This window comes from Cupressus sempervirens, chromosome 8, assembly GCF_028749045.1.
Source record: "Cupressus sempervirens isolate cs-2001-9-10 chromosome 8, ASM2874904v1, whole genome shotgun sequence".
In the NCBI taxonomy this organism is placed as follows: domain Eukaryota; kingdom Viridiplantae; phylum Streptophyta; class Pinopsida; order Cupressales; family Cupressaceae; genus Cupressus; species Cupressus sempervirens.
In genome coordinates this window covers 800,375,316-800,519,494 of record NC_143125.1, presented here as the reverse complement: position 1 = coordinate 800,519,494, position 144,179 = coordinate 800,375,316, and the positions used below count along the sequence as shown (strand labels likewise).

At 34.6% G+C, this 144,179-nt stretch overlaps 1 protein-coding gene across 1 annotated transcript; it reads right to left on the bottom strand.

The window, feature by feature from the left end:
* Nucleotides 1-71,862: 71,862 nt before the first annotated feature.
* On the bottom strand, nt 71,863-123,734 carry LOC149544815 (uncharacterized). Its single transcript, XM_089795398.1, has 10 exons — nt 123,286-123,734; nt 104,870-104,943; nt 104,670-104,754; nt 104,003-104,575; nt 103,549-103,788; nt 79,821-79,864; nt 72,987-73,169; nt 72,789-72,879; nt 72,351-72,394; nt 71,863-72,227 (listed from the first exon to the last, which is right to left on the bottom strand). Exons 1-10 carry the CDS (start codon nt 123,506-123,508, stop codon nt 72,108-72,110), a joined length of 1,677 nt encoding a protein of 558 aa, XP_089651524.1. The 5' UTR covers nt 123,509-123,734; the 3' UTR covers nt 71,863-72,107.
* Between the last annotated feature and the right edge of the window lie 20,445 nt (nt 123,735-144,179).

Genomic DNA, 144,179 nt, shown 5'->3' with positions numbered 1-144,179 from the left:
CAAAGACTATTAAGTCTCACCTTGTTAGAGGATTTCAACACCCTATTAGAAGTGTGCCTAGTTAGAGCACTTCAACTTACAATTAAGTAAGCACCTTGTTAAAGAATTTCATACAGCCTATTAGGACTACTCTATTAAGAGATTTAACTTAAATCACCTGTCAAAATGTCTCATCCTACGGTTGGCACTTACTTTCTTGACAACAGATCACCTCTAACCAATCTCTAATTGATCCTTCATGATCTGATGTATCAATGTTGTATCCTTCTCTATCCTCTATTCTTGACTTAATTGATTATGTAATTCATTCTTACTACTAAGTCACCTTGAATTCTCTGCAAACTATCTTGTTCACTTTTCTAATTTGATCATTCACCACTTGTGCACTATTCTCATCATTGTTAAAAATTTAGGGTATCATCCTCCTTAAAAAGACTCTAGTGGCTTAGGGTTAGGTATGAATCTACAACTAAGATTCATCCATTCTTCCACTTAAACCTTCCCATTTTTTGATTGGTTGCATGCAATTACATAGGGAATCCCCATATAGATTGGTCCTTATCTCCTAAAGATTGAAATCTATCTTTAAGTTGGCTTAAAAGTGGTTTACATAGTTGTTTGTGCGTTTACAAAAAAAAGTCCAAACTATGTCACTGGACATATGAAGTCTCTAATGCTCGGCATACATTATATTTCTACTTCTAGCTTGGCACCTAAACTACTCGACATCCACTATTTACTGAATTCACTCAGCATGGTCTATCTACTCGGCACTTGATTGACTCGGCACTTGAGTGACTTGAAACTCATTGCAACTCAACATGGTCTAATATTTACGTGTTGTGCTTGGCATGTATTACTAGTTCGGCATGAACTAAGTAACTAGTTTAAGTGTATTGACACCCACTTGCCAAAACCAATACGAGATCAACAAATATGTCTAATATCTCAAGTTAAACCTAAGAGTGCATGTGAAGCATGTAAAGATGATAATTAGATTTTAGAAATGAATGAAGAATTAGATTAGATTGTGAAGAATGATACATGGGAGTTAGTTCCTAGACCTAAATACAAGAATGTGATAGGAACCAAATTGGTATTTAGAAACAAGATGAATGAGAAAGGCGAAGTTGTGAGGAACAAGGCTAGACTTGCATGGAAGGGATATTCACAATAAGAAGGCATAGACTATGAGGAGACATATGCACCTAGAGCTAGAATGAAAGCTGTAAGGATATTTTTCGCTTATGTAGTAAATAAGAAGTTCAAGGTTTATTAGATGGATATTAAGTAAGCCCTCCTAAATGTAGAACTTGAAGAAGAGGTATATATTGAGAAGCTTGAAATTTTTCCTTCATCAAAATAAAAAGACATGGTATGCAGATTAAAGAAAGCTTTATATGGTCTAATGCAAGAACCTAGTACCTAGTATGCAAGGTTGGACATTTATTTGGCAAAGCTTGGATTTGCTAAAGGTACGATAGATAGTAACTTGTACTTGAAATAAATTAAGAATGGTTTGATGATAATAGTCATATTTGTTAATGAAATTATATTTAGAGGTAATGATGAAGTAAGTGATAATTTTTTTGAAGAAATGAACAATGATTTTGAAATGAGCATGATAGGAGAAATGTAGTTTTTCCTAGGATTGTAGATTGTGCATATTAGTGATGGTATTTTCATTTCACAAGCTAAGTACTTCAAAGACTTATTAAAGAAGTTTGGTTTAGAAAGTTGTAAGCCTATTGGTACATGTATTATAATTGGTCACAAGTTATCTAGCAAAAATGAGACACGTACAGTAGATAAGATGAAGTACAAATCCATGATTGGAGGTTTGTAGTATCTAACTCACACTAGACTAGATATAGAAAATGCAGTTGGGATTATAGCTAGATTGCAAGCTGATCCTAAGGAACATCATTTTTTAGTAGTATAGAGGATATTTAGATCTTTGAAAGGAACATTTGACTATGGAATTTGGTATGATAAATCAAGTGATTTCACTCTATGTGCATATACTAATGCAGATTTGGTAAGCAGTATGGATGACAAAAAGAGAACTAGTAGTGGAGCATTTTGTCTTGGAGGAAGATTGATTTCTCTGCTAAAAAAGAAGAAAGGTTATATTTCTTAAAGTACAGCAGAGGCAGAGTATGTTGCAGTAGAAAATAACTATATTCAAGTTATGTGGATGAAGCAGATGCTGAAGAATATCAGAATTGAGTTTGAAGAACTTGTTATCATTTTCTGTGATAACACTAGTACAATGAATATGTCTAAGAATCTTATATTTCATTCTAAGACTAAGCATATATCTATTGAGTATCATGTGTTGAGAGAGAAAGCATTAGAAAAGGAAATTAGATTGGAGTGTGTGAGTACTACAGATTAGATTGCATATATCTTTAAAAAGCCTTTTCCTAAAGATACATTTGAGTACTTGAGAGGTATGATTGGGGTTATGCCCCTACCTACTTCTAAGTAGATGATGTAGTGAGTGCATCATTCTAGGGGTACATAGCACTATTGTTAGATTGGACTAAATGTTGATGCTTCTCGTATGGGGGAGTATCTGTGATGAGAAAATTTATTGAGGACTCCTGATATTTGGTTTTGAATAGTGTCTTTGGGCACTCAATACGGTTGAAGACTTGGTGCAGCATATTAGCAATTAGTATGTAACAATTGGTATGTTGTAACATTGAGATTGAGGCCTTTGACATTGATGTCAACAGGGGACAGAATATGCATGAAAAACATCTCCTAAGCAATGGGGGAGAAAAACTGTATAAATAAGGGAGAGATATCTCTTTAGGGATATTTAGAAATATTCATGTAAGAAAGAATTGTGAATTGTTCAGTGTGAAGTTAAAAAAAATTGTCGAAGAAGTAGGAGTATGCACCTCTTTTGTTGAGACTTTTTAGTGTGTTAACAAATGATGTTGATCCTAGAGTCTAAGGACAACAACAATAGATAGGATTTCAGACTTAGTTGATGAAGAGGACTTGAGAAGATAAGAACAACAACAATAGAGTACTATTTGGTATTATTGGAACTAAGATGTTTTTCATCTATGTTACCATCAATGCCAAAGGGGGAGATTATAGCATGAATGTTGATGATACTACTTTGGGGGGTATCCTAAGCATTGGAGACTATTGACATGTTGCATTCATAATTGTGTTTTTCATTGATGTCAACATAGTGTGGTTTTTGTAAAGACTAAGTGGTAGATAGAGATCTTAATGGTACAGACAATGGTTGGATTGTCTGGTGATGCATAGTTATGGACATGTTCTACACTGTGTCCTAATGACATGGTTGCATGCATAGAGTCTAAGTAAAAGACATACAGAAGTTACACCTGATTTACTGAGAGCAGTTTAGAGATAGAGTATTGGGAAAGTAGATCGTGATGTTTGTTCACTATCTTACATCTGAGATGTAGTAAGAAGATGTGTAGTTAGGTAGTAATAGAGGAAAATTAGTTGGTGACATCAACAAGTGCACAAGCCCTAGTATCACACGTGTGAAGTATTGTATAGATTGTGAGCCGACAGTGCTATTGTAATTGTAGTTAATTAATTATCTTATTATAATTAATTGGGAAAGCCTCAAGGCTAAATCAAGGAATTATTTTGAAGATATGGTATAAAATAAAGATTTTTTCCTTGTTTTTAATATGGCACGAGAGTGTGTGATTAGTGTATGAAGTGAAAAGTGAGAAAAGGAGTAGAGTGTTGAAGGAATGCAAGTAAGTGATCCAAGGGATTATTGGATATAAAGTTGATGTTCTGGTTACAAGATTAGAAGAAAAAGAGGTCTAGTTGATAGGATAGAAGAAGAGGAAGGAAGTACACTTCATTTCTATTATTTGGCAAGGAATAATATAGAGATCATTTGGATAGTGGGTTCATTGGTCTTTCCCTTGAATTTATTTAGGCAATGGGTCCAATTTTCTTCCACAATTCCTAATAGGGTTCGCACATACAACTCCTAATAGGGTTAGAATCTCCTAATAGGGATTCAAAGTCTCCTAATAGGGACTCATATGAACTAAATGTATTCATATACTCCTAACACCTAGTCCATCCTCTAACAAGGAATATTTATATTAGTACATCATCTTGTAGGTACCATCCCCACTAGGGTTTTCCCTCTAATCAAAGGTTTTCCTAGTTAACATATATGGTGTTATTGTGTATGAGTATCTTGTTGTGGTTTTTGAATATATTGCTCATATGGTTAAATTTTAATAAGGTTGATAATTGTGATATTAGTTGGATAACTAATTCACCCACCCCCCTCTCAATTATATTGGTGGACTATATATTCTAACAAAACTAACAATTATATAGTAATTATTTACTATAATTAATATTTAATACTAATTATATAATAATTATTTAATATAATTAATATTTAATAATAATTATATAATATATTTATTATATATAATAATAATTATATATTAATATTTAATATTTACTATTTAGTTGATGTTTAATTATTATATACTTGAAATATTTTCTTGGGAAGATTATTATTAGCCATAAATAATATGGAGCCTACAACATTCCTTCTATTTTGAGCACAAGATATGTAGCAGAGGACATATTTTCATCAAATGGGTCAAAAGGGGTTATAGTGTAACTTATGACCCCTTTCGACCCTTTCAAACAAATGAGATATGTCCCTAGGGAACCTAGGACCCCTTAGGAACATATGTTTCCCTAAGAACATATGTTGTCATCAAGTGGGTTGAATGGGGCCATAGGTTATCCTATTACCCCTTTTGATTGATTAGAATATATGTTTTCCTATAACCCCTTTCAACCCATTAGAACATATTTTATTCTATGACCCCTTTCGAACCATTATAACATATGTTGTGATCAAATAGGTCAAAAGTGGTCATAGGTTAGTTATCCTATGATCCCTTTTGACCCATTCAAACAAATGAGATATGTGCCTAGGGACTTAGGATTCCTAAGAACATATGTGGTCATCAAATGGGTTGAAAGGGATCAAAGGATGCCCTATGACCCCTTTCAAATCATTCAAACCAATGAGATATGTCACTGGGGGTCCTAGGACACCTAGAAACACATGTTGTCTTTGAATGGGTCGAAAGGGGTCATAGGGTACCCTATGACCCATTTTGACCCATTCAAACAAATGAGATATGTCCCTAGGGGTTCTAGGACCCCTAGGAATATATGTTGTCTTCAATAGGTCAAAAGAGGGCATAAGGTACCTTATGACTCCTTTTGACCCATTCAAACATATGAGATATGTCCTTAGGGGTCCTAGGACCCCTAGTAACATATGTTGTCATTGAATGAGTTAAAAAGGGTCATAGGGAACCCTATAACCCCATTCTACACATTCAATCACATTATATATGTCGCTAGGGGTCCTAGAACACTTAGGATTATATGTTGTCATTGAATGGGTTGAAAGGGTCATAGGCATTTTGACCTATTTGAACATATGAGATATGTCCCTAGGGGTCCTAGGACCTATAGGAACATTTTTTGTTATCAAATAGGTCAAAAGGGGTTATAAGGTACCCTATGACCCCTTTTGACTCATTCAATCACATTATATATGTCCTAAGGGGTCCTATGATCACTAAGAGCATATGTTATCATCGCATAGGTCAAAATGGTTCATAGGATAATTCAACATATAATATATATCCCCAGGGCTCCTAGACCCCTAAGAACATATGTTGTCATCAAATGGGTTGAAAGGGGTCACATGGTACTCTATGATCACTTTCAATCCATTTAAACAAATGAGATATGTCCAAAACATATGTTTTCTTTAAATAGGTTGAAAGAAGTAATATGGTACCCTATGATCCCTTTCAACTCATTTAGTTGCATTATATATGTCTCTAGGGGTATTAGGACCCCTAGGAACATATGTTGTCATCGAATGGGTCAAGGTCATAGGGTAACCTATAACCTCTTTTGACCCATTCAAAAAAATGAGATATGTCCCCAGTGGTCCTAGGATCCATAAGAATATATGTTGTCATCAAATGGGTTGAAAAGGGTCATCGGGTACCCTTGTAATCACTCAAAAATGGTCATCTAGACTATGAGCCCCCTTTTTGTCATTTTTTCTATCTATTTCTTAGGAGCATATATTCGATCTTTTTATTTTCTCTTGATCTATTTATTTTTCTTGGTGCTAACATTCTTCTCGAGTTCTGACATTATCTCTTTCCTAGTGTTCAGTGCTATTGCTATTAGGATGTACATTCAGAATCTTCTACCTCTTTGTGCATTTCATTCTTCAAGTTCAAATATCTCTATCTATTTCTTCCTACTTGGCTTCTTCATCATTTGATGTAATTTTTTCCCATACCAATCACACATTACTCAAAGAGGGGAAAATATAATCAACCAAAAATGGTCATCTAGACTATGAACCCCCTTTCTATAATTTTTGCATAATTTATCTAATGCTTATCCTTCATCAAATATTCAAAAATCCATTTATTTTATTTTATCCTATAGTTTGACCACTTTATCCTAAGTTGATATTTAATTAAAAGAACATTTCCTCCTTTTAATTAAATAAGATTCCCCGCTCATCTCTTACCCTAAGTGTGCACACATAAAGCATTATTCTTATTTTAAATATAAAAGAAAAGACATTTTTGTATACACATGAATGCACAATTTTCTATGTGAGAGAAATCTTCTATTTTTTTCAAGTAGCATTAATTCTCCTCCACACATTTCAAACCCTCTCAAAAGTCAACGATTAATTGTGATTGGTTGAGATGCTTATGCACATGGATCACTCAAGATGCATTCTCCTCCCTTGATTATGCATCTTTTTCCTCTTAATCTCTACCATCCATTTTTTTTTAAAAGGGAGGGCTCTCTCCTCATTCAAGAATATTAGTCTCTCATGTTAATGTTATGCTACAAGTTTTCTTGGTGATTTTGGAGACCTAGAGTATTCTTGCATTTTTTCATTTTAGATCTTAGCTCTCATTCTTCTTACATGATGATATGCTTTTTAGCTTAGTTCCCTTTATGATTTATCTTGGTTCTCTTTGTTGGTTTGAATTTTATTTAGAATAGCTTATATTTGTATTACACTCATTCTAGAATTTTGGATGCTAGCATTGTTGCTCTCATCTTTGAATCTATTGTTCTATGGTGCACCTTACAAGGGTTGCATAGTTTGGTTTATTTGAGAGCCACCATCTCATAGCCTTTGCACATCATAGATAAAGATATATAAGCCACCTCTTGAGATGCCCTCTTTCATGGATATTCTCAAGAATAATGGTTTATAGAAGTGTGAAACCTTTTGTACACACATTTTTGACACCCACCGTGGGGCTAGAACTAAGTTTCTAGCTCTATTTTCTTGCTTTCATTTTGGTTATATTATCATTTCTAGATTTTTACAAAAATTTCTTGGATCTAATAAAGTGGTTTTGCAGGTTTCTTACTTTTTTTTTAAGGCTAACCCTTGTGCAAATTGTAGTGCCTCTCATGTTTGCAATCTGTACCTTATTTATTTTGATTCAAGAGATACTTGATACTCTTGTTATGTTACCTTTGAGATGACTTGAGGGTTGGATTTTATACTTTTATTTTAGTATCTTAGATTTTTTACTACTATGTTGTTTAGTTTATCATATTTACATGTGGAAGCCATTTTGAGATGATAGTATATTCCTTGGTGATATCTAGTTATCTAGTATTCTGGACATATCATTGATTTTGTTATGTGATGGATTTTATGCTATGGTGATTTACTTCATTCTTGTTTCATTATGCTCTATGCAAATGTGAGTAATGTAAATGGATTATTTAGGTTTAAATTGAATAAATGGTTAAATTAGGCATTTAATGCATTATTTCTTTGGTTATGATATTATATGCAATTTCACTTTGTCATGTATTTTAGTGTGCAAGAATTATATTTGTGGCAGTGGCACATGGAGTTAGTGATTCAACTATTCATTGTACCAATGTCATCCCTGTATGGTCGATATATCTTTATTTTACTTGTTTAATTAAATCTTTTGGTGATTATAAAATCTAAACTCATTTGTATTATGTGAGTAGATCAATGAGTGTGCCCCTAGATTTAGAGGTTTGCATTGTCACGAAAGTCGTTAAGGAAATTTATGTGATTTTAGGTTTTTTGACTTTAAATTTTATTGAATATAATTACTGGCAGCTTTGTCATAGATGAATTCCTATTTCTTGGAATAACATGTTTTTATTTGGGATGATTTGGAGTCTAGCTATTCTAACTGGCTATTTTGCCTAATCGATTATTCACTCAAAAAGTGAATAAGTATTGAAAGAGGAATTTAATTCCTCACTTCTCACTTTTGCAAAATACAAAATTAAGAGCTTTTTTTAGAATCCTCTTCTAGAGAATCACATTTCTATTCATTGTGAGAGTTGTAGGCATGTGATTTTTGGGAGGTTAGTCTTGTTGGATTTGGCTTGGTGAGACCTTGTTGTGTCATGATTTCTAGAAATTTAGGCGGGTGATTTATTTTATTGTGTCATTTCCTATTTTAGCCCATTTTTTTGTCAGGTAGTGCTCTCCCATTTTCTTGTTTCACTTTTGCAAAATACAAAATTAAGAGCTTTTTTGAGAATCCTCTTCTAGAGAATCACATTTCTATTCATTGTGACAGTTGCACACATGTGATCTTTGGGAGGTTAGTCTCATTGGATTTGGCTTGGTGAGACCTTGTTGTGTCATGATTTCTAGAAATTTAGGCGGGTGATTTATTTTATTGTGTCATTTCCTATTTCAGCCCTTTTTACTATCAGGTAGTGCTCTCCCATTTTCTTGTTTCACTTTTGCAAAATACAAAATTAAGAGCTTTTTTGAGAATCCTCTTCTAGAGAATCACATTTCTATTCATTGTGACAGTTGCAGGCATGTGATCTTTGGGAGGTTAGTCTCGTTGGATTTGGCTTGGTGAGACCTTGTTGTGTCATGATTTTTAGCAATTTAGGCGGGTGATTTATTTTATTGTCATTTTCTATTTCAGCCCTTTTTGCTGTCAGGTAGTGCTCTCCCATTTTTTTGTTTCAGCTTAGTTTCTATATATGTTTCTGGTAGTTGGTTTGTAGGCTGAGAACTATTGTTTCCCTCCATTTATGTTTGTTGGTTCTGATCGGTTGGTCGGGTATGAACATTTTCTCTATTTTTGGGAAGAAGGTTTGGAGTTTCACATTTTTATGTTGGTCATTTTTGCATCTAGTGTCCAAACCAAAATTTTATTGGATTTTTGAGGCTTTTGTGCCCAAAGACCAAATGGGTTTTAATTTTGAAGTTTTTCAATTTTTGGCTTTTTTACCTCATTTTGTGTCCTGCCCTATTTTCTTGAGTTTTCTTGGCATGATGTTGGTCATGGACCTAGATCATCCAGTTGGATGTCAATCATACCATTGTTGCACTTTGATGTTGCATTGGGATGTTTGCCACATTCATTCTCCTAAGCTATTTCAGTTGAGTGATATTTTTCATATGTCCTCATCCAATCCTTGTGTTATGATCTTCTTGATGGTGGTGCATCACAAACAAGTATGTGCACATATATTTGTCGAGTGACTTGTGAGGCCTGATCTTCCATAGTACTTTTGGGAGTTATGATCATTGGGTTTGGGTTGGGAATATGCATGCCTATGAAAACACATCATTGGATGACAATGGTTAGGGTAGGGTAGCATATGGAGGGGGATTCTATCTCACAACCTAGTGATCATTGTGCCCAGAGGGTTGGTAGAGAAAGTTTTTAATTAAGTGATAACTAAATAAAACACTAGGTGGTAATAAAATTTAAGATAATAAAAATGTTCTATGCTAGAGCCTTCCATCGAGGAGTTGAATTTGCATGATCCAAGCTTGGGCTTGTCAATGCCAAGCAACTCTCCATGATGCTAGCCCCTACATAGTAGCCCATTGAGTGTCTCACTAGGACCTTTCATTTATGCATTATCTATGTTCTTGGTTCCAGTCATCATACTATCTAGCATGAGTATCAGCCATGCATATTTTTTTTATGTGTGTTTGTGTTTGGATCATTATCTCCATTAGCATGATGGGAGTGGACCTATGGGTTTCACATGGTTGGGAGGTATACCTACCTATGCCACTACTAGGGATTGGTGTACAAAGATAGTCTATTATCCCAGTGTGACCATTATTGGATGTTTTCACTTGGTACTTTAGATTCTGAAGTATGCTTTCTAGTGATTTATGCTTTCATTGGATTTCTTATATATCATGTTTGGATGATGTTAGTTTATTGACACATTCCTTATTATGATGTTTAGCATATGATAGATGATGTTATCTGCTTAGTTGGAGTATCTATTGCTTTTGGTTTAGCATGTTAGATTTCCTATTCTTATGATGTTATTACACTTTAGTAGTGATGTCCTTATAAGACATCTCTAACTATCTAGTTGGTAGTGTGGAATATTACATGTGGGGGATGGCTAGGACCTTCAAGGTCTCATGATGTTATTATGGTTGAGAGGAATTGCACACTTAGTTAGTTATTTCAGTTCATTGTGATGTTGCTTTTGTAAACTATGATGTTGCTTTTAGTGATTCCCTTTATTGCTATGTTTACATGTTTAGTTTTAGATTTTGGCTTCTCATATTTTAGTGATTTGATTATCTTTCCTTGATATATTGATCTAGTACTCCCTAGTGTAGAGGAGTTCAATTTTTTAACTTTTTTCCTTATTGGTTTCTAGTATGCACTTTTGGATTCTCACACGGAAGTTTACTTTCTTGCATGAGAATGCAAAAGCTCACGTGGTGTGTTGGGTTTTCTCATGTGGATTCTGGCACTTTCTCGCATAAAAACCCATGCTAGTGCTAAAGTACTTTAGCTATTCGGCCAAGTACTTCCTTGCGCCTTTTGATGCATTTCCTTGCATGGAAGGAAAATCCTCACTAGTAGTGTTGCACTTCCTCACAGAAGATTCTAGTAGTCTATTGTTCTTGTGCAAAAAATAGGGTATTTCCATGGGTTTTAAGGAAATACACATTGGTTTTTTAAGTACCCTTTGGGTTTGCTAGTGTTTCCTTGCTTCTATAGTTCAAAGATTATAGGTTCTATTGTTGTAGTGGTTATTTGTCCTTCAGTTGATCATGTCAATTCAATTAGTGGCATTTAGAGATTTGTTGGTTTTTAGGATTGTGGTTAAGTATTTCATTACAATCTTTGTGATCCCTGTATGATGATTTTGTATGCACTCATACTTGTAAAATAAATGATCTTGGCTTGTATTGAATTCTTGTTCCAAGGATTTCCAAGCAGGTTATTACATAGATTTGTTTGAATGCCAGAACCCTATTTTTTGAAATATTTGAGCATATCTTCCAAACTACTTTGAGTTCAAATCAAAAATCTTTTTTACAAGTTTGGGATGCATTCAAAATGTCTTAATCCAATTTTTAGATTGTTTTGAGTTGGTTTGTGTTCGTAATGAATTTTTATTTGTTTTTCATAAAAAAATAATTTGTGGTCACAAATCAGTATTTTTTTGTAAAAATCTACATTTTTGAAAAGTTCTTTAAATTATATAGGGGGTTAGTTCTTTGTACTTTTAATTTAAAGGTCATATTAGGGCTCAATAACACGATTTGATAAATCTGGTCTATTTTGACAAAATGGGTTCCTAAGGCACAAATGAAGAGATATTATATTTCTTGCATTTTTGGAAAGCTCTCTAATTTTTAGTAGGGGTATCTTCTTTGAATTTCTATTTTTGGAGCCAAAATAATAGCAAAAAAGTTCAATCTTGTTGACTAGGTCAAAAGCAAAGAATAAAATTGAGAGCATTTGTGATTGCTTGCACTTTCTTTGCATACACTTGGTTGGAAGGTAACTTGAAGTTTTTAGGAAACTAACTAGCTTGTGTTGTAGGTCTTTCTTAGTTATTATTCCCTAACCTTGGTTTTTTTGTAGGGAGTTTCTCATTTCATTGCTAAAAAGAACGTATGTCAAAGATTCAAATGCTAACAGGCTACTAATTCTTTTTTGCAAGGTTGTCTAAAAGTAAATAAACAAATAAACAAGTGTTATTTATTTCTCTTGTTTTTTTGTGTGGCAATATTACTACTTTTTCATATTTCATAGGAACATAAAACTTGCAATTAAGATCACTTGGTGGTAGGAAAGTGTGCTCTTCACCCTTATGGTGAATTAGATATCTTGACCCACCTTTAGATTTTGAAAGTAAGTGGGTTAATTGAGCTTCTTGGTGTGTTTGGGGGAAAGGATTGGAATAGGAGAGTATGATCTTCACCCTTGTGATGAATAAAAAATCTTGAACTCTAAAAGTGGATCCATTTAGTGTAGTTTAGAATCCTTTAGAGGGCCTTCTCTTGAGAGATCAAGAGGAATGACCCAAGTGGGGACAAGAAAACCCAACTCTTCCAACCCACTATAAAATCAATGCTATCAAGGACACAAAACCTTGGTAGACATAGTACTTTTCTTCATTTAGTAGAAGCACTTGTGGGATTGTGACCATGAGGAAATTAGTAGGTAAGAATGCTTAAGGTACTCTTGTGGCTGTGAGGTTCATTACTTATCATATGATAAGGTGTCTCGTATTGAGAGCAAGAGGAGTTCTATAAATGGAAGCCCTTACTAACAACCTAGGATAGAAACTACAATATTTTTCTACTCAACATCTTGGTGCAAGGACTGATCCTAGTGGATTACCCAGATCACCCCATGATTTTGCACTCACCATTTGTTTCCCCTTGGTTATGCCAATGACATCTCCATGACAATTTCACAAAGTCAATATCTCTCATGGGTAACCACTTCGTTTGAGGTGAAGGGGCATCAAGCATGGGCCAAGTTGTTGAGTAATGAACTATGTCCTTTAGGTAGATATTTCTTGATGTTCTCGAATGTGCTAGACCCGTGGAAATCTTGTGAACATACACATGAAAATAGTTCTAGGGATTTCTTTTGAGACCTCACATATGCTTATATCATGAAAGGTTGATTTGTCCTTTGCTTGATTATTTTAAGACTACTCCATGTGTCACATATTTCTTTTTAAAATTTAACTTACTATACTATCAACAATTGTCAACCAAGTCAAAACATCAAGTCCAAACATTTTCTTGTGTTTCTTGCTAAGGGGACTCTCATCATTTCTCTTTGATTTGTTATGTCTCTAGTGCTTAAAAATTCTAAAAGGTTCTCTTTGGTCTTAATTCTATTGGTCTTTCCGATCTTCATGGTTTATGCTAGCATACTAAGGATTTATTTTTCTAAAATGGTTACCTTGATCTCTTGACTACACTCTTTGATTGGGAAAGTTGTTCACTTGTCACCCTACTTGCTCTATCTATTTGGGTATTTGGCTTCTTGCCTAGATCTTGACTTGAGTCCTTAGTGTCATAAGTTTCTTGGACACTTTCTTGATAAGTCACTTTACTCTATCTTTACCATGTTGGAAAGTGAACACTCTACCTCTCTAGTTTGGACATCAATTTATCTTGTGTCACCTTATTAGATTCCTCTAGTCTCCTTCATGCTTGTTTATCTATCTACCACTATGGCATTCAAGCCTTGTGCTACCAAACCTCAACCAATTCTAGATGATCATGATATCATCCATGCCATTAAATATTTTCAAGATCTATATTCTCATTACAAAGAACTAGAATAGATGGATGATCTTTCTTGCCTTCATCTCTCTAATAACATGATAGAAATGAAGTCTAAACTTGAGAAAAGGTTAGAGGATAAGATTACATTCTTAAATGAATCTCCCTTAAGACCTTCACATACACATGGGCCATCTTCTTCAAGGTCTACATATTCTACTCCAATACATCAAATGTCTTCATCTTCTAGATCCAAAGACCTCTTTAGAGAACAAGCAAGTGATGCCTCCTTTGATCCTATGTAAAGCTTTCATGATGGGCCTATCTTTGACCAATACAATGATGAAGACATGGATGCAGGCTATGCACTTTAGAAACAAAAAGAAGATCCTAAGTATACTTTTGAGAGGAATTATACTCCCTTGGAATATTCTTATGATGACATTTTGCAAACACTTCTTAGCACTGAGCTCGTCACATTGCCTAAGTCTATCTCATATGGAGACCCATTCTTGAATATATATCATGCTCATCATCGACATAATAAGAATAGTGCTTCAAATTTTATTGAGCTGAAACATAAAGTTTGAGATTTTATTGATGATGAGATTATTGATACCTCTAATGACTCATGTGATGAGGATACTTCTCTTGAGAAAGATCATGTTGATGAACCTATGTCTAGTGATGGTCTTTGTGACACCCCTACTTCTCTCAACACTCATGAACCTCTCAAAACTTCAAAACTTTCCAACATGCCTCCATCACATAGATAACCTAATGCTTTTTTCATACACTATGCATATCCTCAAGGGCTGCCTCTAAAAGAAACTCAAGATAATCTTCACTTGGCTGCAAATATTTTCCATGCTACTAAGCCTAAAGATCCTCAAATTTTATGTGATGCTATGCTTACTAAACCCACTTCAACTAATCCCCCATTACCTCTTCAAGAGAATATCATGCAAACCTCATATTTTCCTATGTCCTTAGAAGTGGCTCCATGTCAAGAGGACTTTCAAAAAGATAAAACTATAAATGTCAAGATAGATCAAGATCAAGAATCCTTTCATCTCCTTCAAGATGTCACTCTTCCATATCCTTTATCTTAACTGACCTCATAAGTATGATGAAGAAACTACTTCCACTATTTCCCTTGAGCTCACTAAAAATTATGAGAAAAATTCTATGCTTATGTTGTCTAAAGAAACTTGTTAAGATTAAAGTATCCCTTATTGTTCTACTTATCCACATCCACTTCAAAACTATTCTCAAGCTTCAAATGCTCCTACTAAAAATGTCTCTCCTATAAAATATACTCATTAGTCTATTGACGGCCTTGGTCATGTTTCTTACTCTAAAGGTTTTGATATCCTTATACACTATCCCTTTGCATCTTCTAAATCTATCCTTGGTCCTTATCCATCCATACTGGGACCTTATGTTCCTTCATCTCCTACACTTTCCACTTCTAGCTCTCCTATTGTACCTCAAGATCAACAAAGAAATTCATCCTTGAAAATATCCATCCACTCAACCCTCTAAACTAGTCATATCAACCTCATCCATCCATAAGTCCCAAGTCTTTTGGAATGAATTTGGATGATCGACATAATAAATACAAGAATCCATTGACAAATAAAGATCACTATGTCTCATCTAATCGACATGTGAATACAAAGGAAGAACAATTATGTTAGTGAAAAAGGATTTGAACTTGTAATAGCACTTGTGGAGTTTTATGTATTTTCCAAGTTACTATTCCAATGAATATATATATGATATAAAGAGGCATGCCTCTTGAAGAGACATGTCTCTTTAATATATTAACTTACATTAGTTATAGTTATAACACAATAATATACTCTCAAAATATTATAATTATAATTATAATTATAATTATATATATATCACTCTTAATATAAGTTAATTATTCCATATATAACATTGACATATATTTTATATCTCATATATATACATAATATAATTTATTTGACAGAATTATACCATTAACACTCCCTCTTAATGAATAAGGATAAAACACATAGATATTACACCATAGGTAATATTTCAAAAATAATACATATAGGAAATATTTGATCAAAAGATTTCTATAATATGATATTATGTAAGTATTGGTCTATCAGAATATCAACATATGATATTCACCAATTACAATTTGATATCATATTTGGTAACATGAGCATTGGCCTATCATAATATCAAGGCAAGATATACACCATGTACAAAAAAATATATCTATACAAGCAACTTGTAGATAATCAAATTAATGATATCAACTGCCTAGTTGTTGATTTGTAAGATAAAACCTTTACATGAAACAATTTCACAAAAATGAATCATGCTACAAATTATTGTAAGGATGTCACTTTACAAAAACTTCTCCTAATACAAGTGATAATCATTTGGAAGTCGTCACTTCTTCATGATGTACACAGGGGACGGGCTCATACATGTATGATATCAAAAGTTCACATGAAGTCTCCATGAATACTATCATGTGGTGTTGTCACAACATTCACCATAAACATATTAGAGAATAAGGTTTCTCCCTCTTAGTTTGATATCAACTTTTCTGACCTCTTAGCACAAGGTTCTCTCTGATGAAGTATCAAACTTCCTCTAAATCTGTTACCATCCGTCTAATATCTTGGTAGCAAGTCATGTCATGCTTCCCTAGTTCAATGGGTATCCTAATAGCATAAAGCCTTCTAGCCTACATACATAAGACTTTATCCCATGAATCATAGTCTTTTAGCTATTATAGTTTCTGACTAGTGTTGAATCCATCAATAAGGTCTACTCCTTTTGAACCAATATCATCAAAAGTTTGATTTAAGCATTTTTATTTTCTGCTCCCTCTCTTTTTCCAAGGTTGCCTCTAATGAACTATTAGACTCCCTCTCATAATTTCACTCATCAAGGATATTTGCTTCAAGAAACTCACATTATCCAACCTAATCATTAGATGATTTGTGAATCCTAAATCACAACTTCTTTGGAGCTACTATCATAAAATTGAGTCTGCACAATATTTGGTAGCATACCTAATGTACCAATCTTCTTTTCCTACAAGAACATCCTTAGAGACAAAGGAAAAGATCAAGGCAAATAGCTCTTTATAGTAATTATAGAAATGCAAAATAAGAGAGAGATTAAAATGAGTAGATACATGCAATACCTAAGGATAATAAATACTTATCTGCAATAATATAAGTTGCTCCAATGAAGGTCCATATGCATCAAATCAAGAAATGCCTCCATGTAAGAATTAAACAATTTGACTACGTCTTTTCTACTCCCATATAAGAATGGCTCAAATGGGAATAGAACATTGGTTATCATACCCCCTTACAATGTTGGATACCCACTCTTATATTATTGAACATATAAGTACACCAACAACATTGCATATTATATGGTTGGATTCACCAAAGTTTAATTGAATCATATCTACTCCCTCTTTTTCTTGCATGAACATTCTTGAAGGATCAAGGCACATAGCTCTTATAATACATAAAATAATAAGAGAGAGACTAATAGAATACTCAAATAATAAAAGACCGTTCGAATAAAATATAGATAGAAATCCAAAATATATACTTTGAACATATATGCATATAAGCATTCAATCTTCTAAGTATATATTTTTATTCTATATTTTAACACATTATTTTCTAAGGTGATCAATTTCCAAATCTAGAATCACCTAAATTCTTAAGAGATTGTTTCACATCAATTTATCCTCTTATGTTAATAACATTTTTTATTATCCACTCTTGAATATATAAAACAAATAATTTCATCACTATCACCAACCAATATAATTAACTTATTCTTATTATATGAAATAACATCTATATTCAATATTGTCCATAATGAATTATTTCATATACCTAATAATATTATTAGAATTTTGTTCCAATTAATATTATCATTAACATTAAGTAAAATTATAAATAGATTATTTGAATTGATACTCTTTCAATTAAAGAATCATACTTACCTTCACTTTCCATTTCATGTAATACCTTCACTAAAAATATCTTCCCTTGTGAAATAAAGAGTTTTCGCAGGTCTTTGCACTTACCTCCCATAAGCTCTCTAGATTCTTTGATATTAGGTTTAGTTTTTAAGAATATCCATGTATAGATATGGTATTTCTTGTATTTGTTGTGGCTTTAATGTGCTCGGTACCCAAAACCCTTAATTAATACTTGGTGTATGTTAGTGCTTAAATTGGTATGTTCTTTTCAAAGTCTTTCCCACACTCTGTCAAGTCTTATCTACATCAGTGCTCTATGATTACTATTCTATCCATGCAAGCCCTTCGCATTGCTAATAGTATTACCCACCACCCTGGTTGGGTGGGAACTCTAGTGTGAATAGTATGTTCTTTTCCTTCTTGACTCTGATCAATATTCTTTGGCCAATGTGTTCCACAGTGATCCATCAGCCACAACAGTTGATATCGAGTAGTGATTCAACAAAGGTGACATGAGCATCAATGCGAGAGTTGTAGCATTTTTAGAAATCAATTTGATTTGATCTGAAACCATGTGGGTTAGTTAAGTGTGATCTAGCAACGATGCAACGGTTTCAAGTTTGGAAGCTTGGCATCTCCAAAATCAACATTATTCAAATCTATTCATGATTGATAGAGCATTACCCAAGGCTGATAACTGCGGGCACCCAATACTTGACATTTGATAGATTGTCCAAGACGAGTGTTTTGCCTTGAGATTTGCATTCAAAGTACCTTACAGATTGGACACCCTCCCCCACACAACTAACTAGATTGGTCTTCCACTTGGAAGTCTGACCTCCTCCTTCCATGCAGCACCAAGCTCAAGCTTAGGGGCCTGTGAGCAGATCTCATCCCGAGAAATAGAGATCTGACTCTGACTTGATTTGATTCCACATGCAGCACAAAGGTTTCCATAGTTCGGTTATAGCACATGAATGTTGATAACCCTATCAACACTGATCTACTTGTGAGAATAACTTTTCCAGGATTGTAACTTTGCTCTGATACCATGTTAGTGAAAAAGGATTTGAACTTGTAATAGCACTTGTGGAGTTTTATGTATTTTCCAAGTTACTATTCCAATGAATATATATATGATATAAAGAGGCGTGCCTCTTGAAGAGACATGTCTCTTTAATAAATTAACTTACATTAGTTATAGTTATAACACAATAATATACTCTCAATATATTATAATGATATATATATATATATATATATATATATATATATATATATATATATATATATATATATATATATATATATATAGATAGATAGATATATATCACTCTTAATATAGGTTAATTATTCCAGATATAACATTGTCATATATTTTATATCTCATATATATAAAATATAATTTATCCGACAGAATTATAACATTAACAAATTATTCAAGAGACCACAAAGGTCCACTATCCAAAGAGCTAAATCAAAGCAAATATGGGTTCATAAATCCATCATTAAAAAAATGTGCTTTAAAGAATCCAAAGAAAAAGAAAAATCTAAAGCTATATAAATTCCCAAGTCTCTCTTGAATGACTCAAATATTGAAAAAAAATCAAATTTGACATTCAAGCTTCCAAAGGACTCCACTCCATCTTCTTACAAACATCTTCATAAAAATATTCCAAAGCCTTCCACTCCATCTTATTCCAAAATTGCTCTGCTACCTCATACATCTAAACCTCAAGCTATTTCATCCATGATTCCTCCATCATTCCAACACCCTTCAAGGTGTGTTTCAATTTTGATCTTGCCCAATATTTCAGCTACACTCATGAAATCCTCTAAACCTTATAATTACTTTCTATCCATGTTTAGTCAGTTCTTTCAAGACATGAACTCTTATCCTCCATATACTCTTCCTACTATTATCTCCCTTCCATTACCTTATCAAGATCTTTGAGCATACCTTTCTATGGTCTTGGCTTATCATGACTTATCTTTTCTATAGAAGCACTATCCAAATTGCAAAAAGCTTGACCTATTTCTAAAAATCCAAAAAGGAAAAAAAAGATAAAAAGAAAAAAAATGTGTCTTGGTGAAAACCACTTCTTGTGGTGCCTTCGATAAGTACCATGATGAAAAACTAGCAAACAAGCACCATGCATAATTATTCCATCATCCATATATCCCCCTTTCTCCCTCTTTGATCATGAAAATGTTGATCTATCCATGTTTACTATATAGGGTAAATGGTTTATTAATGCATTCAAACAATAGACAAGAACATGTAACACAGAAGTATTCCTTATATTATTCACATGTATGCAAAAGATACTACAATATTTGATATGATTGGTTACAATGATGATTATAATTCTGATTATGATGATCTAAAGTCCATTACAGATGTTGTACATATACCTTTTCGAAGGGGTGACTCAACCATCACACACTCGTTTGGATACTATTCTACCTGTCAGCTACAATATAGATTTTACCGACAACATCATGCCCCCCAAAAAAATAGTCATCTCCAAATGAAAATTAACAAAATATGTGAGATAGATTAACAAAATAGAATACACTAACTCTGACTAACTATAATAGGATAGATCTTTTTCCATCACATCACATTCACATTTCTCCCATGCTTGCACCAAACTGGTCTCCAAAAACATATTGCATTTGTAGCCTCTATTAACACAATATTGTCACCTTACCCAATTTGACCTTGATAACCACCCATGCCACACTCTCTACTTCCCACTCCTGGGTACACTGAGCTAAATATTGCTCTACTACCTCCAACTAGATGATCAACTCCTCCTAAGCTCTCTATGCATCCACTAAGACAACCTTATGTCCAACACTACTCTGAGTGCCTCAAAGTGTAGCATCCTTCTTGAAAGTCTTGCTCCAGTGTTCTCTCCAACTCTAGCATGTAGACACTCCATGCCTGTAGTAGCTCCAGGCCTCATCAATTGATCACACTTCCCTCAACTAATAACTAAACTGACTGGGGGTTTAGGGGGCATCATCTCCAAAAGGTTCGAGGGGTAGCACCCCTATGAAACACACCAAATTAGCACTATCAAACACACACAAAAGTCCATGGAACACACCTTTTTTGTGATTTTCTTTCGATCTAATACTCTTTTTGCCAATGGCTTATTTTTTAATACCTTTTTATGTCTTTCCCTTCCTTTCAGTATCATACGTTACTCATTCTAAATTTTTTTGATTTGTCATCAATTTTTTTTGAACCTCTTGTTTCTTAAAGAGTATGGTTCCTTCCTCTTGAATGCTCTGGTATGACCTCTGAAGGGTAACTTTATTACTATACCTTTTTCCTTCTCTAATCCCTTTTATTATACCACTACTTAACCCTATATGGTAGATATGTCATTGTCCTTGTGCCATATGGTCCACTTCTTTTGTGCTCCTTAAGCCCATACATTCATATGGTCCATACACATGTCTTCTATTTGTCTGTACGGAGCCATTCTTCCTCTTATATCCATATGGTGTCTATTTGTCCCCTCTATGCAATTTCCTATTGCCATATGGCCATATGGTAACTACAAGGCCATACGATGTGCTCTAAAGCTATCATACGGTGTGCTTAGTGGTTGTTGTATAGACCACTATATGGTGCATGTTCTCTTTCAACTATACTTTCCCTAGGTCATATGGTCAGTGATTTGTTCTCCTCAAGGCCATATAGAAGTGAGCCCATACAGTTCACTTTTCTCCCTATTGTATGGTGATTTCCCTTGCACCCAGATTGTACATTTCTTACCTTCTTCTTTCTAAGCGGTATGGACTACCGCATGCTACTGACTTCTTCTTTCTAAGCCATACAGAAGATGTTTCTCTACTTTTTTTCACCATATGATGTTCTAATTTTCCACAAGCTTTTAGTCATACAAAAATGGGTTGTACAATGTTCCTTCTCTTCTCCATGCAGTCAAAGCTTTCTTTGGATTTTGCTACAATCTTTCCTAAACATGAAAATTATCATACAGTCTTTGTGATTTCCTTAAGGCTATATAGTGCATTAACTTGTGTACTCCTTGAGTTCGCACGGTCTTATTCACTAGCTGGTTATTACCTATACGATGATACTTATTCCCCTGTCAAGCCATATGGTGTGTCATGTACAATATCTTCTCCTATTTAGTCATACGGTGGATCACTTGTGATTTCCTACCATCTTTTTCCTAGGTGTACAACATCCTTCCTAGGTTGTACAATGTTTTGTTTTTCTTTACTACCTTCCTTTCTTGCTTATGCTCTTGATAAGACGTATGAGCCTATTTTATATTGACCATACTCTCATTTACTCTCCTCCACACATGCCCATATGGACAAAATTCTTTTTGATGCTTGTCTATATAGTGTACTTGCTTTGCTCTCTTAAAAGGTTGTACTATTTTAAATGCAACTATTTTAATACTAGATTCCAACTATCTCTCACCAGTATGTTCTTTGGTTCAATATCATCTTCCAAATTCATGGTTTATACTGTGGCATCTTCATATTTTATTAGCTTTTCCTTACTAAATATATGTGCAAGTGTTTCATCCAGTTGTGCATTCCCTTCTTTTACTTCCCTAAATTCTTTTGGAAATCTAACTTCGTTGCATTCTTTATCTATCATTAGTATGTTGTAGCTTTGGAAGAGCTCATAATCCTCCATCTGCTAGTGAAATAGTCCATTTATCGAATCTAGATCATCGTCCTTCGATCCACCTTCCAACAGTAGGAATCCTTCATCATCCAGTTCCATATACTTTTCCCTTCATCCTCTCCTTTTGAATTAGGCAATCTAGCTTCTTCTCCCACCATTTGTGTGTGTAAATCAATAATGAATCTCCATCCTTTGCTCTCCATTGATAGTGTATTCTTTTTCTAGTCATGTTTGACCTTTGCTTGCATGAGCCATCCTCATCCCAAAATGGTGTCATATCCCCTTCTTTTTAGTGGTATGACTACAAAGTCGAGTAGGAACAACTGTGTTCTAATAGTCACTAGTTGTGCCATTAGGATCCCTAGAGGCTTAATCTCATGTTGGTCTATAGTTAGCAATTGGAACATGGGTGGCCACAATGTCAGCTATCCTAACTTCTTTCAAGTATCTTTTGGTAGGGAATTTACCCCCGAACCTCTGTCCACAATTGTTTCTAAGAGGATCGTTCCCAATATACCCATTTCTACGACTATTGGATGCCTTCCTGATGTGAGGGCTAGCAACATTGGATCTGCTACACTTATTCTACTTTCCTTCTCCTTCTTGGGTTCTTCTAGTAGTTTAGCAGCCAAAGCCATGTTTGTGAGTGTCATTTATAGTTGAGGCATTGTGATGATTAGATCATTTAATTTTAGTGGCACTTTAGTTTGTAGTATCTACCTTATGATGTTCTATTCTATGCAATTCCTCATTGAGTAACCCATAGTATCCCCCTTCTCTATTTGTGATTTCTCTGACTACATCCCTTTCTCAATTTTTGCTCATGCTTCTTCCAATCTCTTTTTTTCTTCTATTGGGTTTGGGTATAGCTTTTCCTGTTTACATTTAATTTCTAGGACTTCCTCTTCATCCATTTCTAATTCGATGTTGATCAAATTCACTCTTGATTTTGATTTCAGGCACTTGGCATCTTCATGGTCTCTAGGAATACAACATCTACATAACAACTACATTGTGTTCATAATTTTATAGTTTCATGCAAAGTGGCCCCACAAATTGCATGTCCAACATTAAGCCATTGGTCAACCATTTACATCATATTGAATCTGACTGCAGCCCCCATTATTATTGTTATTATTGTTGTTGGTGGTGTTGTTGTTTTGTCCCCTTCTATTATTTTTGTACCCACCCTAGGTGGCACTGTCATTGTTTTTGTTTTTGTTCCATCATGATGTGGATGCTTCCTATGTCAAGAGCACTTGTTAATGCCCTCTTGTTTTCATATTGAGTGGGTATTCCTTTATGGAATGTCCCGTGATTTGAAAAATTTCATAGAACTGATTCTTTGGACAAGATCCCTTAATGTGATCTTCCATCTTGCATTCTATGCACCATAGCTCATTTTCTTTGGTCTCGCTATTCCCTTTCTACATATTCTTAAACTCTTTCATCATCCTGATCATATCCTTCTAGAGAGCACGGACCTTCTTACTACCCTTTTCATCACCATTGCTATCTTTAGAAGAGGATTCATCCAAGTCAGATGATCTACTTTTCTTCTTCTTTTTTGTTTTCTATTCACTTTCTAAGTCCATCACTTGATTGTATGCTTCAGTATATAGCAATCACTATACAATCTTCATTTTCCTTTTTAACTCTTGGCATATTCCTTCTATGAACCATCTCTTTTTCAGCTTGTCTGTTGGCTTACTTTCCATCTTATTTACTAATTCTTTTAACTTTTTAGCATATACACAGACAATTTTATTTTTCCCTTGTTTTGTGGTGTAGATTTCTACTACTATCTCATTGTCATCTCATAGTAGTTGAAACTCTGTAATAAATTCCTCCTTTATGTTCTTCCATGTCATTAGCTTTGCTGGATTAGTATTAGAAAACCAATCGATTACTACACCTCGTAAGGTGGTTGAAAATAGCCTTGCCCATTTGTCCTGGTCATTTTCTCCATTTGCTATCCAAATTGTCTCGTAAGTTTTGCAGTATCTGATCGGGTCAGCCATACCATCCCCATCAAACTTTGGTAACTTTTCCTTTCGATCGACCATTGGTACCCTTTCTTTCTTTTTTTGTGCATTTTTGTTTGTACCTGCATTGTTCTATACTTTCGTATCACTCTAAACACCCTCGTTATAGACACCTACATTCTCAAGTGGAATGAAGGCTTCCTTAAGGGCTTGGTTGTTTCAACCAAACTATATTTTCTCACTAGGTGTGTCAAGGATGAAGAGTTCACTCCACACTCAAGTTCCTTCAACACTCCAAGCGACACTAGTCCTTTCCCTTCCATCTGGATTCCCCCTTGGCATATACCAGTTTGCCAATTCTTCCTTTGTTCCTTTGATCACCCTTCACCTTTCTTAGGCTTCTTCTATCAACCTTTTCCTTGAGAGACTTGGTGACTACACTCTATTCATGAGTGCTCCTGTGGTACCATGGTCACCTCCTATGCCACCATTGCCATACCCTTTGGTGAGTTGTTGGAGTTTGTGCCTTTGGTCACTTTATTGTGTGTGGTTTAATACTTTCCATGCCACTCTTATGCCATCATCTTCTAGATTCTTATTTCTACCTTTATTCAATGTGTTTGGCATTCATAACACCTGATCCTTATAGGAAATGGTGCCAAATGTTTACTATATAGGGTAAAAAATTCATTAATGCATTTAGACAATAGACAAGAACATGTAACATAGAAGTATTCATTTTATTATTCACATGTATGCAAAAGATACTACAATATTCAATATGATTGAATACAATGATGATTACAATTCTGATTATGATGATCCAAAGTCATTCCGAATGGTGTACATATACCTTTTCAAAGGGGTGACACAATCGTCATGCACCCATTTGGATACTATTCTACCTGTCAGCTACAATATAGATTTTACTAACAATAATCCTTATGTATTGGCTATCTTATCTATGAAATTCCCTATTTTTCTTTCTCATTCACTCATAGCCTTCATATCCAACTTCATTTTTTATTACTCTATCTCATTTCTATCATATTCAATCAGCCTCTCAGTCTTGATCACACAAATAAAAACATGGTTCTCATAGGTCTCTTGGCATGCCTACTCTTTTGGACTACATCCTTCATGATATCTTTCTCATTGCCTTCCACTACTTATTCCATATGCTATCTCACTTGTTGGCTTTATTTCTTATCTTGCATTCTATCTTGATCATTAGTTCCATTTCTTATCCAAAACCTACTTTATATTCCTATCTTTCCCTAGATTGGGTACTCTTGAGTAAGTCCTTGATGATCACTTTCACTTGTTTCATACACTCCTTACTTATCCATCTTATCCACCAGCTTGCTAGTCCATCATTTCCTACACCTTGCTAGACATTGGAACAAAATGACGTGATCTTGCTTGAGAAATAGTAATCTCTAAATCATTCTAAAAAATCCAAAAAAAATCATATATGATGTTGAAAAAATCTAAAAATTAGAAAAATTTCCTTAAAAATGATCATTTCTGTGAAAATCTAGCAATAGGAACTTTGATGAATCACCAATTTTTTTTTAAAAAATCTACCAATTGGTGAAAACCTAGAAACAAGCGCTACTTGAGACCCTCACACCTATGCATATTAGTCTCACTCATTCACCCCACAACACATTTCCTAGCTTGGAATTATCTCTTGCTCTCATATTAGGGGCATGATTTCTTAGCCTATTGGGGTCTCCTTGTGCATTAGGGTTTCTTTGGCAACTCACAAAATAATGTTTCTCAACACTTCCCCCTTTGACATTAAGTGTTTCTTAACACTTTTTGGATACCTTACCTACAGTTTTAGATGTTGCGATATTTTTCATTATCAAATTCAAGTCTTGAAGAAATGGCCATGTGACATAGACACACACTTAAACATTAAACTTGTTGAGCTATGATGAACTTTATATTTCTTTTTGTGTTGTTTATGACAATTTATTTGTTGAGTATTCCCTCCCCAATAGTCTTTCAAGGATGTCATGGACTAGAATATTGGGGGCATGGGTCATTTTTAATTTCTTTATGCATCTAGGTATACTTTGTTAGTCTAAGGTGTTTAGAGCATTCATGCTTGTCCTATTTGACACTTTAGACCTACAATGTATCATCCTTATCTATTACTTCACTTAGAGGTTATCCTAGTGCTAATGTGTTGATGCAAGTGTAATATTTCTATATGAAACCTAGGGAATCTAACTGTATTGACCATCTTGACTTACATGTCTTTGATGCCTAGGTTGGATTCCTACATTCCTATCTAATATAGATCATATCCATATCCTCATAGTTATACTAGTGATGATTTTATGATCTTCTAATGTCCCTAATAAGGCTCGATGATAAAAATTAGGACCTACTTATGTAACCCTTGCAATTGTACCTTTTCATATTGGCTTGCATTCTAAGGTTTATTCTATCCTAGCTTTGTATTTTGCATGTTGAGAGAGCTCTCTTCTTTATCTTTCATGGACATGTTAGCTAACTATTTTCATCCTTCTCTTGCCTCTTCTCAATCTTATCTTATCTCTACTTTCCTATTTCTCTCTTCTTTTCTATCTTACCATCTCATCTATGCTTTTGACCTATCTTTAGTCTCGACATCTTGGATCCATTTTTGGGATCAAAATCCAAATTTAGGTTCATCTTGCTAGTCAAAATTTCTTCCTTCTTCTATGTAGTTGGTTGACCTATTGAGGCTTAATCTTTGAATCTTTTTGGGGAAATCATCATTTCTTCATTTCTACTCTCTTCCACTCTTTACTTTCATTTTTATTTCATCTCATTTCATCTTTCTTCTTTCTTTGACCTAATACTTATGCTTTATCTTTCTTAGTCAAACTTAGTCAAATTGGGGCATATTGAGGCTTAATCTTTGAATCTTTTTGGGGAAATCATCATTTCTTCATTTCTACTCTCTTCCACTCTTTACTTTCATTTTTATTTCATCTCATTTCATCTTTCTTCTTTCTTTGACCTAATACTTATGCTTTATCTTTCTTAGTCAAACTTAGTCAAATTGGGGCATATATTCATTGCTTGGTGGTCACTCTTTGGTCTTGATCTCTTATCTATCATCATGAACTTTTCTTTGTTATGATTTGATAAAATTTAGCTTATTTCTACATCTCCTCTATCTCATTTTGATTTCAATCTCGAGGGGGAAGGAATATTCTATCATTGTTGCAAATTTCTTTCTGCTACAACTATCTATTTTCTATTGATCTATATTTTTTCTCTTCTCAACATATCAGTGCTTGTCTTAGGTACTAATATTGTCTCTTCTCTCTCCAAATTTTTAGTATTGTTGCTAAATAGACTATACATTCAGGATCTTCTATCTCTCTATGCTTCATTCTTTAGAGTCAGACCTATCTATCATCTTGACTTCTTCATTCTTTGACATAATGTGTTCTCAAACTAATCACACATTAGTCAAAGAGGGAAAAATGTAATCACCCAAAAATGGTTATCTAGACTATGAGCCCCCTTGCTATCATTTTGCATAATTTATCTAATGCTTATCCTTGATCAAATCTCCAAAAATCCATTTATTTGATTTTATCCTATAGTTTGACCACTTTATCTTGAGTTCATATTTAATTAAAATAACATATCCCCCTTCTAATTAAATAAAATTCCCCACCCATCTCTTATCCTAAATGTGCTCACATAAAGCATTATTCCTATTTTAAATATAAAAGAAAAGACATTTTTGTCTACACATGAATACATAATTTTCTATGTGAGATGAATCTTCTATTTTTTTAATAACTTTAATTCTCCTCCACATATTTCAAACCCTCTCAGAAGTCAACCATTACTTGTGATTGGTTGAGATGATTGTGCATATGGATCACTCAAGATGCATTCTCCTCCCTTGATTATGAATCTTTTGCCTCTTAATCTCTACCATCCATTTTTGTTTAAAAGGGAGGGCTCTCTCCTCATTCAAGGATCTTAGTCTCTTAGGCTATTGTTATGCTGTAGGTTTTCTTGGTGATTTTGGAGACTTGGAGCACTCTTCCATTTTTACATTTTAGCTTAGCCCTCATTCTACTCACATTATGGTATACTTTTTAGCTTAGTTTCCTTTATGCTTTATCTTGGTTCTCTTTGTTAGCTTTCATTTCATTTAGAATAAAGAATCTCTTGTTCTATGGTGCACCTTGCAAGGGTTGCATAGTTTGGTTCATTTGAGATCCACCATCTTATAGCCTTTTCATGCCATAGATAGAGAGCTATAAGCTACCTCTTGAGATGCTCTCTTTCATGGGTATTCTCAAGAATAATGGTTTATAAAAGAGTGACACTTTTTCTGCACACAACCCTATGACCCCTTTTGACCCATTCCATCACATTATACATGTCTTTAGGGGTCTTAAGACCCCTAGGAAACCCATTTGAACATATGTTGTTATGAATGTTACAAGCTAGAGTTGTCGTTGCAACTTGTTAATACCCAATACAATCACTAGACTTATTGAAAATAGGAGGTGGTTAAGCCATGTCATGAATACCAAAGGGGAAGGCTGGTGGTTAGTCTAAAAATTCCCCCCTCATCATTACCTGAGGAGATTTGAACATGTGACCAAGCTCTGATACCACTTGTTACAAGCTAGAGTTGTCGTTGGACTAAAAGGTTGACTTGTTAATGCCTAATACAACTTTTTTTTGGACTAACCACCAACCTTTCCCTTCAAGATTCGTGACATAGCTTAACTGCATCCTATGTTCTATAAGTCTAGTGGTTGTATCAAGCATTAGCAAGTCAATATTTTGGTGCAACAACAACTCTAGCTTGTAACAATTGGTATCAAAGCTTGGTCACAGGTTTGAATCTCCTCGAGTGATGCTGGAGGGGGGGAATTTTTGGACTAACCACCAAACTTCCCCTTTAGATTCATAACATGGATTAGTTACCTCCTTTGTTCTATAAGTCTATTGGTTGTATTGGGCATTAACAAGTCAATCTTTTAGTGTAATGACAACTCTAACTTGTAACAATCAAATGGGTTGAAAGGGGTCATAGGGTACCATATGACCCTTTTTGACCCATTTGAATAGATGCAATGTCTCTAGGGGTCCTAGGACCCCTAAGAACACATGTTATTATCGAAAGGGGTCATAGGGTACTCTATGACCCCTTTCAACTCATTCGATCACATTATATATGTCCCCAGTGGTCTTAGGACCCCTAGGAACATATGTTGTCATCGAATGGGTTGAAAGGTTCAATCGCATTATGTTACCACGTCTTACTTAATATTATATGATATATTAACATATTTATATAATATTTAATAATATATAATGTGATAGTAGAAACTTTATATTTATTAGAACATGTATAATTATAGATAATATAATATTTTATATTAATACACATTATAACATTAAGAAATATTATTAATTATTATAATTTATTATATTATCTAAAACTATCAAAATGTTCTACTTAATATAATAGCTAAAATGCTAAATAATATGTTGTTAAAAATGCATTTAAATTAAGAGGGAAAAGTTGATCCCATAAAATTTTGAATTATGTGTAACACATTGGATACCAATTAATTGGATAATCGAGTATTCGATTAGGATTGGTAATGTTTTTCAAATCTGAAAGATATATTATACTCTATTCTTTGCCTACTACAATGAAAAAGAAATAAAAATAAATTTGATGATACTTAGAATTTGGTAAGGTAACTAGACACAAGTATTTTGTTTTCTAAAAACTATATAGCAAAAATATCATAATTAATTATTTTATTGGAATAAAAATACTCAAAAATATGTGTCACATCTAGGCATGAGTCTACTAATTATATCAAGAATTTTGTAAAAAATATTATTATTTGATTGCAATTAAGGTGGTTAGCCATACACCTATTTCTTATTTGTGTCCTTAAATTTTCATACTATTGCTCTAAAATCCAACATTTTGACCAATCAGACTATTTTTTTTTACAGATTAGGCGTAATAGTTTAGAAACTACATTGAATTTCATACATATTTTTTTCTTAAAACTTTTTAATATAAACTTCATAACTAGTTCAAAATTGCATGTCAAGTTGAAACAATCTTGATTTGCTACTCTTACACTACCACTTAAGGGCATAGTTAGGTATACCATGATCCTGCACATACCCTACTATAACTATCATAAACATGGTGGCGATGCACATGAGTGTAGATCTAGACTTAATGGTAAATAAAATAATAGTAGTTTCAATGGTCATTGTTATACTTGCAACAAGTATGAACACAAAGTTGAAGAATGTAGATCTAAGGTGAAAACTCGAGGTCACCTATTTAATTAGTGAACTTTAACAAAAGAGAGAAATAATTCAATCCTACCTACTTGGTGTGTTGCAAGTTTGGACATTAACATATAATTGTAGGTTCATAATACAAAGAGGTAATACTAGAGATTACTTCTTGTACTTTGTTTTCATTATAACAAAGTGGGACACATTATCAAAGATTGTAGAAATAGGAACCAATCACCTAATTGATCACAACAAGGAAAAATGAAGAATCCTATAAGTTTTGATAAAATCACAAGTGAGATGAAGAAGAATTGGGTAAAGAAAGAAGATAAAGAGGAACATGTCATGCCATTACAAAGAAAAACATTATCCTCTGGTGAAGAGGGACTATCTTCAAATTAAGCACATTATTTTCTTTGGGGGGGGGGGGGGGGGGGCGGGGGGTGTGTTTAAAGGAAAAATTTATTATCGATCCTATATAATCAAGAGTGGTAAGATGAATTTGCATATTATTGATGTAAGAAATGGAAATAAGTCCATGATATAAGAATTAATGATGATGATATCTATGAAGGTTTTGAGAAAAGGAAACAAATCTGTGATGATCACTCCAAATTATTCTATATATCTAGTTGTTATCGGTTATAATTATCAGTGAAGAACTAACTAGTAAGTATTCATTAACTAGTGATAAGACACTATTTTAACCATTGGAAAATGTACTATTTAAATTGTTGATGGCTACATTATCTAATTCATGATGATAAATAGAGTAAATTTGATTCATTTCACACATTTAATCTCATTTGTGCATTGGAGATGTATATTGAGCACTCCCAAACAATCAATTGTAATAGGAATTAAGATTCTTGAAAGACTGATATTGTGAGCCCTAACTGGTCTATCATGAGCTACCAATTCAAAAAAAAAATTTGGCTATCACATAATTCCAGTCAAGAAATATGCTAAAGAATTTTGAAACACTCTTCTTAATCAACAATGAAGAGGAATTTCAACCTGAATATAAACCCCAATTAGATAGAATGATTGAGATGGACATTATTTGTGCTTTGTCTACTATCCCATCACTAGTATTGTAGTTAGAAAATGTTCAAGCATATATCTATTGTAATATTTAAGAGTTGGGAGTTAAACAAATCAAAACATAATATAAAGAATTATGTACAGATGGAGTACTAAAATAAGACCACAAAACATGCCACCTAAAAGTTTATTGGAAATTCTTACCAAATTTCACCTAAATTGGATAAGATATGTGATGAGTCAAGTTCATGATCAATGCATGTGGTTGGATAAATTATATAGGTTATAAAAGAGAATTATTCATAGGGTCACAAGATTTCAAGCACAAGGAGAACAATGCACACTAAGGAAAATTGTAAACAATTAGGTTACTAACTCAACCAAATCTAGATACAATGGAGAACCATGACAACTAAGGATATTGAAGATAAAGAAGTTCATTTTTCTTGAATGATGAAAAGTTATAGAGTATATTAGTCTAACTAGAAAAATAACATACCTAGCCATGTCATTCATGTTGCTCATCAAATTATAAAAAGTGATATGGTATATGATCTGTATGATATGGAAAGAACTCAACTACAGAAGAACATAAAAAGGTTAAAGAGACAAAGAAAGAAACCACTGAAGTGTGGATCTCTAATGGTATTAATATTCTTCTATGTTGAAAAGTATTTTCCATGTAGAGGAAATAAATATCTAAAACTTACAATTCTAAGTTTTTAGTCAATCTTAGACAATTTCATTGAAGTGTATCAAAATTTTATGAGTGATATGTTTAGTGGATTAACAATTGATAGTTTGAATTTGGGTATTAATGGAAAAATATCCAACACAACTATGTATTTGTCACATATATCATATACTTACATAGTTATTTATGTGTTGGGTTATTACATTATTCTCATAGATTCATGGGTGAGAGGCAATTGTCCAAAATGTATATGCTTTGTATTTCCAGATTTATTTGGGTCTACATTAGTTTTTAGGTTGTATTGGAGTGTATAGAGATATGTTTACTTGAGAGGTAAGGTGTATGATATGGGTTTCTTTCTAATGAATAGATATATAAACATTACTGAATCCACTTTAGTTTCTATTATGACTTATAACATCCTTGAGATGCAAAGTCCAATAGCTTATAAGAGAAGTTTTTAGTATGCCACACACCTTTGGACAATAGGTTATGATAACATATATAAATGAAAACTTTAAACATACATAATAAATTTAGATATTTTGTTGATGATCAACTATCTCTTATCTTTACATGGTTTTATTTGTCCAGTTGTTATTCAAGAACATATGATAAGAATTGAGGAAACACATTACATGCAAGATTTGATAGTGTACCTTTGTTTTATAACAATAACATTTATTTATTACTCTTTCCTAAATGAATAAAAATCATTGAGTATGCATGTAAAGATTGTAGTTCCAACCTATAGTTTACTTTTTTGTTCTATTTGTCAAACTCTTTTAGGCCCATTTCATGCACGTGTTAGTTTCAGGGATATTTGATTTTAGTTATATGTCTTTATTTCATGACTTGGATTAGGATCAATCATGACTACTTAGTTGATTATATTTCAAAAGCTATATTTGATGATTATTATTACTTGCAGATTGATGATGCTTTAATTACTCTTAGTTAGTAAATGTGATTACTCTCAAGATGATGTGAAATCATGATTATTTTATATCCATGATGATGGGTTCCTATGTTTGAATATGCAATGAATTTTACTTGATGTTTATTATAGTACTTACCCCATACTTCCATGTGTATGGTGTGTGTGATGTGGTTGAGGGAGGAAGTGATTCTAGTCACCTACTAGTCAGGATCTACATGATGTACCCCTCCTCAGTATTGCATGTTTAGCTTATATATATATATATATGATCCCTAAGGTGTGTTTTCTATTAGTGTTAAACACTTAGTCATTCTTATGGGATATTTGGTTGGTCATCACTGCGATTAAGCCATTCTTCTAATGTCAAGCTATGTATATAGACTTGTTTGTATTTTAGTTAAGATTGGGCAATTGCTATTATTGAGAAAGTCTATACTCATCGAGTACTCCTATATACACCATGTGAAACAAAAGATTATGCATGCTGAGTGAGATAGATGATAATATACACCAAGCTATACATAGGTAGTTCATGAAAAGTTATACAGTAATTTTTGAGTGTTCATAACTTGAGGGACAATAAGAAGATTAGTTGTAACCAAGATTTAGAGTGTTCATGTGCCAAGAAATCCAATGTTGATATATTTTTTTTGAATTACATAAACACTAAGGTAAACAATTTCTGGTCGACTTAATACATGTTTTAATAATCAAAGAGTATGTAAGGAGATGATTACACATTTTGGCATGGATCATTAATCCCTATGCAAGGTGTTATACAAATCAAAAAAATGAAGGTTTAAGAGGCAAAAGGAAAAAATCTAGATCATTGATCTTCATCTAGAACTTTCTCCAGTTGGTCATAAAAGGAGGATCCAAACCCCATTTTCTTATGATGGTATATGCATGTGTATGTTTGGATGCTTGAAGAAAAGTTTTGAAAGAGAATCAGATAAAGTGACTGAGAAGAGAAGTGAAGGGTAGAATAGCGATATATAAAATAGGAGATTAGATCAGAAATTAGAAAGAGGAGATCTATTATCAAGCATTAGAGTGCTAACTAAAGGATTAGGTATTGATACATTCTAGAAAAATGAATTGTAGTAAATCTCTTAATAGAGTGGTCCTAACAGGCCTATGTAAATCTCCTAATAGAGTTCTTACTTTTTTGTTAACCAAAGTAGATTTAATAAGTCTTATAGCTCTAAGAAGGTCGGCCCCTTATAGGGTAGATCATAAAAAGTGATCAAAATTATCACCTTAATAGACAAAATTTGTTACTATAGAAATGAATGTTTTTGGGTGTCATCCCCACCCCAATTTTACCTTCACCTTAGAGGGTTTATGGGTTACCAAATCTTTGTGTTATGTGTTGATCTTTTACTTTTAGGTTTATGGATGTGATTAGATATTAGATTTAATACATCATTGTAGTATATGTTTATTTGATTTATGAGATTGTTGAGATAAGGGTTTACAGTGAAAGATATTAGTTGCAATAATTAAAAGTTTTATAGATCTTGATTCATACCCTTGCCCCCTCTCAGTATCTTTCTTTCCCAATAGACTTCCAACAATTGGTATCAGAGCTTTGTTCTCTTAGAAGAAGTCCAACCACTTGAGAGTCAAGGTCTTTGAAATGGAGGCTTACAAGTTGGTAAAGATCATTGAAAATTAGAAGCTTGATATGTAACTTGCACTACATTAGCTTGAAGCAACAAGAAACGAACTAAAGAAATCATTAAAGAAAAGGAAGGAGTTGACAATTCATTAGAATGATACTCAAAATCAAGAAGAAGACACTAAAGGTCTACTTAATGATGGAAACTTCAATGGAAGTGATCCAACAATAGCAGATCTATTGGAATGGAACAATACAATGAATGATGAGATAAGAGGATTAAAGAGAGAGCATTAAATCCAATCAATAAAACCATGTAAAGTAATTGCACAGAAAAAGAAAGTTGATGAAGATAAGACAATGGTTGATCAAGAAAAGAGACAAATAGCCACAAGACTTGATGAAAGGATGTCTGATGAGCATAAACTCACTCACACACAATTTGATATGCTCAATCAACTACTAAGTGAAAATCAAGAACTCAATAGGAAAGATGTGGAGGTTGCAAATATGAAATTTGAGAATGAGCATCTAAGGAATGAGTTGAGTTTTGAAAAGGAATTCATTGAAAGGTTGAACAAACCTAAAGAAGTTGTGAGATACTATGAAGAGATGATGAGATTTTTGATCTCACATTGGTTTTGATTGATGAGTGTCTACACACTTATGTCATTTACTTATTTCATGCCGAACAAGTAGCACATGTTGAGCACAACATGTATATTATAGTGCATGTCGAGTCCATAGTGAGAGTCGAGCCACTCATGTGCCGAGCCACTCAAGTGCTAAGCAGACAGTGTATGCTGAGCGATTCAGGAGCCAAGTAAGTAGTGTATGTTGAGTGATATTAATGTCAAGTCTCAGTATAGAAACTAGTATATGCTAGACATCAAATATTTTAGATGTTGAGTGAGATAGTTTTGTCATAGTTGTTTGTAATGTCACAAAAAACTATGTAAACTATTTTTGGGCTGACTTAAAGGTTGAATTACGATATTTTGGAGATAAGGACAAATCTTAAGTTGGATTCCTAATGTAAATTACATGTAGCCAATTAGAAAAAGGGAAGGATTAAGAGACAATATGGATGAATCATAGTCGTTGATTCATACCTAACCCTAAGTCACCTATGTCTTCTTAAGGAGAAAAAACCCTAAACTTTCTAAGGTGTATAAAGGATCAAAGAGAGAATTTTGCATGGACAAACATAACATTCATGGTGGCTAATGAGTTATGATCTAAGATTGCATTGTACAATCAGTTAAAGAAGAAAAGAGGAAGATAAGAGCATACAACAGAGAGACATCTGATCAAGAAGGATCGAGAATACATCAATATAGAGGTGGTTTGTCATCAAGAAACCAAGTGCTAACTATAGGATTAATGTTGAGTCATTCTTGCAAGTGAATCAATCAAATGTCTTAATAGATTATTCCTAATAGGTTGTATTAAAATCCTTGAACAAGGTGCTTACTTAATTGTGAGTTGAAGTCATTTAACAAGGCACACTTCTAACAAAGTGTTGAAATCCTTTAACAGGGTGAGACCTAATAGTCTTTGTAAGCCTTTAACAAGGTAGATCATGTCTCACGATCAAAACATTGTAACCTTCATTGGATACACTTTATTATTGTAGTAGTGAAAAATTGTGGATGTCATGCCCGCCCTAGTTTTACCTTCTCATTGGAGGGTTTCTAGGTAATCATATCTGGTGTCATATTTGTGTGAATACTTATATGTTTACATGATTTAGATGGACATGCTTTACATAGTATTTTAGTTTAATTAGTGAATGTATGAGATGGATGTGTGGTAAATTTTTTATTGGTCAAAGTTTAAATATTGATTCACAACCTCCCACCCCCCCCCACCACCTTCAGAAGTTTACCTTTCCTATTGTAATTACAACAATTGGTATCAAAGCCTTGTTCTGTAAAAGTGAAGCTTTTTATCTTTGAAGAAAGATCTTGAAATGGAAGTCTACAAGCTAGGAAAGATTATTGAAAATTAGGAAATTGAAATACAACTCATTCTACATCAACTAGATGAAGAAAGAGAAGAACTAAAGAAATCCTTGAAGAGAAGGAAGGAAACTGCTATTGAGGAGAATGACACACAATACAAAGAAATTAAGACTACTAAGCTATTTGCAATTGGAGACTCCAATGAATTTGATGCAGCAATTGCAAATCTAATGGAAAAGAACAGAGTTCAAGTTGAGGAAATTAGAAATCTCAAGTTAGAGCAAGAATCACAAGCAATACTACTATGTGAGGTAACTAAAGAAATGAAGAAAGCTATGGAAGACAAAGCCATGATTGACGAAGTTAAAAGAGTTTTGAGCAACAAAATAGAAGAGAAATTATGAGAGCTAACCAAGATTTCCAACATGTAACTAGATACTTTGAGCCAAATGATGAACACCAAATATGAATTGAATGTCAAGGACATTGAGATAACAATATTGAAATTGCAGAATGAAAAATTGCAAAGTGACCTAAAAATGGAAAAGGAATTTTATGAAAGTTTTAACAAACCAAATGAAGCTATCAAATACTTTGAGAAATTATTGAGATCCCCTAAATCCAATAATGATACATCTGGATTGGGATACACAAGTGCTGAAGGAGTAGAGTCATCCAAAAGTGTTGAAGAAAGGAGAAACAAAGGTAAGAACTTTAAACCTACTTGTCATAATTGTGGTAAGGAAGGACATATTGCTAATGTGTGCAGGAGAAAGATTGTAAATCAGAATGTCAAGCATAAGAGCATGGTTCACTATCATAAGTGCAACAAACAAGGTCATCAAGCACATGAATGTAGAATTAAGACCATGCACACACAAAGATTTGAAGAATATTGTTATAACTATCAGAAGTATGTACATAGAGCTTTTGAGTGGAGATCCAAACCCATGTGGTCATCAAATAGGTAAACAAAGGTAAGGAACAATGGAAACTCTTATAACTGGGATTATAATACAAGGTATAGTTGTCATTATTGTCAAGAATATGGATATGTTCCTAAGAATTATATTAGGACACACTTCAAAAGTGACTACAAAAGGTAGTTAAGTCAAACCACATGTTTTAGCTATTTGAAGACTATTCACATCAGTCGATATTATCCAACAAAGTCAAAGGCACCAAGTTGTGAGCATGATAAAGAAAAAGGAAAGGAAAATTTTGAAAATGTTAGAAATGAGATGAATAAGACATGCAAGGAAAAGGATGATTGCAACACATCAAATGGAGAAGGGATCACTTCACCCAATGGGTCAGGTGATCACACCTCATCAAACTAAGCAATCAAGAGATATGTGGGACTAATATTCATAAGTTATATCATACATCAATTCCAAAGGAATTTAGTACTAAAAATATTACATAAGAATGAACAAAGATGCAAGATGTTATTTGGAATCCAAGAAAAATCTTTAATTTTTTCATGTTACTACAAAGCATGAAAAGTTTCCTATGATTGCCAAGTGAAATGATATATGACTTTGAGCTAATAGATTAGCTAGTTGATGTCATGATCATAAGATTAAATGAAATGATATGGATGCCGAGTGAGCCCAAAATTGGTTAATGCTAAGCTTACAGTTGTGTAAGCATCAACATTAATTGTAGAACTTCAAAAGGGTATTTGATTGATTTTGAACTCATTTTTCATCATTTCAAAATCAAGAAAGAGCCAGGAGAGCAAGAGGTGATCAAAAATCTCATCCAAAGTGATTGCAAAATATTTGAGCTAGTAATTCAACATCGTTTCATCATATCTTGCAAGGTATTTATCAAGAGACAAGCTATGCTACTTACATTTTTATAAACCCTAGTTTTACATAATGGCATCTAGTTTAAAGAATATAGAGCGTATGGAGGTTTTGAATGTTCAACTGGTTAGTAATGAGGTTAAACAACTAATATTCAAGGCCATACCTGAAATTGCTTACAAAAAAGACCCCTTTGATGCATTATCCATGATACCACTGAATGTTTTAATGGTTCAAGATGTTAGGAAATGTTATAACTACAAAATTGGAAGTATTGGTAAAATAGAGATTAGGCAAGCATATGACAGATTATGTGAGAATGGTGTATTGAGGGAGGAATATGAAATTGTAGAGAAGAAAGGGTTAACATGAGCCCTAGATTTCCTAAATGTGTTCAAAACAAAATGGATTAGGATATTATTGAGCAGGATACATGATAGTTCACAATGGTTAGACAATGGGCCTATCAAGATAACCAAAAAAATAATCCATAGGGTAATAGGATATCCAACCCTAGATTGGCCTAAGACTCTAAGGAGTGACTCAAAATAGGTTATTGGGAAGAACACTAGAGCTGTATGGAATAAGAGAGGAATGACAATAGACACTATTATAGATCCATTGATAGAATTTGTAGTAAGGGTTATTTCACATAAATTTTATCAATCCAATAGATTGAATAGTGTGCCATGTATTGCAATAGATGTTGGTTACAAGATTGTTAAGAAAGATCACACATCTGATCTTGTAGAGCTATAATTATAGCAATTGGTTGGGAACCTAGGAGAAATACAAAAGACTAAGAGTGGTCAATGTAAATTTGGTTCTATATTGATATGTATATTCTTTTATGTTCAAAACATTTTTCCTACTTTTGGCACAATTGCATGGAAAACAAACAGGTCAGTGGTAGTATAGATTGGTGAGTTCATTGAACAATTGGGTGAGAACTTTGAATTACTTATGACCAGCTACTTTGAGGATTTTAAGCAATCAATGAAGAAAAGATTGATAATTCCAGTATCTTTGGTGGAGAAACATTATGATGATGTCTATTTTCTAGTAGATGTTGATTATACTTTTGTTCAAGCAGCAACACCAAGGGTAAGATGGCTAAGGCCATTAGGATATGAAATCAATGTAGATGAGGCCTTTGCAACTATTACAACTTTACTAGTAGAAGATGTAGATAAAAATGCCAAGGCATTTGGACACTATGAAATGGAAAAATCTAAAATCACTGTGGGAAGTAAAGACTGCCTCTAGTACCAAGAAAAAGGAAAAGTTTTCAAAGAAATTAAAAGATAAATTTGGAGAAGGTGTCAAGTAGGAAGAAGAAGATGAAGAGGAAGAAGACATCCAAACCCAAGCATCACTTGCACTAACAAAAGGAATGGTAGAAGATCAGCTAGAGGAGGAGATAGAAGTTGCTGAAGGTGCCAAGGGAGAAGAAGCCAAGGAAGCATCTACACCTACTAATCAAAAGAAGAGAAAGGCTAAGGCCCAACCTATGACAAGGGCTAAGAAAACTACAATACTAAGCTAGCCCAAACCAACTACACCTACTACAAGGGGTAGTGCATGTGTGATTGGACAAAAGGAAAAGGAAAAAGTCAAACCAACAGAGCAAGGAGGAGAAGTGTAGAAAAGGCCAAGAAGAAAATACATTGTACAAGCTGAATTTGATGAGGAGAAAATAAAATTAGATGACAATAGCCAATTCAAAATGATGAGTCACAATCCTTTATTAGATCTAGAAAATCTTTGTGAAAATGTTAAGAATAGTGTAGATTTGTCAGGATTTACTCATGTTGATTTTGATCAACTTGGTAAAGTTGAAAAGAATCAAGTGGAAGAGGCTATATATGCCATGATGGAAAATTTTAAGAAAGCCTTACTAGAAATTTTTGACTCTATACCTAAAAGTTTATATGAGAGAGTTGAGCAAAAATCACATTATTTTTTGAACTTGGAAAGACAAATAAGGGAGACTTCACTTGCACAAGTGATGCCTGAACTGAGTAAAGCACAAATTGATAAGGCTATGAAGAAATATGTAGTCAGGTTTGTACCTAAATATAGAGCCTTTAGCATACTACAAAACAATATTGAAGATGTTGTGAAGAAGTCCACACAGATGTGGAAGATCACTTATGGTCTTGCAATAGTTAAAGAAGGTGAAAAAGAGCCTATAGAGGTTAAGGATGATGAAGAAGATGATAAAAATGAAGACACTGGTGAGGGAGGGATAGAAATGAACATAGGTCACAAGGCAACAACTGAGGCAGAGAAGCAAGAAGAATAGAGTGTACAAGATACACAATTTCCTGATATCAGCCCTCAACAAATATCAAGTGTAAACACTAAAATAGTAATAGTGAAGGATTTTTTTTATCGAACTGCTTAGAACATCAATCCCCTTATAGAGGAAGATCTCAAAAATATACTTGATCATTATGGTACTAAGTTTTTGGATTAGATTGTGTAAAGATTTTTCATCAATGTTTCAAATCACACTGCATGATCCATCATCAGGATGAGAGAGAAAGAGGTGTAAAACAATGTGATAACCCTTGATCAGTCTACACTGTAAGTAAAATTATGTGATAACCCTATATTAGTGAGTGTAGATGAGATCCAAAAAATAGTGACTAATAGAACAAGGGAAGAGGTGAATACATAAGAACCACCTACTATCATCCCTCAAGTCACTAATGCACAAACTTTGTATAACGTACCTAAAGTTATATAAAAAAAGGTTGATGCAATTGAGAAGGATACAGTGGAAATACCAACACAAGTACAAGGTACAAGTTAAGGCATTGTGGTAGAATAGGACAAGCTTGAAGAGATTGAGTTGACACCAAAGTTGAAGGAGCAAGCAACTATTCAAGCCCTAGTAACGTTAATAGTATCTAGCACTCCTTCTAGTCACACTCTTCAAAAGCCAAGCACAGATGTAACACCATTGTAGATCTCAATGCTGAGTTCGAGTTCATCAAAAGCTGAAGAGTGATACAATATGGAGATGTAAGCCTTGATGAAGAAATTATTCTACCAAATTATGGCTGTGACACAATGACCATAAATTAGATGGGCATACTCCAGGAAGCTTTAGCAAGAAAGAAGCATTAGGAATTGCTTAGAAGGGAGCATAGGTAGAAGTAGACATTGTAGAATATCAAAGACATCTTTTTAGATGCATTTAGCCTACCTACTCCAAATGAGACCAAGCCACTTATTGAACAACTAACAAACATAGTGGAAAAGGTTAGTGATGCTTACCTTGACACAAATGCTAAATTGTTAAAATAGTCTAAAAAGAAATTCCAAAGCAAAGTAAATGATAAAATATTAGGTGACATAGAACTCACACAAGTTGCATTGGCAACTAAAGTAGAAAGTGTGAAGAAGGTACTTGAGAACATTTTCTCACTATACACTAAATTATGCAATCCAACACTCTTCACACAAGAGAAAAGAAGTCACATTTTGAGTTTGGAAAGTCATATTAGTGCATCAAGTGCAAAATTTCCTATGACACTAGCTCAAAGTGAGAAGCACTTCAAGATGTTGCTACAAACCTAGAGTCAATTAGCAGCATTGTTTGTAGATGAAGACAATATAAGGGATAAACTGATTAGCATCCAAACAACATTAACTCCACATGGAGATTTTGCACAAGGAATTAGACTACGCTAAAACACTTATGAAGAAAGACCCCAATATTTCAACATTAGATGGCCTAGTCCACCTTGGTGCTAAGCTAGCCATCCAAATCAAGTCTTTGGATGTAGCATGTGAAAATTAGGATGTAGCTCTCAAGATTATCCTAGATTTCCATAAATATTTCTTTGACAAACACACTATAATTGTATAGCCCATTTGGCATAAGTGTCAAAAAGGGAGAGATATATAGATTTTGGGGGAGATATAGAATTTGGGGAGATAGAGAGGAGAAAGTTAAATCAAAGGGGGAGACAATAAAAAGGAGAAGAAGAGTAGTCAAAGAAAAAAGGGGAGAAAGAATGCAAATGAAAGAGTATCAATTGAAACACATTTACTTAGCAGGAGTACAACATTTTGAGTATAGAATGGAACAATGAACTCAAGGGGAGTTATCAAATTTTGAGGTATATAAGTTGTTACAAAATTTTGAAATTTTGAAATTTTGTACATAAGCCAAATAAGAGATATGTTATAATCATAAGGATAAGGATATCAATACATGACAAAGTTTTTTTGACACTCAATTCAAAGGGGGAGGTTGTTGATCTTAGATTGGTTTTGACTGATGAGTATCTACACACTTATGTCATTTAATTAGTTCATGTTGAACAAGTAGTACACATCGAGAAGAACATGTATATTATAGTGCATGTTGAGTCCACACTGAGTTTTGAGCCACTCATGTGCCAAGTCACTCAAGTGTCAAGAAAATAGTGTATGCTGAGTGATTTAGGAGTCAAGTAAGCAATGCATGTTGAGTGATACTGATGCCAAGTCTCAATATAGAAACCAGTATATGCCGAGCATTAGAGACTTCAAATGTTAAGTGAGATAGTTTTGTTATAGTTGTTTGTAATTGCACAAACAACTATGTAAACCATTTTTTATCCAACTTAAAGGCTAAATTATGACATTTTGGAGATAAGGATAAATTTTAAGTTGGATTCCCAATGCATTACCTGCAGCCAATTAGAAAAAGGGAAGGATTAAGTGACAAAATGGATGAATCATAGCCATTTCTTCTTAAGGAGGAAAAAATCTAAACTTTCTAAGGTGATGAAGGAGTGAATAGAGAAGTTTGCATGTGCAAACAGAACATTCATGGTGGCTAAGGAGTTATGATCTGAGATTGCATTGCACAATCAATTAAAGGAGAAAAGAGGAATATAAGAGCATACAACAAAGAGACATCTGATCAAGAAGGATCGAGAATACATCAGTATAGAGGTGATCTATCATCAAGCAACCAAGCTCTAGCTATAGGATCAATGTTAAGTCATTCTAGCAAGTGAATTAGTCAAATCTCTTAATAGAGTAGTCCTAACATGTTGTATTGAAATCCTCTAACAAGGTACTTAATTGTGAGTTGAAGTCCTTTAACAAGGCACACTTCTAACAGAGTGTTGAAATCCTTAAATAGGGTGACACCTAACAGTCTTTGTAAGCCTCTAATAAGACATAACTTTTATAGGGTAGATCATATCTCATAATCAAAACATTGTAACCTTCATTGGATACACTTTATTACTACAATAGTGAAGATTTGTGGGTGTCATCCCCACCCTAGTTTTACCTTCTCATTGGAGGGTTTCTGGGTAATCATATCTAGTGTCATATGTGTGTGAATACTTATATGTTTACATGATTTAGATGCACATGCTCTACATGGTATTTTAGTTTAATTAATGAATGCATGAGATAGATGTGTGGTGAATGTTTTATTGGTTGAGGTTTAAACTACTAATTTATGGCCCCTCTCAGAAGTTTACCTTTCCTATTGTAATTCCAATAGAGATCACAAAGAAGACCCCATGATACATCTGGACTAGGATATGTCAAGAACCTATCATTTATCAAGAAAGGAGAATAATCAAAGAGGGAAGAACAGAATAATGAAAAGCCAAAGAAAAACAAGCCTACATGTTATCATTGTGGAAAACTATGTCATACAAGAAATTTTTAATTGGAAATATGGATAAGTATGATAAGTTGTTATAATGATTGATCTTTCATTTATGGAAACATATATCTTATGTGAATAAGGCACTATGTACAGATGAAGTTTCCATAGTTAGACATGAAAAATTGTCTAAGTATCAGATGGTTATTTAACATAATAGAGACAATTTAGATGTGTACAAATGATAGAATTATTATTGGCACATGCATGGTTGGGTATAGTTATACACTATGTTAGGATGATGTGTGTTAGAGCACAAGACAATACATAATTAGTTATGGGCTAAACACCAGTAAAGTCAGTGTACAAGAAAAAACATGTAAGGAAACTTAAGTGCGGAAAAAAATTCCTACACTAATCTCTTAAGAGAAGTATGGTGCAAATCCTATTAAAATCTTTTACACTTACAGATTCAATATCATGTAAACAACAATCTTTCAACAAACCAAGCATAAAGAAAATAGATAGAGAAAGAAACACATAACACAAAGCTTTGCCAGTGGGGAAAAACCTTTCAGTAAAACAACCCCACCCCGCCAGAACTTGCACAATGTATTATCTTCAACACAAGGTTAAAATACACTTGCAATGCAAGTTCAACAACGACAAGAGAATATTGCAGTAGCAACTCACAGTACCAACAATACACCTTCTCGCATACATCCTCTTCACAACCCTAAAAAATGCTTATAACATGTGCTTCACTTTAGGGTTACTCCCAAAGGTAACCGTATTAGGGTTTTACCATTCTCCAAGAAAATAGGAACCCTAACACTATTGGGGTAGAGTGTATAGTACTCAAATTTATCAGTTGCCACATGTCTTCACCTATCATTGAATCTTCCTAACATAGCTCTTACGTGTCATAAGAATCTGTCATAACCATTTTAGCAATGATCTCCTTATACACAATTCAAGATGCTGACACATCAACATTATTTGCAAGAAATACATTTTACAAAACAAATAATAAGAATAGGAATTATCCAAGGTTGAGACACCTTATTCTTAACAAAACATAACATATCAAAGAAATATGAATTATGGGTTAAGGAATTATTTGTTGGAAACATACAATTGGAACATGATGCAGGAGCATCCTGGGTGTAAGAGCAATCTTGCATCACCCAAAAATATTTTCATTTCAATCTTTTCTACTTTAATAAGAACTAGTAGACAAGGTGGTTACTATTTATGGGAACTTGCTATTGTTAGTAAGTCTTTCATATGAGCTTAGAATATTCTCATTTTCTACATGAAGGTTTATTTTAGAGTTATTAGATTACCATAAAAATCTCATTGCTCCAACTTAAGTATCAAAGAAGTTATTGTAGACTTTTGGTGGAAAAATTTGTAGAAAAATCATCAAGCTCACCATTAGAGGCCTTAGAGTGCCTAGATGAGGTCCAAAAACTTGACAGAAGGGCATTACTACAATTTTGAGCCTATAGATAAGGAGCTGGAATTTCCATAAAAGTGGTTATAATAGCCAATCAGAGAAATAGTTGGAGAGTTATGGCCTTCTGAAGTTGGGCTGTTTGAAATTCTTAAAATAAATGTCAAAAATGTATTTGGCCGACTCTATGTGTATTTTTAGGGTCTATCAGCTCTAGCTATTAAGCTTGAGCATCTAGAACTTTCCTGAGTGGCATAAAATTGCCTATTTAAGAAAGGCCTGAACAATGTCTAGGATAGCTCTGGGTGGTAGTTCATAACTTAGTCTTACAGATTATTGTAATGAAGGTGCCCATGTGGGGTAGCATATTGTACTTGTGAATTTTGTAATTCTGCATTTGCGGCACAAATAAGAATTCCACATTTTGTTCTCACATTTGTTGTTGTTTCTTTGTTTTTTGTTATGGTTTATGGTATCAAGGGGAGTACCCTTCATCAAAATAATTATGGTTTTTTCATTGATGTCAACTCTATGGATGAGACATATTGTTACCTAATCTAAATGTAAAATCTATTTAATTGATGAAGAGGATTTGAGAGTTACTCATAACTATAGCACCTAGAGGAAATGTTGAAATTATTAAAGGAAGTTACAATGGACATTTGATTAAATAGAATTTGATAAATAAAATTAATTTTTTATGTTAAGGAAACAAAGCCCAGCCAAGAAAAAGAGTAAAATACTAAGGAGTGTCAAGTAGCACTAGTGTCAATTGAGCCACACTTAGTGCCAAGAAAATTTAGTGTTGACTGAGCATTAGCATCGACCAAGCAAGCTAGTTGATATCAAGCTAGAAATATTTTTAGTGATTGAGTATTTTAATATTGATTGAGTGTCAGAATTTAGTGATTTTTGAGTGACAATAAAAGATCAAATTCAAAAAAATCGTAAGTTTAAGCAGAATCAGTTGATTTCTTGGGAGATGTGAAATGTGTTAAAGATAAGATTGATGAGTTGGATCATTAAATTCAAGTTGATGATTAGGTAAAGACCTAATAGAAGGATTCTAGAGAAGTCTCTAGAGGATGATCAAGAAGGTGCACAAATGCATTAAATCGAGTTGAATCTGATCGTAAACCATAAGATCCACAATGGATGTAGAAAATGGTAAAGCACAAATTGCCTATTTAAGGTGATACAAAACTAAACATTTGGTGCCTAGTCTAGCCCCAATGAGTATGTGCACATTTTTTATGTAAAGGAAGTCATACAGAGCAAGGTTGATCAGAAATAGACGAGTGGATGTGAAGCTAAAAGAGAAAAGCTCGCAGACATGGTGTTGTTGTTGATAAGTGAATTTGAGTAGAAGGCTTAAGTGTTGATGATAAGAGTGGACTAATTTCTTGAAGGGTGTCCAAGAAGATCAAGATTAGAGGTGACAATGAAAGGATTATTAGTGAACCAACATAAGGACCAAAAAGAGATCTAAACCATAAAAATTAAGTTGTATCACACAAATGAAAATCTACTATTTTCTTTCTGATTATTGTAAACAATTTGCATTGAAATCCTTTTAATAGAGGTTGACCTAACAATCATTTGAAGACTTAACAGTCTATATGAATCCCTTAACTAGGTGACATTATGTATGGAATGATACGAGTCCTCTTACAAGGCCACTCCTAATAGGGTGGTTAAATCCTCTAACCAGGTCACATTTAATAGTGTGTATTGTAACCTTTAATAGGGTTGGCTCCAAACAGAGCTCACTCCAAAAGAGTGAAAAAGAGTGGCATGTTGTTGGTGGTTTTTCCCAAATTAGGTTTCCACACAAGATCCTAGTGTCAAACTGTGATGAATTTCTTATGAATGTTTTACATGTGATTATGTTTTCATTATGTAATGCAAGTTAAATTTTATGATAGTTTTACAATAGAGACTGAGCAACAACAGGATATGCAGGATAAGAAAAATAGTGATGTGTTTAATGTTTAATTGTTCAGGTGGTACATATAGACCTTGAGTAACTGATTCACCCCTCCCCCCTCTTAGTTTTTCTAAACATTTCTAACAATTGTTATTAGATCTTAGTGCTTACAAAGAAAATTTTGAAGGTACTTAAAGCTAAAGATCATGACAAACAAGAGATATGTACCCAAGCTAAATAAGGAGAACTTTCCTCCATGGCAGACCCTGATGAAGCTGAATATATCTAGTATCAATGATGCTACTATAAATTTTTTGAGCAATAAATATATAAAGGTAACAACTACTCCTCTGACTGGTGAATAACTAAGACAAAAGTTAGATCACAACCAAGCAATGTTGGAGATTGTGTCAACCCTAAGCTACGCCAAGTTTGATGACCTAAAAGATTACAATACTGCAAAGAAGATGTGGGACAGATTGAAGACTATATATGGAGGTGATGACAATGTACTAAGAGTCAAAGAAAAAAATCCTAAAAGGTAAATTTCATGATATGAGAATGATGGAAGGTGAAAACATAGTACAATACTACACAAGAGTTAAAGAGGTTGTTAATGCTATTCAATGAGTAAATGGAACAATTGAAGATGAAATAGTGATAAGCAAGGTGTAGACACCTAAAAACTTTTAGAAAATAAAGTATTTTTATTTTCTGAAAAAGTCCTGATGACATCATCATTTATTAATTAATTAATTAATTTATTTTTATGCCATTAAATCCCTTTATCTTAATTAAAAATATTTAATTAAGGAATCGCTCCCAAAAATGTTTAAATCTTATTTAAACACTATTTTCTTTTTTATTAATTATTTAATTAATAAATTGACCAAAAAACCCAAAATAAATAAAAAATTTATATTTTGCCAAAAACTTAGCCAATTTCCTTAAGACCACTAACCTCTTCCAAAATCTTCTAATCCTTCTTTAATTTTGATTAAAGGCTAATCCCATCATTTCCTACCCCTAATCCCAACTCAAAATATTTAATTAAGATTAAATATTAATCTTCATGTTTATTAAAAAAGTTTTAAAAAATGTCTCCTCAACCCAAAACCTTGAAATAAATAAAACTTTATTTATTTCCTAAAAATCTAATTTATCCTCATCCTAAGAAGTTCTAGACTCTTCTAGAAAGTCTTCATCCTCATCCTAGGAAATTCTAGACTATTCTAGAAAGTCTTTATCCTCATCCAAAGTCTAGACTCTTCTAGAAGATGTCTTTAAACCTAATCCTAATCCCCTCCTAACCTTGTCACATTCCCTAAAATTGGGTTAAGACTTACTAACCCAAGCCAAAGTTAACAAATATCTCCTCCTTCACCCACCCTCATTAAATGCCATCCACTTGCCTATCCCTAAGCTAATCCTAAACCATCCTAATCCATCCTCTAATCATTTGCACAATCCTAAGCAAGCTTAAAACCTTCCTAATCAAGCCCAAGTCAAAATTTCTCTCATCTCCCTCAAAATATCTCAACCATAAAACTTTATGAAGCCCACTAGGCCATAAATGACTCTTCCAAGCCCTTTTATTGCTCTTACAAGTCATTATGAGGGTCTTTATGAAGATTTTATCCCTTGAGCCTCCTTTGTTGACTCATCCTTCCCCTTTCCTCCATCCTCTCACCCTGTGACATGTTTCACTCCTTGATTGGCTATAAGGAAGCACAATCCATGTGCTCTCCTCTCATGCAATCTGAGCCCTCCATGAGCTTTTTCCCATCCTTGCATCTTAGCCCTCAATCCCTCAAGCCTCTTGCCTATAAATTGGATCCTTCCCCTTTGCAAAATAACACAATCCATGAAGTAAAGTCATAATGCCATTTTAAGAAGCCATTTTACATCAAAACCATACACTCACACCCAAATTCCAACTCCATTTGAAGCCCTTTTTGAAACATAAGCTTGAGCATACATCCTATCTATTTAGACAAAGCCACTCAACAAGAGAGCTTCTTATTGAGAGAGTCCATTAATGGCTCATATTCTCAATTGAGAGCTCATCTTAGTCTATCTTGAAGTTTATGAATTTTTTTTAGTTTGTAGAAGCTTTATTTAAATTTGGTTTCTATTAGCATACTAACATTGCTCATATACACAAGGTATTGAGGACTCTACTCCCTATCTATGTCATTAGAGTCTTTGTAATTCAAGAATTGAGATGCACACCAGGTAACAATTTGACCTTATAAGGTGTAGTTGGTAGACTTAGTGCTTTTGAGATGTCTAATTTTGATAACTACACACCTGCTACCATTGAATCTACTTTCAAGACATAACTAATTCTTAGTAAGAAGAAAGGAATACATGTGAAGAGTGAAAGTGATAATTTTGATGTTGAGATTGATGAACTTGAAGCCCTCATTAAAAAGGGGTTTGAAAGACAAAGAGGTAAATACAAAGGTAAATTACCTATCATTTGTTTTTCATGCAACAAAGTTGGTCATATTGCTGCTAGATGTCTTGACAAAGAAGATAAGGATGAAAAGAAGGAAAGCAAGTGCAAAGGAAGAAGAGAAGACAAAGACTATAGAAGAAGCAAGGATGAAAAAGGTAAGAAAGCTTGTTACATTGCTAAAGAAAAGAATGATAATAAATTTGAGAGTAATGATGATGAACTTGTCTATGTTGCTATTGTATCGTCTTAAATGAAAGCACTTCCATGTTAAGAACATTTAGCCCTTCTTAGGGGGTATTTTGGGCCTTCGTCAAGTTGTCCCCTATTTTTTGTCCCCTTCTCATCTTATGTTCCTATTTAGGGCTCTATTTGGGCCTCCTCTAGCACTCCTTTTTTCCCCTTGTGGCTCATACCCCTAGGTCAAGGTTGACCTCAAACCTGACCTAGGTCAAGGATGACCTCAACCCTGACCTAGGTCAAGGATGACCTCAACCCTGACCTAGGTCAAAGTCAACCTCAACCTTTACCCAGGTCCCCCTTTTTCATCAAAAAGCTTGTTGGATGCAGGGAGAGGTTCAAAAGTTTTCTTTCTCACTTCTAGATTGGCTATTTTGGGCTTTGAAATGGTAAACCCTTAAATTACATTTAATCTAGGTCAATTTCTAGGAGTTAAGGCCTAATTGACTAGTATAAAAGGAAGCCTTCTTCTCTCATTTTTATATCCATTATTCATGAGGAGATATCCACTTGTTATGATCAAGCATCCACCTTTCATTGAATTCAAGAAATAAAATCAAGGGAGCAAGAATTCACCTATTAAAGTCCTCCATTGAAGATCAAAGATTCAAGCATTCAAAGCCTTTGAAGGGATTTGGTTTCAAGCATTCAAGATTCATCATTCAAACCCTAGATCTATCCATCATGGTGGTGTGATCTTCCTTCAAGATCCTTTGTTTATCTTCAAGATCTATTAATTCTTCCTCAAGGTGGATTTCAATCATACAATCATTGAGATTTCAATTTAGATTATTGAGTCCAAGCTTTCATATCAATATACTTGTTTATATTTTAAATGCAATTTCATATCTATTGAATATCATATCTTTGTTGTTAGATTTATTTCAACTACTTGCTAGCATTCTCTATTTCAATTCTATTACTAAGGTTGATTCCAAACTAGGTTTTGACCAAGGAAAACCCCTCATCCAAACAACAAAACCCTTTTTCTTGCAAATATAGGTGTGGGACAATGAATATCATTGTATATTTGAGTACCTTTTTCATCGAACTTTCAAGATCTATGAACAAAATTTATGTTGAAGAAGTGTAGGTCAAGGTTCGAAATAAAGGGGTAAGATCTTACCCTATATTTGGGTCAAGGTCGACCTGGCTTAGAAAAGAAAAAGGTTTTTGGGTTTTGTAGATCTCATAGTTTTAGTTCAGGATCATAGAAATCAATAACTTCTAAGACTATTTGATAGGGTTTCAGAGGTAAGTACTTTCGTTTCTTCATTTCAATATTAACATTTCTAGATTCATATTCCATCCCCTTACAATTCATATTTATGTATAAAATATGGGTTTAGGGTCTCTTTTAATTGCATTATTCTAAACCCTATTCAACCATATTTTTATATCTTACATTTTGGTGAACCCAATTATGACAACTCTTTATTTTTGGTGTTAGATTTGCATCTTATGTTGATCAAGAATTAGCATTGACCAAGCAAGCTAGTTGATGCCAAGCTAGAAATCTTTTCAGCAACTAAGTATTTCAGTATTGACCGAATGTTAGAATTCAGTGATTGTCGAGTGATAGTAAAAGATAAAAATCAAAGAAATCATAAGATCAAGTTGATTCAGTTGTTTTCTTGGGAGATGTAAAATGTGTTGAATATAAGATTGATGAGTTGGATCATTAAATTAAGGTGATGATTAGGTAAAGACCTAACAAAAGAATTCTAGAGAATTTTCTAGAGGATGATCAAGAAGATGTATAGATATAGCGAATCGAGTTGAATCTAATCGTAAACCCTAAGATCTATGTAGAAAACAGTAAAGCACATATTTCCAATTTAAGGTGATATAGAACTAAACATTGGGTTTCTATTCTAGCGCCAACCAATGTGTGTGTGAGTTTGTATGTGAAGGAAGTCATACAGAGAAAGGTTGATTAGAAACACACAAGTGAGTAGATGTGAAGCTAAAAGCAAAAAGCTTGCAGATGTGATGTTTTTGGTGATAAGTGAATTTGAATAGAAGGCTTAAGTGTTGATGAGAAGAGTGGACTAATTTCTTGAAGGGTGTCCAAGCATATCAAGACCAAAAGTGAGAATGAAAGGCTTATCAATGAACCAACATAAGGACTGAGCATAGATCTGAACAAGAAAAAGTGAGCTATAATCACATAGATCAAAACCTATTGTTTTCTTTCTTATCATTTTAAATAGTTTGTATTGAAATCCTTTTAACATAGGTTGACCTAATATTCATTTGAAGACTTAACAGTCTGTGTAAATCCTTTAACTAGGTGGCATTATAAATGGAATGATCAAAGTCCTCTTACAAGGATACTCCTAATAGGGTGATTAAATCCTCTAACCAGATCACATTTAATAGTGTGTATTATAACCTTTAACAAGTTTGGTTCCTAACATAGCTCACTTTGAAAGAGTGAAAAAGAGTGACATGTTGCTGGTGGTTTTTCCCAAATTGGGTTTCCATGTAAAATCCTAGTGTCAAACTATGATGAATGTTTTACATGTGATGATTTTTTCATTATGCAATGAAAGTTAAAGTTTATGATAATTTTATAGTAGAGACTAAGCAACAACAACATATGTAGAATAATCATAATAGTGATGTGTTTAACGTTTAATTGTTCAAGTGGTACATATATACCTTGAATAATTGATTCCCGCATCCCTCCCCCCCCCAATTATCTTAAACATTTCTAACATTATTTGGGTCACAAAATAATTATTTAACTAATTAGGGATGACATCCTAGGTGTTAACACTAAGAAGGAAAGAGTTAATTTTTCATTTTTCCAAGCATGTGAAAGATTAAAGGTCGACTGGGTAGTTTTGATAAAATGTAAAGATATAAAGGAAAGATTGTAATATGTGAAGTATGAAGAAAATGAATATGTGAAATATGCGAACTTATGTGAAGGCTATATGTATGATATGTGAGATATATGTGATGTAAGTTCTAAGGTATGATCAGAGATATGCGAGCTACAACAAGCAACATGAAATAGGTTTTTGTATTTATCTCTTTGCATAAGGAACTATATTATATATTGCATGTTTGGTCAATGGGCTCATCTTGCATACATTTTGTAATTGTATATATCAACTCCTAATAGGGTTGGAAAAACTCCTAATAGGGTTGAGGCTTTTAATAGGGTCTAGTCCTCTAACAAGGACTGAGACACTATATGTACTTAATAGACTCCTAATAGGGTCAACATCCTTAACCAAAAATTTTTGTTTAGTGGATCATTTTGTGGGTACCAACCCCACTGGGGTTTTCCCTTGGCCATGGTTTCCCTAATTAACAAAATATAGTGCTATGAGTTCTCTTATTGCATGATTATGTTTATTGTTGAGCATTGTCAGTTTACTTTCATATGCATGTTATAAAGTAATTAACAATATCTAGTTTTGGGCTAAAGTTTGTAGAATACTGATTCAACCCCCCAACACACCCCCCAGTATTCCCTATTTATAACATGTTTGTAGAAGCAAGAATGGTAAGAAAAAACTTAAGCCAAAATTCAATGGATACTATTTTAATTGTAAGAAATAAGGAAATCAAGCACATAAATGTAGATACAAAGTTGGCAATACACCAATTGCACCTAGATTTTAAGGATATTGCTATAATTGTCAAAAGTATGGACATAGAGCTCAAGAATATAGATCAAAGGAAAAATCTAATTGGACAACCAAGAAGCAAGGAAATTCACCCAAGCAAGATAACTTCTATAATTGGGATTACAATACATGGAATAATTACCATTTGTGTGGTCAATATGATCATATTGCATAAAATTGTATTAGGACACATTTCAGAGGATAATCCAATATTGGATGAATGGAAAATTATAGTTTTCTATAGTTGTCATAAGATTGGACATTTGAGCACAAACTATAGAACTCGGGAACCAATAGGTCAAACAATGAACATAACAAAGGAAAAGTTACTATTGATGTAGAACATACAAGAAATGAGATGAACCAAACATGGAGAAAGAAGGATGAAGGAAAAAACAATGGAACTAGTAAAGGTGAGATCACTTGATCCAATGGATCTAGTGATCATAGATGAGGAGAAGGCAAGTTCATTATTTATTGACTTGCCTAGCCTGCCTCTAAGGAGCTATGGGACTAGTAGCTCAAAAAGTGAAGAGGGTCCAACGCGAACTACAAAGGAAGGATAGGCTAGTCAAAATAAATGAGCAATAAAATGCCAGCTTCCCTGAAGGCTTAATGGTTAGGGACTCTCCCAAGGGAGGCCTAAACCTTAAGACAAGGGGAAGGCATGTTCATTTCCCATCCCCAATCCAAGCTTGAAGAAAGAAAAGGTTACCTCAAGCTAAGTGAAGAATGTATGTGAGAAAATGTATTTCAAATAATTTATCATACATCAATTCTTAAGATATGATGAAGTGAATTATTTGCATAAGATGAGATGTATTAGGACAGTTGTGAAGTTTGAACTGAGTAAAAAACACATCTGCTAAGTTCGAGCATAGTTGATGCTAAGAATCAGTATAGATATCAATTGTGATTGAGTTACAGTGTGAACTGAGCTCCTATGATGACTGAACTGAGCTCCTATGTGTTGAGAAAGCAAGTGTTGAGTTAGATATCAATTTTGATTGAGTTACAGTGTGAACTAAGCTCCTATGTGCTGAGAAAGCAAGTGTTGATATATTTGTTTGGAATTGCACAAACATTGAGGCAAACCATTTTTGGCTAACTTAACACATGTTTTAATAATCAAGGAGTATTTAAGAAGATGATTATGATTTTGACATGAATCATAAATCTCTATGCAAGGTGTTTAACCAATCAGAAAAATAGAAGGTTTAAGTGGCGAAAGGGAGAAATCTGGATCATTGATCTTGATCTAGAACCTTTTCTAGATGGTTATAAAAGGAGGATCTAAACCCTATTATCTTATGTTGGTGTGTGTGTGTGTGTGTGTGTGTGTGTGTGTGTGTGGATGCTTGAAGCGAAGTTCTAAAAGAGAACTAGATAGGGTGACCGAGAAGAGAAGTGAAGGGAAAAATAGTGATCTATCAAATTGGAGATTGGATCAAAAAATAGAAAGAGGAGATTTTTTTATCCAGCATTAGAGTGTTAACCGAAGGATCGGGTATTGATACATTCTAGCAAAGTGAATTAGGGTAAATCTCTTAACATAGTGGTCCTAACAAGCCTATGTAAATATCCTAACAGAGTGCTTACTTTGTTGTATGTTTTAAATCCTATAATCAATGTAGACTAAATAAATCTTGTATCTCTTAACAAGGTATACCCCTCATAGGGTAGATCATCAGAAGTGATCAAACTTGTAACCCTAATAGGAAAAATTTGTTACTGCAATAGTGAAGATTTGTGGATGTCATCCCCACCCCAATTTTACCTTCACCTTGGAGGGTTTTCAGATTACCAAGTCTTTGCGTTATGTGTTGATCTTTTAGTTTCATGTTTATGGATGTAATTAGCTACTAGATTTAATACATCATTGTAGTATATGTTTATGTGATTTATGATATTGTTGAGATAAGGGTTTAAGGTGAAAGATATTAGTTTCAAAGGTTAAATTTTATATATATATTGATTCAATAGCACTCCCTCCCCTCATCGCCCCCCCAATATCTTGCTTTCCCAATAGACTTCCAACATATATATGTACATGCTTGTCTTTTTATGAAGATTGCAGGTACCAGACATCGACTTCCCTAAATTGCTAGGATGAGCGGGCCTTATCACATTAACTTAGTGGTAAGAATGGGAAGATAATGATTAGATCCAATCCTAGCCATAGCCTAAATACTTGTCTTGCAGGGACTCGTATATGACTGTCTATCCTTTTAAAACTCGTGATTCTTTTTGTGTGTATGTTTTTTGATTTTCGCTTTGGTTGGTCTTGCTTATGTGTCTCATGTGGTTTCGATCTTGTGATTTGCTTGGCTGAATGCTTATTTTATGATTTTTGGACTAATCATTGAGATTTGAATTATTAAATATTATTTGATTAGCAAGGGGAAAATTATTAAAATAAGAAGATACTTAGTTTTTTGGAATTATGTGAATATATGCTTAGTTTAAAAGATTTAATTTTAAAGTTCTAAATTAGAAAACTAAATAAAATTATTATTTTGGTGTGAATATTTAATTAATATTGATTAATATTAGAGTTGCATTTAAATAATGAACTCTAATTATCTTTATTGATTAAAATAATAAATAATTGCTTTTAACATGCATTAAATAAAAAAGTGGGAAAATAAAATAAAATAAATATATTCAATGAAAAAGTGAACTAAATTGCATCAAAATATTAATTAAATTAAATAATTATATTTAGGGCTTTTAGAGACAGAAACCCTAAAGAAAAGTTAGGGCTCTATATTAGAGATTTTTTTGTTCGTTATTACACAAATTTTTTTGGGAGCAGATTTTTAGGATTTTGAGCAAAAAAATTTTTGGAAGCTTTAAAGGATTTCACAAGGTTGCCTGATTGTTAGCATCAACTTGAGGTAGGGTTTGAAACCCATAATAATATATTTTATTTGAAAAGATATGTATGTTTCGTGTCTTCTAGGTGCTTGAAACTTGATTTTGGCATTTTGTTTTATTAGCTTATCTATGTGAATGAATGTAACCCCTGTTTGATTTTCTACAAAAGAAAAATTTAGCAAGAAAATAAATTAGCTGGGCTAGGGTTTGATGGAAATTTACTTAGATTGAATCTACAATTTGTTTAATTTCCTCTTATTTAAACAAAAAATTGTTTGCTAGAAAAATTTGTCCTCTAGGCCCATACATGCAAACTTTCAAAATAAAAATATAATTAAATTTTTATCAAATTAAAATTATTTTTTAAAAAGAATATATATAATAATTTTAGGAGGGGTCTAAACCCCCTTATGTGTGTGTTTTTGTCAAAGGACAGTGACACACTATCCCAAGACAACACACAACTGTCTTTGGCAACATGCAACTATCTTAGGATATCGCGCTTGTTAGCTTTAGTAGTCATGTCATTTATGGCATGCCCATTTTGGGGGTTTAATAATTTATTTTTTAATAAATTATTTATTTCAAATTTAATTTAAATAATATTTGGTTTCAAAATTAAATTTTATTTTAATCAAACATTTAATTATTATTAAAAGTAAGTTAGAGTTTTTTAAAAAATTTATTAAATATGTTTTAAATTTAGCATATGTAGTTTGGTAATTATATTTAGTTATAATTTATTTAAAATTTGGTTGTTAAATGTTAAAACTAGTTTATACTAAATATATTCATGGTTTAAGTTGTAAAACTTTATACTTGGGACTATCGTATTTAAATATTATTCAAATTTAATTAAAACTTGGATATCTAAATATGTTGATCTAAATATGATGGCATTATTGACTTGTAACTTTTGATTTTGGCTATGAATAAGATTTAGAATAGACTTAAATATTTAGTCATAGGAACATCATTTGATTTCAAAATCATGTATAACTTGATGATTAAAAAATATTTTATTGGCCAAACCAGACTTCTGAAAATAAATGATTTTAACCATGTGATTTGGATATCTATGTTTTTCCTTGTGTTTTACTTGAAGTCTTATTGTTTAGTTAGATGCTTAGTTAGCCAACTAGGACGTACAATAGAGGTTTTTGTGATTTCTTTTATTAAATTTACTTGTTTAGATGTCATGATATGCCTTGTGATTTAATTGAAATTTTCATTTATGAGAGTTACTTTGTGGAGCATTTATGTTTGTTTGGATTCAGAGAACCAACTTATTATTGGGTTGCCTATTAAGGAATGTAAATCGGTCATTATGGGTGTTGTGGTATGAGATACAACTATGGTTTATGTGCTTAGGGGAAGTTGTCTAGGTGTATCCTATAGGAGTGACTTGCAATGGGGGCCGAAGCCCAAAGTGGCTACCAAGGTAACTCATTGTAAGTTGTGTAACAAGTGATAAGATAGTAATTAAAATATCTTGCCTAACCATTTCCTTGAGATGCATTAAAAAGATAAGTTAGATATTTGTCCTTGCCCATGCCTTGAGTGCTTGTTTAGGCTAAGGATGGGGATGAGATGATACCTTGAGAGGTATGACTAGTTTTTCTTGTCTCCACGAGAGGGTATTTTGGTTCCGCATAGAGTCACTGGGGAGCCAAAGTCCTAAGAGACTACCAAGATAACATTAGAGTTGGCTTATGTGATAAAAATCTCTAGTATGTAGCCTAAGTCTCCTCCGTAGATTTTTTATTTGTCTCTGGTGGTGTATTTATTGTTGATGATTTATTTTCATTGATGGCAATTGGTATTCTATTGGTTATTGTTTTTTGACATGTGGATTTTGACTTGAAGTGGATATCTTTCATTGAATTTATCTCTTGATTTTGATACTCGTTTTGTACTTGGAATCATTTTTTTTTACTTGGTATGTGATGTTGGTTTTAGATTGAGTGTCCTCTTGATTTTTATTATCTTTCTCTTCAATAGTTTGTGTACCCTTAAGGGTAGCATTTGGTCATCAAGATTATCTTCGTATGGTTGTTTTATGGCTTGATTATCCATATCCAGATCATTCACTATCTTCCCTGCATAGTGGGAGTGGGAGCCTCACCAAGTGACCATGGGGTCAAGAGGTAGTGACTTCTTACTATTTGGGTCTTGCTTAGATTGATAGATGCTAGATATTTCTGGATGTAATTGTGCCATTATCATTCTTATTCTTATCTTGGAGACTTCTATTTAGTTGATGTATATATTTTATCATGTAACTTGTATTTTGATGTACTTGTATCTATTCTTGCATACCCTACGACATGCGTAGTGGATGTTATTCATTAGATGTATTTCATTGTACTAGTTGTGTTCATGCTTTTTCTTATGAGATTACCTATATGTTATTTCTTTATGATCATGAGACATTGTACTTGAGACTTAACTAATTAATATAAAATTCTTAAACGTGAAGGAACCCTTGAGGAATGAAATCTGTATTGGTAATTGCTTATGTGTAATTGGTGTGTATATGTATATTGTTTCCACATCATTGTCTTATGTTGTATACTTTAGAAAAAAGAAATATTTGGTAAAACATAACATAATAGGTTAATTTATCTTGGGTTCTCGAGTGAAGTGTTACAGAGACCAACAATAATTAATATTTTAACCTTTGGGTTTTAAGTTACAAAAATTATATAGATTTATTCTACATTTATGAGCATGAAAATTTCAGCCATTGTTTATTGGGTTAAAGTTATTACAATGAGGATAAATGGTTGTTTCATAATATTGATCGCAAATAATTAAGTGTGGTCTTTTATAAAAGAATTTGGTTGGAGGGTTTGGAAAGGTTGGGACCATTCTTTCTTTGTTAAAGGTTAGCATAATGATGAGCTCCCATCATCCTATGATATTAGAGGTACATGTGGCTTTTGTCAGAGTGAGGTTCTTAGCTAGATATATCATGTTTCAATTCATAATAGAAACACATGGAAAATTGACTTGATTGATTATGTACGTAACAAGATTGGGAACCTAACATTCACATGGTTGGTGCATTATTTGTTATGGATCATGATGTTGTGCCTTACAAATCTAGGCATGGTGATCTTTACATCATAGTAGCATAGTGTATTGGTGATGCAAAATTCATTAGGTAGATTTGGGATCTAGGTATCTTGTTGCAAAGTGCAGTTGCAAATTGCTTGCATACAATCAATCTTTAGAAATGGAGGATTGTAATATACCCAAATTTTGGTTACTAGGGGTCTCTTTAATTGTGATTTAGGGTTATTTATCTTACCCTTTGGGCATCTAATACTTATCATCTCAGTACATTAGTTAATTTGTGGTTTTCCTTCTAAAGGTCTTCCAAGCTCCATTTATACACACTATTTTTAGTAAGTCACTTTGATGTTTGGGTCATGTAAACTTTGATTTACACCTCTATGAAGGAAGTTTCTTTCTTCTAGAGAATTACTTCACAAGAATCTTCATTGGTAGATGACACGTCACTACAACGATGCTTTCCACATGCCCTTTCTGTTTCTACCCTTCCTTCCCTGCCAAGTTATCACATGTCCCCCTCCTACTCCCAACTCCCATTGAAGGAGCATGATCTTAGTGAACCCTAATGCATGTCAACCTCAGGGAAGGTCCCTTATAGAAAGGAGGTGGTTCCATGGAGGCTATCTATTCACTTGCCACATGCTCAGCTTCTTGCAACAAAGACCTTTCAACCCTATGTCTAAAAGGATCATGCCAACAAAAATACAAACCCTTTTTGAATTCCAAAAACAACTTGAAGCAATGTGTGTCTCCAAGAAATGATCACCTTTAGGGTGCACCTTCTCACCATAAGTGTTCATAGCGCATCACTTGTAGTAGTGGATGAAATTGTAGTAAATCGTGATTTTACTAAACATTGCATTAAAGGAGGATAAAAGTAGCAAAAGATTGCAATGAAAGAGATTTTTTTTTTGGAAAACATAAAATGAAGTAAAGAAGAAGATTTGTTAATGAATATTGTTGTAGTGGAGATAGAGTTGAGCACCTTGGTTGGAGGTCAAAGAAGTGTAGTTACATATCTTGTTGAAGACAGAGAAAGAAGAAAACAAAATTGAAGCTTTAATAGAGGTTGATTGGGAACCTAGTGAAGACGAGCATATTGAGTCCACTTCAAGTGTAAGGGAATGAGAAACACCTTCTAGTTAGTGAGAAGTGGTGAAAATGTCATAGCATAACAAGGTAAATTCTTATAAACCATGTGATGTTGAATTGGGATAGCTTTGTATATTAATGTGAAAGAGAGGGACAATGAATTGCATGTATGATGATTTGGTACAAGAGGATTTTGGTAGTGATGTGTGACACAAAAAAAGGTTTACATATTATTTAGAGTTTTGACACATTTTGGTAGAGGTGGTTGGGTTACAATGAGTTGAATCTCACCAGATTGGAAGAGAAAGATAGTTACACTTGGAGAAGGTGGTTGATTTATGAAATTAATTCCTTATTAGTGGGTTGAGGATTAAGTTGTGTTGCTGAAAAGGATACTTACTCAAACTAGGTATTAGAAGAGGTAAAAAATTATCAAAGGTATCTATTTCAATGATGGAGTTTGTTGAGGATTGTTTGCAATTTGACAGAAAACTTTGTTTCGTAAATCCATATTCCCTAAATTTTCCTCACATTTATATATATATAAAACATCGAAGATGTAAGAATATCCTTACATCATCCAAAAAAAAATTGAACTCTCAAGAACATAAGTAAAAATAACATTCCCAAATAATAGGAGACCCAAAAAAAAAGGAATCATGAATAAAATAAGGAATAACAAAAAAAATTGAAAAATAAATAAAAAACACAAAATAACTAAATAGTATAAAATGAATTACTTTAACTATCTAATTATTTATCCCACATTTGTTGTGTGTTAATGATATTATCTTTGAGAAGTTTGTAATGACGTCTTTCCCAAAAAAAATTAATGATCTTATCCTCGAGAAGTTTGCAATGATGTCTTTCCCAAAATGTTATAAGCTTTTCATTCTTAAAAGTATTTGGAGAACATCGTAAGCATCTTCAAGTATTATCAATATCTCTATTTTTGAAACATTTTTATTTCTCTCTATGTTGTGTTGTGTCTCGATGAGTTCATAAGGTGGTATGGCCATACATCATGTTGGTAAGGGCCTGTTTGGCAATGGGAATACAAGAAAAATAGGCATATGTAAATTCTTAAAATTTTGAATTCTTCGTTTGGATGCACCAAATCAGAATTGGAATACGAAGTAAAATAGGCATACGTATTCCAATTTTGGCCCAAAAATGAGGTTTTGCAATTCCACCCAAATAGGTATTATTGGAATACGTATTCATATTCCACTTTTATTTATTTTAGAAAACATAAATTTTGGGGTTCATGAATTCCCCATCAAAAATATTTGTTGAACCAAACAAAGAACAGGAATACATAGCCCCATTTTCTATTCCAGAATAGCTATTCCTATTCCCGTAGCCAAACAAACCCTAACTGACCACTTTAAAAGTTGTCATCAGGAAAATACAAATCCATTAATTATTCAACACAACAAATTTATTTAGAATATCATCAACATGGTTTATCATCACTGATTTTATAGAACTAGTTAATTTCTTTCATTATTTCTTTCAACTTTGTCATCCAAGCTAAGTTAATTATTCTTAATTAGCTCGTAGTTGTTAATATGTCAACTTCAACTCAAATATTAGATGAGTAGGGGAGAGGACTTGATACTTGTGCACCTTAACTTCGAGACTCTCAAAATCTATCGTAACGATCAAAAAATTGGTTGATTTTTTTTTTTTTCATCTTCATCACCTAGTTAATTACTTATAACTAAAGTTCCAACTCATTCCCATCAAAATTGGTATCATTTCTATGCATCGTACTAAAAAGTGTTCAAAATCTCATTTTTGGAACCTCCTACCTATCGTAGTCAATTCTCACCCTCGATATTTAGATTGTTCTACCCCAATACTCATATGTTTCGTCATGCTACATTACACACACACACACACACACACACACACACATATATATATACACATATGTCTATATATACACATATGTGTGTGTGTGTGTGTGTGTGTGTGTATACATATATAATATGAACATATAATATCTAATAATAGTATATTAAAGCATTAATAATTATATAACTATGTGTGTTATTTTGTTACAACCTAACTACTTATTAAACAAAAAATATATTAAATTAAGTTTTTTAAACTAATTAATAATATGTAAATACCTAATTCCCTAACGCAGTGGACCTAACCCTAACGTGTTTTTACCTAACAAGTATCTACCACTTGACATTGACGCCGCATAACAGCATGTTCTGGGTCGGCTTTTTCACTTGTTCGATGGCTTTTTTGCAGTGGAAGATGTTGCTGCCATGACTCCTTTCATTTCTTTTTTGTAGGTGAATGTGGAAGATGCCGCTGCCATGATGTGTCCGCCACTGCCATGATGTGTTTGTCGATGCCATGATGTGTTCGATGGTTGCTGCAAGGGTTTTAACTTTTGTTTTTTTCTTGAGTTTTTGTATAAGATGTGTTTTGGGGGCCCTAACTATGAACTGGCCTTATCCTTTGTAGATGCCCATTGCCATGAGTCTCGTCGCCATCGCTTATGCCGGGTCCTTCGGCCCTTCACATGGATGGATAGCAGCATTCTATGATCTGATACTAAGTAAACAATACTTTTTTGGGTTTTATCTATCTGGGTAAATGTTTTGAGAGGGGATTTTAAACACATTTTTTTATGGTTTATGTTTGCAGGTTTTGGTGTTGGAATTTTGAAGGAGCCAAATTTATTTTCAAATGTGTCTGTCAACACAACATTTCTTATGGGAATTTTGAAGGAGCCAAATCTTGACCAGGTAAGGTCTTTCTTAGACCTTATTGGGCAATGAGCTACCCATTTTTGTCAAACAATGTGTTTTTAGTTATGATGTTTAACATAGTTTCAAAGTCTTGTTTCGAGCTGGGGTTTTAGAAAGGATATGGTGCATTTTGATTTTCTCTGTGAGACATACAATTGAATGGACTGCTGAATGTAGTAAAAATATGTATCCTTCCAATATGAATAATATTATTGAGTTTAAATAGAGTCAAGGGACCACGAAACCCATTTTATAAAAATCTACATTTGCAGGTAGTCTCACATTTGTTGTTGCAATCGAGCATGCATCCCTTTACCTTCCTAGCCTCCTTGGGTTTTCTCTTGGGGCACTCAACGAGGCACATCAAGATCCTCAACAGGCACTTGTTGTTCTTGGCAAAGCACAAACCCCTCTCCCGCCCTCTTCAGGTACTCAGCAACGTTTGATAGCTCCATATGAAAATCTTGATCTATATCAACAAATCTCAAATCGAACTAGGGTTTTAGAAAGGATATGGTGCATTTCAATTTTATCTGTGAGGAACTAAGAACCTTGGTTCAAGCTTTAGTATCTATTACTAAGAACCCTAGTTACTATCTATTACTAAGAACCCTAGTTATTATCTATTATTGTTACAATTTTTTATGCTCGTAAATGATTTGAAAGGATGTCAAGAGAAAGACAAAAAAAACATTTTGGGTTGATGTTTAAAATAGCAAGGCAGAAGAATTTAAGCATTCTTAGGACTGTGAAAAATTGCCGACCTGAAATAATTTTAATGTGTAATTCGCTTATTGCTATTGGACACACAACATATTTATTCATTGAACCTGTAAGCAATTTTGATTACTAGGTAAATGTTTTGAGAGGGGGTTTTAAACTAGTTTTTTTATGGTTTATGGTTGCAGGTTTTGGTGTTGGAATCTAAAAGGAGCTAATTTTGTTTTCAAATGTGTCTGTCGACACAACATTTCTTATGGGGATTTTCCCAATCTTAACCAGGTAAGGTCTTTCTTGGACCTTACTGGGCAATGAGCTACCCATTTTTTGTCAAACAATGTGTTTTTAATTATGATGTAATAGAGATTGTGCTCATGTTTGTGCTAGAAAAAGTGCAACAGACATTGGTATTACATTATGTATATATTCACACACACACACACACACACACACACACACACACACACACACACACAAAAGTGTGTGTGTGTGTGTGTGCACGCGCGCGCAGTATACATATGTATAACTATAAATTTGCATACCAAATATTAAAATACAAAATTCAAGTGATATCTAGAAAAACTATAAATTTGACTTAGTGGAAGCATTGTATGCAACATATAATTCATCACATTTATATTTGGAATAACATTTAAATCACAAAATGTAGATTCATGTATCTCTGCACATTGATATTACAAAATGACCAACTGCTGTAATTGGAAAATCAGCATGGTCAGCTGCTGGAATTACAAATTTATCAGCTACACCTTCACATCACTACCTGTTATATGATTGTTTAAAATAGATAAGTCAACCATTGATATTACAAAATCACCAGCTTATGGATTTGGAAAATTAGCATGGTCTAAGAAAGATTAGATACCTAACAAGACAAGGAAAATTTTTAGTTCAACATAAACCCAGAGAATGGTTCAGGTGTCTCTATAGGACTATCTATTATATGATTGTTTGCACTACAGTAGTCAACTTGTGGGGTAATAGGAGTTGTATGGCTAAATATGTTTTCATCCAACAATCCAGCAAAATTGAGTTGTTTGATTGGAGAGTGAGGGGGACTATGGCTAGCAATAGCTTGGATGTTTTGAAGGGCAGCATAGGTAGGGGTCAAAATGTTGTACATATCTCTCAAAATTTGATGATCTATAGGTAGGGGGGTTGTGGGAGTACTATGGAGACTTCCAAATTGATGTTGTTCAAGAAAAGGTGTTAATGGATTGCTCTCCTGGGGTATACTATCCAACATGTCTGTTACGGGCAAAGGCGTTATCAGAGTACTCCCCTCTCCAACAATAGCTCCAACAGTTCCAAGTCCATGTCCTGTGTTCATCTGCTTGACTGATATCTTACCTTTTCTGCATTCTTTTCTTTCTTTCTTTTTCAACTCTTTCTCCTTTTGTTGTTTCTCCCTCTCCTCTTGCTTCCTCTATTTTATTGTTTGTCTTTCAAGCTTCTGCTCATGTTTCCTTTTTCTAATCTCAATTTGATTAATCTTCTTTTCTTCTAGTTGTTTTTTCTTCCTTTCTTTTAACTCTTCAAGTTCAACCTTCTTTGCTTCTTGATGCTCTTGCAATATTATGTACTCATTAGATGTCAGTATTTGGGATCTCCTACTCAGTCTAAGAGTAGTATTATGAGAAGGAATGGATCTCTTTGTAACACTCTCAACTGGTAGCTTCAAAAAAAATCGTAATGATCCCTTACTACATAACATTTGTTCATCTTCTATCTCAAAAGCTGTAGATGTATTTATTGCATCTAGATTATGTTGCACTTGGCCATCCTGGTCTGCAATATCTTCCAAATTTGAAGTGTCCCAATCTATTGTTTCTGCATAATAATGAATGACTTCTGATGTTGGTAGTGGAGGTGGAGACGACATGCTCAATGAAACATTTTCATTTTGGAAATCAATCTGCACTCCCAAGTCCTTTGCTCCTTCTTTAACCCAGCTAGGTGTATCAAACTATATTAGCAAAGCCATTTCATCATGCAAGTCACTTTCATATTGTGTCTAGCTGACATGTGTTGGTGAAGACACATCATCTGTTGGTGAATTTCTATTTTTAGTTATATCATCTGTTGGTGAATTTCTATTTTCAATTATGTCATTTGTATGTTCTTTTGTGAGCTGTGCTAAACATTGTTCAATAGCATCATCTTCATAACCAACTAACCTTAAGATGTTTGCAATGCCTACAACATCGTTTTCATCTTCTACATTGAATGCATCACTTGGCTTCATGTCATTACAAAGTGCATCTCTATTCAAAGGCCAAATTCCAGTCCTTCGAAAACCAGCCTTCATGTTGTCAGACACAAGGGCAAGTTTGAAAGCTTTGCTTGCAAGTTTTGCCAATTCTGTTCTCTTTATCTCTATATGCAGATGTTTGGCCATCCATTTTGACCTTTCAGATTTGAAATATGTCTTGAATGGAGAAAAAACACTTATATCTAATGGCTATAGTCTATAACTAGTGTGAGCAGGCAATGTAATAAGATCTATGCCTAGAGACCTTGCCTCTTGAATTGTTGCAAAGGCAATATGGCTTCCATGCCCATCAAATATGAGGAGATGCCTATTTTTGGATGAAGAACCACTTAGTATAGACCTAGAAAAATGATGCAACCAATTTAAGAATAACTCCTTCATCATCCAAGCATGTGGTTGTGCTGCCATGCAAGCTCTTGGTTCACATCTAGCAATGTAATTTTTAATTGTGCTTTTTGCTTTGAAAAGATAGAGGCCTGGTATGTTGTGACCAACTGCATTTACACAACACAGTATGGTTATCCATTCATAGCTTTTAGATAAGACTTGGGGCACACTTCTACAACCCATCTTTGCAATCACCCGCATCCCACAATTTATGCCTACTTGGACCCCTGTTTCATCACAGTTCCATATGTGAGTTGGTTCATAGTGATTACCATTATACAACTGTGTTAAATTATCATAAAAATCTGCAACAATACTTGGTCATAGCATTACTGCTCTATCCCTGTCTAGACCCTCTATAGTCCTTATTGTCAAATCTGGATAGCGTTTGCGAAATCCCACCCACCATGACCTCCCTGGCAAGCCATTCTTGAGTGGATTTGACCTTGTTTGACAAATATGAGCAACATGTGATTTGAGTTGAATTACCTCCAATCCATGACCAAGCTGAGCTAAATCTTTACACCACTGAACAACCTCCATTTCTTCTTCCAAAGACAGAATTGTTGGTGGTCTCTTTGTTTTTGTTGTTGTGAGTCCTGATAGCCAATATGTTAAGCTACTAGCAGGAATCTCCCACTTTTTAGCTGCTCCTCTAATGGAAAAAGGATTGTCCTCAACATCTTGAATGGCAGCTTCCATCTCCTCCTTTGTCCACTGATTTCCATGGGACATTTTTTCTTTTTGTTATCTTCAGAAGGTTTTACAACATCATCTCTAAGATTGCAATCTATGTTATCAAGAGTGGGGTTGGTTGATTTGGCAACAAGATTGCAATCTATGCTGTCAACAGTAGGGTTAGCTGACTTGTCACCATCATCAGACTCAACCACATGCAACTTAACACCATGTGGATAAAGAGCTCTTTTTTGGATTGTTCATTTGATTCTTCTCTATCCTGTTGTCATAATGTTTGAACAAAGAAACATCAAATGTTAACCTGCATAAAACAATCTTGAACCATTCTTAACTTGGGATAAACTGTTTTAATATGAAGTAAACACACAATGTAATTATTTTAACATGCAAGAAAAATAAATTAAAGTGGTCTGAAACCAATAATAAGTACATAAAGCCACAAAAAAACACCATACTACAAAAGATTTACAGAGGCTTGTGTAAATAAAACAGAAATTGACAACAATGCATAAAATTGCAAAATAGAAACATATATTTATAATCCACTATAGGAATTTTTTTTAAAAAAAATTTAAGAACTTATTTCAGAGCAAACATCCCCTTGAAGAAACCTATGCATTATGAATATGAGAATGTTAAAATTTCGTCTTATCCCCTTAGAAAAGGGAAGAAAAAATACCTAGAATCTTGCAATATGTTGGCATGTAAAACAGGAAAACCTTAGAAATTTTAGAGAGTACCTTTCAAATGAATATAGTTAACAACAGAAAAACACTGCCCAAATTTTGAGGGAAAGCCCATTTCACCTATTTACATCCGCAGCCTGTGCTAGGTAATTATTTTTTAGTTCTACTAAAAGAACTCTGGTGTCAAGCAATAAGTGGGCGGGAATCAAGCGTAGGAAGACATTAATGTCCTTCTCAAGCTTGAGTATCTGTGAAGCATACCTATAATTGAGAGGCAGGTTGAAAGTGCTAATGTTTTTGTATTTCTTCATGAGTTCAACACCTCTTACAATTGTACTGTAAAACTCGTGAAAGGTGGGATTTTGCTTATTTTTGGGCAATTTCAAATCAGATATATAAATTCCTTGTATGGCTAGGATTAAAAACTTTATCATAGCGCCGACTCTAACTCTCAAACTCTTACAATAAAAAATCTCCATTTTGTATATATCAAGAAGAAAAATAAAAGGCAATAATCTAAAAAACTACTTACTTTCCTCTGTTCTACAGTTTGAAGGTTGCTTACCTGCAAAGTCACGAGTTCTTATCTAAGACTCTGCTTAAACACAAATTATATTATTGATTGTAATACAAACAACAACAATAAGAATAAAATGTTATTATTGATACTACCAAACAACATGATGTTATATTAACAATAACATTAGTAAAACAGACAACATATTATATTATTAATTGTAATACAGACAACAATAATAAGAATAAAATGTTATTATTGATACTAACAAACAACATGATGTTATAACAGAAAGATGGTAGACTTTTATGGGAAAAATACCTAGATAAAACCTGTTGATATCCTCAGTACTCTGATATTCTCTTCTATGCAACCCCCACTATTCTGTGCTCACACAAATAATAATATCAATGCCAGTATTTTGTGCTCACAGAGACTGTAATCAGAATTGCAAAAGGACTCTTTCACAGTATATGATATAAATAGATAAATTCTCCCTCCAACAATTTGAATTTCAAATCTGTATTTTGCTGATCCATGGCTTTGAAACTCAAGTTTTCATTGGCTGCTAAATGTTGAAGTGGTTCAAGGAGCAAATATATTGTTTGATTTGAATGGATTGGTGAGTTCAAAACAGTCCATAGTTATGATGGAGGTACTCCATTTGGCTTGTCAAACACTCCATTTTTGTTTCTCACAGACTCTCAAGTTCAACATTTATTATGAAACACTGTTTGATTTGAATGGTTTTGTGAGCTCAAACCTCTCTGTACTCAAAATTTATTATTGAACATTATTTGATTTGAATGGTTTTTGTGAGCTCAGACCTCTTTGTATTTATGGTGCAAGTACTTAGATGGGGTTGTCAAACTGTCCAATCTTGCTTGTCGATGACTCTAAGATCATCATTTATTATACAAATTTGGGATAGATTGGATGAGTGACAACAAAAATGTTTATTTATTTGTATTGTAATGGCATTGGAAGTTGAACAGGGCTACACCTGTTAATACTTTTTTAATAGATAATGTTTTATGTCTTGTCCATGTGTTTGGACAACTATTTAGCAATAAGTATACAATTTTATATACAATATTTTATACTCTTTCTTTATACTGAGTGAAATGTAATTTGATTTATGCAGACAGAGTCTTTATATTGTTTAATATGAAGTAAACACACAATGTACCTTGTCCAGAAACAGTTTGAATTTGAGTAATTAAATGATCTATGCATTATAATTTTTTAATGATTTCATTTCATATAAATACAGACAAATAAATGGTTAAAAATCTATATCTTCTTGATCAATTAATAGGCTCATTTTGATATTATTATTGAATCAAACAGTATTAACAACCGTCACAACTATTCATACATGCTCAAGTTTCGGGTCCTCTCCCCTAGTGAGTTTACAAATCACTAGACCGATTTAACTAAAATCCTTCATCTTAAAAGATTCCCGTTGCAATTCAGTAGCTCCATATTTAACCGATGATTGAACAGGCATGCATGTTTATGATCGTTAGATGCTTAATGTTGACATGGAATGCGCAAAACTTCACGAAACCGATGATCCCTTCACACATGCCCACTGTTTCGTGAATAATATGGAGAGATTTTGACTGACACGAGATGGACTCATCAGGGTTAAAATCAAATAGAATTTTGTTTCAAGCACTGCCAAATATCTAGAGAGAAAAAATTATATTTTACAGAAGAAAATTAATAAACAAGTTCAACACTTTTTTGAACTCCCTGGACATGCCCCACATAAGCACTGAAGCTCCGAAAACATGATATGAATGAAATAGACGATGGGTATCCTTCGTTGCAAAAGAATCTACGAATCGTCCACAGAGGAGGCGCAATGAACTTCACATTAAAACCGATACTCTTATAAACTCCTAAAAAGGGAAGTCGTGCACCAGACTAGTGTCTTGCTTGGCAGTTGGCTAAAAAAAACTAGATTTGCCTTAATGGCTAGGGATTGACACTATTTGAAAGAGAATTGCTTCCAACCCAATATCATTCTTACATAAATCTCTCATTCTTTAATCTTTGTGTAAAATTTAGCAATCTCTTGAGCAGTCCAAAGCCTGCTTCTGATGGGCCTCCAATCAAATTGCCACCATAGAATCGAACTTGACATAGGTGGTCCTGCAGCTACATGTTTTTTCTGTATTCATCCCCTACGTCAAGAACATATGAAAACTTTGGACAATGTTTTTGTTAGCACAATATAATTATTAACTAGAGGCTATAAACGTGATCTATAACACATAACAGATTCAAAGTCTACCACAAAGGATAAGACGAAGATATCTATAAATAGAATTTGGGATCATGAACAATTCACTCTTTACACATTGGTCGTGGAGATTTTTCTGAATGGAAACTGGAGCAAATAGTACTTCTAACGCGTTTCGGCCCTGGAAAAGATAGAAAACATTAAGAACTTTTCATATAATCAATTGAATCTTTGTTATTTACATTTACAAGATTCTCTATGTTGTGCAATTCACAATTACCAACACCGTGTACCACATATACAATCCACACCTTTGGAAACACGGCATCAAACATATTTACAATCTAGTATTTAATGGACTTTCAAGAAAGAGTTGCATACGACATTTATAAAAATATGCTGCATCATAGCTCAAAACCCAATGAGTGCTATATATAAAATATGTTGTATAAAAGTGTGCAACACAATATAAATTTGGCATAAAAATTTCCGTGGCTTGTTGGGAAGTCCCAAGAGCCAAATGTAAAGTACCTAAATTTTGGTTAACATCAAAACCAAAACTGAAAATAGCTCCTCCAAGAAAAATATACCACCCGTGGTATCCACCAGTTGATGGGTGAGCATTACCAATCTTGAGATTTTACCCGACAATTTATTGGGAATATGCTGATGCTAATGTATGCCACCATCCACACGCAACACTCCTAACAAAGCAATTTCCAAAAGGTACTTCACATGGAATATTTCTATCAATGGCATCCCCCAAGCCAAGCTGCGTTAACAAAAACGAAAACAACTATTAGTATAAAACCACTCCTGCAATCTTCGAAAAACCTTAATAAGGCATTCCATGACACAGATAAAAGAACCAAAAATAACTCCACAAGCCATATACCTGTCCATACTTGTTCCAGCCCCAGCAAAATACCTTCCCATTTTCTTCAAAAGCCAAAAAAACATTGTGAACTATATTAGCATTCATACCATACATTTTCAGAAACTCGATAAGAATGAATAGCATCTCTTCAATTTAAAATAAAAGATGATTGCATGAGAAACCATATATTTTACTAATTTAGGGAAGCATCAGATTATTATTTTCATCACTTTAACGGATGAACCTCTAAGCAGTAACTGCCTGATACACACTACATGGAGCACTTTACATCAAGGACCAAATTTATTAGTTTTTACGGCATTAAAAAATATAGAAAAGAGGAAACAAATAGCAATGGCATTCTGTTATATTGTAAAAGGTCATGGTTTAAAGGAAACAAAGAAAATGAAATTCATAAAACCATCAATAAAAATGGTAGGATAAAGGGTAAAATACCTGTACTAATAGCACTGTGTCGGGCCCCACAGGAAACAAGTTTAGCATGTTGGTTCTCCAAACTTGATGCCTCTAAAAGCCTTGGAAACATCTGAGAACACACATTTTTCAGGCATCAGTCAATGTCTCTATAATGCAACCTTACAACAGAAACATGCAGAACATTTAACATTTACAAAAGGACTGCATTACACACACCTCAGCCTGATCTCCACCTGTTCCAAGTTGACCAAACTGATTCCCACCAAAGGCGTAAACATCTCCGGTCGAAGTGATACAGATCGTATGCCACAAACCAGCAGCCACTGCTTGTACTTGCAAGCCTCCAAGAGATGAAACATAGGTGGGACTAAGCTCATCTTCTGTGAAACCTTGTCCACACTACAAGCAATAAAATTCAAGAAGCAAAAAATCCATTAGTTACTGAACATGCATGCATTTAAGTAAATGTCAGTTGCAACAATTTTCACATTTATTGTTGATTAAGACTATCAGAATTCTTTATCTAACTGGATATTTCACCTCCTTAATCAGATTGATCACTTTTGATTTTTTAAATATCATTGTACCAGGGCATTTTAGTGACATTCACTTTTTAATAGGTTTTCATCCCACCAAGGAAAATGCGTGTATTGTGCTGAACACGTATAGAGTTTACAGGTGTGAGCTATTGACTTGTTCTTAGCAGTTTTCAATACTTAAGTGCAAGTATTTTTAGGAGACTTGATTTAAAAACAACAGCTAACTAAGTTGACATATAATTGCTTCTCTTCAAACCATGTGGCTTTGTAACATGTTTTTACAAATGCCCTAAAAGTTGTTTGATAAGATAACATAGTTCTGAAAGAAGTTGACAACTGATCAAAACAAATATTTTATAGCCCCTCGAGAAAAAAATTGTATAATTTGTGAACTGTGCTTGGACTAATCATGGGAAATAATACCTCTTGGCCGTTGGAATAAATCACCTGTAACTGATTATACAAGGATTATAATTAATAATATTTGGTTTAGACTGAATCAAGTGGTTACCAATTTTACTTTGATTATATTCTGTTTCTAAAAACTCTTTGCAAATGACAGAAAATAAGGTATAATTTTATGTTGTATATTGTACCCTTAACAATTACTAACTTTGTTATGGCATAAGAAGTCCAAGTAATATTTCTTAAAACTAATACACAACAATAAAATCTCACAAATGATGATATTTTGGACAGAAATAGCAACTCTAAATGATATTCAGGAGATGGAGGGTAGTCTAATGGAGCATCTTGCAATTATCTTCTCCAAGCTGGAAACTGCAAACACAGCTTCCAAATTTCCTCTTCATTTCGAATTCGGCCAAGGGTCTAATCACCATGCCCCATCACAGAAACTGATTCTGATAATACAAGAAATATCAAAGTTAATAATAGGTAGGTCATTAGAATTGATTAAGTGGTTACCATTTCATTTCAAGTCTATACTGATTTCAAAATTCTTCACAAAGAACACAGAAAATATGGTACAATTTTATGATGGACATTATACCCTGAACATTTACCAGATTTGTTTCGGCATATGAAGACCAAAGAAGATATAATTTCTTGAATCAAAATCACATAGAAAAATTCATCAATGATGGACTGAAATTGGATAGAAATGGCACTTAAATGAGGCGGTGTATCATCAAAATGGAACATCTTGCAATTATATTATCCAAAATGGAAACTGCAAATACAGCTTCCAAGTTTCTTTCAAATTCAAATCTGACCAAAGATTTTCCCAACGTGCTCTATCATAGAACACCATCTGGATCTATACTGGTATTTCATTGCCCTTGAGGCAATGATACAGTATGAAATCCAGAGATTGGACAGAGATTAAGGACAGTTTCATTTTGCTTACAAAAAGTAGACTTTTAAGAAACAATGCTGAAAATATTAATAGTCTCAAATTTAAATGATTCCAAGAAATATCAAATTATCTTCTGAAAAGTCTATTAACAGAGTATATCTGTACACAGGGCCATTATGACCAACATGGTATAGGACATTTTATAGATTCAATATATATATATATATATATATAATTTATTAATTATAAAATGTCTGGCTGTTTAATCATAAATTCATTTTGCAAATATTCAATTCTCAGGCAAGTAACATCCAGTTAAAATCTATTAGACCTCACAATTATTAGCAGACTAAGTACATGTTATTTTTAAAGAAAATTACCTAAGGCAAAAATTCCAAAAGAATAAACAAGATGTTTTTAAAGCAAATTGCAAAACAAAGGCTAAAAACTAGAGATCATGCTTGCTAGTTGAAGTTTCCTTAAAAGTTGAATTTCCCACTGTCCTTTAACCATCTCCTCTTTTCGTAAAGGCATTATTCTTATTTTAGTAGAATGGAGTAATTTTGGTTTACAATCCATCCATGCATGCAGTTTGTGCTATTACCACAAGATTCTTGGTGCAAATATCTAATTAGTAAAGCTCCACAATTAAGCTGTCATCTAAAACTCTTTGGCTCCTCAATTCAAAGTTCATTCTCCTTGGAAAAGAAGGATCAAGAAACTAAATTTAAAAATTAGCACGTGCAACAGTCCTGCCCTCTGTTTATATCTTCTTGTCTTTTGCACCTTATCAATCAGCTATTTGATACCCACATAATTAAGAGGTTGAATGTAGCAAATTAATTTTTTTAACTTTGTACATGACCAATAAGCTGGACTGAAGCTATGTAATTTATAGACTCTTCAAATTTTGGTTTCAACTACCAACTGGTGCACAGCTAAAATTATCCTCTAGATAGAAAGTTTATCCCTTGCAGTTCTCATACATCATATTTTGCGAAAAAGAGTACTTCCTTGATTGTGGTGAGGATTTGTTGGATTCAGATTCTTGATGGAAATGTTTGATTTGATTTTTTTCATTTACTTGTCATGACATCATCTTGTGTGAATAAGATTTCCTTAGTTGTGGCAAGGATTTGATGAACTTGAACTCTTGATAGAAATGATTGATTTTCTTAATTTCATTTACTAGGACAATGTTTTTTCAGTAGGATGTCTAGGCAATTGGTTATGTTACACACAGGAATGTAAGTCAAAGACGTGTTCAAATATACAGTAGAAAACAATCACATTTTGAGAGAAAAGCGGTAGTCAACTTTGGGTTGCATATGTTAGCAAAACCAACCCAAGAAATGCCATATTTGTATGCCAAAAAAGGGATTTTAACATGAAAAAATTGTGACTCGTACAAATAAAAGCAGCACACACATGCACAATATTCTTGGGGCAAGGTAGGACAGTCATTATTTGCATTTGTTACAAATAAAGATAATCCAGAAAAATAAACAAGAGCGTAACTGGAAACTAAATATCACAATTGATCAAGCTCAACAGATCTTATGCTTATTTGCAACCTACAGAGTATAGCAGCGGAAAAGGAGCTAAAATGTGGTAGCACAAGCAGCAGACATACAGACAAAAAGATCATAAAAAATGGTCTATTTCAATTTCCAAGAAAGGCTGAACCTTGGCCCAAATTAAAGCTTTAACACCACCTCTTGCTGTGATAGCCAAAACACAATAATATATGACAACAAGTGATGAATGAATCTGCAAGTAAAAGAAGAATATATCAGATCTATACATTGAGCAAAATGAAGCTAAATATTGAATATCAGACTGAACCAGTTTGAAGGTCAACTTCCATAGTTCCACAGTAAAAACAGAATTTACATTATTATATCTAAACACCACATTGCTTCCTCCTATATATAGCATTATTAAGCCATAATGACCTCACATGATTGTTCTATGGGGGAAGGCTGGCCTATATATAGCATTATTAAGCTATAATGACCTTATAATCCCAATGAGGCCCACTACAACTACAATTATGAAATATAGGAACTACCAAATGACCAAGACTAAGGCTATGCATACCACAAGTTGGTCATTCCATAACCTGATAAATCCAATAGGTTGCATTGGCATGCAGAGGATGTGATGACCCTCACATGATTGTTCTATGGGGGAAAGTTGGAATGCTAGAATTACAGAAGAACCAAAAATATGCTCATTACTTTGGAATTCACAATTTTGGGCGGTAATGTGTTTGGAAGCCAGATGCATCCAAGGTCATAACCTCCAAGCTTTGTCAAGTAGTTTTGAGGTTATTGATAGACTAACCAAGCATGATGAAATCTAGGGAAGTGACACAAGTTTATCACTATAAAGAAATGATCTTGTTCATAAACCAGGAAGCAACTGACTTGTCAGCATCAAACGTAATTCAGCTACCATGGAAAATGTTTGGAAAAATTAAATTCAAAATTTCTAATGACAAAGAAAATACAGATCCTTTCCATTGGATGAACTTTATTTAAATCTTGTTCTCATTTCTATCCTTTTTCTCATTGAAATTAAATCTTGTTTGTAAATTGGCCTAATGCACATTGAGTTTCAAATTTAATTGATGATCAACATATCAAGTTTAAGAATTATTGTTCTTGTGCTCCTATGACCATCCTGCACCCTCCTCTCACCCCATCTCCTCAGCTAGAACCCCCAAGCACATTAAAACTAGTAATAATGCTAGCTTGCATGCTTTTGTGTTATTGCAAGCTATGGCCATGAGAAATTTTTGAACCCTATAAGTGCTAGCCCCAGTTAAACAGATTTGTAATTGACGTCAAAACAGAGATATCCCGTTCCATGAAAACTTCATTAACAGTAACAAATACACATAAACAACATGTCATACCAGTTTCTTTGGCTAGAAAAAGGTGTTGAGGAGAACAGTTGCCTGTACTTCTGATCATAAACATGTTAATGAAGTTGTTACAAAATATTAAGGTTCTAGGAGATGCTGTTGTTCTTGTTTGTGATTGGCAATTGCACAGGCAAAGGGAATAAGAGAAATAATAGTTGCTGTCCATAATTTAAAAATGATCAGTGGCTATGTTTGGACTTGGCATATGGCAGCACGTCAAACATTATATAATGTAAGCTGGTGTCTTGAGTTTGTAAATTACTAAATTCAGCTTGGGTATATTTCTTCGACATGTGTCCACTTTTCTGTTTTTGCAGATTATAATTCGATAAAGAACAGAAAAGTTCACATCAGCATTAAAGAAAAGCAGCAATCAATTTCTAATTTTATGAAGTCAGTAAAATAAGGGCAGAGACAATGTTTTATCAATCACCGCTCAATTCCTCATTCCCGGAAGTACCATGAACAGCAGAGGCCATGGAGAGAACAGTGATTAATATATTTGGAAGGCTTGAAGGCTTGACTATTTTCTTTTTCATATTGATTTCAATAATTTTGTGGAAGCTTTGTGCTTCATCAATAAAAAACATTTCACAGTCAAAAGTTGTTAAAATATGCAGTGGTGCTGGTGTGTACGTCTATCGTGATTAAACAGAGTGTCTTAATTTGCACATTCTGGAATGCAGTTTGGTGTTTGTAATCAGTAATCACATATATAATATTGTATGTGATTGTCCCGTTCAACAGACAAACCAGATTTGGCTCGACACCTGTGCAAACTGTCAAACTAATAACCTACCTTAAACTTAGAAAACAATTCAATAAAAGCATGTTGGTAAAAAACAATGATTGCAAAGCCATGTGTATTTAAGGCAGACATGGCAATTGCAATGGTGTAACAATTTGTTTTGAATCCGTCAACGATCACGAAATAAATATATCATTTCTTTCATTAGGGAAAAAAGGTGTGCATGTGAATTGCATGGAGAAAACAAAACATTGCCAATAGAAGTAGTAGTTGTTAAATATGATATTATGGAAGGTAGGCGAGCCCGGCACTGCACAACCCAGATGAGGCAGTCTGCGGGCCCGGTCTCTGGCTCACCCTACATAAGGGCTGGATTGACAAGTACATAAAAGTCATGATCATTTGTAACAAAGGATTTAATGCTTTTGAAAGGAAAAAATTGGAGGGAGATTCTCATTAGAAGACAACTGGAAAGGACTGTTTGATAAAGATTTTGAGACTAGTAATAGGAGAATCGGGTATAGCAACAACAGTGAGTGAATTTTGGTTTTGTTCAATCTCTGCTCTAACAGTGCTTTGTATCTAAAATCAATCCTGATCTCTTTGCAATCTGTTATAACATAATATACAGTGGGCTAGTCTTGTTCTTTCAAACTAAGACAATTTTTTCTTTGGACATCTAGAAAAATTATATCTGCAGTGTCATTCTTTCAGTTTACAAGGATTATTAGAGTTGTCTTGATTAATCTGAAGTTTATTAAAGCATACTTGTCTATCTCTGTTTGTAATGAGAAATGGAAGAAATTGTAATCAGTTGTAATTGGGAATTTGTATCATTCTTAAGGTTGGGGCTTTGAGAATCTTGAAGTTGGTGCTTAGTTTGTTGAATTGTGGTTTTGGATGAGTTGGTGCTCACAGGTTTTAATTTGTAATCAGATTGTTCAGGCAGAGAGCTTGTGACTTGTGTTGGTGCCCTAAAAGACATTGTAATATTTCTAATTGTGAGGCTGGATCGGGACAGTAGATCCTAGAAGCATTACTCACCACTGTTTTCTCCCTTCTTGGGTTTCCACATCATTTTCCTGTGCATTGTGCTCTTATCTTGTGATGCTTCTTTTTAATTGCCAGCATGGTGGTTACATTTCAATATACACATAAGGGTCTAAAAGTTAAATTGGACAAGAATTTAAGTTTAATTTTAAGTATATTTACTACTGATTCACACCTGCCCTCCCCCACTCTTCTGAGTATTATATCTGTGATATACAATAAGGTCAATAGTGTAAAGCAAGAAAAACAAAGTATCCACCCTTTATAAGCTTCCACAGACAAGAAATTGCATTTATAATCATGATAAGTTAGTTGTGGATCCAACTGTTCATTAAAAATTAAAATAGTTGGCTAAGAGAATGCACAATACATACAGTAAGCAATAAAAAAACACTCTCTTTGTAATTAAGAATGTGTACATAATCTTCAACTTTTTTTACTCATTAATTCTGGAAAGGGAACTCACCTGCCCATACAGACCCCATCCAAATGTTAATAATGCTCCAGCATCTGCACAAATAAACAGTGAACAATTTAGATAAGCTAAATTGAAGCAATTTTTAACCATGAAAAAAATACTCTCTTACTGCATTTTAAATAATCTTTCTTATTCTAAAAATCACGGGATGAATAAGAGAGAGAAAAAAAGAAATAAGAATAATATTGATGTCCACGGACAACCAAAATTATGTCAATGGGACTCAAGAGTACAGCAGTTTGCACTTTAAAGCTTTAGGAACAGAAACCTAGACTTCAAGATCAAAGTCTTAGACTTCAATCTCGAGCAAATGCATTAAGTAATGAGCAGATTAAGGGTGTGAGTACTCATGGCAACCAAAGTCAACCAATAGACAAGCCCCTTTGACAAAATCCAAATTGAGAAAGCTTGGGAATAGGAGAAGAAAATTATCTAAGCGTGGGCTACTATTTGTATAGACGAAATTCCTCTAGACAAGGCAGATTCCGCTTGCTCCAGAGGAATCCGAATTCCTCTGAGATGCTTAAATTCCACCCCACTTTTGCTGCCCAAAGTCCTGTCTTCTCCCTAAATTCCTCCTTTGGGTAAGATTTTGGGGTAATTAGATGAATAAATGGCATTGCTTTGAGGACAAATCATTGAAGGAAAATGAAAAATCAGATTAAGAAAGAAGAAGATGATCATGAAATCAGTCTTAACGAGGACAAATTCAAATTGAAGTAATCATCAATATCACCTAGAAACATAATTGAGAGCTAGATTGCTACGAAGAGAGAGCTTGAGGGTGAAGTAAATGAATTCTAAGCTGCATAGCAAAATGAGGAAAATGCAAGGGTAAGAGGAAAATTCCTTAACCCCAAAATTCTGCTCTCAAGTCGAGGTTAAAAGGGCATCATAAGGGTGAGACAAATCTATTTTGGCAGAACTGCTGCAAGATTGAGGTTGAAAGCAAGGTGGATGAGCAAAATTGAAATATTCTAAGTGTGAAGGGGAGAAAATTCCTCTCCTATCCCTGATTTCGGCCACTACCAAGAAGGCAATTGAAAGCAAAGGTAAAGGTGTGATGGAGGAAGGATAAAAGTCATGAATTTGAGGGAGACTGTGGAGTGGAAGTTTGAATCCAAAGATGAACATAAGAGATGATTGAAGAGATGAGGAAATTCCGCCTGGCATGGTTGAATCCACCTACCCTTGAGAAATCTAGTTTCCTCTCAACACCCCAATTTGTGCCTTGTTCTTTGAATGGTAAAAACTAAAAACATGAATGCAGCCTCTCAATTCATGAAATGATGAACAGGGAACTTGAAAATTGCAAAGGATATCAAGGCAATGGTGAGATCTTATGAGAAGGTTGCAAATTTAAGAAATTTGAAGCAGAATGATTCAGAATTCCTCTCTATGCCTCCATTCCTGCCTTACATGAAACATAATGAAAGCCAATCAAATTCCTTAAAATTGTTAGGATCAAACAACACTGGGGGGAGGGTGGGGCTGAATCAGTGTTCTAGCACTTTTAAACAAAACATTCTTTTTATCACAATACCATATAAAACTGAAATAATAAAGCATAGAAATAAAACATACACAACAAGAGAAATCATACCACCATCATTTGTTCTCGAGGAAACCCAGGCCAAGGGAAAACTCTGGTGAGGATTGAACCCACAACATAATGCACTAGTGTAAATGTCTCCCCACTAGAAGACCTGACCCTGTTAGGAGTTGATACAATATGTCCAATACATAAGTCCCTGTTAGGAGACTAGACCCTGTTGAAAGTCCTCAGCCCTATTAGGAGTTGTGAGAACAAAAAGGAAGCTCGCTACTCGAAGAAGGAGGTCAAATCTATCTTCAAGGACACACTATCCATTACAATAGAATATTACATCAAAATTTGGGTTATATCTAGTGAACTATACATAGCATCACAATGCTTAATTAGTTCCAATGAAGCTTGCATCTGCTTTGCTCTGACATCTAACATCAAGGCTCCCACATCACAACAACATATCAAAATCATCGATATCCTCGCATATCAAAATACTTTCCTTTATACAGGTTCAAATCTTTATTCCAATCAGCTTACATAAGGATTTACCAAACATGTCCATACCCATAGCAAAACACAAAATTTGATGATGCTATCCAAGAGTTAAGACCTTGGATGTTGCCCCTTCAATGCTAAGTACTTGAATTGGTAAACCAAACCAATTTGCCAACCCAATTTATCCAATTACCACAAACTGTCTTGTATCACTGCTTTCCTAAACCTATGCCACTTCACACTACTATGCCTTATGCTACATCACATAGTAACATTGGCGATCATAGTAGTAGACCATATAACATATTCCTGAAATTATAGACCTATCTAATAAATCCTTTGTCATTACTGACCAAAACTGTCCGATTGTAGTTTGTGTAACCTTCCTGGACCTAGATATTTTTCACATAACTGACTCATCAGCCATAGCAGCAAGAACTGTTGCCATCAATGACAACACATGTATAGTCGCCTAGCACTTGCCAACAAAAATTGCATTGCAAAGGGGAAAAAATGCATGAATGGAGAATTCAAGAGGTGAAATCAAAGGTGACAAGTTGAAATCGAAATGCAAGAGATGATTCCTCATGGCAGAATCTGCCAGCATTACAGGAATCCAAATTCTTCTCCAAGGCTTCAATTCCACCCCTATATGAAGTGCAAAAAATGCCAAAGTGGAGCCCCTTAACTTGAGAAAACCACAATTGAGGGAAATCGGATTCTGAGGAGAAATCAAGACCAATTGAGCCAAAAAAAATTGAGGTGGATATTATGTTGAGGTGTCAACATCATGATCTTAGACTTGCATATTATCACACAAAACATGAATTGAGGCCACCAAAATTCAGTGATAATCTACAGAAAAAATGAAAGATTAGATAGTTGGGCGAGTAAAATGAAATATTGAGTTTGAGGAAAATGAGACTAGAGAAAAATTCATCTTAAGAGTGGCGGATCTCGCCACCCTAAGAGGAATCCAAATTCTTCCCTCATGCTTGATTCCCACCCCAAGGAAGAGAAGGCTTGATCAAAGACAAGAGGGTGATTTGATTAATAAAAAAACAAAGAAAAACATACCTTCGGTTCCTTAATTAGGTTGGCCTTAAGAGGAGATAAACGGAACTTAATAAAATGATTTTATTGGCCCAAAAGAGGTCACGTCAGCCCTCTTATAGACATGCCTCTTCATGATGAACACCTCTATAAGGGGTAGAGGTGTGGATCTATCCCTTATTGAGGTGATGAACTCTATCCACAATCACTATGCACCATCGAGTCGAAGGATAGTGTTAGACAAAGCTCTTCAGGATAATAACCATCAAGTCCAACTAAGATAGAAGGAAATCTTCCCCCACTGAAAGAGAACGAGGATGAGATGATAGATATTGAAGATTTTCCTAGGGATGGCCAAATCTCACCTCTTAATGAAGACCCGAGTGAAAAAATTGTCATCATCCTTGTTGAAGACCAAAACAAAGAGGAGCCCAACATTCATTTAGGGGATGTACAACACCATCATGATTGAGAGATATCATACAAGGGATAGAAATTATGAAACTAGAACCAATAGAGAACATTGAAGATATTGTACAACATCTTGGAAAGGAGAAAGAGAATCAGCTTGTACGAGGATTGGCCAAGGTAACTAGAGATGATTTAGGACTAGCTAACTCCAAAATATTATTCCTAAGGTGGATAGGACTAGAGATAGAACTCATTCACAAGACTACAAAATAATTGAACATGAAATGGTGCTACTACAAAGAAGCAAGAATTCAAAGAAGCCTAGGATACTATTCAAGCCGTGCAAGATAGAATGAACAAGGAAGTTACAAAGAAGAAGAAATATAAGGAGGAGAATATGAGATTAAGAGAACACTGCATGCATGTCTTCAATCCAATCCAGCAAAAAGATCACACATTTGCACTACCTCTCATCCTTGAGAGGGAATCAATTGATAATGTTGAGAGTTCAAGGATGTTTCAAGAGATGCAAGCTTGGATGGAAGAGTTTGACAAGAGGGGATTGCCTTTCTTCCTAGATTCTTGAGGCAATATCAGGCACTCACAAAGCTAAGAGTGAGGTTTCAAGCCTTGGATAAACTTTGGGAGGAGTTTCAACCAATCAAAGATAAGACCATGCTTTTGCAAGCAATGAAAAAGCTTCCTAAGCAACTATTAGAGAAAATAATAGTGATTAAGATAGGTGGAATGAACTTTGATCCATAGGCAAGATACATTGAAGAAGATAAGAAATGATAGCCTTCATCTTGATTCCTCCATCCCAAATATGATTGAAGAAACTAAAGAGGCAATGATAGCTAGATTCCACTTTGATGAGAAAAAGGAAGAAAACATGAACTTGGAAGTTTTAAAAGAAAAGTTGAACTTACAACTTTAAGGACAATGATAGTATCAAAAGGGAGCACTTGAGAAGATTTTCATCCCTCATAGTTACCATGGCTTCAATTAAGGACATCGCACCAGATTGAGAGAAGACATTTTTTGCAACCAAAATTGAGATGGACTCAACAAATTTGAGATTGCAAAAGGCACCTATACCTACAATGAATGAGCTCAAGAACATTAGTCCAAGTTCATCGAATTGGCAAAGTAAGAGAGAAACAAAGGAAATCATATTTTGAAAAATAATTTGATGGAAGCCTAAGTAACAAACAATTTTGTCATTGGTTATTGGATTAGATTTTTAATTTTGATTGGCCCGTGTTTTGGTGCCATTTAGTTGGTTCTCACTACTTTGTAATTTTTCTGTTGGCTCATTTTATGGTGCTTGAATCTCATTGGCCGATAGGGTGGCAATCCTAGTTAGGATTTGTAGGATTTCAATTGAGTCATTGATTCTAATTTAATCTTGGCCGTTCATTGTAAATGAGCTCCCTATTCTCTTCTCATTTGAAAAAAAAAATGTTGAAAACTTATAATAATGCTAACATTGTTCCACTTGTCATTATTGTGTTTTACATGGTGATTTATTATGATCCAATTTGAATCATTGCATGGTGATCTTCATCCTCACTTAGAATAGATTTCATTTCAAGTTGTTAAGATAGAATAGAATTTTCTTTAAGTAACTTACTTGGATGAAAGAAATTGTGAGTGTTTACGTGCAACACTAGAACATGAAACTAGGCCACTAGCCTCTCATTGATTGCAAGTGTGTCATGTGTAGTTAGCTAGTGATTAAATGCACTCCACTTCAATTTATATTCAATTTTTTGTTTGCATCCATTCATGGGATTAAAGAGGAGATGTTGATTTGAAAACTATTTGGAAATACCTTTGAAGTTCGCTCTAGGTGGATGGAGTCACCAACAAGATGGCATCTAGTAAAGCCCAAGTTCATTAATACTTCCTTGCATCCATAGGTGGAAATAGAAGTGGAAGTAGAAGAAGGTGACAATCTTAAGTGGAAAATTGGAAAATTAAAATATCTTTAGAATCAAATTCACAAGTCTTGAGAAACAATGTAAGTCCCCTCAGTGATCCAACAAATCACATCATTTCAACTGAGCAAGTATCCACGATTGAAGGAGCCTTGAAGTTGCCTCATGATCATACTTTGCAAGCTTAGCATAAGGAGTGACTTTATTCAAAAGAAGATTGTGTATCTAGTGTTTCATCTTGAACCATTGAGTGTTTGATTTTGCATGTTGTATTGGAACAAAACTCACATCAATGGGCCCCACAAGGGAAAAGGAAAAGAAAAGAAATAGAAAACAACTAGGTGATACTAACATAGAAGGTCAAGAAAGAACCCCAAAGAGCAAAAGCTAGGGATTACTACGGATAGGGAAGTCTCATAAAGTATTACCATCTAGGGAAGAAAATTGTGAATCACTAATGTAGTGGGTTCAATTTATGTAAGCCGAACTAGAGCTCCATTTGAGAGCTACATTGATCCAACTTCTCCACATTTACTTCCCCATCGAAGGGTTGGATTTCCATCTTAGCCTCTGCTTCATGGTAGATAATTATAGCTCATTGAAGTTTCTCAATGCTCATAAGATTTCTTAAGTTGGTAATCCTTTACGGGACTTCTCAATATTGAATTTTATGTAAAGCAAGGAAGAAATTCTAAAAAATGTACATGTTTCCCATATGACAGGAAATCATAGCAACATCCTCTTCCAACTTACAAAATCTCTCCTTAACCCCTACCAAACTTTTGCCACCTTCACGTCTATCATCCTTTGAGCTTTATTCCCCTCCCAAGAGCTTCTATGGCTAAAAAGGTCCAAACACAATAGAATCTCCACTTCCACTAGATCATGTCGTGGACATAATTCTAGCAGCCCGCCAATGAATTTGCCAACCTATAGGAGCTTCTAACCTACTCTATTAGCTATTCAATGATATACCAAACAATCTGTCAAGAACAAATATTCTATTTGTGCTTCAAGCTCCTCCCAAATAAATAGTTCCAATTAATATAAATGTAATTGCATTCACTTCATCACCAAGAGCATAGATATATCAAACAACTAACAAACTATAATTTAGTCTAGAGGAACGCTAAACAATTCATATATATAAACCTACGAAGTAGAGATTAAACTCCCAAATCCTTGCTAAATGTCAGCAATGTGCAGGAACTTCCAAGTGAAACCAAGCGTACCAACCTCAAGCTCACGTTCAGAACTACTTGATATAGACCTCCGCACATCCCTCTAGAAGCCAAAAATGAAAACCAATGATATAAGTTGAAATGAATGTCAAAAAGTCCTTCACATTCTGACCATCCATTTGACCTAGAGCAAAAGTCACCAATTCTGCCGAAGGGGCCAATATATGTTCACAATGGTCTCGGCAAGTTGTAGGGGAAATTAAAGATTTATCCTCTATGTGTTTGCAGAGTTTTTGGGGTACAAAGATGTTAGCCATGATATTTGACACATTTGCCACCTCTGCTAAGTAGCAAATTTGCCAAAGCTAGAAAGCCACTTAGGCTAGAAACCCGCACACGTTTCATACTTCTTTCCTACATCGTTCCAAATCATCCTAAGCCTGAAATTGACCTATACACAATTTCCTCTTTCTCTAGAACTTATGTAATGTGTCCCTAATGAAAGTGCTCCAATTTGATTTTCAACTGATAGTGGATGCATAACTGACCTTTCAATTGTGACAAGGATACATTTTCAGATTATAGTGACACTACACTTATACATTTACTCATGTAATTTTCAATAAGTGGTTTTGTTAAGATAAATTGCCTTTTGTAAAACAAAAACATGAAATGCAAGCCTACCATTACTATTTTCCTAGAAATTTTAAATTTTCCAATAGGACCAATCTTAGAGAAAGGATTGAGTGTCTTCAAGCAACAACTTTATAATAAAGCAAACTAGAAATTGATGGAATGTTTCAAAAACCATCTCTATTTAGAAACTCAAGGCTATTGAATTTGTAGTAGCTATATGAAAGTTCAACACCATTATTGAGATGATTTCTTTTATATGTTTTTATTTTATTTCAAATTATTGCAAGTGAATACAACACAAAGAATACAAAATAAACATCATATAATAAGGCAATGCAATGTTGATTATTTTAAAGTTAAACTTAAGTATTTTGGTAATTTTATGATAAAGAATTTCATAACTGATTTACACAATTACATCTTTTTCACAAAGAGTTTGCCACTCCAAGAGGGTTATCAGCAAATAAGTGTTTGTGCCTTTTGTGTGGACATGTTGCCTATTTTGTAGTTGTTATCCTACATATAGGAACCATTACAACATTCTATATTTTAACTAAAAAGTTTCCTTGTATTCTACTTAATCATAGAACATCTAATTATATATGGTAAACATTCACCTATTCCCAAAACAAATTGGTAAATGTATTAGTCCTCCACTTCTAGTAGTTCATTCAAGGGTTAAGAGAAAAACAAACTAGCAGAAAGTGAGGCTAGCAACTACCAATGACAACTCCCAAGGCTAAATTTCAATGGTGCTACTTGTGTTAATCTATGATGGTACATGCAAGTTCATCATGGATGTTTTGGGGGCATTCCTGGCAAGTGAAACTCCTTTAGGATAAAAATGAACAGTGTTGCCAAATGGAAGGCTCTCCTTGTCAATATCTATGGCCTTTGATGAGTGCATAGGTATACAAAGGGGGTGGGCTGAATCAGTATAACAACTTTTAACAATATAACTTTATCAATCACAATAACATCATTTACTTAATTTCAAAAACATTCACATGTAAAGAATATGATAACACAATATTTACGTGGAAACCCTTACAGGAGGAAACAATAACACTTGTGTTCAAGTTCCAAGTGATCATATGAGGGCCCCTTATCATATGATAAAAGGGCCCTCATATTTGATTATAGTAAAATAGTTGTTTTCAAATGGTGTGTGTTAGCGACGGTTCGCACACTTAACCAAGTGTTGGGTCTTTTTGTTTTCACTTTGGAACAAAGTAAGGGGTTGTTATTAGAGATTATTATGCTATGAAAAGTCATACCATCCTACCATATCTCACATTATTTGTTTTTTATTCTCTCTAGTTATTTTTATGATACCATTAGTGATTGATGTCTGGTATTATTGTTGAATAATTATAATTGCATTGTACTAGGTAATACATTTCAAATTAGGCATCCAACATTGCTCAAGTCCAAACTTGGAGGTCTAAAGATGTAGGATAAGCAGCATGGCAGTACAATGGGTCATGCATTTGACCAACAAGTCTTGGTAACCAACGATGACATCGAGGACAATACGAGAGTGACCCAAGAGGACAAGTTGACAGAAGATTTGGTTCAAGGGTGGGACGTGTCGATTGGCAAGTACGTGCAATAGGATGCTCAAGAGAGAGAAATCTACCCTACCATCGTATGTGCCAAACTCACAATGAACACTTTAGTGTACGATCTTTTGGGTAGCCTTCCAAGATTGTTGGCTCACGAGTTGGTGGAAGTTCAAAAACATTGTAAGGCAATGGAAAGGGGACAACACAGGCAACAAATAATTCAATGGTATCATAATCATTACATTTAGTGGCATGCACATCATGATACATCTAAAGCAAAGCATATAGTAAATCCGTACATATGAAATAACAAAATGCATACATCTCATATATCGCCAGAAAACTTGCATCATCCACACATTAGTCAACATATATTCATCATAGGAAACAAAACATCACACACATCTTGCATCACAATGTTAGTAACAATATTATAACATCATAAACATCACATGCATAAGAGACCATCATCCATATACATGTAGGTTCATCGAATCGTGTCATATATATCAAAAGTATAAGTGTCCATGTATAACACAATATTTACGTGGAAACCCTTACAGGATGAAGCAATAACACTTGTGTTCAAGTTCCAAGTGATCATATGAGGGCCCCTTATCATATGATAAAGGGGCCCTCATATTTGATAATAATAAAATAGTTGTTTTCAAATGGTGTAAGTTAGCGACAGTTCGTACACTTAACCAAGTGTTGGGTCTTTTTGTATTCACTTTGGAACAAAGTAAGGGGTTGTTATTGGAGATTATTATGCTATGAAAGGTCATACCATCCTACCATATCTCACATTATTTGTTCTTTATCCTCTCTAGTTATTTCTATGATACCATTAGTGATTGATGTCTGGTATTATTGTTGAATGGTTATAATTGCATTGTACTAGGTAATACATTTCAAATTAGGCATCCAACATTGCCCAAGTCCAAACTTGGAGGTCTAAAGAAGTAGGATAAGCAGCATGGCAATCAATGGGTCATGCATTTGACCAACAAGTCCTAGTAACCAACGATGACGTCGAGGACAATACGAGAGCGAACCAAGAGGACAAGTTGACAGAAGATTTGGTTCAAGGGTGGGACGTGTTGATTGGCGAATACATGCAATAGGATGCTCAAGAGAGAGCAATCTACCTTGCCATCGTATGTGCTAAACTCACAGTGAACACTTTAGTGTACGATCTTCTGGGTAGTCTTCCAAGATTGTTGGCTCACGAGTTGGTGGAAGTTCAAAAACATTGTAAGGCAATGGAAAGGGGACAACATAGGCAACAAATAATTCAATGGTATCATAATCATTACATTTAGTGGCATGCACATCATGATACATCTAAGGCAAAGCATATAGTAAATCTATACATATGAAATAACAAAATGCATACATCTCATATATCGCCATAAAACCTGCATCATCCACACATTAGTCAAAATATATGCATCATAGGAAACAAAACATCACACACATCTTGCATCACAATGTCAGTAACAATATTATAACATCATAAACATCACATGCATAAGAGACCATCATCCATATACATGTAGGTTCATCAAATCGTGCCATATATATCAAAAGTATAAGTGTCCATGTATAAACACAATATTTACGTGGAAACCCTTACAGGATGAAGCAATAACACTTGTGTTCAAGTTCCAAGTGATCATATGAGGGCCCATTATCATATGATAAAGGGGCCCTCATATTTGATAATAATAAAATGGTTGTTTTCAAATGGTGTGTGTTAGCGACGGTTCACACACTTAACCAAGTGTTGGGTCTTTTTGTATTCACTTTGGAACAAAGTAAGGGCTTGTTATTGGAGATTTTTATGCTATGAAAGGTCATACCATCCTACCATATCTCACATTATTTGTTCTTTATTCTCTCTGGTTATTTCTATGATAACATTAGTGATTGATGTCTGGTATTATTGTTGAATGGTTATAATTGCATTGTACTAGGTAATACATTTCAAATTAGGCATCCAACATTGCCCAAGTTCAAATTTGGAGGTCTAAAGAAGTAGGATAAGCAGCATGGCAATCAATGGGTCATGCATTTGACCAACAAGTCTGGTAACCAACAATGACGTTGAGGACAATACAAGAGTGAACCAAGAGGACAAGTTGACAGAAGATTTGGTTCAAGGGTGGGACGTCTCGATTGGCGAGTACGTGTAATAGGATGCTCAAGAGACAACAATCTACCCTGCCATCGTATGTGCCAAACTCACAGTGAACTCTTTAGTGTACGATCCTCTAGGTAGCCTTCCAAGATTGTTGGCTCATGAGTTGGTGGAAGTTCAAAAACAACGTAAGGCAATGGAAAGGGGACAACACAGGCAACAAATAATTCAATGGTATGAGGAAAGGAACCAGAGGGAGGAAGAACTACACAACACGAGTAGGCACAACACCTCCCGCAACCAAAATTAATGTCCTTTCTGCCAAATAAAGACATGAGTACAAGGAAAGAAACACAATTTGAGGAAGTAGAAACTTATGTGTGGAGGTCTCAGCAAATGCAACACGTCGAGAGACAACAACAAATACAACAGTTTGCAAAAAGATCTCTCAGTCCTTCCAACCTAAATGACACTCCTACAAACGTTGATAGTTTGGCACCAAAAACATGACAGGAGCAGAAGATAGTGGGCAGGTACTGTAAGGATTCCACAAAAATAGCAAGAGATTCCCTACAAACAAAACTATTTGTACAATCAAAGGACGCCTTTGAAAAGGAAAAAGATCTCGAAGGGGACGTGGTGGACCTCTTTGAAAGTGCTCTACATTATATTCAAAGTCTTGCTATTTCAGAAGAGCTGAGAATAGGGGGAATACAACTAGAGACTCCTGGAAGAAGGGAATATTGGTACTACCAAGGTGTTTACAACAGGTGTGGAAGGGAAGTGGATTCGCATGTGCCTAGAGGTGCAGAAGAGACACAAGAATGTAGAGGACAAACCAACCCACCAGAGTCCAATGATGCACAGGGTGATGATCATACAAAGAATGAACATCCCAAAAAAACAAAAGCTTCCCAGATTCAATGGAGACGGATTCAACGATATGAACCACCATCGTAAGACGTGTAACCATGTGGGAAGCAAGGGACCAAAATGACCAACATGGAACGATCTAAAACAAGTGTTTGAGACTGAATTTAGATTAATCTATAATGAAGATGAGGTAGTAGGAGAGATCTATAATACTCGCCAAGGAAAGAACGAGACAGTTCGTGCCTACCATTGTAGGCTAAAGGAATTCATTGGAAAATTAGAGAATCGACCAATAGACAAGTTAAAGAAGCGGTGGTTTATAGGAGGACTAATCCCCTTCATTCAAAAAAATAAAGGTAATGTCTCCATCATCTACAAGGAAGCGTTTAATAGAGCTATGGATGTTGAAAGTCAGAATAAGACATCCAGAGGAAAGAAGAAGGTGAGTAGTTATAGCACTACAGATGATGATAGTGAATGAGAGTCTAAGACAATATAGGCCCTTTAGAAGGATATAACAAGGATAATGAAAGAGATGAAGGAAGACAGAGAATAAGAAAGACAGAGAAGTGTGGTGTATGGAGTGTAAAAATGGACACACCGAGGCCAATTATCACAAGAAATCCTTTTGTGACATATGCCAAGTGCTAGGATACTCCAAGGAGTGCCTACACAATCTGAAGATGAGGAGCACTCAAGTACTCTTCACACAAGGGGAACAAGCAACCCTACCTACCACTACCAAAACCCATAAATTCCAATGCCTTGTTAAGTGGTTATGGCAACAATTAATGAGGCAATAACAATAATAGCAACAATAACACCCCCAAAAGCTACAACCAGTACAATGCAAAGGGATGGCACATGATACAATGCCACAAGTGCAATGTATGGGGCCACTTCACTTGGGAATGCCATAGCAAGCAAGGTGGCGGGAGTATGTTCTACAAATGATGTGGTCGAGGCAACCATGAGGATGTTGACTTCCCTAAGAAGAAGGTAGTAAATATGATATAAGTAACATGCTCTAAAGAGGAAGTCTTCACAATTAAAAAATGTTGGGCCAAGAAAGCCACATACCCTAACTCACATATGGAGAAGAACAGATTGAAGGAAGCAAGAATGGAAACGGAGCTGACAATGGAGGAAGAACAAAGACAGACACATGACATGACTAGTACCCATGTACAGTCAACCTCAGAAGCCAGCATCACAAAACAAATGTTATAGGAAATGATCCCAATATGAGTGAAAAACCTACTAGAGACATTACCACAACTAAAAGTGGCAATCACCAACATTGGTGATACACGGTGGTCAAGAGGTTGGCAAACATGAGATGAATGAGACAGTGAAAATGGGCCCAAAAAAGCCACCTCCACAAGTGGTATCACAGATCCCATGTTGTTGGTAGTAGGTGTGGGAGGGACCCCCACTGTGGTTGAAATGAAAATCATGGGCCATACCCTCACCAACACCATCGTGAATAGAGGCTCTGACATAAATGTACCCCCAAAAGAGACATGGAAGGTCCTTGACAAACCAACACCTTGGACATCGACTCTTTCACTTGGTAGGTGCTGATCAACATGGCATAAAACCAATTGGAATGCTCATGTTATAGAAGGTTACTATCGTGACCCAACTGTTCTTCCTTGATTTTGTTGTCATATCACTAGAGAAAAAGGGGTATGACACTCTCCTTGGCTAGGATCAGCTAATCACAAAAAAAGTCAACCACAATTAGATGAAGAAGACTCTCTCTATGGAGAGTGATTGGAAAAAAAATGTCATCGACCTAAGGAACTAGGCAATAAGCCAGGGGCTATCATTAGACTCAAAGTCAGAAGGAGGAGAGTTTAGTGAGGAAGGAGGGATGGAACCAGAGAATGAGGAGATACCGAGACTCAAAAATTTCTTTGAGGACAAAACAAAGTTCCCTCAACAAACTATTTCATTGGCAGATGGAGGATTATGAAGTTTTTCATCCCAACTACAACATACTAGAGATTTTGGGGATTGAAGCTGAGGAGCAAGTAAAGGGATCCACAGAGAAACCAAGAACAAGAACACTAGAAAAGATAGTGAAGAGGGTGGGAAAAAAGTGTCTTAACAAATTTATGGGAAAGAATGCCAAGGCTAAATAAGGATACCAAGGACAACAAAAACAAAGGGAATTAAGAGAGCTAACCAAAAAGCCAAAAGGGAAAAGAGTACGGTGCGAGGTTCACTCGCGACCAATCATACGTCATACGATAGAACTAGGAGGGAAGGCACACAATTCAACTGTATGTCGTTTAGATGAAAGCAACTCACATTGTTTGTTCTATACAGTCTATACGGGAGATACCAATGGTGGGAGGCAACATACAAACCATATATTGAGTTCTTTGCATATATGTGGTGTACGACCTGCATGGAAGGGATTGTCGAAATTGGCTTACAACCCATGCGGAAGGAATTGATAGGGTTGACTGAACAACCTGTACAAAATGGATTGATAAGATTGGTCATACAACCCGTTGGGAAGGGATTTACAAGGGTGGCAGGCGATGGCGGAAGGAAAACAAAATCAAACAACAATGTACTAGTAAGGAGCAACATAGGGGCAAGACCTATATTATTGCATCCCCCAGCCATATGGTCTTTAATATTGTCCTATATCATAGGCACCACCAACTATGCCCAAGGAATATATTTTAGGGAAGAGAACATATAATAGCTCTAAAGAACAACAGAACAATCGTTTTCCTCCTTAATGTACTACTTGGTGTATGGATCACTCCTAGTTGTATGGGTCACTACAAGCCATGCAAATCTCTTTGTGCCACATAGGTCACTCAGGGACATGTGGATCACTCTAAGCTATGCAGATCACTCTAGGCAATACATATTACGAACCACTCAAGGTCATGCAGGTCACTTTGGGCTATACAAACCACTTGAGGTCATGCATTTCACTTAGGGTTATGCGAACCTCTTTGGGCCATATGGGTCACTTCAGGTTGTACGGACCACTCTAAGCCATGTGGGTCACTTTGAGTTGAAAGGGTCACAAGGGTGGATGTCTGAGGCATCACCCAAACACCATTAAGCCCAAGACATCTACTATATGGTGTCCTATGTGGGTGGCGTACAAAGTACATCCAATGTCTAGAGTGCGCATGAGTGGCATGTAGAGTACGGAGTGCATACAGGCAGTGTACGGAGTGTGTGTGGTGTTCGGAGTATGTGTAGATGGCATGCCCCACATGCAAGTGTGTACAATACTAGAAGTATGCGTGGTACAGTGGAAGTGTGTTGTCGAGTTCAATGGAAGTATCCACATGTACAAAGGCAATACACCACATCCTCGAGTCCAGAGGATGACTTTTGAGTGACACTTGGCCGTACTAGAGAAAAGGCAACGCCATGGGAGAGGGTTATAGGAGAAACATCGGAAGAAATTGAGTTTGTACCTATACAACAAGGGTCATTACCTAGCACAATGCTAGAAAATGCATTGGAAGTATTGGATGTGATTGCAAGAAATGAGACGCAAAAGGTAGTACAAGAAGATGAGACCATATGGAAGGAGTTGGCCGTATAAAAAGAGGTTGCACAAAAGGATGTAGCATGGATGGGAGGCATACAAGAGATGGTAGCCTATGGAGGAGAGATGCCAGTAGACAGTGGGGAGATGGCAATTGGCAATGGAGAGATGGCAATTGGCAATGGGGAGATGGAAGTTGGCAATAGCGAGATGGCAATGGGGACCCAGATGGCAATTGACAGTGCAAGATGGTAGTTGGCACCTAGATGGTAGTTGACAATGGCAAGATCGCAGTTCGCACCGAGATGGTAAGGATGGCAGGGAGAGAGAGAGAGATATGGATGTGGAGGCCGACAACTTGATGGGGAAACTCTAGATAGAGGTGCAGGATATATTGCCACCCTCTCTCACCTTGATAATGCGACACCAAGATGAGAAGGCTACCAAGCCCAGCCAATGATTGTGGAGATTGAGGGAGGGAGTTAGCATATGGGATAACAACAAGAAGTGAGAACCATTGGTGGAAAAAGTCACATCCATCCATTTGGAGACAACACAAGAATTCTTGGTAGAATTGGAGAATATCACAACTGCCACGCAAGACATGGTAGATCGAGCAAGGGAGGTGGATATGGGGTCTCTCACTATGGCAATAAAGGCACTATTGAGGTTTATGAAAGAAGTGTGACGCAAAAAAATTAGTGTCTCATACAACATAGGTGGTCGGACATGGAGATACAATAGAAGGTGGACAAAGAGATGATGCCTACCCTTACTTGCATGGAAGAGACTTTCAGAGTTTAATTTTTATAGTTGCAGTAGCCTAGATGGATGGCTCGGAAGTCCGAGAAGGAGCACATGCTCTTTTTCCCGAACGAGATTTCCCTACAAACCAGAGTGTAGGAGCAAGAGAAGTTGACACAGATGGAGCAGCAGAAGTTCAGGACCACTAAGAAGGATCTCATGAATGCTCTTAGTTTGTTGAAGACTGCATGTAAGAAGCAAATGGTAGCTGATAGAGGCTTAAAAAATTTTGTGTCAGCAACTTCCATGCCCCACTTCTTCGACAACTCCAGGAATGTCCTCTGACCCGTCCCAGTAGAGTTTTTGATGTTTTGTATTTTGCCGTTGAGAAGACAACAACTACTTTCTTTGTTTGGGGGGGCACAATGTAGGTGGCTATTATGCCATAATAATACTTTCATTAATTAAAGGGTAGAATAATAAAATAGTTGTCAAATTTAACCAACCACTAGGTCTATTTGTATTCATGCTAGAACAAAGGGGTTGTGTATCGAAGATTATTATGCTATGCAAAGTCATATCATCCTGCCATATCTCGCACTATATGTTATATATTCTCTCTTGTTATTTATGTGATTCCATTGTTGATTCATGTCTAGTATTAATGTTGGATGGTTATAATTGCATTGTACTGGGTAATACATTTCAAATTAGGCATCCAATAGAAACATCAAAAAATTCTCCCAATCCTGAATTTGAATCTTTTTGTTGACGAAAACAACTTTAGACTAGGGCGCCTATCTCCAGAGTCCATCACTAATACGATCACTAATGGTAGTTCTATTGTGAATGTACTTTCAAAAGGTGATTGGGGAAGTCTAGGCACGTTGCCCATTTGGCTCCCAACGTTTCAACTAGTGGCTCCAAATCAACTAGGCATTAAGGCACTTGAAGTTTTAACTAGCCTAAATGTAACTACCAAAACCCAAGCATTTTTGTTGAATTTTATGATCATTTCATTAAAAAGGAAAGTATACAAAGCATTTTTGGGTTGAGATGACTAAATGTAACTAAACATAACCACAACTAGAAAAAGAACAGAATATCCAATGAGAATGGTCATAAGTACATATTAATTTGAAGATCCAACTAATTTGTAGTGCCTGCCCCTAGTTTGCATTTTGTTATTATTGCCAAACTCTTTTAGGCCAATTTATGCTTGATGATTAGTAGCATTATCTTTCAGATTATTAGATATTGTTTCATACTCGGTTGATTTTATGATGAAACTACTTGGTACTAGTTACTTCATGTATGCATGATTATACCTTGATGATGATTTTTAAAGTGATTTCAATTATCTGATGATGTTAGTTAGATGGATTATTATATATGTTTTCTTATGGATACTTACCCCATACTGCATGTGTATGGTGTGTGTGTATGTTTTCTTTATGTATGATGTTTCTAATGTGGTTAAGGGAGTCGTAACGACTTGCTAGTCTGGATCTACATGATGCACCGCTTCCTACCATTGCTTGTTTAGTTTAGAATATATGTGTTTGTACATGCGTGGATTTTATGCAGTTTGTAAGTACCAAGTATCGACTTACCTAAATTGCCAGGATGAGCGTACCCTATCGCAATATCTCAATGGTAAGAGAGGGAAGATTAATTCTTAAGTCCAAATCCTAAGCTTTAAACTAATTGTCCTAGAAAATTAAGACAAGTATCTAAGATGATTACCCTTCCAAATGCGTCGTATAACGTAAATTCATGATTATAACCCTTGAGTTTGATCTTGTATGTGGTATTTTATGATTGGTTTTCATATTTCATCTTGTAGGTCTTTGGTGATTTTTCTGTTAATTAAGTCAAATTAAAAGATCAATTAATGATTTAATTTAATGAAAAATTATTATGATATTTACAATATTTAATTATATTTAATTAATTGAAAAATTAAATAAATAAATAAATTAAATTAAACGAGAAATTTATTGTATAATTTTAGAGCATAATAATATTTATTTAATTTAATAATAATATATTTAGGAGATCATTTTTAAATAAATGCTAAATATTATTATTACTTAAGTTAATAAATATTATATTAAAAACGCTTCAAAAATTAATAAGAGAGAGTAAGCAATTATTTAATAAAATTATTTTAATTAAATCACATAAAGCTTATGCATGAAATTAAAATAATAAATTAATTAAAAAGAGAAAGCAAATAAATTTAATAAAGATATTTTATATTGCAAAAAAAGTGCATGAAAACGTAAACGTAAAAGATAAGTAAAGAAAGAGTTAAAGGATTGTGATCAACGAGTTCCCTGGGTGATCGCACAATCAATGCCTCAAATTCAAAGGAAAACTCCATATTAGAGATTGGAAGATCATTTCGAAAAGAAAAAAAAAAGGAGAGGACCGAGATTTTTGGAGAAGGGATTTTTCAAGGGAAGGTTATGAGAGGAGAAATCTCTCACAATCTTCGAAAGGTTGCATATTAGCATTAGACTCAGGTAGGGTCTTGTGTTTTGTTCACACAATGAATTTACATTTGTTGAATTTTTTGTGTACATCGTGTTTGTTAATCTGTGTTTCCAAATTTTGTTATGATTAATCTTTCTATCTTTCATTGTAAATTTCTGTTATTCATATCGAATTCTTCTGGAGATGAGGATTGAAAATTAGAAAACCCTTGTTTATGTTTTATTGCTCTTTGTTTGATGAGAATTTATGGGAATGTATTTAATTGGGAAACCTTTGTTTAATTGATTTAAAAACCGGAAATATAGGTTTTGAAGGGAAGATAAGTTTATTTTATCAATTTTGACTATTTGATCTGGGTTTACATATCAGGTTTATATTAGCAAATTTTATAAAATATATATATATATAAAATAATGAAATTACATGGTAATTTATAATTACCATGTAATCTCATTATTAAATATTTAAAAATGGGAGTTTGGTGATTTAAATTTAGTGGGGGGTTTTATTATAAATATATATATATATATATATATTTAAATGGTTTGAGGTGATGCGGGGCCACCAATTCCTACGGCCAACCACCACCCTGTTGCGGCCATTTAAGGTTGCGTGCGACAAGTGGTACTGCTGCACACAGTAGCAGTACATAGTACTGCTGCCTGCAGCCACAAGGAATTACTGGCCAGTGGGCCTAAAATGCCTATTATATACAATTTTTTAAAATTTTGTTTTATAATTTTTATTAAAATTTAATTATTATTTTATCAATAATTTATATTAATAATTTTATTAATAAGTTTTTTATTAATTATTAATTTAATTAATGAATGAATTTTTAATATAGTTTATTTTATAATTATTAGTTGAATTTAATTAAATTTTTATGAATGATAAATATTATTGAATAAAGTTTAAATTTATTCATTATGTTATTATTTAATGATGTTTGATAAAATTGTTATTATATTATTAAAATAATGAATTATTAATTATCTCATAAGATAAGGGCATTTGTGAATTATGCTTAAATACGAAAAATGGGTTAAGTTGTAAGGGTGAAACTGTGAATATCATCCACTCGAAAACTTACATTGAACGAAAACTTAAACCTTACTATTTTCAAAATCAAACCAAACTATGAAACTACACTGTTAATTGTATGTTGTCTTATGTTTTGGGTTTGGGTTGACTAGTGTTAATCAGTCTTGGGACGTTTACCAAAGGCTTGGCAGTTCTGTGTTTGTGATGTTATGATGATGATTTGAACTCGATCTTTTAAATTCAACCATGGTAATGTGTCTAGTATGCTTTATGATGAGTTTGGATTTATTGTTCGTTATTGCTTTTCAGTGTTCTTGTGTGAAATTGAGATGAATAGTATGACATATTTGACTTAACCTTTTGAGTTTGCGATCAATTATTTTTGGGATGCTTTCCAATTGCTTGTAAAGGACTGAGGGGTTATTGTGAATTATCTTTTGATGCTTTCTAGTCACTTGTATAAGACTGAGGTGAAACTTGTGATTCTTTGATTTGTACTTTTATGAGCCTAGGGTAGGTAATCTATATGTTAAGTTGGAAAGTGGCTTGCAATGGAGGTTGGGGCCCAAAGTGGCTGCTAGGGTAACCCTTTGTAAGTAGTTAATAAGTGAAAATACTACACTAAATGAGAGTAAAATGAACCTAATAAGAGTCTTTGTCTTTCCTCGCCTATGCCTCGAGTGCTAGTACAGACTAGGATGGGAGTAGAGAGGATGCTTGGTTGCAACCATGCATCGTTAGTATGCCTTGTCAGTACGAAAGGATACTAGTGCCGCATAGAGTCACTAGGGGACCGAACGATTAAATGACTAGCCAGGTAAACCTAGAGTTGGTTCGTGCGATTACACTTGCCCACTAGCAGTATAGATTTCCTGTGTCTTTTTTTGCCTCTGGGTCTAGATGTCGACTTATCTTGGAACCTTTGAGTTAGATTACTTTTAGGGTTTCCCTTGACCTAGATATTTCTTTTGATTTTTGGGATCGTTATCCTATGTGGGACTTGAGACTATCTCCTCAACGCAGTGGGAGTGGACCTTTTTGGGTTACCACGAGGTCAGGTGGTAGTGCTTTTTACTTTTACCATTGAGATCCATCCATTGATGCCATCGCTGAAGTTTCTTGTTCTTGGTGCATTATGATGGATGGTTATATCTATGATGGATGATTTTACTTATTGTATTGTACTTTGTTTCATGGATCCGAAAAGGATGATGTAACCTATTTTATAAATGTATATTCTTTCAACCCTTCATACCCTGTGACATGTACAGTGTATGATTGTGCATTCTGAATTTATTGCCAAGTGGCATTCGGAACAAATGTATATTATTTAAATGGATGGAACTTGTAGTTATTCTTTCATGTGGATGTGTTATTTATTTGACTTAGTATTAATTAAAATTAAATGTGACTCAACGTCTTGGGATCCTTAAGGAATGTAATCTGTTATGTTTGCTTATGAATGATTATATGTTATTGCTTCCGCTACTTTATGATTTTTGTACATGTTATTCTTTAAAAAAAAATGTTTCACAAACTTAGTAAAACTTTAAGTTAGTTCTTTTGGATCCCTTGGCGGGGCATTACATAATTAGCGATGAATCAACTTCCCCATATTCATTAGAATTGAAGTTTGACAAAAAATGGAAGAAAAAGTAGGATTTCAATCCAATGAAAAAAACAATAAAGGGATTTTTGGAATTACAATTATGTTTGGAAGATGAAGAAAATCCTCTCTACAACTTGTTTCACTAGCAAATGGAGAACTTTGAGGTGTTTTTGTCGAATTGAAATTTTATTGAAGCTATAGGGATCAGCAAAAAGTTGAACAGTTCATGTGTATAGATGCATCTCAAGGTTCACAAAAGACATCATTTTCAACAATAAACTTTGTTGAAGATTGCAAAGTTAAGCAAGGCATGTCTCAGAGAAATAATATTAAAATATTTGATTTGGAGCATATGGATATTGTCATCAAAGTAGGTCAACTTCATAGAAGAATTATAAAAGGGAAAAGTATCCTACAATGTGTAGGTGACAAAATCGTTATATACAAAGTGGAAGATAAGAGGTGGGCTCCACAAGAGAAAAAGGGAAAAAAAAAAAAAAAAAAACTCAAGTAAGCAAGAGGCCAAAAAGAAGCACAAATTCATAAATAAAAACTAATTAAAATTTTTAATTCGTTCATTATATGACCACCATAGTCTTCTAACATACAGCTAAATCCTCACCTATTGATTCTAAAATTAAAAAAGGAAAACCAATTTTTGAAAATTTAAAGTTTTAAGTCACGCCAGACTTCACTGTATCACGTCCAATACACATGCATATTTTTCTTCTTGTATGCCCCCTAATCATGATCATTGTATGCCAACTTGAGTTCTTAATTGCTGTATACACTGCATTTTTTTTTAGCATACACCATGCCGTGCACATGCACATTCTTCTATACATCATAAAGCCTGTTTTCACCCTTGTTGTACAACTGTCTCTTTTCTTACTTGTCATATGACTTCAGTACACATCATAAAGCCTGTATTCACCCCATCATACAATTGTCTATTTTCTGAATTGTCATATGTCTTCAGTACATCCATACAGTATGAATTAACTTTCAAATTTTGTCATATGAAGGTACTACCATATGGCTATGTGGCTTGTATACCCGACCATTCAATAAATTCTCATATAGTATGTATCTCTTTCCTGATTTGACTGGTTCACACTTAATAATTCTCAGTCTGCTACATGGTCCTGGCTCAAAAGTATGTGGGTTTATATTCAGGATCTGACTAAAAGGGAATCATTCCTACATGATGTAAAATTAGGGAAAGTAAACTCCAAGAAAATGAGGATACTAAGCAACATTTTCATGATTCAAATGTGTCTGAAGTGCTCGTACTATTTGGGTTATTAAATGCAATATTTTCAGACTCTCATGTGCAATCAGATTGCGTTCCTTCTTTGTCCAGTTCTCATCATTCTCCATATTTTCCATGCATCCGGACTATGTTGATTTTGCTTATTCTCTACACATACATCCAATTTTCCTCCCTCCTCTGTGGCACCAACATCAAGGTTCTGAACATAAAAGTTCTTCTTTGCCTACAATGTTATAACAATTGTGGAAAATCTTATGTAGAGTTACTTGATATTTTAATGCCTACAATGTTATAACAATTGTGAAAAATCTTATGTAAAGTTACTTGATATTTAATTGTTTCTCTGTCATCTAGAAGACAGCCTTTTGGGAAACAATGTAATCAACAAACGATACCTTTATTATGATTTATTGATATTGTTGTATCTATATATTAATTGTTGTCAGCTTTTGAGTAGTTGTAGGCATCAGTTAATAGACTGCTGCATTGTTGTGGTGACTGTCAAGTCCTTTAAATGGACTTAGTGTCATAAAGGAAAGTAGTCCGATCCGTGGACAAGTATCTGTGGTCTACTACTGTAAGAATTTCAGGTGCAAATACAGATATGGTTTACTGCTTTGTCTGTTATAAATTGTTATCTCTTCATTATTTCAACTATTAGCAGAAAACACAATATTTATGATTGATGTCTTTTCATTATAACCTCAGGCTTCATTCTATACACAGTAACAACAGTAATAAAAATAGTTTTGCAATTCATGCAGAACTAGAAGTTTCTTTCATTTCTGAAATGACTATTTCTTCTGGAATTTTAAATAAAAAATACAGCCATGCATAGTATGGGATAAATAGATACCATAGCATTAGTTGATGAACCAAAATCAGAACAATTCCCATTCTCCCTAATCTTGATCATATCTTCTATATTTAACACTATCTACTATATTTAACTCACTTTCCTGTAAAACTGTCCACTGACAATGCAATGTATATGATTCAACTAAGCGAATCCCACAGTGCTTGAATTAACTTCCTTTTAGATATCTTTCAAATTTCAGTGTCAAATATGCCATAAGATTTTTATTAGAAAGGTATTACATTTGATATACAAAACGATGCAAAAGAAATTGATAAAATTGTTAGAAATAAGTATTAAAGAACAAAGTACTAACCAGTAATCACTGCACTGTGTCGTCCTCCACATGTGATGGCTTTAACATAGTTACCTGGTGCTTTGGTAATCTGTCCCTCAGACATTCTGCTTCCCTTTGGGCCTGCTTGATGTACCCCTTGCCAGTGAGAAGCAGTATCTATACAAGGCACAAGGTGTGGTGAAGAAACTGTTCTTATCCGAGAGCCCAAACCTAATTGACCCTCACCTCCATATCCCCAACCCCAAACTTGACCTGTATCTACAGGTTAAGCAAAGTATCTATAGTCAGAAGTTTGAGTTTGGCTTATGTTATACCAGAACTCAGCAGTAAAATATATACAATTATCTGATTTTGTACAGTAGACTGCTTAGAGAGAAAACCTTAGTAGTAATAATGATAAGAAACAATGAATGAATTTCCTAACTATCACTCAGAGATTGATTGTGAAGGCATACAAACAAACTTTTTATACCTGATAGTGCCAACGTATGCCTCCCACCAGCGGCCACTGTAATTATTTTTTCTCCTGGTCGCAAGGTAACAAGACAAAGTGGTGCTGAGATAGCATCCCCACCAGCAGTCGAACTCTCAGGCAAAGTCACTTGCTTAGCTGCAGCTAGTCTTCTTCGTTTTGCTCCATCATCGCCACCTTGATCATGATTTGTTAAGCCAACACTGCTTGTAGCTTTAGGTGAAGATCGGCTCAAATGTGACTTCATACTTGCTGATGAATCTACTACCATCCTGTCACTTTGCAAGAGACCAGATGTAGCAAATTTGCCCCTAGCACCTGATGCTGTAGGATCATTCTTACTTTTTTGTGAAACTTCTGATGAAGTACTTGGGCAAGAATCACGGCATTCATACTGATCATTAAAAGAAGGTCTAACAAGTAACCCACAATCCCCTTGATCGGTTGATAATTCAACTTGACTGCCCACTGTGTCCTTCTCTGTACTTGGAGCTCCAGTTAGCACCTGATCGGCAGTTGTCTTACCAGTTGGAACACACTCTTTCCAGCCCCAGGTATAAACTTCTCCTCTGTCTAAAATTAGAATATAAAGCAAAACATTACTACACCAAACCCAAATAATTATGCTGATACTTAACAAATAGACTCCTAATTGTGTCCAAAGTACCTGTTACAGCAATACAATGTGCCCAACCAGCAGCAGCCTGTACAATAGCAGCTTCTGTTTGTAATGGAAAAGGCTCAGGATTTTCCTGTTTAAGACATTGTATGTAAAGAAAGTTCAGCGTATGCACAATAAGTAGCATAAAGATAAAAAAGTTTATCACTATCAGAACTAGAAGATTGAAAAAAATCTGATTTCTTTACCTCATGCTTCCCAGATGTCACATAGCTTTGACCTAGATCATCTGTAGAGCCCCATGTATTAAGCTTTCCAGATTCTGAGGAAAGAAAATTGAACATGTCATCACAGGAGCACATCCGATATCATATCTTCTAGATGTAGAGCAATTCAGAAGACATCTACTTAATATGTTATCCAAATTAGCATATTAAACTGATGCTGACTCTTTGACGTTGCAAATAAAGGTTTCATTAGCTCACTAAAACATGAACAGTTGTGATCTCACAATAACATGGATTTGGAACAAAACACAATTTCTCATGGTTCTTCAAGTGAAGTCTTTATTCAGGAGACAAAGAGTTAAAACTAGAGATTCATAAAATTGGATATTTATTATTCAAATTTCATACAACATAGTAAGCAGATATTTACTGAAAATCAGAACATGAAGTTAAAACATATTATAATGACCATAAGTGATTTAGTTAATTTACTTTATGTTACAAATTATATTGTTTAGGCAAGGGATGTACTGATTTCTTAATGGCATAATCCAGCAAATGTAGCATGACAATTAATAATGGAAATTAAAACTCAGATTACGTTCAAGAGACTACAATCACAATTGCTTCTGTTAATCTTATTTCTCACTTCAGGTTTATCTGAATATATCTCTAAGTGAATGTTTCAGGTTCCTTCTGTAAGAATTAGGGTTTGGTGTTTTTATTTTTGTTAACCCTAGAATAACCATAATTCTTTGTTTCACTAAATGTTGCCCTAGAAAAGCTTTTGGGTTGTGCACCTTTTTAATTTAAAATGAGTGAGAAATCATTTTAAATTTTCCCTTTCTATTTCAGGGAACCTTTTAAAAAGTAGTTCACGTTCTTCCTAAAGTTCCCAAAAATTTTAACCCAAGCTTTTATCTTTATTTTTCCGCGGGTTCATGTTTCTTTTTGAAAAAACAATTGAATAATGATAAACCTTGATCTTCTCAAGATCAAAGGTTGTCGCCTTGTCGCCATAAGAAATTGCATGTCATTTACCACTAGTGACATGGTGACCAAGCCACGAGACCCAGTTACTAAAGAAGCAAGGTTTTAAGGTGAGTGACCCACACCATCAAATCTTCCTATGATCAACGGTGGTCACCTTGTTGCCATGGGAAACCGCAAGGTTTTTATCCTTGGCGACATAGCGACCGCCCGTAAAAAGAAATACTGAGGGACCAAACCTAAAGGCGGTGCCATAAAGTTACATGTCATTAATAGCCTTGTTAGCATGTCAGGATGGTATGATGTTAGATGCCACTGAGGATTCACACTAAACGAAATGTACTATTGATCCGCACCGTCAAATCTCTTCAAGATCAATGGTGGTCGCTTTGTCGCTATGAAAAGTTGGATGAACTTTACCACTAGCGACATAGCAACCAAAGGGAAATACCATGGGCCCACTCTGCTTACAATAAAATTATCTTTTGATTTCTACTGTCCGATGCAAGAGCCATTGACGATGGTCGCTATGTCGCCAACGGGAGTTGCTCGATTTTTACCCTTGGCAACATAGCGAGAACATGACACATGTCTAACGGCACAAGTGGGTCCAATGTAAGTCACCAGCAATAAAAGGAAAGGCTTATGTGGAAGGGTTCGATTGGATTGACTGCCAACTTGAAGGGTTGAAGTCGAGTCATCAAAGATTTTATTCCTCAATGGTCAGATTTTTCAAAAAATCAACGACTTGTTTTAAAAAATTGAAAGGTGTTGCCACCCTGTTTTCTCTACAATCCATTTATGAGAACTAAGTCTCCCTGTGCAAAGTAAAACCAGAGATATAGTGCAAGATTCAGAGATTTTCTTCATGCAAACATATTTCTAATTTTCTGAGAGCTAAGAACCTATTGAAGAGCTATTTTCCACCTAGTTAAATCATGAAGAATTTGCTATACCATCGATTCACTGCAGTATTCAGAAAGAAGAAAATAGAGAGCCAACTAAGTATCTTAGCCCATAATATAGTTCAAAGCATTCTGGTATTCTGCATTTTTATCAAATATGTCTCCAAAGAAGGGTTTTTCAAGGAAAGTAGAATACCTAGTCGGAATATACATGATGATTTCCTGGAACAATTAAGTGAATCCACAAATAAGTCGACCCAAATGAAAAAATTGATTCCTGTGAACCCTAGACTCCAGATTGTTGATGGTTTGTATGATAAAGAAAATTGGACTAGGGATGCCATAACATCTAAAACAGGGCTCCAATTGTTTAAGAAATGGTTCTCAAAGAGCAAATTGTTTGCCCCCCAGAGAAATATCTGGAATTTTGATTTGGGTAAGTTAGTAGTCCCTGGGGTTTTCATGGATTCAGACCTTCTCATAGCCATAGCCCTAAATTACAACCCAGTAGCCAGGATAGTGAGGAGAGTAGATGGGGAGTGTCTGATAAGAATTAATGCAGAAGAGATTCAAGAAGTATTTGGGTTGGAGCTAGTCACAAATTATCATGAGCTCATTGACTTCTAGGGATTGGAAAAAGAATACTTGTCTCGAAAGGATCAAGTTAGACAAGGTGCATTGAGAGGACGCTTGGCCACAATTGGAAACTTGACTTTTGTTACAGCATCAACTAAGGAGCCTTTTAAGAAACGGTTTTTCAATACTCGGGCCATAGACATTTACATGACTTTATTAAGAGTTTTTGATGAAGATGAACAAGATTTTATGCCAATAAAGCTCATGTAAATGATGACATAGATCTCTTCTTTTGGTGTGGATATCATCTTTGATTTTGCATCTTTTTAGTAGAGGAAATCCACATAGGTCTAGTTGGAATTGCAAAAAGCAAAGTTGAGAAAACATTTGACCATTATTCATTGTTGATGCATATATTCTTATTTAAAAGGGTTACATACTTTGAAAAAGAGATGGTTTTAAACAGAGAATATGAGGGAGAAGCTCTGCCAATCTAGTTATGGAGTACAGATATGACCTGGGATGCAAAAGAGGCTAGCTTTGTTAGATTTGATAGGTACTTCACATCTAGGTTGAGAAACCTCATATTAAGGGACAATCCCAGAATTCCCAAGGCATTGCTGGATTTTATCAAGCCTATGAACAACCCTACTGGTTTGAAGGTGTCACAATTGGGCAGACATCATACCTTACCCTGTATCTACAAATATTATACAAGAAATATATTGACCTAGAGAAACTAAAAGGGAGGGCCTATTGCAAAGGAATAACGCAGCACTTTGACCATCTGAGCTAGTAACTAGATTAATCTAGTGTTAAAATTTAAACAAATATGCCTTACCTTGTGCTAGCTAGACTAATTAGCTACTATCCTTTTAATTTGATTTTATTTAAAAGCTTATTGTTTATGCTTCATTTTGCTCCTCCTATTATTATCTCCTTGTTTGCTATAAACATTTTCTGTTAATTTTATTCTTCTATAGCAGACTTTTTTTGCTTGTTCATATTATACTTCATACCATCATGCTATTCTACCATCTACATCAATATCAGATTGATCTATTTTGCACATACATAAGTATTAATATGGTCTATTCTTCTCATTATCATAAGAAATTCAAAAACAGTGCATTACAAAACCACGACAGCAAGAAAAAAAACAGAATGGGATGAATTTGATGTTAAAAACAAATTCAAGTATTTTCCTTTGTTTGATACAACTACAGATGATAGTTTCTTTCAGAGTATATCAAGATTTGTAGACATGGCTACAGATTTAATCCAAGTTGATTCCATAGCTTGAAGTAATTCAATCTTCAATAGATTTGTATATTAATCAAACATAGGTGACAAGTGAAAAGATAAACTAATTACTATATATGGTTCTAACCTATGCACCCCGGGGATGCGTCCCCACCCAAAAAGGCCATGTTTTGGAAACAGGGATGTCCCGAGGACAAGGGGACAAGTATGGCACCCCCCCCCCCCCCCCTCCGTCCCCCTTTTTCCAAAATTCCCAAGAAATGTCCTAGGAACTTGGGGACTTTGGGAATTTTTTTGGGGGACATTTGTAAATCCCAAGGGTGGTTCGGGACGCCTTGGGGAGGCCTTGGAAGTCCCTGGGATGGATGGGCATCCCTGATTTTATAGACAAAGTCAACACTTAGAATTTTTTAAGTGGGCCCCTCCTTCCAAGTTCACCCTAACATGCTTATTACTGTTTGGTAGTTAATTCCTACTATTTGGGGTCCTCTAATTAGTATTTGACAACATTACGTTAAGAATCATGGAATTAATATTGCTGTTATAGTCACGCTACGTGCTCAGAATTATACAGCAGATTGTTTGCGAGGTGCTAGGAAAGTATGAAAAGTGCATCACAGACCTAGAACATGCATCCTTATGTCATTTTATGCCATTACAATAGTGCTAGGTTGGTCTTGGGTTGATCTATGTCCTTTGTTGAAGATATGGTGAATATTGAAGTTGCATGAAGATATTGTCTTAGTGTAACGAACCTATATCATGATCAGAACTGTATAGAGAACCTTTTTATATTAATAATAATCAGTCCACTTACAATGAATTGAATGTGTAGTTTCAAAATTAAATGATAGTGGTGCGTTTCAATTTGGAAGGTGGGTTATTGTTCATGTTGCTATTGAAAATGAATTCTAAATTATGTTCTTGAGTATATTTCAAATTTTTATGTTATTATTTTAATATTACATCTACATTTACAATAATTCAATGCATTATAGCATATTGCGCATTGAGTTTGATTATTGAAATGTTGTATGTTAAGGTTCAATGATGTTTAAATAGCATGGTTTATCCATGTCTTCATATGAATGTAATCTATACATGCAAATTTTCCTATATAATTTATATTTTTCGGATTTTCCCTATATATATAGCTGTCCATTCCCCCCCCCCCCCCCCCCCCCCAAAATCGGCAAAAAAATTGCCGTCCCAAAAACCCGTCCCTTGTCATCCCTGTCCTGGAAACTCAAGGGAACATAGATAAAATGACACTCTTGATTTTGAAATGAACTAGAATTATTGCTTCAAGGAAGTTTTCTGAAGCTGAGAATTTTAATACACTACAATTTTTCATGGTAACAAATAAATGATGGCCACATTAGTGTGTTATTCAAAACTCGTTCACACGTCTACACATACACATGTACACGTGTGTCACATATGGTATGTGAATATAACAGTAACTCTTTTGCTGTTATCATAAGCATAATGTTGCTACAAAGAGCTTGATTTCAAAATGAAATGAAGACATGAACAGGTCTGGGAGAATTGGAAAGAACCCTTCGGTCTTTCAAAACTTGACTAGAAACATACCATGAAGTAATTTCAGAACTCATGTTATTCAGCCAGCACAAGGTCATATGTGCAAACCTGAAGAGACAATTATGAATCATACAATTCAATAATTTTACTTTCAAATAGAAGGGAGCATTCTGATGGTATTTGTCTGTTTTAGAAAATTGCAACCAATCTCTCCTACCACCAAAGTAATATCACAAAAAATGCAGCCATATGTCCTTTTCCTAGAGCATGTGTGCACTACAACGTCAATCATCAATAAATTAACAGTTGTCAAATACATTTAACATTTTTATTTTATTTTTTGATAGAATTTCATGGCATTGTTTGGCAACACAATGTTTCTTGGACTTTATAGCTGAAAGGTGTAGTGAAGAGAAAAAGTGAAACTTTGTAGAGAAAGTGTGCTTAACTTCAAATTTAAATATGAATGCTCATATCCCCCACATTCATTAACAATAAACATCTGATAACAATTACCAGGAACTTGCAAAGAAAATAATGACAATACAAAAATATTCATAGAAAATAAGAAAGAATATATTATTATACACACACACACACATCAACATCATCATCATGTTTATGGTGCTATTTATAGGGAGCAATCCTCCCCAATAGAGCAGAATCTTCATTTACAACATTCAAGATGCTTTCAACTTGTTAGAGTATTAGAACATATAGTCTTGAGACTAAAGACAACTACTGCTATCCCTCCACATGGGATAAATAATTTTATTCTAATACACACCAAGCTAATAAGAACCAATAACTATTGCATACACCAAAATGGAGGTTCTTAACATTGTCTCCTGCCTTCAAAAATACTTTGGACTCAAAGTTTGACACGAGGAAACTCGTATAGAATGTTGGCAAGCTTGCATGTTGCATCTTCGATCTGAATTCCTTTCCACTGTACTCAAGCTCGTGAATGGCACATTTGTCCAAGACCAACTCTAGTTCCAAAAGGATGGACCCCAGTCGTGTTAACATTTTGCTCAGTAATTCTCTGAGGCAAGTGACATGAAAAAACCCATGTGGAATACTGAAAAAGGAGGGAGTATGAGATTGTTATCCACCTCCAACCACTTAATAAGGGCCATAAAATTATTGACAGAACTAACACTTCGACTTGTCACACAAGAACAATTGCTTGCAAGATTTTAGCCATAGAAAGACCCAATCACCAATTCAAAGATACCTCAAACTTGTGCTAATTCACTTGCTACTTCATATAGTTCTATGCCTACTACAAATTGTCCTTGGGGCCCTAAAAAATTTCTCCTCGTTGTAAAGGAATTATCAAATTGTACACGAGAATCTAGAACTAATGCAGAAGCATTTGGGTACACGAGAAATTTCACATCACATAAACAAAATTCAAGATGGCTGTGAAGATTTTGAGAAGATCCCTATTGTTGTGCAAAGGTTTTTCTGTGGTTGTACAACATTCCTAAGAGTCTTACAGCCTTAAGCAATAGTTCTAAGTTGTTCAAGAGCTTCAATTATTGGCAACCACTGCTAGCAGTTGCACAAGAGTTTTTAGTTGTTGCACAATAGTTTCCAATGGCTGTACAATTGGTCATAATCATTAAGAGATAGTTCTCAAATGTTTAGTGGGGAAAAAATAAATGTAGATTTGGGAGCTTTAAATGGTCAGCTACAAGAGCCCCATTTTTGACAAACAAAAGAGTAAGGTAAATAGGCTCTCCTACCTAGGTGAGAAAATAGGGAGGCTAGGAAGAAGCTTTTTCGAATGGATCTAGTGAGATGGAAGGATACAGCCCATGGATGAAACAAAGAGATCCCCATTATACATGATACTAAAAATAGTTCACCGAGGACAGTGCAGCACTAGGTTGGTTCAATTTGATGTAGCTGAGTAAACAAAATAAAGAAGAAAAAGAGAAGCCTATTTGAATTCTTGACTCCTCATAATGGAGGTTCTACAAATTTGTATGCAGGTGTGACAATGAATGGAGAGAGATGGAAAGACAACGGTGAGTCAAGTCCCACAAAATGATATTAGGAAAGGAAAAACATGCAAAAGAGGTGGACAAATGGTGGTGGGTCAAAACACACAAGAGGAACAAGAAAGAGGAGACACACTTGGTAGAGGGCATTGAACTATGGTGGACAATGATCTACAAGAGGAATAGAGATAAATAACCAAACTTGGTGGAGAAGGATGGGACTTGTCTTGACTAAATACAAGAAGATGAAAAGGAATATTTGGTCGATGTGGACAAACACTAGCGAGTCAGGTCACAAAAGGATGGAGAGAAAGGAAAAGAATCTAGTGGAGGTGTACATATAGTGGTGGGTCAAATATTAATCCATAAGAGGAGTAAAGCCAAATGACCAAACCTGGTGCAGAAGGATGGGATGTGTCCCAACCAAATACAAGAGGAGGAGAAGAAAGATACTTCATCTTAAGAACTTGAATGCAATAGTGGAGAATATTAAGGAGTGCATCCATTCAAATACATTGGTTCTACCACTCAAATCTGCTTTGTGAGTACCATGCACACAAAGCTTCTAAACTAAAGAGTATGATGCAAGACCATCCAATTCCTAGAACAATCTTGCATCACCGAAACAAATAAAAGATTGCTTAGAAGATTTTGAGGAGATCTTTTATGCTGCACAAAGGTTTGAATGGCAATTGTTGTGCATGATCTTTAGATGCTGTGAACCATTCTAGTTTTTTTTTTTCGCTCAAGAGTTGCTAATTGTTAAATAATCATTTCTCTCCACTTCAAACATTTATAAGCTGTTGGGTGAGATCTTCAGCTGATACATAACAATTCCTAGTTATTGCTCATTCAGTTACTACAGTTCCATTCTAGTTCTTGTACAAAAATTCTCAATTGTTACACAACTTCTCTTGGTTCTAGGCTTTTTTTTTGCCTTTTCAGAAAAACACTTGGCATGTATAGAAGTTGCAGAATTGGGAAAAACATTGGCACTCTTTTCCCATCTAGCAACAACTTGGCATCATGTGTTTTGTTTCTCAAAATAGGTGACACTAAGGCATATACCATTGTCTTTTTAGCAGCTACCATAATCAATAGATTTTTTGGGTTGTGGCTTTTCAGTTTCGTCTATATCACAATTGTTCATAACCACATAGGTAAGTGTTTTATTGGCAATGTCTTTTGACAATTGCTGAAACTTCTACCAGCAATGATAAGTTGGTCCATTACCCTAGATAGACGAGGCATTTCAATCAACAAGGAAATAGAAATGAAGGGGGCAAGTACTGGATGATTCAAAAGTTAAAACCATCAATTTTCCTCTAAAAGTAATTCAAAACCCAAGAGGCAATAGTCTAGACTATAGCCATTATGGGTGCCTACAAGTGGGGGTATGTATATGGATTTGAGCAAGGGACTACAAAGGGTCGAACCATGCATGCATTTAGGACTCGAAGCAACATTGTGATATTAATAGATTGTCGTAAACCAAAATTAAAAGAGCATATGTGATTCTATTTTTGATGAATTTCAGTTTTATCAACTCATTTAAATCAATGAACATAGGATTTTTGATGCACTTAGCAGAACACCAATAGACATTACTCCATCATGCTAGTAGACACACACCTAAACCACAGGGGGGTTCACTTGTGGTGGCACTCTAGTGGGACAAACGCCTCATCCTCAATGTCAATTGGTGTCGTTTATTTACAATTCAAGTCTTTGACATAATGGTTGATCAACTTGGTAGCAAAGCTAAGGTATCAAGGTATACCTCTACAAAGCATGGTAGGCCTATGATGCCCTTGATTGAAATACAAATTATGTTACTCTTTGTGTTGGCAGTTGTGCACTAGAACCAAATTGTGGGGCTAGCAACCACACATCACAAAGGGGTTTTATTTGTGATGAAACTCTAGAGTAGGAACACCTTAACCTTAACACCAATGGGTGTCCTTCACTAATAGTTTGGGCTTTTGGCCTAGTGGTTGTTCAGCTTGATATCAGAGTTGATATCTCAAGTTCAAGATCTATGAAGCATGGTGGCTATGTGATCCCCCTAGCTAAACCTCAAAAAATGTTTTCCCTCATATTGACGAGTGTATATCCAAACCAAATGTTAGAATACAGACTAGGCAACCACTATGCAAAAAGCCTAAGCTAAGTGAATGACAGCCGCTAACAATAAGGTTGAGGATTTTGCAACTCACATACCAAGCTAAGAAGTTACTATGACAAAAGTTCAAACTACTAGTGAATAGCAGCAATTGACATTAAGGGTGAGGTTTTCATCCCACCAAAGCACCACCTCAAGTGAACCCCCTTGTGGACACATGGTTGTTGGCCCCCGCCATCTAGTTTGAATACATGCCCTATAACATCACAAGACTGGTTTGCTTCTACTTGGCATATGATTTTGTAGTTTGTAAGTTGCTAATGTAGGTAGATGTTAAGTTGACCCCCCTGACTAGACTGCATCAACAACATAAATAGCCAAATAAGATGGCGGATTATCTTTGTGCACCAACATCTACACATCATGTATTATTCAATTTTATATTAAAATTTGTTTCCTGTGAGCTCATGGTGTATTGCGGGATACATGGACTATGATCTTTTGTGTCAAACTTCTATTGAGACCTTGTATTTCCATTGAGCTATTCTGATTATGTACTTTGGTTATTTAGACTATAAATTCATATGTTTTCACTATATGTGATGTTTACATGGCTATCAATCTATGTTATTGATGCGGTTCTTTTCTTAGCATCTTTTCTAAAATATACTATAAGACGCATATGTTGTGATTCAATATGTTTTGACTATTGCAACATTTCAACTTCGCAGTTTTCACTAGATATATAAATGTGATTAGTATATTAGGTTTAGTAATATGGGTTATCATTCCTTTTTGTATTATAATGTTTCTATGATGTTAGTCATAGATGATTTTTCGTTTAGATGTAACGATTTATTATTACTTCATTTGAATACTGTGTTGCATTGCGTGTTTCATACATTGTATCCATTATAACTATATGGTGTAAGTACACTTAAAGTTTCACCTAGGCATGGAGATGCAATTTTTTCCCAACTATGGCTCATTGGAGATGGGCATATTGCATAAAACATATTTGTGTAACCTTCATCTTAATCAATTCAAATTGTGAGATAAGTCTTCTAATCAATGGTGAACTTTTGATCCATGTGTTGTGTTATTTAAGCCATTTGAGAGAGTGTCATTTGCATGTGATTATTTCACACTACTTTATTTCCTTTAAATTTCATTTGAGAGAGGAGTTTTTAATAGGCGATTATTGTACACTATCATAAAGCTTTTAAAATTATTTCCAGAAATGAGTTTGTAGAATATCTGATATACTCTAAATTAGAAAGATATTTAAATGTACATTAGTAAAAAAGGTCTATTACATTATTTTATGTCATGTGAAAAGAAAATAAAATACTTTATGTAAAGGAAATAGAATTGTATTAAAATTGAAAATAAAAGTCACTTTAAAAGGACAATGGAAAAATATTAATTGAAGTTTTTTATAATGAATGCATTAAATTTATTTTGTTAAATTGTTTGAAATATATCTTTGGTATGTATCTATGTTGCCAAGTTCGCACCCTAGACCCTCAACTGGGTCTAGGTGCTCAACCACTACAAGTGCACCTTCAGGTAAGTGCTAGGCACGCACCAACCCTATGGGTGCCCCCGGGTCCACACACTCGTGGACCCATGTGCACCCAGCGCTTACCTAAATGTACCAACGGGTACCCACGGTGCACCTAATAAAAAAGGGCCCAAACATGAAAAAATAAAAATAAAAAAAATTGGCTTCTATCCCTAAAACACCCCCATATGAGACTTCCAAAAAAACTTCCATTTCACTTTGGTCTCTCGATTTACTCTCCATCTTGCCAATTTGAAGTGAGGTGATTATATTCAAGAGAGATCAATTGTGGAGTGCCAAATACCTTCCACAAAATAGATTTAAGTGTTTTGTATGGGTGATGAATATTGGTATGGATGTTAATGTAAGACTTTGGTACAATCAATAAAGTAACATTCTACCATTTGAATGTGTCATGTGTTTGCTATGGTATTGTTACTTTGTTATTAATAGAACTTGTTGCATGACATTAGTGTATAGTTACAATGATAATATTACTTCCATATCTGGCGTATAAACACTTCCATATCTTACATATAAACACTTCCATCTCTAGCATATACTAGAAAAACGCTAAGTGAAGAAAACTTTAAAATTGGGAAAAATTCAAATATAAAAAATGGTAAAATTTGGCAAAGTCTGAAAAATGAGAAATTGAAATTAAAATTGAGCCAAAAATACATGTACTTTCCTAAGTCCATGGCAATTTCCACTTCAATTTGTATGCACACTAGATGAACTTGCCTAAGTCACCCTTGATTTCCACTACATGTTGGTTGCACTCACCTAAGTCACCCTTGATTTCCACTACACGTTGGTTGCACCTTACCTATTGTCACCCTTGATTTCCACCAAATAATTGTGATTTTTCCTAAGTCATGAGTGGTTTCCACTTCATGCATAAAGGTTTTGCCTAAGTGAGTAGTGGTTCCACTTGTTGATTAATGGTTTTGCCTAATTCTCTATTGATTTCCACTTGTCATTTAATTGTTTTTTTTAAGTGTATAGTGGTTTCCACGTTTGGGATTTTAATCTTTGCTTTGCCTAAGCCAATAGTAGTTTACACTTGACGTTTGATGGTTTTTCCTATGTAGGTAGTGGTTTCCACTCCAAGATTAATAAGCAATCGCAATAGTAAAACCACACCACCTCTCCTTGAGTTTAATGAAATACTTTGAAATCTCAAAATTTGTTGGGAGATTGTGAAACGTGCTTGAATTTCAATGATACAAATAATACCAAAAATTTTAATTTTAATTTTAAAAAAAGAAATTGGCACAAATGCAAAAAAATGATTAAAATTTTTTGAAAAAATGAAAATGAGTTTTAATTGGGCTAAGATTAAAATTTACTTCAACCTTGCAAAATTAAAAAGGGTTTTAAATTGAGATGATATTGAATTTACCTTGATTTTGCAAAAGATGGAGTGATTTTAAAAATTAATTAATTAATTCATCCAATATGGCACTGAATTTATCCAAATGGCATCGATTTTAACAAATGGGCAATTGAAATTAGCGGAAAACAAATCATAAATAGAAGTAAATTAAATATCTTCCAATCAACTTGAAGTTATAAAGGGCCATTCAGATTGTGTTATTCAAGGAGTCTTTTAATTTAAAAAATTAGCATCAATTTTAAATAACGAAAATAATATTTAAAAAATGATGTTGATTATTATTGGTTATAAATCAGTTGGAGAAGAGAGATGAAATTTCAATTTGCATTACCAAATTATTATTTTTTAATTAGAAATTTAAAATAGCTACTTTGTGATAATTTTCTAAGTCTTATTAGAATTATCATTTAAAGTTTTACAATCATCTACAAAAGGATATTTGCCTTGTAGGATAAGGAATGATGAGGTGGCATCCATATCCTCAACCAATGACAATGTGCCAAGCACCCTAATGGAAGAAGTTCATTTTATTATTAGAAGAGAGAGGATTAAAAATTGGCTTAGTTTAGGTACATGTGGCGTCATCTTATTAATTCAATAAATGGTGACTTTGTCTACAAAATATTGTAATTATTTGATTGGCCCATTTGTTGGTGCACCTTATCCAGTTGTTATGGATTTGAATTTTCTCATTAGCTCTTAAAAAGTAATGTAATTTTCCTATTGGCCCACATGGTGGTGCTTAATTGTAATCGGGGGCATTTAATATTTGTAGCTATGGTTATGAAAACTTAATTAAGGCTTATGTGGATTAATCTTGGCCCTTGATTTCAAATCAATCTTGGTCACTCATTGTGTTGGAAACTACTATAAAAAGCCAAGGCCTCATCATTTGTAACTGATTAGTTTTAGAGTACGGTAGGAGAGATTAGGTTGGACAATTGTTACCAAAATTGTTGCTTAATTGTAATCGGGGGCATTTAATATTTGTAGCTATGGTTATGAAACCTTAATTAAGGCTTATGTGGATTAATCTTGGCCCTTGATTTCAAATCAATCTTGGTCACTCATTGTGTTGGAAACTACTATAAAAGGCCAAGGCCTCATCATTTGTAACTGATTAGTTTTAGAGTACGGTAGGAGAGATTAGGTTGGACAATTGTTACCAAAATTGTTCTTTATTCATTGTTGGTTATGTTGGAGAATTGTTGTCGATGGTTGAAAGCACTTAACTTCAATTGATATTCAATCTTTGGTTTGCATCCATTTGATGGGATAGAAGAGGAGAAGTCAATTTGAAAACTATTTGAGTATTCCTTAGAAGCTTGCACTAGGTGGTTAGAATCCCTGATAAAGCTACATTTACTAGAGTCCAAGTCATCCATGCTTCCTTGCATTCATAGTTAGAAGTAGTAGTAGACATTAAGTTTAAGTGAAAGTTGGAAAATCAAACTACATTTCAATTGCACATTGTGAAACTAAATCTTTAGGAGTGTGTGAAACAGTTGATATCCATTGAAAGAATAACATAAGTCCCTTTGTGATCCCAACAAATCTAATTATTTCATTGAGCGAGTGTCCACAATTGAAGAAAACTTGAAGTCATCTCATGATCTTGGCGTTGCAAGCTTAGCATGAGAGATGACCTTATATCAAGAGAGGATTGAGTATTTGGTGTTTCTTTCCAAAACATTAAGTACTTAATTCTACACGTCATAGTGGAACAAAACTCACATCAATAGTTAGTTGTAACCAATAGGGTATCTGGAAGCAATCAGATTCACAGAGCCAAAAAGGTGAAGGCATTGATATTGGCTGATGATTGGTGGTTTCATGTGAATCGTGTATTGGAATTCACCAAACCTATCATGTCTATGCTTTGATTTGTTAATAAAGATCATCCATTCTTGGAGGATGTCTGTGATAGCATAGACACAATGTTGGAGAAACTAAAATTGGTAAGTTATAATACATTCCTCTAGCCTTGTTTAAATTGACATAACTTACATCAATTGATATCCCACACAATACAAAAAGAAGAGAAAGATTTGAAAGACACCTTTTACAAAAGGGTGGAAGCAATTGTTCTTCATCGTTGGAAAAAGATGACCACACCATTGCAACTCCTGGCATATGCTCTATCTCCCATGTATTATGGCATAGATGTACTTGCTATTCCAGGTAGAGAGCCACCATATAGAGATTCTGAAGTTGCTAATGGGTACAAGAGGGCATTTAGTAGATTCTTCAATGATCCAGAGGTGGAGTCGAGTGTTAGGAAAGAATTTGGATTGTTTATCTCAGGAAAGATCTTTCCCCTTGTCCTATCAATGACCAATGCAAAATGGATGCTATTACATGGTGGTGAAAGAAAGAAAAAGTGCAAAATAACACTTCCAAATGCTAAATCAACCAGGAAAGATGATGCTAAACTTTCCTACAAACCCTTAAGCTATCGCAAACTAGATAAGCACATAAAAATCAAATTTAAGAAAATAAACTCACACCACCAGATATACTTGGGAAAACACTTTCAGGAAAAAACCCACCCTCCAAAAGCCACAATCAAATTGTATTATCAGCAACAACAATAGTTACAATACAATCCTTGAGCCAATATCAAGAGCGAATACAGCAGCTGAGAATTCTAGAGAATATCTGGCACATAAACGCTCCTTAGAAGATATCCAACCTAACCTCACAAAATGCACTAAGTCGCTACATATTTATAGAGCTCAACACAAGTGGAAAGAGCCCATGGTTTCCAAAACCATCTCTAATACCAAAGAAGTATGTGGTGTCAACATGCTAAACGAATGACACTTTGCACATAAAAACTTCCAATGCAACAAAGCATAACTCAACCATAACGGTCACCATTCCATATGCAACACCTAGCTCACACCACTTATCAATAGTGAACTCCACCATAAATATAAATTGCCAAACATTAACTCTCCATAACTCTTCCACTGAACTAGTAACTGCAATAAGCATTACATGGATTCAAAAGAGCAACTTATGACATTAGCTCCTTAACTTGAGGACTTCTAAAGTGGATTAAAAGAAACAAATAAATAAAATATCATGTTTGGACTCAAACGTTGAGACACCTTTATCCTAACATGTGGTACCTTCATGGTCAAAATTTTATGTATCTCCAACTTGTTGCATCAAGATCCTCTCACAAGTAAGTTTCTCATTTTGTTTTGGTCACTTGAATAGAATTTAACACTTACCATTCTTGAATTTACCTTGTATTTTTTTTTTTTTGTTGGTCTTCTCTCTAAGCTGCAAGCTCTTCTGCCACTGAGTGGAATTAGAGTACATACTCCTTTATCCACTTAGTGGAGCTTAATTTGATAATCATTAATTTGATTACATTTTCCTTTTGTAATTCAGTAATTCAATGTAATGATTTTCATTAGAATCGTGAATATATATCAATGACCAGGTATTTAAATTTTTAATGTTTATCTGTGGCATTATGCATTGATCAGTGATCAACTATCATACTATGAAATGATTTAGTTCTAAAGTTCTGTATATTTCTCTCATTTTTTTCTATGAAATTTTGCACACACAAACATACCCTTACATAGCCAAATGCTAAAAAAATTTACATACTGGGTTCTCATATCTGAACCCATCCCAGAACCCAAACCAATAACTTAGGGTTATATCTATTTTCCAAAAAGCATTTTTGAAATGTCTAGTTCAATTTGAAAAGAAGGGAAGTGGAAAATGGTTTGGGAAATTCTTATAAAATAAAACAAACAGGTATCTTCGCTACATTTTTGGGTGTGTTGAAAAACTCTATCTCCTCCTCTTTCAATGTAATGATTTTCATTAGAATCGTGAATATATATCAATGATCAAGTATTTAAATTTTTAATGTTTATCTGGGGCATTATGCATTGATCAGTGATCAAGTATCGTACTATGAAATGATTAGTTCTAAAGTTCTGAATATTTCTCTCATTTTTTTCTATGAAATTTTGCACACACACAAACATACCCTTACGTAGCCAAATGCTTAAAAAATTTACATACAGGGTTCTCATATCTGAACCCGTCCCAGAACCCAAACCAATAACTTAGGTGTATATCAATTTTCCAAAAAGCATTTTTGAAATGTCTAGTTCAATTTGAAAAGAAGGGAAATGGAAAACGGTTTGGGAAATTCTTATAAAATAAAACAAACAGGTATCTTCACTACATTTTTGGGTGTGTTGAAAGCCTCTATCTCCTCTTTGAATAAGAATTTTTGCGAATGAAAAAAGAAGGGATTCTGAGTTGCTTGGAGTTGGAATGGCTTTGAATTAAGAGAGGCAGAATAGATTGTTTTGGATGTAAGCTTCAAAAGATACTCTCTCTTCCACTGTTTCAGTCATTACAATTTTTATTTTTGTCAAATTCTTAACAGATGGACAACACAATGTATGTAAAGATGGTTGATCTTGGAAGAAGGAATATTTACATAGTATTGGAAGCAAAATAGACAATTAAAACAGATGTTATTGGTCCTGTTTACTTGGATGCATGCTTTCTTATCTTAATCTAAAGAGTTGATCAAATATTCCTTAATTTGTACATCATTGACACCTTGGGCTTGGTAGAGAGTGTAGGAAGGAATGAGAATGAGTAGCTGATGAATGTTATCAAGTTTTCATAAATGCTTGCGAGTTACTGGTAATGGCTGAAAGGAGTTTCTAAAAACAGAGAGGAAAATAAATAAAACTACTAAAAAAGACAACATCCGATGATTAACTGAAGAATGAAGTATTTTGTCAGAGGTAATGAGGATATACTGTCAGGAAGAACATAGAAATCAAAGGAATGACTTATGTATACATAAAATAAACATTTATAATTACTAAATTAAATACTCACGTATTTATCATATTTCCATCCCCAGCTGCCATCACTCTGTCCCGACACCAGTTCCCCATTTCTAAAACTCCATGGAACAGGGCAATTATCTGTTTACGATTCTTGTATCCAATTTACAAAAATAAGCTCATAAATTATTATTTTTATTTCTACTGCTTTCGCTAGTTGATTATTTATTGTTTCCCTTAATTTAGATTTAGAAAGTACTCTCTACTTGGTTCCCATTACACGCTCTTGCTACATTAACCCCGTCTAATATAGATATAATAGGTCAACATTTCAACCCCCGTTGCTTTGCTGTTATGTTTTTCAATTAATTCTAGCCAGTAGCCTCTTTGCAAAGCTTATTTTCACTGGCTTCTGTTATACTGTTCATTCTACATTCCAAACCTGACTCATTTAGCGTTGTACTTTAAGTATACTTCTAGATAGAACTACCTGGCACTTTTGCTACTGCTATTCCGGTCAAAGCTCATTTTCTTAGGTTTTTTATTTTATTTTAGATAATAGCCACTCTTAGAAGCTTCTTTCCTTGTGCTAGTCCACTGCTGCTACATTATGTTTTACTTATCTAGCGTTGTGGTTTTAGTTAGATTTTGGCTAGATGCCTCATTTCGAATCTTATTTTCACGTCCTTGTACCATTTATCCTGTTTGTACATTCCACTGCATTCATTTAGTATTGTATCGCATTAGTTTTAGCTAGTAGCCTCTATTTTGAGCTCCCTCGCACTATTTCTACTCTGTGTAGACTCGTCTTAGTTAAAGCTACTCACCTATTTTCAAAGCCTTCTGCCACTCCCTCGTACTAGTTTACTGGGATTCCCTTCCACTCATTTAGCATTCCGCTTTTAGTTTAATTTTAGTTAGTAACCTCAATTAACCCCTCAAGAACTGGATCTACTTTCCAGTGCAGATTCGCGTACTCTTAAGTTTTTAATTTAGTTTTTACAAGTCGCTTCTTCTCGCTGCAGTCATGATATTCCTGCAAGCTCTCCGGTTAAGCCCAAATATAATTCTCTTCTTCCTAACATCAAGCACGAATAATCCCGAAATGCATCTTACAAACACAATTCCGTACTCATTTCTTACAAATTACTTAAATAACAGTGCATCAGGAGAAATAGAAACAGCAAGAAAGACAAATGCAGTGAATTGAAAAATCAGCAGTTTACCGGAGAGAGCCATAGCAAATCCACAGCCGCCGCTGCAAACCGCCTTCCAGGGCTCTTGCGTAGTGGAACGAGGCACTGGGGTCGGTGACAGCAACGGCATCCTCTGAGAAATCGCAGGGAGATAACCCCACATAAATACTCCCACTGAATTACTACTATTGTCACTACAACTGTTCCAATTACTGGTACTCTCCCCTCCTGCACCTTCTTCCTTTCCGAGCATTGCCAGGATATTCCTAACACAAATTCAAAGAATCAAACAAGCCACGGGCGATCCTTAAAACCTTAAAACCTCAGGCAAACCCTAACAAACGTCAAACGGAAAATGATAATGCCGTAATTAATATTCAGCCAAATCAAGCCTTCGAATCCCGGCGTGAATGGTTCATGTAAAAAAACTTTCTCTCTCTGCTCTGCGAACAAGTAATACACACAGTATGCTGTTCATTGCAAAGACTCGTGTCCTGAAATGGAAGAAATATTTTCAGAAACGATGGCGCCTTCCACGTGTCAGATTGCCACGTGGCGGTCAACTATAGGTGTAAATTACACGCTCCTCATTCGACGTGGCGCGCTGTGAACCTCTGGAATGATCTAGAGGCCCACATTTCTCTGCCGACCAACACAAATTGTTCTCTCAGACTTGGAACTTTCCGGAACGTTTTTGAGGGGTTCAGACGCTTACACGTGGCGTAGCAGTGGCCGCCCGATTGCATACTTGTTCCGTTGTACAGCGATGAGAAGTTGTTGCGCTGTTTTGAAGGTGCGAGTGCGACACGTATCCGTGTTTAGAGGGCACGCGTCTTCTCAGGATTAGTTCCACCGTGGGAAATATGATTTTGCCATGGGAGGAAAATGATGCATCCCTAACCTTTTCATTTGATATACATCCCAAACCTTTCGGATTGATTATCACATTGAACAAATGGCACCTAAAGAGGAAATAAAAATGTCCCAGGGTAAAAAAATAGAAGATAATTTGAATGTCTTATACAAGAAGATCTATGAGTGGGTCAGTGATTTTCCTATGCATGACTTGTGGGGATGACGAGCACTCCCTTCTTCTCCACGTATCTCATTGAATAAGCAATGTCAAAAACTAATTTTGTTAAGATATTCATAAAATTGTCCTTGTATGCAACATAGTCAACAATAAAATGTTAAACTCTCTCTTCTAGTTTTTTTTTTGGGCATCTTCCAACACCTCGTCTTTAATAGATTTGATGAGTTAGTTTTAAGTTGAGCAATAAGAACTCCCACTTTATGGCTTTTTGACGCTGAGTACATGTAGGATTAAATTTGTTGATATAGTTTTTTTTCCCTTCCTATCTCAGACCCCGATTTCTCTTATAGAGCTTATTCATAATGAAAACTTTTATTCTGTGTTATTTGTGAGACACATATTGAAATGAATATTCTATTTACTCGTTCACTTGATATTTTGTTGCATCCATGTCATCTTCCTTTTGCACAATATATCATTAAAGACAACCTTAGGCCAGTTAACTTCTTCCATTTGTTCAGATACTTTAATATAACTAAGGGTCCGTTTGGTTCACAGAATTAGATTGGAATTGGTTTTTGTAAAAATCGAATTTGGAAACTTTTGCGTTCGTTTCGAAAACTTCAAAATGGAATTAGTTTTGCAGAAATCTAATTTTATCTCAAAATCAAGTTATCGAACTTCCCACTAGCTCCCTGGTATTGAAAATCAAAACCTAGTTACACTTTTTTAAGGAGTGTAAAAAATTACATTCTATTAATTTTTCATTGTTCAAATCGTCTTTGTTGTTTAAACTGATAATTCATGAAGAGAGTTTCCTACATCATTGCAGAATGTGTGGAGAGAGACGCTTCACAAAGACCAACTATGGGAGAAGTCATGTATGAATTCAAGAAGGCCCTAATTATTGAACAAACTCAAATTGAAGTGAATGAAGAGGCAGTGTGACTAATTGAAATTGGTGAAGGCCATTACAGATTTGAGATCATTCATTATTAGCAATCTTTTTTTTCTTGTGAGATTTGTTCTTAGATCCATTGTGTGAAAGGAAACCCATTTTGTCTTTTAATATTTCTAGTGATTCCATATTCACTTTATAAATTTAAAGATGCAAGAAGTACCATGGTCTCTATGAAGCATCTCTCCACACTCTGCCAAAATGAAAAAGACGGCAGACGAAAAAATCCCATCATTAAAAAAGTACAGAGAAAAGAGAGAATGTCTTATTAGTAGTGAAGGATGTGCTTGGAAATGGCAATCAAATTTTAGTGATCTCTCGTAATAGAGATTTATTTGCATGCTCTCAAAGGAAACTAATGTATGATGTCCAACTTTTAGACATAAAAGATGCCCATGAATTATTCTACTAGCGTGCTTTCTGTTAGAATGATTAGAATAACAGAGAGGGGGTGAATTAGTTATCCTTGGATCTAGATGTACCAATTTAAAATTTTACCAACTTCAAACAACTTAATCACACTCATAAATCCACTCAATCAATATAGCAAATCATTAGTCATCCAACAAATTCATATCAACACTTAGCTCTTTATTTTAGTGTTAGCCAAATTGCAAAAACATACAACAGTAAATACCATAACACATGAAAACAACATTCACATAAGTATGACACCAGGATTTAATGTGGAAACCCAATTTGGGAAAAACCACCAAATAACATGCTACCACTTTTTCCATTCTTCTGAAGTAAGCTTGGTTAAGAGCCAACCCTATTAAAGGTTACAAAACACACTATTAGGTGTGACCCTATTAAAGGATTTAATCACCATGTTAGGACTGGCCTTGTTAGAGGTCTTTAAAACATCCCATTAGAATGTCACCTTGATTAAAGGGTTTACAACGTGACTTTTAGATCAACCTTAATTAAAGGATTTTACTACCACAATGGTTAGAAAGTAACAGCTAGGTTGATCTAATAAATTACAACTCACTTTGCATGTTCAGATCTCCATTCAGCTCATTCTTGGTTCATTGATTGGACTTCATCACATTCTCCATCTCTGATCAGCTTGGCAATGCCTCAAGCAATCTCTATTTCGCCAACTTCTTACTTTTCCTCTGCAACTCTTGTTCTTCTCCTTATTCTGCACAAATTTGTCAGCCAACTAACTTGTAAAACATCACATATGCCACCTTAAATAGGAAAGTTTAATCTTTTGTCGCTTAAACATAAATCGTAGATCTTAGGGTTTGATTAGATTCATTGAATTTGTTCATCATTTTGTCTTCCCTCTTATTTTCTTCAAACTTTTGGAAACTTCTCACTGTATCTTTGCCTTATATCGCTTAACAAACTTAGTTCATGCATTAAATATGTTGGCTCATCAATCCTTACCTCTAACACGTTTAGACTATTTTAGATTAAGGTAAAAACAGGTTTTGAAGGGTACCTGAAACCCTTAACAAAAAAGAAAAAGATAAATGAAAAAGCACAACCAGGTTTTACAAGGACCTGAAACCTGCAATTTAATAGTTACAAAATCAAGTTTTACAAGGACCTGAAACCATAAAATAAGACCATAAAATGAAACCAGGTTTTACAAGGACCTGGAACCTAGTTTTTAAAACAAAAGAAATAAAAACTAGATAAAAAACCTAGACCAGCAACCAGTTATCGAGACCACTACCAAACCAAAGACCAGATACCAGGGACACTACAAGCTGCTACTGCAGCTCTTTGATCATTTTCACTATCTCTTTGCCTGCTTCCGTAGTGCTTTGGATGGTATCAGCAACAAATCCCCCAGTTACCTCGGTTGCCTTTTTCCTTGAGCTATGTCTGGTTCTTTTACTTGGACCACCTCGAGACATGATTTCTTCATTAGTTCTCTTCCCTAAGCTTGCAGCTATTGCACAAATGCTGGAAGTAACCTGCTCCATCTTATTGCCACTCTCTTTGATCAATAGACGAAGTTTGTGTTCATATTCCTTTAATTTATCCAGTATATTACCAACCTGAACTTCCATCTGAATGATCTTTGCATGGTCAATTTCCTGGTCCTGCTCCATCTTTCCCACTTTTCTTTTCAAATTCATTAACTCATTATACATCCAAGAGTCGACTTGAAGAGAAGAATCAGCCTTAAGCTTTGTAGTATGCAGGAAAGAAAGCATAGTGTCCTTACCAGTAGATTCATTCTTCTCATTCCCTATTTCTTCCTTACCAGTAGACTCATCCTTCTCTTTCCTTGTATCTTCCTCTACATTCACAACATCCTTGCTAGTGAGGTCCTCCTTTTCCTTCACCATTACTTCTTTTTCATCCCTCACTCCCTAGGTATGCTCGCTCTGATTAATTTCCTCTTCTCCAACATTATCTGACCCTGTGTTTTTATCATTGCTTTCATCCGCCTCATCCTTACCAGTCTCACCCTTACTACTAAGGTAACCTTCCAAGTTCGAACTGAAATCTCCCACATCTATATTCTCCTCCTCCTCCATTTTTTTCATCATTATTACATGAGTTCTCAGACTCAGTAATCTCCTCCGCATTTTTCTGAGGGGTTTCTTGCTTCAGACTCGTCCTTTTTCGATTAATCCCTTCCTCACCCTTACTCTTCCTAGAGTAGGTTTCACTAACAGAGCCCTTCTTTTTCTCAGAGGTAGGGGAAGACACAATAGCCTTGTTCTTATAGTAATTCTCAATTAGTAAAATTAATCCTTCATGTAAAATCAGACGAGACTCTTTTTTCCTATGGGCTTGAAGATTTTGGAGTAAAGAAAATCTCAAATAAAAAGGAAATGAGATCATATCCTTGTGCCTAAAGTGATTTAGGAACACAAAATAAAATTTATGAGCACGCTTAGCTCTACCATCTAAAATAAAATACTCACGGATGCAAGAGAGGACGTCCTACCAGATAACCTTAATTTGACCCAGCTCATAAAAGTCACCATTCTTCTCCAAGTTCTTTTACTCCTCGTCTGTTTTTAGAAATTTATTAAACGCAGCATTTGAAATACTTGTTTCCTTACTGAATTTTATGCCTTCCTTAGGCAAACTCGTCACCTCGGCTATGAAATCTTCAAACAAATGCACCGTCACCCCGTGCATAGAAACCCTATCCTCAATCCAATTTTTGAAGAATGCCTCTGTGACATGTGGTTTATAGCCATGAAGGTGCTCTAGATAAGTGGTGGCATTACCCTTCTACAAAATCTACCAAACAGAGGCTTTGGCCTTCCATGCTTTACAATTTTTAGGTTCATGTTTTCTTGGTTCCCAGCCCATTTCCAAAGACTTCATTTCACTGCGAAATGCCAAAGTCGAGTGGACAGGTAGAAATAAAGTATTAATCGAAGTCAAGGTATTCATTAAAACAACTAAGGCGCTCATAAAAACACATACGTGCAAAGCCAGGATAAAAATCACATTAATGTACTTTCTCGAAAAAATAACACTAACTTACGTAACCCCATTTCCATATAACATTAAATTGCTAATCTTAGCAAATCTTTCCCTCTATCGCGTGAGTTCTATCATAATTAATAAGAGCTTTCAAATCCATACTCTTGCTTAAGTCATCATGCCATGTCATCTTACACTCCTGTTGGACAGCCTGGTTAGCAATCCAATTAGCCACAGCATTACCTTCACAGAAAGAATGAGATATAAATACTTTCTCAAATTTATCCTTTAAAGATTTAATTTTCATTACACTAGCTTCGATCGACCAAGTAATCGAACTTTTACCATTAAGCATATTCACAATGTTCAAGGAATCTCCTTCCATCCAAAGGTACCGGAAACCAATTTCCACTGCTAACCTCATTGTATATAGGGTTGCAGTAGCCTCAGCTTTATGGCTATTAGAAATACCAATAGGTATAGCAATAGCAAATATTATATTACCTATATGATCTCTCAGAACTCCTCCACAACTTGCTTTGCCTAGGTTTCCCTTAGTTGCACCATCAAAATTCCCTTTAAGCCATCCCATAGGAGGAGCCTTCCATCTAGTCTTCAATCTTGGGTCTTCTTTCTTCATATTAGAACCTTTGGAAACCATTGGATTGTCAATTTGAAAATCTTTATTACATTTTCTTTGGGACTTAAGATTTTCTTTTATTGTCGTGACAATGTTTTGGCCAAGCATGCACTCTGGCATTTCTTTATTTCTAAAGATTTTGTTATTTCTTTCTTTCTAGATACCCCACCAAAGATGGGGAAGAGTAATTTTCCATTGGAAATCAACATCAGTATCCTTAGATGGGCAGATCCAACTTTTAAAAAAAAGTTCTATATTATTTTGATGAACCCAAGTAATATTCCAGTAGTTGAAAATAGAGCTCCATACTTGTTGACTGTGAGTACAGTTTAAAAACAAATGATCTTTGTCTTCATAACCTTCTTTACATAGACTGCACCTATTAACCACATTAATGCCTCTATTTTGCAAATTGTACTGAGTAAGAAATTTATTTTGAAGCAAGATCCAATAAAAGATATTTATTTTTGGTATAAGACCTTTTATCCAAGTTTTTGTCCATAAAGGACGGTTACCTTTCTCCTTAGATTTGAAAATAGAGCAAACTTTGAACTGGCCACTAGGATCAGCACTCCATATCATCTTATCCTCCTCAAGGGGATACAAAGAAAAGACATTCAACATAATCTGGATGTTATGAAAAACGTGGTTTACATCAACAAGGTTAACCCAATTGTTATTTTGGTAGTAATGTCCCACAAAAGTCTCATACATTTGTTTGCATCTGTCAATTTGGGTCATATCCTCAAAATCCTCAATCAAGGGATGATCCATTATCCAAACATCTTCCCAAAATCTGACCTTCTACCCATTTCTAACTTTCCATGAACATCCTTTACTTAAGGTATTCTTAGTTCCCTGCACAGCCCCTCAAATAGCAGAAGGGGAAAGAACATCAAGAGATGACAAAAAATCAAATAATGAAGAAGCATTAAAAAGATACTTATGTTTCCATATAGTACTCCATTCCTTATCATCATGATAAGCTCTCCATCCTTGTTTGGCTAAAAGAGCTCTATTCATACTTTGCATTGACCTGATTCCTAATCCATCTTCCTTGATAGGCTTACAAATTTAATCCCAAGCTATTAGAGTCATTCTCTTCCTTTCCTTAGTTCTAGACCAAAGAAAATTTCTTTGGATTTTATCAATAGTATTTGCAAATTTTGCTGGTATTCTAAAAAGACTCAAAGCTTAAGTGGGAATGCTTTGGAGACAAGCTTTAAGGAGGGTAATTTTACTAGCTTGACTCAAAAGGTTACCCTTCCAACCCACCAATTTCTTATTGAACTTCTTTATGAGATATTCCCAAAAAGAATCTAGAGCTTTAGGTCCCAAAGGGAGACCCAAATAAATGCAAGGAAAAGATCCTATTAAACACCCTAGAATTTTAGCAATTTTGTTCTGTCTTAAAGCAGGGGTATTAATAAAAAACAAAGAGCTCTTATTCCAATTTATCAACTAACCTGAAGCAAAAGAGTACAAACTAAGGGCTTTCTTGAGATTTCTCGCTTCCTTAACTTCAACTTTGCCCATGAAAATAGTGTCATCAACAAATTGACCATGAGAACAAGTAAGAGGTTGAGAAGAAGGCTACAAACCTTTAATATCCCCTTGCAAAACCAATTTCCTAATATATCTCCCCAAACAATCGGCCATAATAATAAAAAAAATAGGGGATAAAGGGTCTCCCTATCTCAAACCTCTAGAGGGACTAAAGAATTTTGTAGAGCACCCATTCACCAAAATAGAAATAGAAGTTGTAGAGATCAACTGAGATATAGTTTTCACAATCTTATGATTAAACCCAAAGGCCTGTAAAATCTTAACAAGAAAAGCCCATTCTATTTTGTCATGGGCTTTTGCAATATCAACTTTCATGATAAAACCTTGATTGTTAGAGCAAGATAAAGAATGAATATTCTCATAAGCAGCAATAACAAAGTTAAGAATTTTCCTACTTGGATAAAACCATTTTGTTGAATAGCAATAAGAGACGAAAGCACTAAAAGCAACCTGGATGTGAGGACTTTTGAGATAATCTTATAAAAAGAATTACAAAGACTTGTAGACCTGAATTGGTCTGGAGAATCAGCCCCAATCTTTTTTGGAATAAGGCATAGGAAGGTGGAATTTATCTCCTTAAGCATTCCTTTAGCCCCAAAGAATTCTTTAACAGCATCACATACATCTCTTCCAACCAGTTTCCATGTCTTTTGGAAAAAGAAGATGGGAAAACTATCTAGTCTTGGAGACATATCCCCTCCTAAGGAGCAAACAGCTTTTAAATTCTCTTCTTCCTTAGGAATGGCACCTAACAATTTATTTTGTTCCTCAGTAATTAGAGAAGGAATCACCTTTAAAATTTTAGCTTGATGAGTAGAATCAATGTTAGAGTCAGATGTCATTAAAGAAGAAAAAAGGAGACCATCTCTTTCGAAATATTATTTTCCTCAATAATCTTCAAATTACCCTTCTTAAGATATGAGATATGAGTTTTAACTCTATGCTTTAGAGTAGAAAGATGGAAAAACCTGGTATTCTTATCTCCTTCATGCAGCCAGATCGATCTAGATCTTTGCCTCCAATAAATTTCCTCTTTAGTCACAATGTCATGATACTCTACCAATTTTTCATTCTCTTCTCTAACAAGGCCAGGAGTATAACCTTCCTTTTGTATCTTGCCCTGAATACTTTGGAGTTCTTCCTTAATACTTGCTTTACTCTAAAAAAATATTACCAAAACATCTTTTATTCCATATTTTAACCTCCTTTTTAACATTTCTTAATTTTGAAGCCACTCTAAAAAGAGCAATTCCTTCAACATCTATGTTCCACCAGTCAGCCAATTTACTCTCAAACTATGGGTGTTGCATCCACATTTTTTCAAACCTAAAAGGAAAGTTTTTTTTGATATTAATCTTTTCAACAAAAAAAATCAAAGGGAAATGATCCGACCCAATTTTTTGTAATGCCTCTAGTTTACATACAAACTCTTTAGTCCAATCAGGAGAAATAAGAGCTCTATCCAATCGAGTCTAAATACAATCATTACCTAGCCTCTTATTACTCTAGGTAAACTCAATTGCATGAAGATCTAGGTCCATTAAACCCTCCTTATTAATGAAATCCATAAGATCTAGTCTCCCATCCAGCTAGCTCACATTACCTCCTTTTTTTCATGGTCATAAAGAGGAACATTAAAATCCCCCATGAAGATCCATCTACCAAAGTAATCTTTACTCTTTATATGTGTCTCATACCTTTTTCCTAGAATTCTTTATATTTGGAGCATACATATTAACAATATACCATACATTATTCTAGTCAATGCTAGTAATTTTAACCACCATGAAATGTTTACTAGCATTTAAAACAGTTCCTAAGTAGTAGAATTTCTTCCATAACATTAGAGTTCCCCCTGAAGCTCCTTCTGAACTTCTTGTTTTTAAACAATAATCTTTAAAAGACTTGATTTGTTCAGCTCTCTTATTCTCCATCTTTGTTTCTTGCAGCAAAAGAAAATCTAGTTTATGCAGCTCTAACAAAATTCCTAACAACGTCAAGTTTATGACTACTATTCAATCCCCTAATAATCTAAGTAATTATTTTCATGTTTATTTTTTAGAGGTAAAATCCAAAATAGTTGCCTATCTTCCATCAGCAATATTCTGAATACTTTCGATTTCTCTAGTTTTCCTAGAAGATTTCCTTCCAGGTTGCTCTAGAGTTCCAACATTTGGTTTCATCTTGACTTGCAACTCCAATTTACTACTACGAGTCTCTACTCCTTTAGGAATTTTATTACTCTTCTTTTCCATATTTTTCCTTTGACTCGGTTTATGTTTCAAATTCTTACCTTCCTCATTTTTCTCCTCAAATTCAAAATCATTCCTAAAGGGAACAATTTATTTTCACAAGGGTGTCTCAAGAGGCTTAGGAATAACATTCTAATTTTTAATCAACTAGAAATTATGGGACTCTTCCAGCACCATCGATTTACTAGTATCCAACAGAATTTCACCCTCCTCTAATTCCTCTATCTCAACTAGGTCTTCCCAGTTTGTCTTAGTCTTCTGATAAATAACTAATTGCTTCATCATATCCACCATATTCTCTATATTTTGCTCAAGTGAGGCAGAGTCTAGCATCGCCCCAACCTCCTGATTTTCACTGCTCAAGTTTTCCATCAAGGAAGAATTTGGCATTTTTCCAGTTTCCTAAAATTTCAGATTCAAGTTATCCTTCACATCTTTTGCATGAATAACTTTAGGTTTCCAAACTTTCTTCTAGATTTTTACTTCTTTCTTTTTATCTTCCTTATCTATCTTAGGATTGTTCTTGCCTTTGTTAGGATAGCTTTTCACCCTATGCTCCTATTTTTTCCAGGCAAAATAGGTATTTGGGAGATCTTCATATATAATTTCCTGCATTCTTTTCCCCAGCTTTGAAATTAGTTCCACTTTTTCAGGGAGGTGATTCAAGTTTGCCACTTTCACATATAATCTGGCACTCTAAAGTTTAGATTTCAAAGCCGTTGCATGATCCATTGTGATTAGTTCCCCAAAGGAACCATCAATTCCCTTAAAGATATCTTCATGCCAAAATTCTAAAGGAAGGCCAAGAAGTCTAACCCAGATCGGAGTAGTTAAAAAGAAGGCATTAGATAAATCTTTATTTGGCTCCCATTTTTTAATAGTGAGAGTACTTTTGCCAAATGACCATGGCCCTCCGCAAATAACCATATTCATATCTTCTTTGCAATTAAAAACAAATGAAAAGAATCCATTCAACATAGGAGCTATATCAACTTAACCATGGATAACCCATTTTCATTTAATCATATTTTTCAAAGTTTCTAACCATGAATTTTCCCATGAGAGTAAATTGCATAGAAGATACAAAGAAATCAACGATTGGGTCTGGAATAAATATTTGAAACTCACCTTTCTTCCAACAAGATTTCAATTTAACCAGAGGGAAATATGATTTTCCACCAGGTTTCCTACCAAATAGGGAAGACCATGTCCTTTGATCACCTAACCCTTTCTGAAAACCTTATGCTTTCCTCTCATTATTGACCTCCACATTCTCTAAAGGATTCTTCTCATTCTCGAATACCTGACTAGGCACATGATTTGCAGTAAAAGAATCTAAAGAAAGGTCCTAGACCCTACAACTAGTGGTACCAGCATCCGTAATTCTTTCAAAATTTTCCAGATTTTTCTCATTTCAACCTTCTATCCCACCAAGATTAGTACCTCCTCCAAGATTCTCCTCTTCCAATTTCTCACCTAATAGAGAGCTAGCCAATTCAAAAACACTTAGAGCGCCAACCATTTCTTAATTCAACACATTTAGACTGTTGTTGGTAATATGGTTAGTTAGATGTCTAGTGAGTTGTCATTTATGGCAACATGTATTCAACATTTCATTTATGCATTTACAAATGGAAAATTGTCTTAAGTGTTAGACAGTTTGTAGTAGTACAAAGATACATATGAGGTGTATGGATAACACCCTTCGAGTTAGCTTATGTGCAGTTGAGGATAGCTTTATGAAAATTTCATAATGGCGTGGTTAAGTGCACTGATGTGTACGGTTAGTATGACACAAGTTATAGTGAAAATAATAGTGTAGGTATTGTTGACACAAAAGATTGCACCCTAGCCTAAGGGAATACTTCTCAGGAAGCCTTGTGTAACATGAAAATGACCTCCAAGTGTGGGACTTACGCTCTAAGGTTGAATCTCCAGAGAAGATTGGCTTCCTTACTATTAGGGTGCACCTAAACTACTTCTTGAGAGGAAAAGGGTGAAGGAAACAAAAATAAAAAAATGTTGAAGGGAAAAGTGGTGATGCAACAAGATAGAAATGTGGTTACAACCTTATCTGTAACTACACTACACATCAATGAAAGCACTAGAATACACTAGTCTTGGCTCTATTCTATCTCCAAGAAACCACATGTAGGTTTGGAATTAGTTGAAGTGTTGAAAGGAAAGGAACTTCTCTAGACAACAACTGCTAACAAGCTTAACACAACATATGAATCAAGAAAATGAAAAAGAAACATTCAATGCAAGGTAAATATATGCAATAGTAAATAGAATGGCAAGAAAAGGTAAGGAACATATATTTCATTAAGGGAAGGAAAAAGTTGTAGAGCATAATGTTGCTGCAAAATACAAATGGAGAAGAACCTGGAAAAAATATTTACAACTGCCCTTTTTAAGAGTTCACTTAGATCTAACTTGAAGTTCAAACCCCACAAGATGGAGTCAAGTTGCAGAGAGTAAGAATAAATGAATATTAGAACTAAATTTGATCATGAAATGAATCTATTGTAACGAAGTGACAAGAAGGGAAAAATAAATACACCCAACCGTAAGAAATCAAATCCCATGAGATTTGATCATTACAATCATTAATGAGGCATGGAGATGCGTAGATGACATGCAAACAAGGCCAAAGAATGTCATTCAACATTAAAGCATAGTCATTGTAAAGTGTCATGGCTGCAACAAATAAATATGCATCGCTATCAAAAAATGCGGGATGGGATAATACGCAAGTTAACTCACCATGAAAATTATAGAGTTGACCCGCATGGAATAAATCTAATCTAAACAAAAAATGTGTGAACCATTGATGTAGATCTTCATTTAAGAATGAGTGACTTAGATGCTACAAAAATCTCCTCAATAGATGAATAAAACCCAACCATAGATGCATATCTCCACCTAACCACACAGATGACTAAGATGCAATCAAAATATCCAAAGAAGCCCAAAAATCTAACGACCATAATATCTTCGGAAGAGGCCTGAGCAATGATGCAAAAATATGACCACTGTCCAATTAGAAGTAACCCAACAAAAGAAGGATCTGCCACATGGAAGAAATTGGTTGGTTGGCACATTTCTCGAATGTTCAGTTGAAGAGACAGTAGCGATTTTGCAATTCCAGAAAGAGCAAAAAAGTCATTCTCCAAAATGACAAAAATGGTTAACATGAAATGTTAACCTCGACAAAAAATGCATGTTAACCTGCAACTTGGCACATGAAGGAAAAATCAGCCAACTCAGTCAATGAAGGAAATGAACTAGCTCGACACATGAAGGAACTGAGCCAACTTAGCTCATGAAGAGATTGAGTTAACACGAGATGTTAAACCAACCAAAAAGTGTGTTAACCCACATCAAAGAATCTAGACCATTGAAGATCTCTCAGATTGGTTATCAATGATGGGCTGAGTGGGGTAAAAATGGCCAACATTCTTGACAACTCAGAGGGGATGCTTGTCTGCTAAGCATAGACCAATTTCCTTAAGCAATGCATTGGGCATAGAGTCACTACCAAGAATTGACGTGTTATCCCACCTACAACTTCACAAAATTTGTAACCAACAAAAAACAAAAACTCAAGGGAGCTCCAGAAAACTCAAAATAACTCTAGAAAAGGGAGTAAATGCACTTGTGTACTTCTTGGAAAGCAGAAACTCCTACTCTACTATGTACAAGTATTTACAATTATGAAAATAAAACAAAGCCATTAACTAGCTTGTTGAAATAGTTTCCCTTCCTCACAAGATGATTTTTTCTTCCATGCATGTGGGCAGCTAAAGATAACATCAAGCACAACAAACATTCTACTACATGGAATAACTCCTTCCTAATGCTAAAAACAATGAAGCTTTCCAACACTAGGGCATTACCTTGTGGAACAAAATATACTTGCTCCTCCTTGTGGTCTTCTCCCTCATGCTCTGGAATGAGCATGATTGGGGGCAACTTGCATTGTTGCAAAGCTAGATGCCTGATAGGGCATGCTCTTGATGGTTTCAGGTTCAAGCAATCAACCTTGACCTCACTGTTGTGCTCTGCAATGGTAGCATCTGACTAGTTTGGAAGTGGCTCCTCCTTTTGTTGTGAAGAAAAGATCTCCACCTCTTCCTCATGATGCTCATGAGCCACCTCCTTTGTAGCTACTAGTATGATGTCAAGCCTTGAGAAAAAACTATTATGATGCTAAAAAAATCATCCTCAAGATCATAACTTGCATTTATCTTTTCTTCCTCCTTCTGCTCATGCTTGTCTTCCAGCTGCAACAGATGGTCTTTCTCTTCTTCTCCTTGTAGCAGGTCTAATCATTTTTCCCCATTTGAAGTTTGATCAACTATCTTTGGCTCTTTAAGGATAGGGACCACCTCATCCTCTTTTATCTCCTTCCTCTCCATAATCAACTACTCAACCTTAAGCTGAGGAAGTGCATGCTCTTTATGATTGTAGCAAGAAAAGGAAATCTGGGGAGGCTCACTCCTTCTAAAGCTAGCAAACTTGCATTTGGGTGGCTCTTCTTTAAATGGATTTGGAAATTTTTCTTGCAAGTGGGCCTTTGGCTCTTGTGTGTTTTTTTGTAGAATAGGAGGGCTGCTCTGCATGAAGTAAGAAATTTTTTGCCTTGGAGGCTCTTGTGTTTCAGTCGCTTGCACTTGAGCAAGCTTGAGCCTTGTCTCTTCTTCTACAATAGCCAATCTTATTGCAAGATCCTCCTCAACCTGGGCTCTTCTCAACTCCCACTCTAGATAGTGTAAAAGGGCCAGATTATCTAGTTCTTGTTGTTGAGGAGAGGCCTAACAAGAAATTTCTTGTTTATATTGCCCCTGTTGGACCTCCATTCATTGTTGCAAATCAAAGTCATTGTTGGTTGAAATTCAATTCCCTATCCATTAGAACCTACACCCTTGCCATAATTTCCCTAATTGCATTGCATGTTAACACTAGAATTGATGGACCAAGGGCAAGAGGAGGATAAAGATATTGAATCTGTTGGCCATATGTTGTTGAAAATGAGTTTTGGGTATAATCAACTTGGGGCTGATATTGGTAGAAAGAGGGCCAAGGAATATCATTATCATGGTATGGTGGAAAATAATAAGGATTTCCATGAAATGGGTCCATGTTTAGGCATTCAAGTAAAAATCCTCATAAAAAAACCTTGAAAGCATAAAAGATCAGAGATGACCTTTACATACTAGCACTGGGTCTGTATGAAACCAGTAGATTTGCACTTAGAGTTGACATGGTGTTAGATAAAATGCCTCTAAAGGTTGATTTCACTAAAAATAACACCCAAATCCTCAATGCCTAAGATTAAATTAGCTTCCAACAGACTTATGTAGTTGAAAATGATTGTCTCGCTGGGCATGCCAAAAACTGTTGACACAAAAGCTTCCACCTTAGCCTGAGCAGATACTTCTTAGGTAGCCTTGTGTAACATGGAAATGACCTCCAAGTGTGGGACTTGTGCTCTAAGGTCAAATCTCTAGAGAAGGCCAACTTCCTTACTATCAGGGTGGACCTAAACTACTTCTTGAGAGGAAAAGGGAGAAGGAAACAAAAATAAAAATTGTTGAAGGGAAACGTGGTGATACACCAAGATAGAAATGTGGTTACAACCCTGTCCGTAACTACATTGCACATCAATGAAAGCACTAGAATACACTAGTTTTGGCTCTATTATATCTCCAAGAAACCACATGTAGGTTTGGAATTGGTTGAAGTGCTAAAAGGAAAGGAACTTCACTATACAACAATTGGTAACTAACTTAACACAACATATGAATCAAGAAAATGGGAAAGAAACATTCAATACAAGGCAAATACATGCACTAGTAAACAGAATGGCAAGAAAAGGTAAGGAATAGAGATTTCATTAATGGAAGACAAAAGTTGTAGAGCCTAATGTTGCTGTAGAATATAAATGGAGAAGAACTTGGTAAAAATATTTACAATTGCCCTTTTTAAGAGTTCAGGCATAACTCAGATCTAACTTGAAGTTCAAACCCCACAAGATGGAGTCAATTTGTAAAGAGTAAGAATAAATGAATATTAAAACTAAATCTGATCATGAAATCAATATGTTGTAATGAAGTGACAGGAAGGACAAAACAAATACACCTAGCCGTAAGAAATCAAATCCCATGAGATTTGATCATTACAATAATTAATGAGGCATGGAGATGCATAGATGTCATGCAAACAAGGCCAAAGAATGTCGTTCAGCATTAAAGAATAGTCCTTCTAACATGTCATGGCCGCAACAAATAAATCTGCACCCTTGTCAAAAAATGCAAGATGGGATAACACACAAGTTAACCAACCGTGAAAAATTACAGAGTTGACCTGCATGGAATAAATATGATCTGCTTAAAAAATGTGTAAACCATTGATGTAGATCTTCATTTAAGAATGAATGGATCAGATGCTGCAAAAATCTCTCAACAGATGAATAAAACCCAACTGTAGATGCATATTTCCACCTAACCACACAGACGATTGAGATGCACTCAAAATATCCAAAGAAGCCCCAAACTCTAATGACCATCGTATCTTTGCAAGAGGCCCAAGCAATGATGCAAAAATACAACCATCATCCAATTACAAGCAACCTAGCAAAAGAAGGATCTACCACGTGGAAGAAATCAGTTGGTCGACACATTTCTTGAATAATCGGTTGAAGAGACAGCAACAATTTCACAATTCCAGAAAGAGTAGAAAGGTCATTCTCCAAAATGGTGAAAATGGTTAATGCAAAATGTTAACCCCAATAGAAAATGCATGTTAACCAGCAACTCAGCATATGAAGGAAAAATCAGCCAACTTGGTCAATGAAGGAACTGAACTAGCTCGGGATATGAAGGAATCGAGCCAACTAGGTTGACGAAGAGACTAAGTTAACACAAGATGTTAACCCAACCAAAAAGAATGTTAACCCACATCAAAGAATCTAGCCCATTGAAGATCTCTCAGATCAGTTATCAATGATAGGCTAAATGGGGCAAAAATGGCCAACATGTATTTAACAGAAAAGAATAGAGCATAGAAGGGAATTGAGTTGTACGACTTAAGGAATTATTTTGCTAACAAAATAATTACTAAATCATGATGAGCCAACTTTGTGGATATTAATCCATAAAATATTTTATGTTATGTCAAACATGTGAAGACATGAAGGCTGGCTAAGTAGAGAAATATTAATTTGCAAGGTATAAGTAAAGATCTTATCTTGCTCAAAGAAAGTAAAGTTGATGTAAAGTTGTATGTTATGTGAACTATTGTACATACAACTTGAAGATATATGAGCATTATGTGATACGAGATTTGATGTATGATCAAAGAAAGTGCGAGTTACAACTGTAAGAAAGTATTGTATGTATATCTATTCTTGTGAAGAAATTATTTGTATAATTACATGTTAGGGCAGTGGGCTTTTCTTGCATACATTGTATTTTTTTTGCCAACTCATAACAGGGTTGAGGCCTCTAAAAAGGCCTAGTCCTCTAACAAGGACTCGAGACACTATATGTACTTCATAGGCTCTTAATAGGGTCAATATCCTTAACATGATTTTTTTGTTTAGTGGATCATCTAGTGGGTATCATCCTCACTAGGGTTTTCTCTTGGCCAAGGTTTCCCTAGTTAATAAATAATGGTGTTATGATTTCTCTATATGTATGGTTATATTTATTGTTCAACATTGTTGGTTTACTTTCATATGAAAGTTATAAAGTAATTAACAATATTCAATTGTGAGAAGAAATTTGTAGAATACTAATTCACCCCCCCTCTCAGTATTATCTATTTCTAACAATTGGTATCAGAGTGCAATTACTCTGAAGAGGCTTAACAGCTTGAGTAAGATCCCTATAGATATGGAATAGTTGAAAAGAAACCTTGAAGAAGCTCTTGAACAAATTTACCTTCTTATAGAAGAAAAAGACAACTTGAAAGATAGGTATGAAGATGCAAAAGTTTACATTGGGAAGCTGAAAGACAAGATTGGTGACTGAAATCTGGTAAGGAATCAAATATGTAGACTAGTGGCAGTGATGAAGTAGGAAATCTCAATAAAGAAAATAAGATCTTGAAACATGAGTTGAAAATTGTGGAACCTAATTTGAGTCCTAAGAAAGATGGTAGTAAAAATGAGCCCGATCTGAAATTTGAGAATGCAAACCTTAGATCCCAGTTGATTCAAGTAACATCTGAATTAGATTCTGTTAAATTTGAGCATACGGTATTAGAAAAGTACAATACCATTGTGAAAGGAGAATTCACACAAGCTAAGAAGCAGTTAGAGAAACTTTACTCTAGTTGTAAGAAAAATGATGAACATATATTTCACCAAAGATCTTCTTATGATAAGATAGGGCTTAGATATCTTATTGGAGAGAAATCAGCCAAGAAAGTTGAAATTAGAAGAGAACCTGATCCAGTTGTTAAATCCCCTAAAGAATCTGATCTAAGTAAAGTAGAATCAAGCACAACCACTGAAGTATCAAAAAAGATTGAATTAGTTTATTTGTCTATGAAACATGATGAGCCTAAGAAAATAGAGCAAGTTGACAAGACTATGAAAGATGAACCACCCAAGGAAGTGAGATATGAATTCAAAGGTAGATGTTTCATATATAATGGAGTTGTTCATATGAAAAGAGATTGCATAGGTAAGTCTTTCAAACCTATAACTAATTTCTATTGTTATAATTGTCATGGTTATGGACATAAAGCAGTAGATTGAAAGAAACCTAAGTCTGATAGTAATAATGCAAATAGTAGAATGTTTAGGAAAACTAACCCTAAAGGTAATGAAAGAGGAAGATCACATAGCAGCTCTAATGATGGAGGAAGATCTGATGGAGAAAAGAAACAATTTGTATGTTACAAGTGTAACAATCCTGAACACATTGCAAGGAATTGCAGAGCACCTGATAGTCAGAATGGAACCAATTAGAGGAGGAATGCACCTGTATGTTAGTTATGTAATAACTTTGGACACACAGCAAGATATTAAAGAATGAATAGAGGAAAATTCAATAAGAATCCCAAACACAGAAGAAAAAACATTAGAAATGATAGAAAGAATGATAACGACAATGATAACAGTTAGAAGGAAGCAATCAAGGAACATGTTGATGAATACAAAGAAGCATTTGTGAAATCCAAGGTACCTGAATGTTCTAATATAATTTTGGAAGAATAGTATTTCAATGCACCTGATGAGAAATTGAAGTCAACAATTATTTGTGACTCATTCTATTTAAAATAAAGCAGTATTAGCAAAGGTAGATTGTCAATTAGTCAGAACTGATGTTAGAGAGAGAATGAGAAGTTGTGTAGTGAACAAAAGGTAGAAGACATAGGAAGGAAGCTATGGTCAAGTGTGCAAGCAAAGATATGATCTCAGGAAGCTATGAGAAAGAAAATAAGGTTACTAGTAAACAAAGACAATTTTTAATTTGTGGTAGATACACATTTAATGCAGAGTCTGATTTGATATGATTAAAAGATCATGAGCAAATTTGTGAGTACCATTTGATCATGTGAAGTGTATAGAGAAAATTGAAGAGCGATTGACAATGAATTGATGTGTGAAAAGAAGTTCTTGAAGTGCAAATTTGTAGAAGCCCTAAACACAACTTTTTAGGTATTTTACGTAGCTCGAGTTAAGTTTTAGTGCATACAGTTAGATATTCAATGGCTAGTCATACAATATATGATGTTAGTGAAAGGCCAAGATATATGTTCAAGAAACATACCTTTGTTTCTCTTGTGGGTGACTTGTTAGGCACATTTTCACAAATCTCGTAGAATGTGCTTCACATAGAAGATGTTAGGAGTTATATCCACTACAAATTGAAAGTATTGGAGATGAGGATATACGCAAGGACTTAGGAGTCATGTTTAATAATGACCTAACTTTGAAATCTGAGTATACGCACCTAAATGAGTTGAACCTAGTGAAGTATATGTTCTATACTGAGTTTGATAATCATGACTAGACCATAATCATTCTAAGTAGGGTCCATGATGAAATTTTTTGGTTAGATGATGTGAATGTCACAATCGAAAATGACCTAATTCACAAGGTCACGGGTCTAAGTAATGAGGGATGCAATCCTGTAAATGAAAGAAATATAAGGAAGATGGTTGAGACAAACCTATTTACTAGATTTGATGGAAGAAATATGAAGGTGGACATAATTTAGGATAAAGGAGTTAAGGTATTAAGCAAGATTTTAGGGTACAAGTTTATCCATGGTTCAAGGGTTAACTTAGTACTAGTTGGATTCTTGCATGCAACCTATGTAATGGCAGTTGAGATGAGAAAAGTGAACTTATGTGAGATAATCAGAGTATCGTTATTAGATAACATTGCTAAACTGAAGAAGACCAAGAATGCAGTCTTCACATTTGAGTCCTTATTAACACATTTGTTTTTCTATGCAACAAAGAAGTTCCTAGAGATGACAAATTGGAAAAGTAATGAGTGTTTAATGAAGTTGGTGACTCAGTGCTATAGGGAAATTCTAAAAAATGATAGAGATGGTGATGTAGATAGAATGATGAAGAATTTCCAGACTGAGATGAAACATAGGTACATAATACCTCCTTCCATGGTTGAGAAGTACAAAGATGATTTATAATTCATGGTGGAGACTGATAACACATGCATGGAGGTAGTAGAACCAAAGGTGAGATTCATTGAGCTCATGGGATATGAGATGAGTGCAGAACTCATTGAAGGGTATGTGCAGATCATACTGCAGTTAGAAAGGGATATTGAGTGCCCTAGATGGGGTACTTATGAAGAGAAAGTGAGGGAAGTTCATTATGAACTTCATAGCAAGGAAAGCAAGAAGAAAGTGGAGAAAGTGATGGATCTCATCCTTAAGAAGTTAGGCATGATTCAGGATGAATTCAATGAAGTCAAGGGAATTGCACTAGAAATGAAGGCAAGTGGGAAATATGAGGTGATAGTAGCAACACCTATTATTGTTGCAACACCTTCTGAAGGTGTAACTATTTTTGAACCAA

Coding starts and splice junctions, on each gene's coding strand:
- LOC149544815 (XM_089795398.1), bottom strand. CDS start 123,508: ATGCTCGGAAAGGAAGAAGGTGCAGGAGGGGAGAGTACCAGTAATTGG. Junction 73,170..79,820: donor GATGGGGTCTGTATGGGCAG/GTGAGTTCCCTT, acceptor TATTGCTTGTAG/TGTGGACAAGGTTTCACAGA. Junction 72,880..72,986: donor CAGGTGGAGATCAGGCTGAG/GTGTGTGTAATG, acceptor GTGTGTTCTCAG/ATGTTTCCAAGGCTTTTAGA.